A 144,179-nucleotide genomic window follows, 5' to 3' on the forward strand; every position below is an offset into this window, starting at 1 on the left:
GGAAGGTCCCCGGTCCCGAGGGAGCGTCGGCAGACCTGACGGGGGTGCGGACCCGCCTCCTTCCCCCTCTGCAGCTTGTCACCTTGAGATGCTGGGACTCTGGGCTGCCCTACCTTGTTCAGACCAAGCAGCTGTCTCCTTCTCGCCCCCTGAGGAGGGGGCTGGGGGAGGGAAACCACTTCCAAAGCCACTTCGTCCACTCGTACATAAGGGACTCCCTTCCAATCAGACGATAAGTCCTTAGCACCCCGGGCTTTGCTCCTATGCACCCACCTCAAAAGGGAAAGGATCCGACTCTGTAGCCACTCAGTCCCGCCGCCCCGAGAAGAAACGCCACTCCCTATCCCCAAGAAGAAACTTTAAAGGAGGTGGGTAGGTGCCCCCCCCAGGAGAGACTCACCGGGGTGCAGCCCCAAGGGAGCTGGGAATAAAGGGACTCTCCCGACGAAAGATGGGGCGCTTGGATGGGAAGATGCAGCAGCGGTGGCGATCTAGCCGGGACGCATCTGTCTCCACGGGACTGGGTCTCTTGCTCTGTCTCTGCCCCAACTCCGCTTCGAAGTGTCTCTGCTGCAAGACTTGCTGAGCCTAGCAGTCTGCACCCGAGCCAGAGGTGGGAGGGAGGGAGGGAGGGAGGGAGAGAGAGAGGGAGGGAGAACAACGGATCAATGAGCGAGAGGCGGGGGAGCAGCTGCAGTGTGGGGGAGGAGAGCAAAGAAGTTGGTGCTGCTGCTGCTGCTGCTGCTGGTGCTGCTGGTGGGAGAACCGGACCCTGCTGTGGGTTTCAGCGTCGTTTTGTGTTATCCTCCTTCGCTCAGCTTCTCACTACCCTTGCTGGTACTCAGCTCAAGGGCATTATTGCTGTCTTCATCACTTGGAAAAGTGGGGTGTGTACATCGAATGGGGGAAGACACTTCTTTAACCCCCAAGATGGGGCTCTATGTCCCCCATTTTGAGGTTGTCTACACATTTTGCCAGGTTCTCTTCTTGCCCTTGGCCTGAATGTATCCTATCCTCACCAATTCTCCCATCACGCAAATGGAATAACTGAGGTGCCAAGCTGGGAAGGGTCCCAAATACAAGTAGTCTGGGCCCATACCATTCCAAAATGATAATAATAGTAATAGCTACAATTTATATAGTGTCTACTACGTGCCAAATGCTTTCCAAATATTATCTCATCTCATCCTCACAGCAATCCTGGGAGGAGGTGCATTTCTCAGCTGAGAAAATAGAGGTAAAAGAAGTTAATTGATTTGCCCAAAGTCACACTGCTAGAAAATGTCCAAACCTGGATTTAAACTCAAGTCTTCCTAACTCCAAGACCAGCTCTCTATTCACTGTACCACAAAGCTGTTTCTAGGGTGAAAATTCATGAGTTCTCCCTTCTGCATATATTTCTGCCCATTCATTTCCCAGTTTTCCCAACCATGTTTCCATCCTCCCCCCCAGCTATGTTGGGGTTCCTAAGGTACTCCAGCACCAACCGCTCCTGATTAAGAGGGTTGCTACTCACCCATTTCCCTGAGCTAACTTAGAGGCCAAGTCTTCCTTGTATACTACAGGAGTCATGTCATCCTGTCACTGTGGGAGGCATCGTGAAATCAAGAGGTTGTATCTGCCCATCTCTACCACTGGGAAGATTTCTTCTAGGGACCGGATATGGAAGTGGGGCAGCACCAAGTGGGATAAAACAGCTATAGGGTTAGACAGAGCTAAGAAGGGTTGATGGAAAAAGGAGAGAAGAGGAAAAAGAAAAAGAAAGGAGGATCTTCAAACAGGGGAAAAGGCAGGTGAGACACCCCACCCAGTTTATTCCAAAGTTTAGAAAGAACAGAAAAGTGGGAGGAGAAAGGGAAGTCCTGAAGCAGGAAGATATAAATAGCTCACATTTATATACTGCTTTGAGCTTTGCAAAGCATTTTCTCTCAGCTCCCTTGAAGTAGGTAGTGGTATTATTATGCCTCTCTTGCAGATAAGGAAACTGAGGCTCTGAGGAGTTAGATGACTTGCTTGGTGCCACACCATTCATTAGTGACTAGACCAGGTTAGATCCAGGTCTCCTGACTCCAAGTTCAGTATTTGTGGACTTGTGCCATCCTTCCTCTTACTGTAGTCTAAAGGCTTGTCAAGCTCAAGCCATATTAACCTAGCCCAGCATAGGCTTGGGAGAAAAGAGGCAGGAAAATCATAAGCTCGGTGCTACATCTTTTTGTTTTAACCATGAACTGCATAGAAATGAGGTGCCAAAGAATGGCAAATACTTTTAACTCAATCATGAAGGCTGTTTTTGTAGAACATCAGAAAGTAGCTCTCTGTTCGTCCCTTTTATTTGGGAATGGAAAAAGGCCAAGAAGATTGCCCTCCAAGGTTTCATGGAGGAAGTGGGATCTGAGGGTGGGTGGAAATGGAGTGCAGAATGGATTTGCAGAAAGTCACCTTGCAAATAATTCTTAAGCATGTGACAACCCATGGAGAGATTCATCGGCCCAACCCAGAGCAAGGGGGAGAAGAGTAGCTATTTATGAGACTGTCACAGAGGGGGTGATGGAAAACACTAGGGAAATCCTAAATCTGATTGAAGTTGCCTCAATACAGAACTCTAGTGAAGAAGTTGCTGGTACAACCTGCCCAGTTGCTGAGCAGAGATAACCCTGGGGCTGAAATAGGAAATATGGAGAAAGTGAAAACTAATAAAGAATGAGTCTTCATTAGATGACAATAATTGTGTCCTTTAATTATGAAGATGACTCTTGTGACCTGCCACCTTTGGATTGTTTATTTACACAGTAACTGAGCCTTCCTCCAGTCTCTCCCCTACCCAATCCATCCTTCACCCTGCTTCTTGCATAGTCTTTCTAATGCATCACTCTCACTATATCCCTCTACTAATTAAAATTTCTGAGTGATTCCCCATTGCCTACCTAATAAAATAAAAACTCGACACAATCAAGGCATTTCACAAACTAGCACCATTCTAACTATCCATCCTTGTCCATATACCATATTTTCTGTGATCCAAACAGATTTGACTACTTTCCATCCTTACTGCCCTAGTTTTTTTTTTTTTTCCTTGCTGGCCTTAGAGTCAGAAAGACCTGAGTTCAAATCTTATCTTAGACACTAGCTGTGTGGCCATGAGTATAACTTCTCTCGGCCTCAGTTTTCTCACCTAAAAAAAAATGAGGGGTTTGGGATTTGATGACCTCCAAGTTCTCTTTTAGCTCTTAATCTATGATCCTATAATATCTGTGCCTTTACTCACATTATTTCCCATTCCTGGAATACATATCTGCTAGTCATCCCCATACCATCAATCTCTATCTGTCCAGATCCTTCCCTTGCTTCATTTGTTGTCATTGTTCAGTTATTTTAGCTATGTCTGACTCTCCATGACCCCATTTGGGGTTTTCTTGGCAAAGATACTAGAGTAGTTTGCCATTTCCTTCTTCAGCTCATTTTACAGATGAGGAAACTGAGGCAAACAGGGTTAAGTGACTTGTCCAGGGCTACACAACTAGTAAGTGTCTGATGTCAAATTTTAACCCAGGTCTTCCTGACTCCAAGCCCAGCATTCTATTCACTGAGTCACCAATCGCCAAAGTAGCACTTCAAGACTTGGCTTAAATACCACCTTCTACTATGCAGCCTATCCCATTTTCCCTATTTGCTAGTGTATTTCCCCAATGAAATTATTCTGTATTTATTTTGTGTGCATATTGTTATTCCCCAATAAAGGCTGCCTCAGTGCAGGAACCTTTTTTGTCTTTGTTTTTGTCTTTTAAGTTTTTGTCTTTGTATCCTGCAAACTTAGCACATGGTAGGAATAAATGCTTGCTGAATGAATGAATGAATGCCATCTTCTCCATGATGCCTTCCTATTCCTGGTTACTTTCTACCCCCTGGCTCCATTTGCACTGAATGACAATGATCTGTATCTGCTCAGATTTCTCACAGCATTTTGGCCCAACTTGTCCTTTGCACCTATCTTCTTCTCTCTTGTATCATACTTCTCTGTACACTTGTCCTTCCCATTAGATTGTTAGCTTCATGGCAGCAGTTATGGTATTCCCTGTGTCTAGCATAATGTCTTGTACATAGGAAGTACTAAATAAATGCTTGATGAGTAGTTGGGACTAGAATCCACTTCTCCTGTCCAATGTTACCCTTGCCACCATGGTAATGAAATATCTCTCTCTCTCTCTCTCTCTCTCTCTCTCTCTCTCTCTCTCTCTCTCTCTCTCTCTCTCTCTCTCTCTTTCTCTCTCTCTCTCTCTGTCTCCCCCCCATGTCTCTTTCTCTCTGTCTCTCTGACTCTCTCTTTCATAGAATTCATTCTAATAGGATTCATTTTGTCCCATTCAGGACAATTGACTAGGGTGAAAGGTGAAGCCTATTCACAGTATATACCTAAGCTAACTGGCCTGCATAGTATTAGTTTCTTAAGGAGGCTGGATGCGCTTCCTGTCTTGATAATCAAATTCCCCTATCAATCTAGTGCCTCAACTTTTTCTAAGTACTCCAGAGAACCCAGGGTTAGATAAAGCAAACCTGTCTTCTCAGAGACTATTAAGAGATTTGATGCTGCAATCAATTTAGGTAAATGAAAAATGCAGTGTCCCAGGCTACAGTTTTAATGTTCTTTTAATTCATCAGAACCAATAGCATCTGGGTTATAAACCTAATCAGCAGTTCAGCATCTCTAGTCCCTGTTCCCTCAGGCTTCTAGTGCTGGAAAAGCAAAGGAAGGAAGCAGACATATATCTCCCCACCCTCCTCCACCCCAACACCACTAGTTCTTCAGTCATTGACTAGGTGGCTCTGTTTTCAATGGTGTCTGTTTTTCTTTCGGCATTTCAATCAGTGATTCATCAATGGCTGAGGATACTCATCCCAGAATGATAATGGAACTTCAAAAGTAATAATTTTCCAATCTTCAAGCGGAAAGGAATCAAACCCATCCAAACAAATTAAGGATGGGGCATCTTTGTCTTAAGGATCTCATGGTAAATTCTATAACTTCCATCTGTTCTATTATTTCAGTACCCTCTAATTAGCTTAAATCCCTTGTCGTTCCCCCCCCCCCATTTGTTTTCCTGTAATCTTTTTCTCTTTCAGAGTTTGGGGGAGAAATAAATAAGAGTCACTTTATTCTTTATAACAAATCTCTTCATAGACCTGAAGTTCCCCCCCCCCCACCATGCCCACCCCACTCCAGGCCCAGGTTAAATAATTCATTTTATTCATAGTTCTTATTTCCTACTCCCTTTAAAATTGTCTTCACTTCCTCTTTGTGAGGTTTTTGTCTTCATAAAGAGCTTTTCAAATGCCCAGTTGTTGTAAACAACAAGCTGGAAAGAACCGGGACCAAGTGAACTGGGATTCAGCACCAAAATCCCTGGACAGCTCCAACATCTTGAACCTTTTTTCTCCCTAGTGGGTTTAAACAGTCACAAAACCATTGTTTCCATCAGACTTCCTTTTCTGCCTTTTTACTCCCTAGCAGTTTGTATTGTTCCTGGCAATTAAGTAAACAGTGATTAAGCACTTCTCTGAATTGCATCTGCTTCATGGATTTTAATTGAATAGATGGTTTCTAAAACCTTACATCCAATTCCTGCTGCTGAAGGTCTCTTTCTTCTACCTTGTTTTGCCAAGTGTGTGTCATGCTGAGCAGAGATGTGGTTTTAACATTTTAATTGAATTAATATGTTTCATTCTTCTTTTGACTTTCTAAATGTCCCTTAAGTGAATCACGAAAATCGTGTTTAAAATAATGTCTTTTTTTAAACTAATCAACTGGGAGAAATGTTACATTATAAAGAGAAAATCTGTATGAATAAAACAATTTTAAACATCATATAAATCAAAAGTTTACTCTCTGAGCTATTTGCCTCCTGGCATTTAAAACAGTACTTGAGATCAAACTCCTCCAAAAATCCCAGGTAAATTTGAGTAAGAAGTTTTTTGCTTTTTGGTTTTTTTTTTTTCTCCCTGAATAGGAACTAAAATGGTACAGTGCCAAGAGTACTGGGTTTGGAGTCAGAAAATCTGGGTTTAGTCACTGAAGCAGATCATTTTTGCTCGCATGATCTCAGTTTCTTCATCTGTAAAATGAAGGGATGGGACTAAATGAGCTGAGATTTCTTGCAGAACCAGATCCTATCATCCAGCAGCCAAATAGGTTTTGTTTTACTTTTAATTAAGAGTGAATGAGCATATGTGGATATGGATAGAGAGTGCCATTCCCATGTCTCAAGCTACTCTCCAAGAAGGCAGGGACATTAACATAGAATTTAGAGGCAAAGGGGACCTTCGCCATCCTTTAAGCAGTTTTGTAGATAAGGCAGCTGAGACTCAGAGAAATGAAATGACTTGCCCAGAGTCACAGGGCTTAATGAGTAGGAGAGCCAGGATGCAGGTCATCTGACTCCAGATTCACCACTTTCCCCTACACCACACTGCCCTCTAGCCACCTAAACCATAACTAACAATATGAGAAGGAACTTAATTTTCAAGCAATACTCAGAGATTTAGATCTGCTCCTAGAAATTAGGTAATAAGTCTCAAGATCTCTTGGAATTCTACTTTAAAATAGAAAGATCAGAATTGACTAGTCATTGGTATACTGAAAAGAACACTGGTTTGGGAGCCTGGACACGCTGATTTGAATCTTGGCTTGTCTAGCTGTGTATTCCTGAGCAAATTTGTCTCTCAGAAATCAGACCTTTGAGTCCATCTATTCCAACCTATACCTGAACAAGAACTCTTCTTTCCTCATCTGTAAGATGAAGAGGTTGGGATTATTTCTGAGATTCATTCCAGTTCTCATTCTGTGAATCCCTCAGATCTTCACCCCCAGCCCTGCTTCATGACCGTAGATAAGCCATAACCCCTTTGGTCTCATTCATTGAGGCAAGATTCTCCTCTCTTACCACACTCCTCCAAACACTTCATGAGGGCAATGAAAGAAGTATGATGAAAAGGGTGTCTGCAGTGTACTTCAGGTTGTCTGGGGCTTGAAGTAGTAAATGGGTCAGAAAGAAATGAGTAAGAACTTGAAAATAGACGAGTATTTCTTACATTCGCCAGAGGGCAACTGTGGGTGATGGAGCTGCCCATCAGAGAGGAGCTGGAAGGCAAGTAGCTAAAAGGCTCTCTGAATAATTAACCTTGGCCCTCTGCTTCGGTTAAAACCCTATGTAAATAATAGCCTCTTCGCAGCACTGGCCCAGGGGATAGGGCCTCAATCAGAGGCAGCAGGCACTCTTAGTCACAGAGGATAAAGCTAAGGAAGAGGGAGCCAAAACTACTGGAGGCAGCATCCAGCATGACCTAGTCTTAGTTGCTTTCCCTCTCTGGGACCTCAGGTTCATAAGGACCATTGCAATTCTTCCAACCTTGCTCTAAAGATCTTCAAATAAACTCTCTAATTGTGTCAACTTCTCCAGAAGTCAAAAGCGAAGTTCAGTCTCCTTGTCATGCAGGTATGGAAGCTGATCACTCAGTGAATCTTGGAATCAACTTAAAAAAATTTTTTATTCCTAACCTTTGAAAGAGCTGAATAAAATGCAAACCATCTCCGTACAAATCCTTCCCTGATCTCTCCTAGTGGCAAAGATCTTCCCCCCTCAGACTTCAGACCTCATATAATGCTCTGTTTTGTAATTAATTCCTGCGGCTCGGCCCAAGTCACCTAAGGCTCATTTCCACTTTGCCGTAAGATTAGTGTACAGGCATCTGCAAGACTAGGCTGAACAGACAAGCTGATGTTGCTGCAGATGGCCAGACACTCCAGCAATATTTTGGGCCTGTGTGTTGGGAACAGGAGGAATGGGCCAGGGATGTGTGCTTGAGGGTAGAGATGGGTTTTTACTGCTTTCCTGGCAAAGGTTCAAGGTTGACTATAAATCAAAGTGCACAAACAGTTCCAAGTGTTTTGGCTATGAATGAAAGCTAAAATTTTCCACTTGCACTGAAGTAAGGATTGTCTATCCCAGATAGTGATCACAGACAGTCTAGTGTAACCTGTGGCTTGGCTGCTCAGGTTCTGAACTTACACAGATCAAATCCAATCTCGGATCTCAAAATCATAACTTTAGTGGGGGAGGGTGTTGTCCCCAACATCATCTGTGGGAAATCACTGGATATAATTAATGTCTCATCCTCCACATATGTAAGTAAAAAGGGTCCTTTGTGGAGCAGGTAGCTCAGTGAATAAAGCATCAGCCCTGGAGTCAGGAGGACCTGAATTCAAATCCAGTCTCAGACACTAAACACATTTACTAGCTGTGTGACCTTGGGCAAGTCACTTAACCCCAATTGCCTTGCCTTCTCCCTTCAAAAAAAAAAAAGGGCCCATTGATCCCATAGAAACACTCAAGATAACAATACAAATTAGGTACAGAACAAACTTTATTCCACCCCAAAGAAAAATGCAAAAATCACATAAGGTCTTGATATCTCATAAAAAAATCCATAGATTCCTCTTCCTTCTTCAGTGAGTCTTCCCTTTCCACCAGTTCTCTAGAATCAGTGTTACCTTGTGGTTTAGACTTTTGCCAGAAGGCAAATGACCTTGGGATTTCAGCCCTCTAATTTTACATCCAGAGATCTATCCAGATGATACAACATTGTGGTGTGATCTTGAGGACTTGGGCTACCTACAAAGGAAATCATCCTTGCAGTTGCTACAGTGCACTCCCTTCCCAACCCCATCTTGGTTGTAACGTTCAAATAAGTAGTGAAAATAGTGGGGAACGAAGTCCATGTCCTTTGCTTCTTCATGTTATGGATTTACTTCTTTGTTACTCCTCCGTCCATAGGAGGTTACATGTGTGATCCTTCTCTCCAGGAGGCTGGTGCTACCTGGAAACTCCCTCTTCTCTCATAATAAGGCTGATTTCTAGATTCAAACTTGGGGTTGCTACATCAGAAACCACAAAGCTGGTATAATTCAGGAACTTTCTTTCCTATAAAAGGCTGGGTTATGGGACTCCCACTACTGGACCATGTTGTTCTTTCTTTCCTAAACCAATTCATCCCCAGTCAATCCATCTCCAAATGATATGTAATCAAAGCCTCCCTACTCTGTAAATTCATTAAGTTTCCCGATTCCCTGCCCCACTTCCTCAATGGCCATGAGTATCTTCTAATACAAGGGATAGCAATATATAACATTGAGACTGCACCATGTCGGGAATCAGAATCTGGTCTCAGATTCTGATCCTGTCATTTTCAACTTAAGTAGAGATAAGTCCCTTAAACCCTATGTACCTCAGATTCCTCTTCTATAAACCGAGGGGATTAAACTCATTTCTAAGATCCCCTCCAGAGGTCGTATGATACAGCAGAAAGAACCCTGGCTTTGGAAGCAGAGGACCTTGGTTCAAATTCCATCTCCACCACTATGTGACCTTGGGAAAGTTAACTTCATGTCTCTGGGCCTTAGTTTCCTCATTTGTAAAATGAAAGCATTAGACTAAATGGTCAGTCCCTTCTAGCTCAATCTGTGGCCCAGCCCCGAGCCTATGATAGCAGTAAGTTATTACCAAGGGCCGGAATCTAGGTGTCACCTTTTACTCTGAATTTCACACAGGTGGTATTGAGGAGATAAGTTGCCTTGCCTTCACTTATCCTTATACTTGATAGCTAGGTGGTACTAAGGGTAGAGCACTGGGCCTGGAGTTAGGAAGACTCATCTTCCAGAGTTCAAATCCAGCCTCAGACACTCACTAGCTGTGTGACTCTGGGCAAGTCCCTTAACTTTGTTTGCCTGTTTCCTCATCTGTAAAATGAGATGGAGAAGCAAATGGCAGACCACTCCAGTATCTTTGCCAAGAAAACCCCACCCAAATGGGGCCATGAAGAGTCAGATACGACTGAAAAATGACCTAACTGAAATCATTCAGGTGGTTAATCTTACTTTGAGAGTAGAGGAGGGAAAGGGGAGGGGAGAGAGGAAAGAGAGAGGGGGTAAGTGTACCCAAGACAGTTTTGTTCTAACAGAGCTCACAATCTTATAGAGGAATAAACAAATATGGGTAATTCTTACATTACGTAAGTGCTCTGGAGTTGAGACAGTCTTCAGGAATGCTGCCCTTTTTTGGGCTGATCTTCTTCAAGGTCCCCAGTTCTGCTAGTTATTCCCTGGTGAAATGGAGGAGCCACTGGCCTCAGAGCGGGAGGATCAAGGGTAAAGACCAGGGTGCTTGCATGCAACAGGCTATTTTGTATTCAGCAAACCATACAATTCCATCCAAACATAATTTACATGTCCTAAAACTTGCTTGTATTTGTTCCTTCCTCACTCTTTCCATAATTCTTAAGCCTACTCCACTTAGTCAAACCCAACCCCTCCAAGGTTTGGCCCAAGACGGACCTCTTCTGCTGTGCTTGTCCACATCAATCTTCTTAGGACCCCTCTAGAACTGACACAACATGGCAGAATCATACAGATTCATTTTGATTCATACACACAGTGTGCCTCCCTCCAAAAGATTTAAGCCTCAGATAATTCTCTTGAAAAGTAGCCTGGGACAGGGTGCAGTGATTAGGTTCAAACACCACCTCTGATAGTAGCAATGTGACACAGGCAAGGCTCTTGACTTCTCAGTCTTGGTTTTCTCATCTGTAAAATGAGGGTGGCAGTAATAACTGTAGTAGCTATTTTACAGGGTCATAGTGAAACTGCAATGAGACAATGTAAATAACTTAAAACACTATGTAAATGTCAACTGTTATTCTCTTTTGTTCCCCATATAGATAGTTATGGGATAGCCTATGAATCAGGATGACCTGAGTTCAAGTCATGCTTCAGACACATGATATCAACAAGATTCTTGTGAAGTCATTCAACCTCTCAGTGCCCCGGGCTTATTATTCAGTACACTGTAAGCTGCAGAACAGGTGCTGCTCTAGACCCAAAAAAAATCCCCTATATAGAAAGTTAAATACTTACTTTGATTCTCAGTTGGACAGTCTTGGTACTTCCTTGGACTTCATGAATGCACAATGAAAACCCCCCATACCTTTTCATCCCATGCAAAGCATGGCTCCTGTTCTCATGGATCTTGCAATCTATAGGCGGGTAGGCTACCATGAAAAAGAATGCCACAGACAAGCCCAATGGGGAAGAGGGACAGTTCAATGTGATGTAGTACAAAGGCACACCTGTGTATTTGCTAGGCTTACTTCATGTAAAGAGCTGCAAAACCGGGGAGAAGTTACTTTGCTTCTCTGACCTTCATCTGTAAAATGGGGTGTTATGTCACACTGTGTAGGGTGCTGGATTTAGAGTCCAGCTATAAACACTCAGTGGCTGGGTGACCCCAAGCAAGTTCCAGATTCCCTCTGAGCCTTAGTTCCTGATTTGAACTAGATGACTTATAGCCCCTTGAACTCTAAGAGATAATCTATGAATTGATGAAAAGCTTATTAAGTTGAGTTAAATTTAATAACACCTATGCTAACTACATACTCCATCAGGTTGTTGAGAAGGGAATGTATACTTTGTCAAGGTCTATTCACTCATGAAAACAACAATTTATGATGCATAAATTCAACACAAGCCTAATTTGTGCTGGAGGAATTCAGAAGTCACAAAGATGGTTCTTGCCCTTGTGGAGTTTACAATCTATGGAAATGTGAGCTTTCATTAGAAAGAATAGCATAATAAAAGTATGGAAAATTCTAAGCAAAATTAAACAAAGTCAAACCTGTCCCCCCAAGAACTACAGTATATTTGCAGTCATGAGACTCCTAAGAAGTCATAATGAACTACTGATAAACCATTTGCATAAGTTGATTTTTATTTTAAACCTGATTAAATAGAAGCCGCTAGATGGCACAGAAGATAGAACGCCATGCCTGGAGTCAAGAAAAGATGAGTTCGAATCTGGCCTCAGACACTTACTAGTTGTGTGACACTTGACCCTGCTTGCCTGTTTCCCTTATCTGTAAAGTGAGCCGAAGAAGGAAAACAACAAACCGCTTTAGTATCTTTGCCAAGAAAACTCCAAATGGAATCATCAAGAGTTGGACACAAATGAACAACAAATATAAAATCAGCAAGTCAAAAATCTGGGGAGGTTCAGAGTTAACACCAATAGAATATTAGTTCTCTAAGGCTATTACTATAACTCCAAATGAAGAAAGAACCCTCACAGTATGGCTGTGATTTGCTTTCTGACCAAGAACGGTCTTAAACCAAAGTACAGGGAAGATTTGGGTTAGGTGGAAGAATTCCTGAATAGGGCAAAGTGCTGGGCAGAGTCCAAGGCAGTTTGTAACATTCAAGGAAGTGAGGAAGTGGCAAGATTGCTGTGTTTGGATTCAAAAGACTTAAGTTCAAACGCCAGCTTTGCCACTTGTGACCCTGGGCAAGTCACTTAACCTGGCCTGCTTTCAGTGACCCCATCCATAACATAGGGGAGTTGGATTAGATAGTAAAGATCCCCTCCCAGTTCTAGATCTATGATACTATAGACCCTATGGATCATCTGTGAAAGGCTTCCAAGTAAGAGAGTAATAGCAATGCATGCATGCATACAGTTATTCACATACTCACACACCAGAGAACTCATACATCAAGTGAGATGTTTGCCAAGTACTAACACATAGGTGGTGATTACTTATGTGCTCATATACAGCATGTCATTAATAATGACAACGCTGGTATAGTCCTTCATGATTTACAGCGTGCTTTATGTATTCAGGGAAGGGCTGGTCAGGAAGGTTCTTGATTGAGTCCTTTCACATACTTGGAGTTACAGAGGGACAGACCTTGAGTGGCACACTTACATATGAAAGGGAAACTCCAGAAAAACTGTTGAGAGATTTGCTCCTTGGAAGACTTGGCCACAGAAGCAGAACCATGCCCAGTCAAAAATACCAATGGAGAAACAGCACTGAATACTTGGAGAGGGGCCCTGAAATGTCAGAAATGCAAGGTACCCATGTTCCTTGCATGCAGCCACCTCATTTGAGATTTCTATACTTGCTTCCTCATCCCTCTGGCGGTACATATATCTCCTGAAGGCCCCGGCTCATCACTACAGGGCTGCTGCTAAGAGGAAGCTTCAGGGTGGGCATGAATAAGGTAGCTAAAGCTTCTCACCAATGCCATTAAATTGTATAAGCCTGTTTAGAAACAGAAGGTACAGTTCTTCAAGCTATCTTCCTAGATCTTCTACTTTTCACAAATTCCTACATTTTTTTTTTTTTGCAGGGGGAAGGCAGGACAATTGAGGTTAAGTGACTTGCCCAAGATAGCATGGCTAGTAAGTGTTAAGTGTCTGAGGCTGGATTTGAACTTGGGTCCTCCTGACTCCAGGAGTGCTCTATTCACTGCACCACCTAGCTGCCCCCAAACTCCTATATTCTTACCTTCATTTCCTCACCCACCACTCACTTCAATCCCTAACAAGCTAGCATTCAACCTTACTGCTCTGTCTCTAAAATGATCATTAATTTCTTAACTGTTAATGGCTTTCTCAGTTCTCATTGTACTTGTTAGAGATAATAGCAGCACCTACCTCCCAGGACAGCTGTGAGGATAAAATGAAGTAACATTTGTAAAATGCTTTGTAAACCTTAAAGCATTCTAAAGAACTTTCTAAATCTGGCTGTTATTATTTGACCTCTCTGTAGCTTTTTTGATAGTCAACTACTATCGTCCTGTACGCTCTCCTCTCCTGTTTAATGGCTCCTCAGTCTCCTTTTTTGCATCATCGGCCTCCCAGGGTTCACTCCTGGGCCCCCTTCTCTACAGTCTCTTCACCCTTTCTTGGCAATGAGCTCCTATGGGCTCAAGAATCTTGTCTATGCAACGAACTTCTCAATCTAAATACCCAGCCCTAAGCTTTCTCCTAAATGCCATCCCTCATCACTACCGGCTTTGTGACTTCCATCTGGATGTCCTAAAGACATCTAAAAATTAACATACATGGGGAAAAAACTTGCTGTATTTCTCCCTCCGATCCATCCAGCCTCCAAACTCGCCATTTCTGTAGATGACACCACCAGCATTCCTTCCATTCACCAGCTTACAATCTTAATAGGCTTTCCTCTCCCTAGCCACTCCACCCCATCCAATTATTTACCAAATTTTATTCATTCCACTTCTACAGTAATTCTGACATCTGCCCTCCTCTCCACTCCTGCAGCCTCTACCCAAGTCCAGGTTTTCTTGTCTGGATTATTGTGGCAGCCTAATCAGCGTCCCCTATATGCAGTTTCTCCCCTCTCCAATCCATCCTCAACACAGCTACCAAACTGACACCCACAATCCCTTGATTTCTTCAAAGCTCAAGCTCAGGTGCTATTTCCTTCCTGCTACTACCAGTTAGGAGCACCCTCTCTCGAGATTACTTTTTATTTACTTGTATATACATTGTATCCTCCTGGTAGGACAAAATACAATGACTGCCTGGTGAAAAGAAAGCCTTCTTGGGGTCGGGGGCACTTATTTTTTCTTCATTTTTTTTACTTGAACATAGTAGAAACTTATTATGTAATTAAAATCAGATGTCACTTTTGGAAAAGCTTTTCTGGTCCCCATCTGTGACTGGGGTCCTGCTTGTACCCCCTAAGGACATTCAGAGGCTACTGGAGGCAAGTTTTTGTAGCATCAACAGTTTTTGGCCCCCTCTATCTGATGAGATCATGATTCAGGATGTTTCTGCACAAGGAAGCTTCCCTCGCTGGACTAGACTTAGGTCTATATGATAAGGAAGAGAATTTACAAGAGAAAGGGGTTAGAACTGAACAGGATTTGGACAAGCTCATAGGCTTGCCCTGGCCCAAACGAAATGATAGACTTTGAGCTCGAAATCCATGATCTAAGCAATTAATGGTTTAAGCCAATTAGACTGGGAGATGTGGTTTTAAAATAGAAGGGATTCTACTTCAAAGAAAAAAATTTCCTTAGTGTAAGAATTATTACTCTCCAGCCAGACATTCAGAAAGCAGTCTGCAGAAATGGTTTCGTGATTCCCATCAGCAGCTTCTGGATGCTGGGACACATGGAAGTAGAAGTCTGGAGAAGCCTTGCTCTTTGTCACCAGAGATCTTCCAGAGCTAGAAAAACCTTACCTGTCCATGATGAATCAGACACACTTGCCTGCTGTGTAAGAATGATGAGACCCTACAAGGGTCCAAACTTCTTCCTCCCAGCTAGGGTAGAAGACACCCAATTTCATCCTGCTCAGCATTCAACCAGGGAAATCTTTATTTTTTTGATCCACTGCTGCCCTCTACTGTTGACTCAAAGAAGACAAAACGCCTTTGCCCCCGTATGCCTGACCAACATCCCACACCAACTTTCCCCTCTCAGTATTTGTGGGGTAGGAATAGGTAAGGTGTGAAATCTCCAAAGGATTTGGTTAAGTTGTATCAGTAGCTATGATTCTTATGGGATTAAGGAATTGCCTTAATCTGATAAACCCAGCCTGGGCACCCCTCTCATAGAAATCTACTCTGAATTGAAAAGGACCTCAAAGGTCAACTAGTCTAACCTCTACCTGACCAGTAAATCCCCTCTACAAAATCTCTGACAAAGTCTGTACCTGAAGGCATCCAATTACTACTTCCCAAGGCAGCACATTCCACTTTTGGACAGAAAATTTCCCTAAAACAAATGAAAAATCTACATTATCTGTAACTGCCACCCCCATCTGCTTCCTGGGTTCAAACAGAACAAGTTCCAATTCTTGCATCTCCCCCAAGCTGCTGTAGGCCTTATATAGGATCACAGATCTAGGGCTAGAAGGCACCTCAGAGGCTGTCTGCAAGCCTTCACTTTACAGATGAGAAAGGCGAGTCTCAGGGAAATTAAGTGGCTTGCACTCTTAACATCACACAAATAGTATCAGGTGGGAATTTAAATCAAGTCTTCTGTGGCTTTTTCTTCCATTCTCCTTCAGTGGTTCCTAATTGGCATAATTTCCAGACTCCTTGGACCAACTTAGTCCCCTCTACCCAGACATGCTTTGGTTTACCAAGGTCCCTCATGATGTGGCACCAAGACTTGGACACAACATTCCGAGTTCTCTGAGAAGGGACAAGGTGCCATGAATCATTACTTCTCTCACCCTGGATACCTCCCTTAAACGAAGCCCCTTTCAGATATTTTAAGGCCCAACAGTGTTAGTTTTTCTTAAGATTGAGGCAAAGATAAGTCCCAAGGTCTTTTTCATGTAAACTACTATGAAGCCACCATCCTGTAGTTACAGAATTCATTTTCTGTACCTAAATTTAGGACTTCCCTTTACTCTGTTAAATTTCATCTTTTTGGTTTCAGTCCTTTCTAATCCGGTAAAATCATTTTGGATTTTGAGTCTATCCTCCACAAATGTGGTTAAGTGTGGCACATACAAGACACAGATCTTCACAGTTATGTCACCAGAAAAAAAACCTACAGCGGGACCTAGAACAGGGTTTAGAAAATATTCACACACACACACACACCCCCACCACCTCTTATATGCTGACACACACTTTTACAGTGGAGAGCGCTTGACTTGAAGTCTGGGGCCCAGCTTTTGACTTCTACCCATTACCGTACACACTGGTACATACACACTCTCCATTTTCTCCACAGGTTTATCACCAGTCTTGTGTCTTGAGTACCGCCACGCCATGACTTATCAGTCTGAGCAGCCCAATCAACAAAGGAAATATTGAGTTTGGAAATAGCTTATTCTTAGCCAGCTTGAGCTTCCAACGTTTTCAAGAGTCCCTTAAGTCAAATGCATACAACCTTAGAGGGAATAAGGCCTTGAACTTCAGCCAACACCATGGGCACTTCTGATTGCTTCACAAGCATGGCAAATTTGTCTGCTCTGGCATGTTCTGAATTACCTAGAGGAGCTACCTTGACTGTTCAGGCTAATACATTAGGGGCAACTGGGGAGGTAGTGTGGTGAAGGGGAAAGAGAATCAGCCTGGCAACTGGCTATCTACAATTGGCTATTTACCTGACCTTGGACAAGTAACTTCCCTGCTCTCAGACTCACTTTCCTCATCTGTAAAACGGATACTGACATGCTAGAACATGCCCAAGGGGGGCAACTTGGTTGCTGAGTGGACTGGAAATCATGGCATGAGTGTAAGTTGGAAAAAATGGGGTTCACAGAGAACCACAGAATTTGTGAAAGGACCCTCACAGTGGCCCCCACACACGAAAGGAATCCCCACTAACCTACCTGATAAATGGCTGTCCAGCATTTTTGAAGACCTCCAAAGAGAAAACACTCATCTCCTATCGAAATCACTCATTATACTTCGGGGCAGTTTTATTTTTTCCTGACATCTGCTTTTTTCCTACCTCTCCCTACTACTCTTGGATCTGCCCTGTGGAGTTAAACAGAATCAAATTGAATCCCACCCCAACACCCAACACCCAACACCCAGACACATCATTCCTTAGTTTTCTTTTCCCCAGGCCAGACTCAAGGTCCTTTGTCATCCTGGTTGCTCTCCTCAAAGTTCTCCAAAAAAGAACAAGATACTGCAGATCCGAATAAAATAAAGCAGTAATTACATTAGCTTTTCTGGCTGCCACATCACACTGCTGACTCATAGCAAGCCTTAAGTCCACTAAAAGACCATCTCATCACGCTTCCCTCAATCTTTCAAAACTGATTTCTTGTATCCAAGGGTAAAATTTATTGACATTTATCCCATTCAGTCCAATGTTGTCTAGGATGGCAAGATTCCTTTTGGGATCCTACCAATTCAGTGTGGGAGTTATCCCTCCCAGTTCTTGTCATCTACACCTTTGTCTGCATCACTAATAAGAATGCTAAGCAGCACAGGGCCAAGCACCTCTCTAGAGCACTCCTGCAGACCTGCTGCCTTGTTGACACTGAACCACAAACCACCACCAAGTGTGGCCATCTGTCCAGTTCTGAATCCTTTTGACCATATCACCTACTCCATCTCTATCGATCTTTATAAGAAGATTGAGATATTTTATCAAAAACTTTGCTAAAATCCACATCATTACCTTTACCTATTAGCTTAGAAATCAGATCATCTACTAAGGCCACAGGAATAGAAGAATAGTCGTAGTTGGCAACTGCCTGCTCAGAAGTACTAATATTATCTATTTGTCAATATAATAGCAACGTTGGTTGTCTTCAAGGGCACGTTTGCAGGACATAACAGGGAACCTCAAGATTTATGAAAACAAATGACAACTACTATACTTCTGACGATTCACTTGGGCATAAATAATATGCTGGAAGAAATCTGTACTATCAATGAAGTATTAGGCAAGAAACTAAAAGAGGAAAGGCTATGTTCTTCTCACTGGTACTTGACAAAATGTGGAAGAGAGAAAAAATAGAGTACTGAATATCCAGCTAAGAAAGCAGTGTCTGAGAATGGGCTGTGGCCTTCTGGCCCATGGCTTAACAAATTCTTGGCCAAAGACAGGTTACACTTCAAAATACTGACAGGGATATTTGACTGGGGTCTCATAAGTCTAATCAGAATTACTTTTACCTAAAAAGGATCAAGGAGAAGACTTCCTATGCTGCAAGTTAGATACAAAGAATAGAGGAGATGTCCAGTTCACAGGAGATGAAATCCAAGACGACACTAGTAATACCTTTGGATTCATATGTCTATACACAAATGTCCAAAATATAAGCAACTAGCAAAAGGAACTATTTGGTCTTAAATGAAAGCAGGTAGTTTTGATCTTGTAAGTATCACTGAGAAATTCAAGAGTTAGTGGAATGGAGCGGTACAGCTTTGCATATGAAGAGTTTAAGAAGCAGATTAAGTCTGGCATAGAGGTGTGACAGAATAAGGATATGAAACCTCTCTTATTCATTCCTCTGTTGGAACTCTCCCCTACAAGCAGAGCAGCTTTTTCACCTTGCCTTGGGGGTTATTTTATCCTTCAAAGGAAAAGCAACCCACAATGGGGAGTTCTATTCTGGATGTGAGTCTTACTAACTGGTTGCTTGGGTGGGAATAAAAGGAAACCTCAGGCAAACCACCACTCCCTTTCCTAGAGTTTGAAATTGGAGAAGAAATATGGACATAGTCTGAAGCGCTTCCTACTATTTGAAAGCTGATTTCAAAAGGCTCAAAGAAAATCTAGTTAAGGTCCAATGGACTAAATAAAGGAGAAAAGTCAGCCCCAAATGCAAAAGAATGAAATTCTGAAGGCATAAAGAAAAGTATTGGAAAAAGAAAAATGGGAGATTTATGCATTTGTCTAAAGATAGATATGAATGCATAGGGAATTCATTAACCAACTCGGGATTTTAAGAATTGCACAGGGGCAGCTAGGTGGAAGTGAATAGAGCACCGGCCCTAAAGTCAGGAGGTCCTGAGTTCAAATCCGGCCTCAGATATTTAACACAAAAAAAAAATTAGCCGTGTAACAGTGGGCAAGTTACTTAACCCCAAGTGCCTTCCAAAAAAAAAAAAGAGAGAATTGCACAAAAAATTGGAAGCCAGGGCAAGTTAAGAGAAGATGGTCAAAAGATCATGGCACTAGTCCTGTAGAAATATTTCAGGAGTGCTAACACACAAAAGTACAAGTTGTGAGAAAACTATGGGCAACAAAAAGGACCCTTTTTCACTCTACTAGGTACTCAGGTTACAACGAGCAGGGAAAACATTCCAGGCATGGGGAAGTCGGGGAAAATCCAAGGAGGTGGGAGACAATAAGTAACAGCAATCTCATGTCACTAGACTGAAGAGTAGGTTTCAGTAAAGCGGAAAAATGTAATTACTATCTCTATGCTGTTTATTCTCAAAACTACCTACCTAGTCCAAAGCTCTCTGATGACCTCCACTCAGGTACTTTCAGCTGCCTTTCAGACAGTTCAAACTGTATGTCCAACAGACACCATGACTACCTTTCTCATCTCATACCCCCTTCTGCTCTCAAGTGACGCTAGGCTCTTCCATGTCCCACCAACAAGACACTCTCTCTCCTCCACTTGAGGTAGTTTCTCTGGTTGGTACTCATACCTGGCATGCTTTCCCTCATCTCTCCCAAACAAAAACCCATTTTTCATTAGAAGTCTCTCCAACCCTTACTAATTCTAGTGCCTTTCCCCAATCTCCTATTTGTCCTGTGTACAGCTTCTTTGTACAGGTCAGCTGTCTAGAATCACCACTGAAGGGTAGGACTGGGAGCTACTGGAGTTTACCATGCATGTGTGTGTGCGTAAGTGTGCAGGTATGGTCAGACGGCACTCTAGGAAGATCACTCCAGCTGAGTGCCAAGGAGTGAAAAACAAGTCCAGGTGTGAGGCGAAGAGTGCTGGAACCACGGTGATGGCAGTATCAGAGGAGAGAGGGAGTGTTGTACAAGGTAAAACTGACAGGCTTTGGCAACAAATTGGCTTGTGGAAAACAATAGTCTAGAACAACAAAAGTTGTGAGCCCTGGTAAAACTGGGAGGACTGGGGTAAAAGGATGCTTGATTTTGACCATGTTGAGTTTAAAATGACTAAAAGAAATCCAGTATGAGGTGACAACTAAGCAGTGGAGCTTCAAGACTGAAGATAAATGGAAGTGTCAGGCCAAGAGAACAGAACTGATAATCAGCAGCACAGAGGTAACTGACTCCATGGGTACATATGAGATCAAGTGAATAAAGACATAGGGACAGGAGGACCCAAAGCAGACCTCCTCAAAGCAGAGCATCATGAGTTAGTAGGCCTGAAGATGCAGCAAAGACAACAAAGGAGGGGTCTCAGAGAACCAGGAGAAAAGACTTTCAAAAACCTAGATATTATCAAAGAAGAGGAATCAATAGTGTCAAAAGTTTCACATAAATCAAGGAAACCTACTAGGTCATTGATTTCCTTTGCCTTATGAGTCAGGAAGCCTTATTACAGAGTTTAGGAGAGGACAGGCCATAGAGGAACCTGGAGTAGAAGGCCTTCTCAGAGTTTAGCCACAAAAGACAAGAACTAGTTAGGAGGAACACAGGCATGTTTGTAGACAAGTGAGGAAGCAGCCAGTAGACAAGGAGAGAATGAAGCTAAGTCAGAGTAGAGATGACAAGAGGCCACCTTGGAAAAAACAAGACTGGGAAGGAATGGGATCACTATTAGTTAAACCTTGGTAATCAAGGTCAACCTTTAATGTCGGATGGGTGGAGGAGATAGCAGCAGAGGCATCTGAATGAAGCAGGAGAGAAGGGGGACGGTTGGAAGCACAAGAAAGCCCAATGCTGAGCTGGACAGTGATTAAAAGACTTGCCCAGCAGTAACAAGGGCCTAGAGAAGCGTATGCAACATAAATTTGTGGGGGCCCATTCAAAATGGTTCCCAGCTCCATTCAGTGAAAGCAGTGGATGCTTAAAATTGATCCAAGGTTTAGACTTAGCCAGGCAAAATCAGACTGAATAAAGGAGCAAGGAGTCTAAAGACCAATGGAGGACTGAAACGGCTCACCAAGGTGAGGAAAGAAGGGAAGCTCTATCAGGGGTGATCAGGGGTGATGCCTCTGTATCCATGCACCTCTCTATGCTCCACCCCATAGGGATCTCCCAGCATCCCGTAGGCCCCAATTACTCTTTTAGCTTATTAGAACTTACTCTCCTAGCCTTCTTATATGTCTTGGTGCAGCCATTTTGTATGAATTGTTACTGCTCCAATGTGTTGATTCCTTAAAGCAAATACTATTTTCTTTATTGCCACTATACTTTCCCATACCCCACCCACCTCCCCAGGCCCCAGAAATCCACATCCTTACGACAGACCTTTATTCATTAAGCATCTACTATGTGCAGAAGCACTATGCTACCCATTGTGGGAACTAAAAAATAAGAACCTTTACCCTCAAAGGGCTTACAAAAACCCACAAATCAGTGCACACAATATACACACAAATAAATTTCAAGGTAACTGGGAGGACACCAGCAGCTGAGAACATCAAGATGTGTCTAGCATGACGAGTGAAACTGAGCTGAGCCTTGAAACAAGTTGGAATCCTGAGAGAGAAGACGTTCCAGGTTTTGGAAATAGCAAAGGTACAGAATCAGAAAAATGGCACAGCTCATTCAAGGAAAAGCAAATAGCATTATTTGGCTAAAATAAAGAATGTGGAGAGTAACACTTAAGTTAACAGCTTAGAAAGGTAGGCTAGAGGATGAAGAGATTTAAATGCCCAACAGCTGAAAGAAGGACTTACAGGAGTGAATGACATGGTCAGACTTATGATTGGTCAGCAATCATGTCAATGATGGCAGAGACCAATTAGGAACAGGGCCAGTTGTGGAAGAACAGATGAGGAGGCATGAGGGAGTCTGAACTAGGGTAATGGCTATAAGGACTCAAACTGCTGAGTGATTAGAGACTAGGGGCTTAGGGGGAGGTGTACACATTTGAGGGGTTAAAAGTGGAGGCTGGAAACCTAGATGACCTGGGGGGAAGGAGACGTGGTGAGACTATGTTATAGGTATAGTTCTAGAGAAAAGAGAAGCCATCAAAAATCTAGATGTGCCCCTAGGAGTCTTCGCTGCTGCTGGATCTTCAAGGCAAGCTCCTTCCTTTCCAGAGTATCTCTGCCTAGAAAATCATGCCCCACTCTTGACAGACAACAGATGAGTGCTGCTCAGGCCAATTGTGAACATGAACAAACAATGTAATCTACAAGCACGCCCAACCCCTTCACCCCCATCACAATGAAATTGTTATGACTGCTGCTCTTGTGACATGGGGACAGGCGTTCATTTGAGGCCTATGGGAGCTAGAAGCCAGCTTCACTATGAGAAGGGAGGCTCTTCCAAGTTTTAAGGCAACAGGAAAAAAAAATTAGGATGTGAAAATTATAGGGTTATTATTACAGAACTAAATACTATTAATGACTTGAGGAATTTGCCTAAGAAAAGTAAGTCACTTTGTCACTAGATTCCTCAAAAGCTCAACTCAGGGGACACCTGCTCAAGAAGAAAGCCTTTCTGATGCCCTTAGTTACCTAGGTTACTCCTTTCAGCCTTTCATTATCTTTTACTTATCTGTGAAAAACTGGTACCCCTCTTCCCAGGAGAAGATAAATTCCTTAAGTATAAATATTGTTTGCTCTGTAATTTCATCCCGAGAGCAGAGGTTGGTACAGTGACAAGAAATCAATAAGCACTTTCTACAATATGCTAATCACTTTGCTAAGTGGTAGGGATTCTAAGAATTGAGTTATAAATAGTGGACCAGCCTCTGGCAGAGTATACTCTTGATGTAGATGTTAAAAGAGATATGACAGAATTGGACTTGCATCCATCCAGAAAATTCTAACCTTATATCCTTGAACCTAACAGGAAATGGAGTCTTCCTCACTTCCCAAGTAATTCTATGCATAAAGGTTCAAGCCAAAAAAAAAAAAAAAAACTGCAGCAAAAAAAAGTTTCATTAAACACAAAAGAGGACTCCCTGATTGACTGACAATCATGGTGATTAGTTACTGGTTTAAATTACAGGAGGCTGTGAAGCTATCTATCCCTGGAGACCCTGAACAGTATCAGTAACATTATCTATCATTAAAAAACCTTCACCTAAATTTTTGTCTGGAGGCCGAATCAAAGATTGTTCTAGCTATTCATAATTTTTCCACTAAAAATCAGAGAATGAAAAAATATTAGAACTGTGTGTGATTTGCAGAAATTTCTTTTCTCTCCAACTTCTGCCCAGATTAGCTGTTTGTAGTTTATTCTTTAAAATTCTAGTTTATATAAAAGTATATAACATAAATAAAAAGTAACAATTTAGCCACTTCTCCATTTCCCAGTGCTTCTTTTTACCACCAAAAAGAATGCACTCCTTTTGCCTCCATTTGATCCTGATATAAAGTAACTTTGTCATAGATACCTCAGTCACAAGTGCAACTTATCTAAGAAATAGGACCACTAAGATATGCTCAATACCAGAATTCCTCGTCTCACATGATTAATCCAAAGCAAGTAAGGGAGAAACCAAAATCTATCTGTTCCTCTGCTGGCCTTGAGGACTCCATCCTATGGCTAAGAACATTAAGGTGTACCCCAGTTAAGCAAACATGATACCCAGAGATCTGAACACAGAAATTATACAGATGCTTTTTAGATTCCTTTACATTTCAAAGAAAATTAAGGTAGCATTCCTTCAAAGGGTAGGCTCCCAATTTAGAAACATTTTATTTAGAAAATCTATTGGGAAAACGTACTTATGTGCAAGGGTCCACATGACTCCCTCAGAAGGTACAAGGACTTCACTGATGGGAGCAAGAACCATATTGGAGAGGGAAGGCTTTGAGCAACAGGAATTAGAGCAGCATATTGATAATATTCAGGCCATAAATTAATCCAATCAGCTCGAGCTACACATGAGAGTGACCCATAGCTAGAGCCTCATTATTGCCCCTGATCTTCTCCAATAGCCAATATGGGGCAGAGATCTTGTCTTAGATTCCAAAAAGTGTATGATAACTATTGTCTAGGCCAGTGCTAACTTAGAGGGTACAAGCATCACAAAGATATTTTTGGAATTGTGTCTATACTGCTCACATGCTTAAGTATCAGTATTTTATTCTACATTGTGCTCCTAGTAGTATGGCAGAGACCTTGAGAACCTGGTGATTTAGCTGCTCTAGGCTTGTGGATAGAAGAGTGATTGTAAGCTTCCTGAAAGTAGTCTGTCACATCGTGGCCTTATATGTGTTAAATTCTCACTATAAACATCTGAAGATGATAGGTATACTAGGCACCCCACCCAAATGTAGTCACATTAAAATCATTCTACTTGTCAATAATAACCAAAAGCCCAGGGCATGATAATGCTAAGAATGGAAGGGCCTCGCCATATCCGGGTAGCACTTGAAGACATGAGTGTAGGGATGAGCACCTGAAAGCTTAGGGTTTTAAAACTGGAATCCCCCAATCCAAACAGGAGAACAGGTGGGCAAATTTCTGACCAATGCCATATATTGCCATCAAGAATGAATACAAGTCACTTACCAGTTAGTTCAGCCTCCCCAAAGATTGGAGACTGAGGCCATGTCACATGAAACCAGTCTTGTGTTCAAAGAAGTCTCCCCTAGGTTAATGATTGTACTCCAAGCTCCAATGAATGCTAGGATAGCACACAATAGCCCATACAAGTACCGAGGAGTCAGGAGATCTTGTTATCAGCCCTGGCTATGCCACCATCACTGATTAGCTGGGACAATGTACAAGAAAACCACCTTAAGGTCCTGATTCTTCATCTGTTAAATAAAGAAACTAGACTAGGTTCATGGAATCAGAGCTACAAAGGACCCTGAAGGTCATTTAATTCAATGCTATCATTTTAAAGATGAAGAAACTAGAGCCCACAGAGGGAAAAGGACTGGTCTAGCATTTGAACGTAGGTTGTCTGAATCCGGAGTCAGCCTTCTTTCCTCAGGGACATTCTATGATCTAAGGTCCCTGCTTTACATTAAAGGTGCTCTTTAAATTCTATTCTATAATGGTACAGCGCAAAGAGTAGCACCAACCCTGCAGGAAGAAGAACCGTCTCTGCCTCTGATGCTTAATATGTGTGATCTTTGTTAAGTCACTAAATCTACTTCAGTCTTAGTTTCCCAGGACTTCCCAAGGTGGGGCTGTCCAAGGTCCCCTTCAGCTCCAAAATTGTGACCTTATGATTTTCTACAATAGTTTTTTGAAGAGTGAGACTAACCTTAGCATTGCTGTGCAGACTATCTAAAATAGATGGTTCCTTGTCTCAGTGCTTCAAAAGCTTTCTTCTTCTCATTAGACACCCCTAGAAACCTCAGAGCTTTTGAAAGACAAAGTGAAGCCTATGATTCTGGTTGCAGAATCCTATTGGTCTTGGTGTTAGGTGAATTCACTGGTGACCGACATTCTGACCAAAAGACATTTTCAGACCCTGGGAATGAGGGATAAACCACATGCTAGTTTATTTTACATGGTGCTCTGTTGACCAGGTTCTTTCTAAACCCAGAACCCCCAAACAAGGTTGAGACATCACAGGAACTGCATCAAAACTGCAGACAACTAAGGGTTGCTCATAAAGAGATTTAATTATTTAAATTGCATAAGGGGGCTAATACATTTAATCTCACTACATCACAAACTGCTAGGGTGTTTTTGTTTTTGTTTTTTAAATCCCACTAGTTCTAACCCTCCCTTAGGTTGATGACTGCAAAATGAGAAAAATGTTACCAAATGGACATTGAAAGGGAAGTAAAAGCAAGAGAGCTTGTTTTCTGTTTGTCAGCCATTCTACACTGTAAAACAGAGCTCTTTAACAGGGGTGTGGAGAGGGGGAGAGGGAAATAGTAATGAGAGGTACAGGAACCTCCCTCTGCCTACCCACCCACCCCCATCCCACCCTGGTAGTCAGAAATGAGAGTGGGGAGGTAAAAGAAAAGGGAAGGCAGATGCTCCCACCTTGTAAGTGCTTAGCCCCATGAAAACTAAACTCTCCTTCAATGTTCACTTCTACAGACCCATCTGTGTGGCAGAAATCGCTCTGGATTCCTTCCTGACCTCCTGTCCTTAAGACTGCAGTTTCCTTCTTAGTTTTAGTAAATACAAAGAAAGCATTTCATCATATGGGACCAAGCTGGAGATCAGGCCCCCAAGTGCCAACATTATGAGAAAGCCTATAAGCAGCATGGCTTTCAAAGACAGGTCCTCTTGCTGTAGAGTAGGAACCACCAAGGGAAGTGGGAGGGGTAAGGGGTGCAGCAATAGAGCAGAAGGAAGGGCACAACGCACCGGAAGAAACCCATCTCCAGCCCCCGCAGTTTGGGGCTTATTCTACAGCAGTCTAACTGGGCAGAAGCAAGGCAAGCTGAAGGAAAAAAAGGTTAAGAGAAGCTGCATTCTAAGGGCTCTGAATAACCAAGATTTACTATTATATCATAACCAAGGATTTATTCCACAATATAAACTGCAACATTTGATACAAGCTACCCCCCCCTCCCCGAGGGAAAAAAAGAAAGCGAAAATACAGCTGTGGCAATTACTTACAGAGCTGTCTCCCTTCTATATCACTAGTCCATCAGTGACACTAGAACCTAAACGTCTGCGTCCCATACATTAACCCAATGCTAAAGCACACCACACTGTTCAGAACGTTTTTAATTCCAGCCACTGAAACCAGACATAGAAGTTATTGCTCAGATAAATAAACCTAATCTATGGGGAGGAGAAGGAAGGGAAAAGGCGGGAGTCAGAGAGCAGAGCAAAACAAAAACAAAAACCCCAAAGTGAAAAACCAAAAGTTCCCCCCAAATGGTAACAGAGTAAACAGGAGAGATTCCTCAAAAGAGGATTTACTGGAATTTCTGATGCCCCTCTGGGCACTGAAGCCAAGCTGGACTCTTAAGCCGGTAAATCCCAGAAAGAGGTATGACTTTAATGCTGTCCATGAAAAGGTGCCAGCTTCACTTCCTTCTAAGTTGGTGGAAACCCCTGCAAAAAACAGTCAGCATTCAGACCTCAACAACCACAAATAGCTCTTAAGGGAAAAATACAAAAAGTGTCAAAAAAAATTTTTTTGTTAGTTTTTTTCTTTTTTCTTTTTTTTTTTTCAAACAGTTCTGGAAAAATGATCCCATGAAGAATAGAAATAGCACCGTTTACAGGCTGGCTCTAATACCAGTCCTGCAGCTTTGCTGAGAAATTGCAGAAATCTTCTCGGAGTCCTGAATTACATAAGTGGGGGGTTTGTTTTTGTATTGTTTTGTTTTTTTACTTTCGGTTCGGTGCGTCCTTCACAGTACAGCGCACACAGATGTAGTCTTCCTTCTCTGCCATCTCTGGAGAAACACCAACACAGACCTGATGAAACCACTGATTGCAGCTGCCATCACACTGGACCCAGTCCACCTAGTTACAAAGAGCAGGGAGATGGGATTTTCAGAGGGGAAAATGAGTTTCAAAAATGGGCGGGCCAGCGGGCCAGGTTCAGTAGATCTAGACTGTTTCTAACTAACCCGCCAATATCCCACCACTGGGATGTCTGGCACAACAGTTAAGCCATATGTACCGTAGCTGGACCACTAGCCAGAACCAAGTCAAAGCCATTCTTCAAGTTGCGACTGCTTTGGGGTTAAAACAGTGCTTCCCTGTGGTGGGTAAGCATTTAAAAGCAATACGACAGCATCCCTCCCACCTTCTGAGCACCTGGATGGTGAAAGCTGGAAGAGGAGGCAAGAAAAGGAAAAAGGGAAGAGGCAAGAGTTTCTTCGAGAAAAGGGAGGAGACCCAGTTACGATGGTAAGAGCAGAGAAATCAGTAGGGGTAGGGAGGAGCCATCGACTTCGATCAGCTCCAAGCAGATAAGCAGAAGAGAGAGAGACCCGGCGAGGTCTAGTTTACAGGGTGTCTGAGTTAGGGGGTAGGTAGCACGTCCTCTATGGCCCAAACCTCACTGACCTCATCTCCTTCTGGCTGTAGGCAGCTCACGGCCGGGCAGATGGCATCTTCATCCTCAGAATCCTCTTGCTCCGAGTAGGATGTATCTGAGGGCAGGGACTGAGTCTCAGTGGGACGGGCCAATTCGTAGCTCCGCTCTTTCTCTTGTTTGAGGTTGTTCATGTCCTTGGAGTGGCTCAGTTTGATTTTCTTCTTTTTAGGGGTCCGGGTTTTTTTAATTCGCTCCCGTCGCTCAACAGACAAACCCTCTCTTTCCAGTCGTCTCTTCAATTTTCTCTCAAGATTTCCAATTCCATCTCGCTTCCCCCGGCAGCAGTCATTCTGGGAAAATGTGAAGTCAAAATTAGTTTTATGATTTCCCAACTAATCCCCCCTTTAGTATTTGTACTAAAATAAAGCTAACTACTATGGCTAGAAATAACTGTATACTGGAACCCCATAAGTAATAACCAAATATTTGGACCGCCTCCCTAATAAAATCAGGGTAGTTTGACTTTACTTTCTCCTATTTGTAATCTGCTAATCAGCCAGTAAAATCAAAGTAAAAGAAGGTTATCAAAACAATAAACAGTTGGTTAAATCGTCCCTGAATAATCAAGAGATTTCGGTAAAAATTTTTGTTTACTTTATATTTATATTTTATATATTCAAATATGCACATTTATCCTGTTTTTGGAATACAAATTTCTTAATGAACATAAAGTTCAGATAAATACTCTACTGAAACAGTATGGCATCTTCAACTTATCATGTTGGAGAATTGCCTAAAGCTGTAAGAGATTAAGTAGTCACAAACCAAATTTAAATCACTTTGAAAGGATAAATACTATGCATGTAGCCTCAATTACAAGTTTTATTTTTAAAACACAGATTTCAGGGGGAAATCTTCTATATAACTGAGCCAACATGGTAGATACTACCTTTTAATACAAACAGGCTCCCTTATTCTAGGTATAGTCAGTAAATAATTTTAATTTTTGCCTGGATCCCCAACCCACCTCCCCCTTTAAAAAAAAAAAAAAGCCATCTCCATCCTCTATGGATCTCTTGAAATTGCCATACTAGTGTGTCCATCCCAACAGTATGTTTCCTTGGACGCTTCTTAAGGGGCAACACTATTGGAATACTAGTAAGAAAAATAATACACAAATATTCTCGATAAAAGAACTGAAAGGAACATCTCTATTCTACAAAGCTGTAGAGGGTACACAATAGGTGGAATCAGCCCACTAGAACAATGTGTCAAGCCCAAGGGTTCTTAAGCTGGGGTCCATGGATAGAGGTCAAGGGGCTGGTGAAATTCGATGGGAAAAAAAAAATCTTAATTTTCACCAAGCTCTAACTGAATTGAAGCAGTTTCTTCAACTGCTTAAAAACACTGCTCTGGGAAGGAGTACCAGGGTGGCCACCAGATTTCCAAAAGAACCCCTAGTCTAACCTCAATTACAGATTCCAGATTAACTAGCAGAATGAAAAACAAGTTTACACAACTATATCCAGCCACACACAGCCCTTCTCCAAGTTGCATGTCTTTGTGCCAAAGGCCCTTTTTAAGCTACACACATAAAAAAAAAGAGAGGAGGAAGCAAAGAAAAAGAGAGAGGGAGAGACAGTCTATACTCAGGTCCAAAGATGTTAAAAGATGTGTCCCAAGTCACAGAGTGAGTCAATGGTAGAAGCAGGACCCCATAACTGATACTGTAAAGTCCTCAGCTGGCTCCAAATGCCACCCCTGGCCTTCACTTATGGCCCAACTCCCATTCAGAGAAGTCCCTCTTCTGGTATGTAAGTAGGATAGACCTGCTAGTAGTTACAGAAAAGGTAAAGGACACAGAGCTTATCTCCCTCCAGCCTGATTCTTGCCTTCTCACTGGTGAGTCCAACAGGTGAACCTCGGTCAGGGGGCTGAGCAGGGCTTGGCTTGGTGAGTAAAGTCTGGTAGATTTCTTGAATCTCAGGTAGAGACACCTGGAGCAACTGGGCTTCTGTCAGCAGTTCATCCACATCAGAACTGATACCTATAAAAGATCAGAGAAAATAAATTTCTTATCTTGCTTATTCTTGACTTTTCCTCCAAAACTGACTGCTCCTTCAGAAAAGACTAGATTCTGTAGCCTCACATTATTTCTTAATATGCTGAAGCTGGCAGACCCAGATCTGCATAATCTAAACTAGTAAAGAAGCCAAGCTATCAGAAAATACTATAAAAGTCCCAGTCCGTGGGTAAGGAACAGGATTCTAACAAGTGTTCCAGACATTTGGAAAATTAACATCATTTTGAGAAAATGGAGATCACAAAGTTGTGAATCACAAACTAACCACTACAACATTCCAAAAAGGAATTAATAAAAAAGTTTCTTTTCCAGAACTCCTTTGCATTTTAAAGGAACAATAAACTTCAGTTAAGACTCTAAAATCAAATAGGTTAAGGTCTTTTAATTAGGCAACTGGTTAACAGCACCAGAAACATAAGATAGGACTGCTTGTAACTCCTCTATCCCAAACCCCAAAATGAATGGGAGTATACAAACCATGGAGGGGGATGCAACTTCGTCCGGTTGAAAAGGGAGAGTGTAAGTAGGAGGTTCTGTTGTCCCAGTCATGGGGCAGAGAAAAGGACATTGCACCAATTGTCTGTGAAACCTAATAGGAGGAAAACATTTTGTAACAAGACTTTCCTAGCACAGAAATAATTTCTTACAGGCCCAGAGATGGAGCCGGATCAGGTTGTCAGACAAAAGGGAAACACAATGACTTGGTTGCCCCAAACTGACTGTCTTTGTCACTTATAAAATTGGGATCATCTGGCTTTTTCAATCTGAGCAAACTGGTTCAGATATCACTAAATGGATTAGGCCTTTAATCTTCCTGGTTTTACTAAAACCTGTTTATGTAACTAACTCGACAGCAGTTAAACTGTCAAAACAAAAGGTCATTTTTCTTTATGGGACAGATATAAACTAATCAACTCTTATGGTATACAAACTAAAGATGTCAATTAAAAATGCCACTTTACCACAGCGGTAATTAGATTTACTGAGAAAGATAATGTGGACATACTTTGACACAACATTTTTTAAATTACTTAATGGCATTTATCCTAAAAGTAGTCATAGCCAAGGGAGCGGGATAAAGATTTGGCCACAAAATAACTTGAAGCCACCCTACCTGTAATCCTCCTTTCTTGGTTGTTTTGTTTTGTTTTTGCTTTTTGAAGGGGGGAGGGGAGGGCAACTGGGGTTAAGTGACTTGCCCAAGGTCACACAGCTATTTAAGTGTCTGAGGCCTCAGGTCCTCCTGACTCCAGGGCCAGTGCTCTATTCACTGTCCCACCTAACTGCCACCTTACTTGTAAAAAATGTAAACTCTTTAGTATATCCCCAAGAAATTGATGAGAAATCCAGGGAACTAAATGGTCATGGGAAATCATCCTTGGGGAAAGGGCACATACTCAGATACTGTCAAAATGAACTCGGGGACAACTTGAAAGAAACTGCTAAAGAACAATTTGGGGATGTCTTTTTATGTCCACCTATATAATAGGAAAAAAAATCTTTTCTATTATTAGTGCCATGCTTTTCGCAAAATGCCACCAGGAGCATCAAATGTCTTCACCTCTGCTCTCAGATAAATGGATTAAGACAACAGCACCAATGTGTGTTTTTATCTTTAAGAGATGGCTCCCTGGGAGTAGAAAAAAGTAAGGATACAGGAAGAAATTTTGGCAATATATAAAAACCTACTTGAAAAAAGAAATCTTGTATAAAGAGAAAAAATATACAGACTAATCAATTTCTATGCAAACTAATAGGGAGTCATTTGAAAATTTACTTTTCATTAGCAGAAAACTTGAGACTGCTCTAGAAGAAAGAATGAAGATCAGTCTACAGAAAACTGCCTCACAGAAGCAGATGAATCCACAGCCACATGGATGAGCATATGCTTCAGGAAACAGACAAAACCAATGCCCTAAAAGAATTTCTTTGAGAAGGGAAGGCAGCAGCAGCAGCACACTGAGAACACACAACACACAAGTGTGATCCTGAAGATGATGCTCCAGTAGCTGGGGGAGCACCCCAGCGACCTACATGGAAGTCATAAGGGCTTGCCAGATTCTGAAAACCAAAGTCTGAGCCTACCTTATTTGTCTCTGGCACCTGGCCTGTCGAGGTCTGCCATCTGCTGTACAACAGTCCTGACCCTGCTCGGTCTAGTACCAATTTTAGGCTCCCTGAAGAAAGCATCTGCTGTGCTCTATGCTGCCAGTTCACGGTTCTTTCAATCATATACCGAAGAGCATCTCCTTCAGGAAGGCGAACACGGATGCGCTGAAGGGAGGCCAAAAGGGGCAGAATTTTCTCTAATGGGGGTTTCTCAGATCTCCGACAATATGGACAGAGCCAGACGCGGGGACCTTGCAAGATGCTGGGCACAGCCACACAGCCCGTGTGGAAGGCATCTCGGCAGAGTTCACACTGAATCATAGGTGCAGCTGGGGATTTCTGACATAAACAGATTTTGATTTCTAAGTCTTGGTTGGATGACAGTAGCTTCCCTTCATTAGCTGCTCTCAGGGACTGCAAGGCCTCCATTTCCTTTAGCCGAGCTTCACCAAGTGTTGCCATCTGAAAGGAGATTACCACTGAAGCTTTAACATCAGGGCAGGGAGATTCCTGCTTCCCAAACCCACAAACCTCCCAAAGTTAGATGCTCCTGGAAGACTTTTATGTTATATTACTGTTCACATATTAATCCCTACTGTTTGTTTCCTTTGCCTTCTCACCTTCTAAAAATCCCCAAATCCCACAACATAAATTCAAGTTCACTTCTTATCCTACACCATGAAGCCGCAAACACTATGTCAATATAAAATGTGGTATTTACAAACACACAAGTCATAATTTGTTTTCAAAGTTTCATTTGTCCCATGTATCTGATTGAGATAAGCTTCTAGGAAATCTTCTATCACTTGCTTTAAGTGTCTCTTAAAATACTTAAATAAAACCAGTCCTTTCCGGTTTTAGATAAACTTTTTATCTTGTTCAGCATAAATAAGCTTAGTTGTTATACAATGGCACTTTTTTTTAAATTGCCCATTCCATCACAATGTTTCAGTCCTCTCTTTTAGCTCCTAGACTACAAGAAAATCCTATTATGAGTGAAGTCATTCCATTGGTCTTTAAAAAACCAACTAACTTTGCAGTACTGCCTAGACACTTTTCTGAGCTCTTACTGCCGATTACAAGTGATGATTTGAAAACCAGGTTTTTGTATCTGCTTAATAGTAGTTAAACTCGATTTTTCAACTAAGATTTAATTGAATATTTTTAACTCTTCATGTCCTAAAAGACTGTACCTCTCACTCAAAAATAAAGATTGTAGCTCGTGGGATAAGTAAGTCATCATTCCTCCAATGATTCCAATCTCTATTCCAGTACGCCATTAAAAGGGGAATCTACACAATCAACAAGATTCCAATGACTGTAATCAACCCTAAGTCTGAGAAAATTATCCACTAAGTGTGATCAGTGAATCCTCAGATCAATGAAATTATTCAGTTCCTTTGTGGACTGGGAAAAGGGTACCAAGTGTCTGAAACAGGTGATAGGCTAGAAATCAGAAGTTAACATTTAATCTATCACTAGAATCATAAAACTAAAACATCCCCAAGAAATCCAGATCCAAGTTGAAACTGTTTTTTTTTAATGACAATATAATCTAAAGACCATATCATATCCATAACAGTCTTCCAAAAGCACTCTCCAGACACACTCATATGTCTTCCCAATATTTCTACAAGAGATAAAAATCCTTTCACTGGAGAAGTGGGGAACTCTGGGTGAGAAATGACATACCGCTGAAGCTGTCTCTTTACTTTCAGTCAAGGCTCTTTCAAGGTCACTCAGACTTTCCAGTCTTGTGCTTTTTTTCTTTCCACTTGGAATAGGTTCTTTTAACTTTCTCTGCTTTCTCTTCAGCCCCATTGCACCCACATCACACCGGGGACAAAGAACCTAATATGAATCCAAAGGAAAATGTTTCAAAATGCAACCGCCATCAGGGAAACACAAAGGGAAGAAAAGAGGCAAAAACCTAAGTCTAGATGTTGAGCCTTTAATTGGGGTCTATGATCCACCAAGGCATCTATGGATAAATTGCAGGGAGGATAGGTGAACTTGGAAGGGTAAAAAAAAAAAATTAGATCTTCATTTTCAATCACTAGTAACCAAAATTATCATTTCTTTCAATTACTTAAAAACATTATTCTGAAAAAGGATCCAAAATAGGCTTCACCAGAATGGAAGAAGGGTACCATGACATGAGAAAAGAAAGGCTGAGAGACTGTAAGCCCACAGAAAGAGTTAGATAATGTCTAAAAAGTGCATTCCTAATTTCCTTTGTAGATGAAGATGTCTATGGCCAGAGTGACCTGATTCATCACATATATGAAATTCATTCAACTAATTGTATTTTGATCCTTAAGTCAATCAATAAATAATTACTTGGAAAAGGAAGTGTACAATATCTGAATGAGGTGACAGCTCATCAAAATTACAAAAGCAAGCCTTCCTTCCCTCCCCTAGGAATGCATCCCCAAATCAAACCATCTTTAGTAGTAAGAAGGACACACCATTGAGCTTGGTCAGCCAGAAAGTCAAGAACACAGAGAGTCCTGGGCACATCCCAACCTCTCAGTGACCCAAGCAACTGTCTTGTGAGATTGTAGAAGCTAGAAAATAGTCTCCAGTTCAAATAGGCAGATGGAATCTCCTCACCAAAAGCTTTCTATACAAATGAAAGCACAGATCTGGAGAAAATCAATAAATAGCAAGAAAAATATAGAAACTATGGCAATCTAGAGAAAATCATTCACAGGTATTCTGATAAAAATGATTTTCTGGAGAAGCTAGCTCAGGTATTAATAGAACAAGATCAAACTGAAGATCAAATGACTAAATACCAATTACATTTATATGGTGAAACAGAGTATTTCCTTAATCAAACTAGTATCCTAGACCTGGTCAGCAAGTATATTTTGTAACCTGTTCAGTGTAAATTCTACATCTGTACTAGGAAAAAAAACAACACACAACTTACACATCAGACACAAGTCAATAATGATGACTTTATATATGAATAGCAATACATTTTATTGAGCCAGCAGAGACACAAGTTGGCTGGCTTCAAGTTATCTTACCTCTAAGAGAGAGTATGGAGAATTTTCCATAAGAAAGGTATTGGCTGCACATTCTTTCCAAGACTGAACCTCAGCCACTAGGGATTCTAGTCTTGGCAAAGAATTCAGATGCACAGGGATAGATCGGCCTCGTGAAACAAGTTCCATTAGTGTGTCTAACACTGGTACTCGTCCTCCAGCCTAACAGAATGAAAAAAATAGCTGATATTAAAACACAAGATTTTCAAGCAAGAGGGCTTTGTTTTGTTGTTGTTTTCCAGTTTATTGATCTGATTGGGAACATAACCAAACAAAATGAAGTAGCTACAAAGCCCAGGACTCTTATCAGCTGAACCACCCAGCTGTCCCAGAGTGCACATGAATAATACAAAGTGGTTTAACAAAAATTTTATTTTAATTCCAGAAATTTAAAGTATGTGGTCTAATCTTGTACAAAGAGCCCACATGAAAATAAAAACATAATTTTTACTACTAGATGTTTGGGACATGTTCAGTAATCTCTAGTGACTTAAGAGTGGTTTCCACTATCACATGGGGTACACTAGCAGCAAATGTTTTTTGCCTTTATCATCCTTAGAGAAACTGTTGATTCATACTTATCCCAACCAGTCAAGACCCCTTTGAAATTTGCCTGTGCTCCACAGAATCATTAGCATACCTTTTTAAAACTACCATTTTGCAATTAAACCTCAACAGCTAGAAAGGTAATCTTAGCAAAGGAATTCATACATACTCAGACAGAGCAGTTTCATGACAAACTGCATGTTTTCAGAATTTTTCAATGTACTTAATTGGTTGTGCTATGGAATTTTTTCTTTTGTCTTTAAAAATATTATTAGTTACATGAAAGGTGGAATTTTGAGGAAAACTATGATAGTAAAAAAAACATAATACAGCAATAAAAACTTTATTTTAAAAAAAGAAGTTTCATGAAATAAATATAATCTTTATCATTTCCTCATTTAGCATCATGTCCTCTTCTGTGAACATCTAAATAATAAATTCAACGCAGAACCCAATGGTTTCTTGTTTGTGTTACTCAAAAACCTTCCAGATATGACCATGAATGAAATCAATGGCCTTAGGATAAGATTGTGTGCTTCCCTTTAAAGACTCAGTTTCTAAGACCAGTTAATGAAAAATGCATTTTTAAAGTCAGCAGAACGTTCTGGGTGACATTTACAGAAAGAGTTCTGGCTGATGGCTAAAGACACACAGAAAAGAGCATGATACATAGTGGCAATGATTCTAAAGGGTTTTAAGGTTTGCAAAGAGCTTTCCTCAAAATAATCAAGTGAGACAATTAAATACACTCAATCCTTAATATTTGCATATTTAATTTTCCTGACTTCAAGTGTTATTAGTAACCTCATTTTCACTTCAGCATTGGGTAACCAGGCAGAATGGTGAATATGAGCAGTAGAGGTATGATGTGGGCAAGTTTTTTATCTGCAGAAGGAGGAAAGAATTTATAAAAGTGTTCATGAATCCACTCGAGAAAGTGCTGAAGTAAATTCTCAAATGGAAAATGAGAGAATTGGAAAAATGGAGAAAGCAGCTAAATTTGTAGGTAAATGAAATGGTGGTTTTCCTCACTTGCATCCCACCCCCCAACGATGCTGCTGGGATCATAAGCATCCCAGAACAGCCAAGCCCACCCCCACTGCATCTGGTCCCCAGAGTTGACCTAGAAGCTCAGACTGGGGACCAGGGACTCACCCCAAGGCATGTGCTTTTTATCATGGAATAGTTCAACCACAAAATTTAAAGGAATTAGAAAGAGCAGGCTGCCCTTTTCCCTTTTTTACTTTGGGGTCTCCTGGCATCTCCATCCCTGGCCTTTCCTATCCCATACAATGTTGGCTCTCCTATCCCCAACATTCTTTGGGTTATTTCATGATTACTGTGTTAGGAAACATACATATTATCAGAATTAATATTTTGTTATAAAGAACTATATATAGAAAATGTATTTTCAGCAACGTCTAGTGAAAAATTAGGGTTTTTAGTAGTCATAGGAACCTACCTTATTTCCCATAGCTTCAATGTATCAACATTGACATTTTTTACTTTTGTACATATTCTAGGAATGTTACCCAAGCAAAAGTTGAGAACTGACTTACTACTATTCCCATTTTACAAATTATGAAACTGAGCTACAGAAACATTCAGAATTTACTCATGAACGCACAGTCACTAGTTTATTAAACCCTAGACCCGTGATATGAACTGGACTTCAAGCTTAGGGTTCTTATTGTTCAGTCATTTCAATCACATCCAACCCCGTTTGGGATTTTCTGGGCAAAGACACTATAGAGTATTTTGTCATTTCCTGCTCCAGCTCATTTTACAGATGAGGAAATTAAAGCAAATCATTAAGTCACTTGCCCAGGGTCACACACCCAGTCTGAGGCCATATTTTACCTTAGGAAGATGAAGCCTGGGCCTCTACCCACTCCGCCCCCTAGCTGCCCATAAAAGAAAAACATGTGGCCCATTCAGGGATCAAACCCATGACCTTGGCATTATTGGCACCAACTGAGCTAACAGGACCCACTCTAGTGCCGAAAATGTGTTTCCAAGAAAAGAACAGTCAACCATAGCACTCATACTTCCTTGGGAAGGGCTGAAGTTAGTAAAAATGCATCTACACAAAAACAAGTCATTCTGTACAAAGGTAGTTATAAGACATGGAAACAAATTTTAAAGATTTGGTGTATCAGCAAAGAATATCTGTGTTTTCAGAGGTCAAAATAAGGCAGATAACTATGAAATGCTGAAATTGAGATCTAAAAATAATACAATTTGAAAATTGTCCATTTTCAACATAACTGCCATAGTTCTGTTCAGCTGTAGTACCATCACTATATCCACCCAAAGATAAATACCTAGAACTCAAAACTACGTAGTTTTCTTGAAGGAGTCACACTAAAGAGTATCCTCAAGGGTAAACTAGACATCCATAAAGGTCATACTAATAGCCATGCTTTTAGTGCTCTAGGCATTTTGTCTGTTGAGTTAAACTTACTAGGTTTACCCCCTTACAAACTCTTTAAGACTGAGAAAAATCTAAGCAATAAGCAATAAATTCAAAATTGCTAGTCATAAATTAAATTCTGTTCTCTTACAAAGTCTTAAGATGCATTGTATAGGGGCAGCCAGGTAGCACAGCAAGTAAGAGCACTGGCCCCAGAGTCGGGATGACCTGGGATCAAATCCGGGCTTCAGACACTTAGCACCCACCCAGAAACACCTGGCCGTGTAACCTTAAGCAAGTTACTTAACCCCAATTGCTTAAAAAAAAAGATGTATTGTATAGGTAATTTAGTTTTAGTTTAGGTAAACCAATTTATCATTAACTGCTACATAATAATCAAAGCAGAAATGTATCCCTTTCCATTTACTAATGATGTTATCAGTAAATGGTCACAAACTTTTTCTTCATACAAGTCTGACATTCAGAATTTGGCAGTTAAAGGCATTGTGGAAATCTCCAATTTCTTTACCTTAGATATAGTTCTTTAGTTTTATGGCATCAAACAGTTGGAAGTTGGTTTCAGAGAAGTATGAAACGATCATGAGATAACCAAATTAGATGCCAGCTCAGGTCAAAAATATCTAGTCACATGTAATTCCTGACATTCTATGCAAAAATGGCCATTCTGAAATCAATTTATAAAGTCCTCATTCTCCTTCCCACAGTTTTTTCCCTTCAGCAAAGGGATTTTACTGTTTTCACTGGGTTATTATCTTTAGAGACAGGTAATAGTGCCTCTTCTATTTATATATAATAACTCAATCTACACAGTAAGCCTATTAGCTGACATCTCCATTCAAATACAATCAACCTCTAAAAAGTTTACACGTCAAAAGCTAGAGGAAAACCCAAAGATTCCTGATCAAGGCAACTGTTTGAGCTACACTCAAGCAAACTGCCTTTCCAATCTTTTATACATGTACAGACAGTAAATCCTTACATAGATGCAGTCCATGCAAGGAGGATCACTTAAGTAAAGCAAGTGAACAAAAGCGATTATTAGGATGAAGAAACAATAAGCTCAAGAGAACCTAAGAAAAAGAGATTCAAAATAAGCTCTCTGAATCTATCAGTTATATGTAATAGTTGTCACAAAGGGTGAGACAAAAGTAAGGATGGGGAAGAATGAGGCAGCATTTCTGATTAAGAAATTGAATGCTTTGATTGGATTTTTCCATCTTATTATGAAGTACATTTTTATTAATTTCCTCTCAAAGTCTGTCAGATGGACTTGACTTGTCCCTGTATTTAGAGATGAAGTTCAAGGTAGGGAAGTTTAACAATTTACCTAGAGTTTATACATTTTTGCATTGAGGTCTTCAATTGGGACTTTCATAAATACAAAAAATAATTTTGGGTCATTAATATTTCTCAGGGCTCTGTATTATATTTTATGCACTACATTTTATCTATCTTCACACAGAAGAAAGTCCCTGAAAAAAAAAAAAACAACACAAATCCCAAGACAACTCTGAAGGACTCAATGAAAAATTCTCTCTATCCCTGAAGAAAGAACTGATGGTGTCTGAATACAGACTGAAACATACTTTTTTAACTTTATTTGAGGGAATTTTTGTCTATGTTTTCTTTTACAGGATGTTTTCTGCGACTACTGGTGTATAACCTATATAGAATTGCTTGCCTTCTCAATGAGGGTGGGGGAAGGCAGGGGAGGAGAAAAGGGAGAGAATTTCAAACTCAAAAGTTTTAAAAATGAATGCAAAAATTGTTTATACATGTAACTGGGGGAAAATGAAATACTAAATAAGTTCAATTTTTTAGAAATGCACAGATCCTACACAGGCAAATATTAACTCCTGCTTACATCTAGTGGAGCTTTTAGTAATACTATAGCAGACAGGTCTGTGGAGAAAATGTCTTGCTATTCACTGACCTGGATTTAGGTGACAAGTTAATGGTGGACTCTGTATTAATGAAAAGCTGTGTTTAACGTCTTTTCCAGGTCTGGATGCTGACTCAGGAGGATGTCAGTCTACATTACAGAACATTCAGGGATAACACGAAAGGTCTCCAAACCCCCAGCTCTTCTCATATTAATGATCTAATGGTCTGGAGTTACTCAGACTATCAAAGTTAAACCAAGATTTATTGACTATGGGCTGTTTATTGACTACATGACTATTACTGAGACCATGGCAATCAGATGCATGGAAAAGTTTAGTAAAGAAAAAAATACAGTTTGGAAAAAGTAAAAGTTTAGAAAGAGTAAACACCATAGTAACACATGCAACCATATCACTTTGATAGGAAACTGAACTCTTTTCTTCCATGAAACTGTTCACACATATTAGATGTAGCAGATCAGACACAACATGCATTCTTTAGCAACTGCTAACACAATGTTAATAAAGAAAAACTGTCATTCAAAAATGCAGTGTTTATGTTCTTTGGGTTTGATAAAATTCAAATCACCAAACCCACTTACCTGACTTCAAGTTCCTGATAATCCAAACTTCTAAACCTCCCACTCTCTTCATCCCTTTTTTCTTTTCTATATCCTGCACTCCAACAGCTAGTGATTATCACACATTCAGTGAGGAAACATAGATATGAGGATTAAGAGGAAAGAGCAACTAGCCTGAGTAAACCTAACCAGGAATGGGGGGGGGGGGAGTGGAATGGGATGGGGTACTTGATCACCAAGAAGAAAGCAAGAATGTTTAAGACTCTATGTGACCATTAGTGTTGTCACTTTGACCCAAAACTGTACCATGCTGTATTTAAACCTTCATAATGGCCTCGTCTTACTTAATGTAGAAGGAAACTGAATAAACGTATGAAGCAGATACACAATAGAGAATGAGTAGAAAATGGAACCATAATTGGGGTTTTTCAAAGTTACACCAACCTGAAGGGCTTCCACTTCCTGAAGCCAATCTCTAGCTTTCTGTACAGCATCTTTGAGAGCAAGGCCATTTGGGAGGTATGCTGGAATCTCCTCAATTTCCTTGACTGCTGCTGCAAGGCTATTTAATGAATGTCGTGGTCTATGGAAATGAGATATACAATCCATTCAGCATCTGATAGATCAAATTCATTTTACCCACTATAACCAGAGGACTAGCAAAACTTGATATTACAAACAAAAATCTGAGTCACTTCTGTGGTATATACTTACCAAAGCTGACTATAACAGACCTGCACAACTTGGCAGTAGGTAGGGATCAAAATTAAAATAGGCTAAAGTTCTTCAGGCCCCAGATAAATTAGACTAAAGATAGACTGACAATGGTTGCTTACCACAGGTCATATGACAAAACAGCAGAGAGTGTGCTGTGGGAACCCTAACCTTTTTTTTTTTTTTTTGGGGGGGGGGGGTGTCAACCAAAATCCTTTGGTGGGCCTCATGTTGTGCAGGCCTTGCCTAAAAGCTCAAACGCAACGCTCTTCCGTTTTTTTTTTGGGGGGGGGGGCCCCAACAGGGAGAAGAGAAGAAATGATACCTGCAATAGTGTCTGCTTCTTGGCTCTATGATGGTATTACTGAAATCTCCATTTGAAGAATAACTTGGTGATAATTCCCTCCATGCTAAATTTAGGCACACTCTATACAGAGAAGTCTAGGCCAAGATGGGTCGAGATAGATCCATTGACAACAAGGTAGGAGTAGTGCTGTAGCCCCTCCACTTTGCTTAACCTTGAATTCCTACTCTGAGGAGGAGTCTATATTCACCCACCAACCTCCAGACTCAGAGAACAATTACAAGATACTTATAAGAGCACTGAGGGGGAAAAAAAATCAGACAATAAGGACTTCTAAAATGCTAGGGGACATGGACAAGACAGAAAAACAAATGGCAAGTTCACATAAATCTGGTGATTGACTGAATGTAGTAAATATTGGTGGCTAGTGGGAGAAGCAGTATGTGGGGTTTACTCAATAGAGTGGTAGAGAGAAATAACCTTACAGTTAATTTATATAAATAGTCTGATGGCAAGGAAAAACACTGGCCCAGAGTGAGAATGCATTTGAATTCTTATTCACTGACCACTTCTCTGAGGTCAGTTTCTTCCCTGTTAAATCAGAGGTTCAGACTATCTCACTCTCCTATCTGTTTCAGCTCTAAATCCTACGAGACAATATAACACGGCATTCAATTTCTTTGTATTTAAAATGTGATAAAAGAAGCTGGTGAAAGAGCAAAATACTCTTGTACCTGACTGTCAATGATTTAAAAAAAGTAATCTGAAAAAATTTAAAAAATGAGCTCAATTTCCAAGTACATAACTATTTTTTGTTCTGTTCAATGGCCAGAAACGACATCAGTAAAATCAGGCTGAAAAGGGAAACTAAGCAGTAGCATATGAACAGATAACCAAATCTTAAAATTAAAAGGCCATCACCATCTAATCCAACTGGACTACTTTGTCCAATCTGCAATCTTCTGTGCAAACTGGTCAAGTTTCTCTAGAGATGATCACTATTGATAAGAAGTAGTTTTTTCCAAGTTTGAATCAGTCTAATTATTAGTTTCTTCCTTCCCCATTTATTATAACAATGCTCAATTTGTCATTCAAAAATTGTAGCTAAAATTCTGTCTGTCTCTTGCTACCTGCTCACCATTCCACTCCCAAAGTGATGAATAGTAATCCAAAACAACTGGATTTAAATAATTTAGAGAGAATTCTAGAAAAAAAATCACTTCACTTCAAACTACGAATTCACTGTCAGAGTTCATGGAGAATAACAACTAATAATGGATTCTAGCTCAGTATGAAAACAGGATATCCCTCCCCTTACCCCATATCCCCTGCTTGTTCTAATACGGGATATTGGCTGATTTTAAGAACATGGATTGTCATAGCAAAATAAGTACTAATTCTGTTTTTAGAAATCTTTTCCTCCCATTCAAACACCACTATCAAATGGAGAAAAGATGACACTGGGTTTCACCTGGCCTTGATGAGGCTCTTAGCTTTGTCATCCCAATGTTCTGACACAGTAAGCAGTTCCTGTAGCCGCGCCATGGCCTTCTCCACTGCTGAGTAGGGGGCCAATCCCACTCCCAAATCTATGAGCCGTCTCATATCATCCAGGGTAAGGGAACTGGGGTCTAAGCAAGCTCGATGAACTTCCTCTAGCCAGCGGGCCTGCTCTAGACGGATACGCATCTCAGAAAGCTGTGGAAGCTCAACATCAAATTCAAAGCTGACATCCAACAACTCCTGCAGCTCAGCAGCACTGGGCATTTCTTCTGATAGCAGTTTCTGACTATGTTGCTGGAAATCTTCCACCCTATTCAAGAGATCCTGGAAAATATGAGATGGAGAATTAACTAAATTTGTTAAAGATCTGCTTCAAATCTGTGAAGATTACCAATTTTTTTTACATGGCCAATGTAGGAATTTGTTTTGCTGAACTATACGTAATTTCTTACAACAGGTGAGGATCTCTTCCCCACCTCCCCCCCACCCCCGTCCAGCCGCACGCACCCCACCACCACCGGGTAAGATTAAACAAATTTTTGTTAACTGAAAAAACAATTTAAATGTATTTTAAGTGTACAAGGTATAGATAGGAACTATGTTTGACCCCTGATTTTACTGGTTTGAGAACTTGCAGATGAAGAAACTCCCTCAAGCCTCCCAATGTAGGCCAGTGTTTTTAATCTCTGCCCAAAGAGGGGTTAAGTGACTTTTCTAAGGAAGATCACATTGGCAATATGTGTCACATGTGAAACTTGAGCCCAGGTCTTCCTGGTTGAGGCCAACTCTCTATTCACTATACTCTTCTGCTGGCCTCTAAAGAATGGTAATGAGTACGTATAATACACAGTAACTACTCAACACTTAGATAGCACTTCAAAGTTTTACAAAGCACTTTTTCCACAACCTTGATACAACCTAGTATTCTGTATTTACAGATTCTAGTATCTGTATTTACAGATGGAAAAGTGCCCACAAAGCTAGTAACTAAGCGATGAACCCTGAGGTCTCCCGGCTCTAAGTAGCACTCTTTACTTTCCAAAAGGCAAATAAATAAATAAAATGGATGACCACTAAGAGGCAGAATTCTTATAGAGGCTTGAAGATGAAGTAGTTGTAAATTCTTTCCAATTGGAAATTCAGGTAAACATTATACCAAAATGGCCATTTCTTCAGAGGTCTGGTACAATTATTGTGCACACAGTAGTAGACAACAAATGTTTCCATGAAAATATTTCCAGACTCAGTCTCCAAAGAGAAAATCTAATTCTACCATTCCGGTGAAATCTATGAGAAAAAAAATTTGCTCTCTACCACCCACACCTATTTCCCACCTTCAACAGCGGTGTTTGACTGAGAATGCATGGAAGAGCATATAGCTGTTTCACAAACAGTCGGAGCTCATTGACTGTCAACTGATTCTGGGATTTCCCTCCACCAGAACGGTACCTGCAAAAATAGGCAAGATGTCTCATTAGAACAAACACGCAAGAGCTCTGGGCTTCCAGAATATTAATTTGCAGTCTATCCAAAGCCAAACTTGTGTCCATACCTAGTCTGCCTTTTGCCATTGAGCAACTGCTGTGCCACAGATGCACACTTATCAGCGTCCTGTGTGACTAAGCGAAGATGGCGCAAAAGATCATTGTCGGGAAATTTCTTTATTTCAGATTCTTCTATCAGGGCTTTAAAGTTGACAAGGCCTGGAGACAACACAAGAATAGAAACAAAGAGATTTCTAAAATAATAATAATAAGAATGTATTATAATTCTAACACGTAAGATGTTATCCTGACACTGGTGCCTCTTGATTTAGCCCTACCTTTTTATTTGCCCGAGTTAAGTGCACAGAATGACAGATATCATGTGTCTAATAGTATTTGGCAACATGCCTCACACAGGAAAAGATTTACACTGGAGTTTATTTTACGTCTGAGGCTGATCTTCAATATCACTAGAAGTGAAATGTGTACTTATACTGCAGAATTTTTTAAATGTCCATTATCAATGGCAGAAAATACAAACCTTTCTAGTGGATCAACCTGCCTCCTTACAGAGGAGACTTCAGTTAGCAATCTTTGTATGTAAGAAGAACAAGATACCACAATTCCCTCAAAGAGGTGGGGAATTCTGGGGGGCAGGAGAAAAAAGGCCGGATATGGTGGCACAGACCTCAAATAAAAACGATTACGGAAGGTGAGAGAAATCAACTGCTTTTGAGGACAACAGCAAGTACAAGAGGAAAAGAGAATAAAGACCTTATTTTCAAATAGTTCTGCATAAAGACAGCATTTCTTTCATTTAATCAAATGAAATGCTTTCCTCAGAATCAAAGTATTAAATATAATTTTCTCCATTTCTGGCAAAATATGTACTAGTGCTTCTAGCTATTTTTCCAAGATACCATATACAAATATAATACCCTTCACCCTAGAAGTTAAGAGGTTTCATTCAGCTGTTAAGGCAAAACATTCACCAAAAATAAATAATATTATATACACAGAGAGGAAAGAGGTTTAACACAAAAATCAGGGGTGATAACTACATTTTACTTTGTAAGTAACATACGTACAAAGATAACTGGGTCAACCACCATGGATTCCTAGCTTAAGCATGCCATCGGTCTATGAGTCAGCTAAGAGAGAAGCTAGGAAAACAAGTCTACAAGGCTCAGTCACTAGTAATGATCCTTGTATTTTAGGGGCTTTTCAGATGAAAACAGCATACTCTTCCGCTATATGCAGCACGTACTTTTCTTATTACTGATCTTGGCCTCCAAAGCTTCATTCACATTCAGTGCCCATTCATTATATGATTCTGCTCGGAGTTTCAGGGCATTCATCATAGGGTATAGATCATCCAGAGTATATCTGTACCTAGAAGCAAGAAAATCTACTTCAATTTGACTTACACAGATAACACACAAAAAAAGAGAACATAGTTCAAAACATTCCCACCCCAAAAAGAACTGAGCTGTAATAATTTATATGAAGACTAAGAATATAGAAAAAAGGGCACACTCACAAAGACATCCTTAGGCATTACACTATTCTTTTTAACACATTCCCCACAAAAGAAATAATTCTTTTTACTCACCCTAACTTATACTTATAGGCAGGACAAGAACACAGGTCTTCTACATGATGGAGACACACCAGCAGCCCAGGTTTACAAGAACAGGACACCCCAGACATGAAACACGTGGTCTTGCATTTTATGCACTGCCGTTCATCATCTGGTAACAGCTCAAAATCCATTCGTTCTGAATCGATTACTCCCTACAATAAAGTTTTAGAAAGCTCCAAAAAGATTGTATAAACCACCAAGGAAAGAAAGAAAAAAAAAGTACTAAATGAGTAGGAAGCTTAGGGAAAGAGTTTGGGAGAAGAAAGGTATGATATGATCAATTTAACTGTTCTATTAGCCTGTGAAATTGCCACTGCCATTGGCACACTTTGCATATGACCAACACTATATAAGACATCTACATCATAAGGAACTTCAAGATAAGATGTTCATTCTACTTGAAACTGGTCAGGTCCATACTAGATGATTACTAGTAAACCCTGGGTATGTTTAATATAGAGATTAAAAAAATCTAAGTCTTACATAGAGAACTTATTAGTTATAGTTACCCAGGAAAGGCCAATAAAAATGAACCAAGGTCAGAAATTGAACTGAATAAAGGAAAGACTAAGAGAGAGAGTAATTATTTGGCTTGGGGTTCTAGTCTTCTTTTAAATAAAGCATTATCAGAAGGGGACTTCATTTTTTGCTGTTTCCACTAGACAAAGAAAAATTTACAGTGAGAATACTGGGAAGAATTTCTTCCCTTCAGATTTTTAACAAAATTAAATAGCAAATATATTTTATTTCCAGAGAACTTAAAGGATGGACTAGAAAATAAACATCTAGATAATCCTTCTGGATAAAAAGTTGGGCAACCGCACATTTGGAGTCAGGAAAACCTCAGTTAAAATGCCACTTCAGACACTAACTAGGTGTGTGACCCTAGGCAAGTTACTTTAGTCTCTGGCTGCCTCAGTTTCCTTATCTATAAAATGGGAATAATAGCACCTTACCTCCCAAGGACATTATGGGGATAAAATGAGCTAATATCTGTTATTAGCTTTACAAACGTTAAAATACTATATAAATGTTAGCTACTGATATTATTGCCCACTGCCCATCTTCTTTCAAATGTACTTAATCCAGAGTTACCTAGAAACTCCAAGTCCTATGTACTGGTGCATAATTCTAGGCAAAAGTCATAATTAAACTGATTTAAACCCAGGAAGGACTTATTCATTAGCATTTTTTTAAGAAGGGGGAGAGGAGGTGCACCACGGTGGCCAGGTGGTGCAGTGAATAGAGCACCGGCCCTGGAGTCAGGAGGACCTGAGTTCAAATCTAACCTCAGTCACTTAATACTTACTAGCTGTGTGACCTTGGGCAAGTCACTTAACCCCAATTGCCCTGCCCCACCCCCCAAAAAAAAGAAGCGGGGGAAAGGATCACTGATTCTCTAATGGAACCTATTACAAATAACTTAAAACAAACTTCCAAATTATGATACATACACAAAAAATTTCTGAAATGAGAATACAAGCATAATGGTCTTAAATCTATAAACCTTACCAATTTGCGAACAGTCTCCCTTAAGGTCTTCTCATCCTCAATCATAATGGCCATATCTTTCTGAACAGTTGAAGCAACAACCACATCTAGTACATCAGCTTTGGAAGCCATTTTACAAATCATCTCATCATGAGAAAAAACACAGTATCGGTTTAGCAGCCGATAATGCTCCACACACTGACGGCCTAATGGCAGCTGTATGAAAAGACAACCATTTCAATTTTTTAAAAAGCCAGTTTACATTAATGTCCCACTAAAATGAAAATACAATAATCACTTTTTAAAAATGGATGATCTCATAATGTATCTGTTTTGTAAATCTGATTTTTTAAAACTATATTTAAATGTTAAAGCAGGGTGATAAAACTAATTAAGATTACTTCAAGAAAGGAAACTTCTCCAGAACAACAAAATAGTTTCATATACCTCTAAATCCTTTGGTCCTATTAGCAATTTGATTAAGGAAATTTTTTGCTGAAAATACTATCATATGCAAAAAACTACAGATTACATAAGCAAAAAGACTATTTGAGACAAAATATGGGAAAAATGAGTATACTTAGTCTTCAATCAGTAAGCAATAAATATTTATTAAGCACTTACTATGTGCCACACAATGTTTCTAAAGATGGGCATACAAAAAGAACAAAAGACAGTCCATATGGCCCTCAGAGTTTATAATCTAGCATTAATCTGAGCTGTCAGAGATCAGCCAGAACAATGCTCTAGTTCAACTGATTAATATTAAAAAGAAATAGGACATTTTAGTGGCAAACTATTAATATAATTAATCAAGTATAGTTCAACGACTATAACTGATACTGCTAACTAAAACGTACATTTTAAAGTTATTCTACACGTGGCAATTTTAAAAACGTCAACAGCTTAATTTAAACAAGGAACAGAGTAAATCCAAAAATATTCAACATGTCTTGGTACATACCCAATCAACAGTGCAGAAATTAACTGCTTCAGCAAAATTGAAGCCCTGGTTAAAACCACTGTGATAGGCTCTTGGAAAGGTAATCACAAACTCGCCAGCACACTGATTAGTCCGGTAAACCTAACCAAAAAAAATTTATATTTCTGAGGTGGACAAAATGTACATAGCATATGAAGCTCATTAAAGATGACCAGGTCATTCTGACATTTTCAGTAATGATCTAACAGGTGCAGACATCAGTGAATGCTACTGAATAAAACTTCATTCCATGAATAAGATAACTAAAATCTGGGCATGTCAGGGTTGTACAAAATACTGCTTATTTCTGCAACAAAGTGGCCAAAGGCACGCTGATAAAATTTCACCTAAAATAACCTAAAAATTACCCTATAATAGTCCTTTTGTTTTTTTTTAATGTTTTACAAAAGGGTTTGTATTTTTCCTTCAAAGATTATATAAATGAGAAGATGATGATAACCACCTACTGCAAATATAGAGCTAAAATATAAAACTGAAGGAAATTCCAGCCGGTTATCATGGGAGTCATTTAAGCAATCATCTAGATTTTAGGTCAGACATACATCATTTATAATCAAATTACAAATGATGATATCATTTGTAATCAAACAAAGGTTTCTGATTACCCTTACTAGGGCAAAGGATAACAACATCATCGTAGGCTTTTCTAATGTAGATGTTTCTAACGTTAAATCTCCACTAAAATCAAACCCTAATGCCTTGCTCTGGCATGGAGGTGACCCCAGGCTTCTTGAAGAATAGAGTAAATAGACATGCAAGTTCAGAAAACCTATCAAGGTGATTTTGAAAGAATATACATCTCAAGGCAAGCCTAGCTGATTTCAGAGAGTTCTTCACCAGAAAACTGGCTCAGTTGAAGTACTGAATACTGAGGCATGGAGATCTTGTTTTGGAGGAAGGAATACCCATACTGTTGAATGCTGGAAACAATAGTATAAAACAACTATTTTCCACTCAAAAATATGGCACTCAAAAAACTACTGATATCACTGAAGGGCATCCAACATACTAACAGCTAACATTGAAATAGCAAATTCAGAGATAGTATCTCTATCACCCTATCTTGGACTAAGGTCTTTTGGATCATCTTTTAAACTAGACAGTGGGTAGGCACTGTGGATTAAGGACTACCAAAAGAGCCAATTTCTATGCAATACATGCAACAAAGGATGAGTTAATAGTAATGACTAATAAGTAATATGAGTTAAGAACTACATAAGAATTCAGTAATATTCAGAGGAAAATTTCCAGAGTTAACCTTGGACTAATAATAATTTATACTGGTAGTAGAGTAAAAAATAAACTTATATTTGTTCAAAGATCTTAAGCATAGAAGAAGCCATTACCTCCCAATGTACCTGTTTCATTTTTTGAGCAGCTCTAAAACTAATAATATAGCTAGAAATTAAAGAGTGCTTTGAACATCACAACAACCTAGTGTGATAGATGTTATTATACCCATTTTATGGATGAGAAAACTGAGGCAGAAAGGTTGCATGACTTGCCCAGGGTCAAAAGAACTAGTAAATGATCCGAGACTGGATTCAAACTCCCAACTCTATCCATGGCATTAAGGAGGTGACAAGTAAGTCTCTCCTTCAATCATACTAAAACCTTCCCTGCAATTTTCCCTCACTGCTCCTGGTTCTGTCTTTGTAGAACAAAACCAATTAATCTCTTTCCATAAAGTGGCCCTATAAATATTCCAAGACAGCCATCATTTTCCTAAAGCTTTCCACCTATGTTTATCTTGTAACATTTAAGATTCCTTCAACCACTGCTTCTATAGCTTGTCTTCCGCTGCTCTTAAAACCCAGATCACTCTCTTCTTGAATCTCTTTCCTGAAATCAAGCACTCAGAAAAGGACACAAAACTGAACCCCAAAGCTGTGATGATGGCATGGTGCATATGGAAGTAGGAGTTCAATGGAAAAAGCAATGTCTTTGCAGTCAAGAGGGCCTAGGTTAAACCTGACCTCCAACATTCATGCCTGTATGACCCCAAGGTATTTCACTCAATTTCTCAGCATCAATTTTCTCATTTATAAAATGAAGATGTTGCACTAGATGTACCATGTCACTTTCCACTCTCAATCTATGATCCTTGACCTCCATATTTCTGGGAACTGTGTATCCTAAAGGAAGTCTGTAGAGAAAAGCACCTGAGATGGCTGATCCAAAATAAAACAAAAAAAGGAAGTCTAGGTTGAAAAATGTTTCCATTATTTCTAACAATGTTTCTGAGTACTGGCTGCACTCTAAATTGGTTTTTACATCACCTTAAAAACCCCACTGGTTTAATGGAACATATGCTATTAAAATAAAGGTGTTTTAGGGCAGCTACATGGTGCAGTGAGTAAGAGTGCCGGCCCCAGAGTCAGGAGGATCCAGGATCAGTTCCAGCCTCAGACACTTAACACCCACACACACACACAAAAAAAAAAAAACTGGCAGCATAGCTTTGGGCAAGTTACTTAATCCCAATTGCTTTAAAAAAATAAAAATAAAGGTGTTTCTGCTACCAAATTAATGCTATAGGAAATTATAGGTGAATCAATTTCACAAAAATAGTGAATGTCAGGGAAGGGAAAAATTTATATATAATGAGGAAGGGTGGCACAAGATAAGCCTAGAACATACAGGCACGCCATGGGCCATTAGGGTGTTTGGGTTCATGATGGTGACAAGCTGGTGGAGAAGGTCTGGCTGGGACACAAAGAGCTCTGGAGCCAACTTCTTCATTACATCTTCCAGCTGCTCCGCTGCATACCCTGGGGCTCCATACCAGGTTTTTGGCTCCCCCCTAAAAATAGATTAGAAAACATAAATAAACAAACATGGAACAGTCCCTTCCACCAGTGTCCTCATCCCATATGATACCTTATATTTTCAAGCCCTGCTTCAAATGAACATTCCACAAGGGTACAGTTAAACAGTGAACTTGCAAACACATTATCTGCCTATATGTTGAAATTTTTTTCAAGTGTTAAGTACAAGAAAAGATAACTAGATCTCTCTCTCTCGCTCTCGCTCTCTCTCTCACACACACACACACACACACACAACAGCATCACATAACTAGATTTTTAAGAATCAAGAGTCCAGGACATGTGGCTGAAACCACTTTTTACACCAGATTTGGACTGGAATTTGGGGTGAATGAGGGATGGCAACACAATCTGCCCTTGCCCATTCAGACAAATGAGGTTAATGGAAAGTTAATAAGACAATTAGCATCTCTACAGAGCTCAAGTTCTTTAAAGCATTTTACACTCTTAACCAATTAATCTGTGATATCCCCTAGGACACATGGTAAGTATCATCTTTCTTTACAGCTGGGAGCAATTTGCCCAGGAAGGAAGGAAGGCAGAGCTGCTGCTCTACATATACAGGCTGGCCAACGCCCTCTTCTCCTTATGTAGGGATCAGAGCAAGGGATGCATGGAAAAGAACCAGATGGGGAGCAGCTTCATTTCTGAGGGGTTTAGAAAGCAGTTAAGTGTATGTAAGAAACATGTAGTTGTACAAGGACATGTCAGGAAGAATACTGTAAGTATGGAAGATCAGTAAGCAACTATGATAGTATGACAAGCGAGAAACTAAAAAAATGGCAAGAATGACCTAATATTACATTGTCACTAAAGGAAAATAAAAGATTTTTTTCTTTTTAAAAGACATTCTACACACGATGACTAGCCCAATAGTCCAAAGTAGTATAAAGATAAAGGTCAAGTGACTGAAAAAGAGAATGGAGACACTATAGTAACATTTGTCCAAAATGACAAACAAGCTACCATAGGTACATTTTCCTGGGTTAAGTCAATAACCTATCAATAACTATCAGAAAGAAGATGACTACCGAAAGAAAAAATATCTGATAACCCAAAAGAACAAGTATTTTGTTATAAAAGATCCCCTCCCCTACCACAAAATTCCATTTAGGATCTATCTCTCACCAGTGCAGGTAATTAATTGAGTAGCTCCAGTGGTCTTCAATATGCCAACAAAATGAAGAAAAACACATTCCCACATATAGCCAGGGCAGCTTCATGCCACATATATCAGCAGTAATGTGAGCAAGAACAGACTGCTCCATTACAGGCATGTTGTTCAAATTCCAGCCACTATCAAGATATTCCTAAAAATCAAGAAGACAAAAATTCCAGCTTTATCTTCTATCACTTCATAAATTAATTTGCCTACAAAAATTACTAGTTTACATGAGGATCATTAGTTGAATAAGGATCAGCAACCCAGATGAAGCTATCACTTTGTCTCAGGCAGAGAATACTTCATGCCCAAGAAGGTTAAAGCACAGTAAGTCTGGCAGATTTAATTAGCCTGAATATGCTGTTTTTGATGGGCTTCTTATTTTTGATCCTAACGACCACTTTCTGAAAGAAGCACACCAATTTTTCTAATGAAGATCTAGTAACATAAACATTTTTCAAAATTTTACCTTCTCATGAAGATTTAATGAGTCCCGCAAAAACACATTCTGTCCAAGTGACACTTCTGCAGTTGACAGTAAGAGTCTAGTATATACATAAATTTAAAGCTCAAAGGAGTTCACCATATGAATTTCTGTACCACGTAGTTATTCAAAATTTGAAAAGATCTACTAAAATCATTTAAATGTCTGCACTCCAAGAAAGATTTTACAAAAGTTGACAAATGTTTAGGCCAACTATATAGGAACTTTAAATAACATAACTTAAATGATTTACTGCCTACACACCAGCATTTACAATTCACTGTAATGATGCCATAGATGCAATACAATTTCCAAAGGAAGTCTGTTGAAGAATGATGCCTATTTCCACATCTCTATAGCAAGCTGTCTTCACATTATGACACCTAAGTGTCTGAGGCTCAGAACCTTACCTCCTCCCCGGGGGAGAGCTTTATTTTCCCATCTCGTACAGGAAAGCCACTGCCAAATTCTTTCGAGGCGATATCAGCGCCATACTCCACTGTGACATCCTCTTCAATGGTGCTTACTAGACGCCAAAATTCTTTCTCCACCAGCTCTGTGGGAACCATCTGGAAATGAGACAAAAGGAGACAAGGAGTGAATTCCCTCACCCAGGGCTCCATTCACCAAGCTGACCACGACCCATTTCCAGTAGTACTGGAACTAAGCAAGAAGCCCGGCAGTGTTCAAAGAAAAACCGTACGCTCCTTCTACCGATGGCCCAGAGACCAAAACCAGAAGCAAAATATCACTTTCTAAATACCATATTGTGAATTACAATAGAATACAAGGTCCCCATCATAAAAAAAATGCAGAATTCTGTTGGGAAATTAAAGATTTTCCTTTCTCATGTGAAGTAATTTATTATTACAACATGGCTAGTCTGGGCCTATTTTTATAGTATTTCATACTTCTTGAAACTTTTTCTATACATTATTTTGGAACATCTGAGGGGAGATAGATATCCATTTCCCTGTTTCACAGAAAAGGAAATTATCAAAGAAACACCAAGTGAATGAAGGGCTCTTGGAATGGTACACTACTATACTCACTGGTAGGAAAATGTGGGTATAATTTGGGAAACACAATACAAGGGGTGATGGATGCTAAAGCAATACAACATAATGGAATTAATGCCAGGCTTAAGGGCTCAAGTTCTAATAGAACTAGAAATCCTTTAGTGAGTCCTTAATTGCCCATTCCTTCAGTTTCCCTGTCAACAAGAGGTGTCGTGACAATAATATGAAATCATATTCATAAAAACACTATGAAATGTGTAAGACACTAAAATATTATCACTCAGTTTAACAAGAAATTCCACATTTATTCCGTACTAAAGTTAACTTTTATGTTAGATGCAGGCTATTATCAAATGCTATATGTACATAAACATGTATATGTATATTTCATGACCTAGATCTCAAATTATTTTTAGATTATCAGAGATTCAAATTTCAAGCAATATACATACGTGAACAGGCATGTTGAAATAGTCTGATTTGAATGCATCTGCCATTTCTCCAAAAGTACGGAGTGTATAGTCTCTGGCTGCCTGTTCAAAACCAAATGCTTCCTGAGGCTTATTACACTCCTAAAAACAGAAAAGGTAGTCATTTTCACCAAAGTAACATGCAAAAAACATGAGTACATTTCTCTTCTCAACCCACAAAATTTTAGACAAGTGCTTTCCCCTCTAAATGTCTGTACTAACCAATCAATCTCTCAAATTCCAACTGATAAAAATCAAATGATATAGTATATGAAACTTTCAAACTAAAAGAGTAATCTAAACCTAGAAAGCCAGCAGGATTCTTACCATACACAAGCCAAATATCGCATGTCATATCTCTTTAGTTAAACAGAAAATTTACTGTTATCTAAATAAGGAAGTAGTATCCTAGACAAAAATTTTAACCAAATTAAAATAATGCTCATAAAACTGACAGCCCATATTGTTTGTCTATTTGCCACATAAACCTCTGTGAAAACTTGCATCTTCCAGGCCTCTTGTCTATCCTGAACCTCTCTGTTGTCCCTTACCTCAATCTTTAATCTGCTTCTACATCTACCCTTCTTTAATCTGCTTCTAAAAGTTCAACACCTGGAGCAACTAACTAGGTGGGGCAGCTAGGTGGCACAGTGAATAGAGCACAGGCCCTGGAGTCAGGAGGACCTGTGTTCAAATTGAGACCTCAGACACTTAACCCACTAGCTGTGTAACCTTGGGCAAGTCACTTAATCCCAATTGCCTTGCCTTCCCCCATAAACAAATAAACAAACATTCAACACCTAAAGTAGGGATCTGTTTTGCTTGACAATGCATATTCTTTGCAAGGGTTTCCTTCTTTACTTAAAATATTTAATTGAAAAGAACAAAATTTAATTTTAAAAAATCCAACCTGTCACACTACGTATCTTAAAGCAATACCCAAGTTTTAAATTCTTACCTGAGCCAGACATTTAGGGCACCTCCAGTCTCCCTTGGGAACATCATGAAGAGGAGGGATCAAGCAGAAAGTATGGTAGCTATCATCACAGCCATCACACAAAAGAAGGCGATCCTCATCATTGCCACTGCCACACAAGAGGCAGACATATAGATCCACCTGCAACATTAGAAATTGTCTTCTGAACAGGGCAATGTGCACTCACATCTGATTTTATAAAATGTTAAGACTGAAGGAGATTTAGGAATTAATAAACTTATTCATCTCTCTCCTCATTCCAACTTCCTTAACTGTTCCTAAATCTTTTCAAGCAAACCTCTTGCCATTTTAACAGATAACCCTCTTCAGCTGCCAAGTATTTTATGTTTAACCAAGACAACAATCACTGAAGGATTGGATCAAGTTGTTTCTATGGTGTTCCTATAATTAGGCTTTAGCTGAGCCAAACACTTGAGACTTTTAACATTATATAAAAGAATAATCAGGGGTGGCCAGGTGGCACAGTCAGTAAGAGCTCCAGCCCCAGAGCCAGGAGACCTGGAATCGAATCTGGGCTCAGATACTTACTTAGAATCAGATACTCAGACCACACCCAGAAATAACTGGCCGTGTAACCTTGAGCAAGTTACTTAACCCCAATTGCTTTAAAAAAAAAAAAAAAGAAGAAGAAGAATCATTCCACAGGCTTTTGGAGTTGTGAATTTATTCAACTTAATCAATAATGGTTGTACAAAGAAAGTTACCAAATGAAGGAAACAAGAACACAAATGTGGATCATTTATCTTTCCATTTCTTATTAAGCAACTACAAAATTGGAAACTTTGTGGAAAAGCAACAACCCACAATGCTTTTAATCATATGTGGAACTTTAAAGATCTATGGTTCTCATGTAGTTCCTTCCTATTAAACACTTTTTAAAAAACTAATTATGTTGAAATCCATTTTTTGACCTCTTTTTCTTTTATTTATTTTACTTTGGGGGGGGGGGGGGGAAGCAAGGCAGTTGGGGTTAAGTGACTTGCCCAAGGTCACACGGCTAGTTAAGTGTCTGAGGCCTGATTTGAACTCAGGTCCTCCTGACTCAAGGGCTGGTGCTCTATTCACTGCACCACCTAGCCGCCCCCATTAAACACTTTTACTAGGGTAATCTATACCCCTCCTCCAGAAAGAAAAAAATTTAAAATCACTTGAAAATAATGTCAAGCCAGAAAAGAGCATGGTTTGAATTCAACTATAATCACGGCTACATGGTTTTTGCAATCTTGAAAAGCAGGAAAAAGTCAAAGAAATGAGGCCAGTGTGGGGGTGTGGAGCAAAAGCAGGCAGTGAAGGGAGGAGATCAATTTATATTCTCATGTTCAAACTGACTAATTAATAGTTGAGTGAAGTTGCTTAGTATAAATAAATACACTCTTTTCTATGTCTGCTGGAAACCTATGTTCAGCATATCTCTAAAATGCAGAGCTGCAATGATTCATAGAGCACAATCAGAAACCTATACACTGATCTAGTTCCATTTTTAAGTAGGGGTACACTTAAAATATGCCCTAAAAATAGTTGATTCTCCAAATTTTACTCCATACAATCCATAATTTTTTGGATTCTTGAATCGATTACGCTACCTCACAACTGTCCCTAAAAAAACACTGCAAACTTATCTTCTGGTCAAAGGCAAAATGTCTTCATCACCAAGTTAGGATAAGTAATGGAAAGGAAGATGACTCACAGCATTCGTGCTTTTCTTAGACCGACTCTTAGGTTTCTCCTTCTCAATTTCTCCAACATGCTCTTTCTTCTCAATGGTATCTCTTTTTATTGTGCTTCGAAACTCTTTCTCTGTTGGAAACAACCCAAAAGAAACTAGATCATTCTATATTATACTTTCCGAGCATCATTATTATTTATCTGTGAACTTCTATGTTTCAGCTGTTAACAAATGCCACTGAATACACACAGCACTAACATGGGTGTTTTCCAGTAGTAAGCAAGCAAAGTGTTACACCCTAGAGATTTCAATATTGCAAAAAATATATACTACTAAAGTGTTTCTCTGGAACCTTCTCATTTAAGATGAGACTTAACACCCAACAAACAAAAGAATGACTTGGTCACGCAGGTTACTCCCAACTTAGAATGTTCACATTGTTGTTAATGTCTTCTATCATCCCTGAACCAGTCTTTTGTTTTTTAAATTTAATTTCATGTTCAGTTATAAATTCTCTCCTGCACTGAAGACAAAGGAAGATGAGAGAAGAGTTGGGCTTCAATCTATACTTTGAGTCCATCAGTTCTCCATCAAGAAGTATATGTTTCATCATGAATTCTTTGGAATTCTGATTGGTCATTGTCTCAACAAGCCTTTTAAGAGTTAGCTCCAATTTCTTATCTTCAAGGACCCAAGGTTTTAAGGTTTTAGAGTTGGACCACTGTTTCTCAACAAGCTAACTAGACAGACTAAAACAAAAGAATGCATGGTCATAATTTGTTCTTCTATCTATAAGGTGAAGTATTAAACTCAATCCAATAAGACATATTTTAATAGCAACTACTATGTAAGGTGAAATGAACCTTAACTTAGAGAGTGTCTAACTTAGGAAGACAGAGGAAGTGTTAACCAGTAAACTCCAAAGATAATTTTAAAACTTAATTTTTGGCTTTTTCTATATCCAAACCCTAACCAGATAAAAATGTTTTGCTCATTTCCTGGTCCACTAATCCACAGAAGTGTGAAGCAACAACAGAAGGTCAAATCAGTTTCTGTATATAACCTAAGAAGTAGAAGACCATCCAAAACTTCCACTGGGATACAAATCGTCATTAGTCACTCTTTGGAGGAAAATGCATTTGTCTACACTGATTGAAATCAAATGTTAGCCAAATGTTTTCTAAGCTATAGTTTTCAATAAATGCTGAAACAACTACTGAATTTCAAGGCTACATCCAAAACTTACATTTGGGAACTTAAGTCCATATACATATTTATTTGGTTTTGTTATTTTTGCTTCTGAATTCTCTACTCATTACTTATTCTTACCATTTTCACACTTCGGAGTCGGACAGCCCATTCGGCGTCTCAGATTATGAGTTCTGGCTTCTGGAGCCTCTCCTGGTTCTGTTTTAATATTAGTGGCCTTTAAGAAGTAGTACATTAATATTTCATTAAATTAGTATATTCAAATATTATAAGTGAAAATTAAAGGTATGTAATTACAGTGAAAGTATAATTTGGCCTTTTTTTCCCAAACATATGCCACCACCTTTAGAAAAATATCATTTAACTCATTTGGGGGAGTCTATACAGAACTCCATATTATTAAGGAGAATGAACATCACAGAAGAGAAGATCAGGCATGAATTCTGAGTACTGTATAAGTGGCCTCAACTCTCTTTCTCCTCATATACCCTATCCCCCAACACCTTAGTGCCACCTTCTTCCTTTGCCTTCGCAGTCACCATCAGGCAAAGGCCCCAGTTGTCATATAGATGGCATGTTAATATACTTTAACTTGGTCTACTGTCCAGTCTCACCTAGAAAGAAATAATTTCCATGATAATTTTATATTCATTTCTGTTAGTAACTTCTTCCCACCAAATATTTTGCCTCACATTACTGGCCATTTTGTTCTTTTCTTGAAAGCCTACAGATGATCTAGGATCTAGTATTTGTATGTAAATATCTCCCTTAGGGAGTGAATTCCAAAACTCAGAATAAGATTCTAGAAGAAAGCCTTCAGCCTGAATCTAGATCAGGCTGGTAGGTGGGGTAGAAAAGACTGAGGGGAGCAAATGGTTTGAGAGTATGATCTGGAAAGGCGAAAAGGAAACAGATTTAGAGGGAAATCACAGGCACCCAGGCCAATGGCTGGTTAGGGTATAACATACAGAATAGTAGTATGTCATTGGGAATGAACCTTCAAGATGTCACACACACACTTTCTCTCTCTCTCTTTTTCCCCCCCTCCCCTTCCCTCCCTCTTCTCTGGAAGAGGAAACTAAGGATTAAGTGACTTGCCCAAGACTGAGACAGGGAGGCCTAGGACCATACTCAGTTGCACCAGGCCCCATCTGCTAACAGGGATCCTTGGCAAATGGGGCCAAAGTCCCATACAGGCCTTATTTTAGAAGTCACTCAGTAACAAAATCTTCTTTTGCATCTGTGGAGTGGATGTGCATGTGTGGGTGTCTCTACTGATCCTTCAGGGCCTCCCTGCTAGAAGAGAGGGGTAGGAGTAGGGTAGGATGGAGAGATTAAAGAAGGCTGAGAGGAAAGTATAATACTTATTTGAATAGAGCACTAACTCTAGAGTCAGGAGGACCTGAGTTCAAATCTAGCTTCAGACACTTACTAGCTGTGTGACTCTGGGCAAGTCAACTCAACCCTGATTACTTCCACTACCTCATCCCCAAAATAAAAAGTTAATCTTTTTAGAAGAGTTACTCTTTCTCCTCAATCATTCTCTCAGAGACCCAGAGACTTACTCATTAGGCCAGATAAGGATTCAAAGCCTTGCACACCTCTACTTTATAATAAGTTAAGATAAAATGCTCTTCTTTCCCAGGAATCTCAAGACAATACAATTTTTAAGCTATCTTTTTTTTATTCCACTCCCTTGTACTCCCCTTTATAAAATCCTATGTTCTATGATTGTATACAACCTTATAGGAAAAAAACCAGTTTCCCCTTCCCTCTCATGTAGCATAATCACCTATATCCCCTATACTTCCCAATCTATTTCACAAGAAATCTACTACTGCATCACATATTTGCTTTTCTTTACATACTCTATCACTAACCAACACACATCTAAGATAATCACATCTAAACACATCTAAAGTTTTCACTTCATTCCCAGTTTTGCTACTAAATAAGTTTTATATAAATATTTCTTCACTCCCTATATCTCCTAGCTTTAATTTCCCTAGCCTTTTTAACTAAGACCTCACACAACTGTTTTCTAGTTTTTCCTGGAACTCTCACCTCCAATAATTACTTACCTTTTTATCCAGATACTAAAACCTATTAGTTAGAAAGTCACCTAGTCGTCAAGGCATAATCTCAAAAATTATACTTCTCCCATATGTCCACTAGATGTAAAAAGGAACTACATGCTATATGCCTTCATGACGTTGACAGGCTTCCAAAAGAGAGAGTACACAAGAGACTCAGAGACAAGCAGAACTAATACTAAAAATTTCTATTGATGAAACTTCTAACATTCTCACCTCAGATCTCATACGTTTTGCTCGGCGTGCTGGGGGACACGTTTCCACAGGCTGAACTGACTGTCTCTGAGGAATATCATGGGGTTTATATTCCTTGTCCTTTGTGTCTGTGGTTAAATTTGGCTTCTGCAGACACTGAAAACAATACAATTGGATTGGTGAGTTTCCATTCCTCCTTTTAAACACATAACAGGCCCACATAAGATTCTGTAAGAAGTGCTTCAAATCTATTGGTGAAGAACACAGAATGTATGCAAACAATGATGGCTACTTGATATTATACCTACTTAAATAGCATAATGTTAGGTCTCCAATCAATATACCTAACATAAGTGTGATGATTTAAGGTAAGATTTATATTGCTTTAATTTATTCAACTGATGATGCTATCATTCAGAGGTTATTAACCAAGCCTATAATAATTCTGTATCAAACATTAATTGAAGATTCACTGTGAAGGCCTGAAAGCAATTATTTCCAAATGAGTTTGTAATAAGGACATCCATTCAGAAAAGGGTTGAAATTAGAGCCAATAGATGTGCTTGCTAGATTAACAACAACTTTTACAGATATCATGTCACATTGTCCTTACTGACTTCAAAAGATAAAATGCTTATTCTAAGTGGCACAAAAGAAGCTACAGTTGAAAGAATTGTTACAGAATGAATCATATAGTACTACATAAACACTACTACAAAGTATTATGAAAATCATAAAGTAAAGAAAAAATAAATCATTTTCATAAGCAGTAAACTGTCAATGCTATCTTTAATCTTGTCCTTCCCTCCAAAAAACCAAATCGACATTCTTATACACTACTTATTTCTGAATTTAAAGATAACTTTGAAGCTTATGATGACAGGTACCAAGATATTTCTTACTGATATCAGTGAGTACCCCCCCCCAAAAAAAAGGTTAACATTGTTGAGAACAAAATTTAAGAGTTAAGATCAAGAGCTTCAATTTGGTTATTGCTGATCCATCACTATCACCAGATGGTGTGGTTGTTAAAATAGAAATATTTAATCTGTTGATAAGAATGAGCTGAAATATGTACTTTGTGTGCTAAGGGTTGAGTCACTTGAACAAGACTTTATGGAGAGCCTTTCCAGGTCTAAGATATGAATAATTTCTATTGCCATACAGCTATACTATTAGAATTGAGTGCATAAACTTTTTTTTTAAAGCAATTGAGGTTAAGTAACTTGCCCAAGGTTACACGGCCAGTTTTTTTGTGTGGGTGTCAGGTATCTGAGCCCAGAACCGATCCCAGGTCCTCCCAACTCTGGGCCGGCACTGTTACTCACTGCACCACCTAGCCAACCCGAGAGCATAAACTCTTAAAAGATTTGGATAAAAAAACTCTTGGATAAATAATTCTAGGACATAGAAAAAAAAAAAAAAAGGATGCATAGCTATAAATTGAAACTGCAAGTTTCTCAGTCTCCTGATAAGAATTTTCAGCTCTTAAGAAAATCATCAGAACAATGAATCACAATCCTAGCACTTAAAGAAATCATCTATTTTATCTCAGATTGAAATTCTGTAAGCAGGTTAAATTTCTTATAAAAACTGACTAGGATGGCTATCCATTATATGTGGCCAACACATTAAGGCTCATTAATCTATTAAAAGAAAAAAAGCTACAGGCCCTTTAACTGGCTGTCTTTTGAGTTTTAGAATCCTAGGAAAGACTAAATATTTAACAGGTCGGTAAAAATTGGAGTCTAAATGTTTCTTTTGATTCTCCAAAGGAAATTCACAAAGTCATTGAAGTTATACAATAGCCCTAAGCATTTAAATCTGAACTTCTATTCTTTGCTATCATTTGTTAATTAAAACAACAAAAATAAAGACTCTAAACAGTTAATTCCAATTTTAATAAGAGCAAGGGAAAGGAGCTACTTAAATTTTTTTCCCCCAATTTCATGGCAAAGCCAGGTCTTCGACAAGATGTCAATTTGGGATTAATTCAAAAAACTGATCCCAGATGGTATTATTAAAGTCTGGCACCATACTTGATGGACACAAAGGTTCAGGTACTAAACACTGAGAGACTGTCTCGGATCTCTTGCCACTAAGTCTCTATGAGCAGGAATGCTGTTTGAAGTCTACTTTGTTCCAGAGCAACAGTATTCTCCAAATATGAAAGTAAAAAAAAGGTCCACCAGATATTTATTTCACTTCAAAATATTGCTTAAAAACACTTTTAGAAGCAGCAAGATAGCATGGTGAATAGAATACCAGCAGAGTTGGGGACAACCTGAGTTCAAATAGAGCTTCAAACACTTGACACTTAACTAGCTGTGTGACCTCCGGCATGTCACTTAACCCTAATTGCCTAGCCTTCCCCCTCAAAAAATAAAAAATAAAAAGCATCACACTTTTATCTGTTTCATGCTTGATATCAAATACTGAGTCTAATTTTAATAAGGATGGTAAAACTTAAAAGGTAAATAGATTCTCTGAAGGACATCTCTCTTAAAGAGGTTTAGAGAATAGGCCTACTGCTAGAAAACTTGGTACATAATAAATCCTTACATTCTTTTTCCAGTTTAACCTCTGCCCCACTCTGCCACTCCACCCCCCCCAAAAAAAACTGTTAGCCCAGCACTTGTCTGCTATGGAGGCAACTCCAACAGGCATGCTTTTTTAAATTTTTTTTTTATTCCCCTTTCCCTGTCAAGCTAATGCACTCATTATCTGAAAGATACCTACTCCACTCATTCTTACTATCCCTTAAGAATGCTTTAGCAATACAAATTTAAACCCAAAACATATTTGGCTCAAAATTAAGACTGAGGCCAAATACAATTTAAATAATTCCATTTCCCCAAGCCAGCAAGCATTCCTCCTTTTTGAGTAGGAAAATGAGTGAAAAAAATCAGATGCTTGCAAGAATGGGTGCCACCAAATTTGCAAGAAATTTTACAAAGATGTTAGACACATGAACCATCCTTAGAGAGTAGGATAATTCTCTTCTTAATGAGTTTTTTCTTAATGTCCTTGTGTAGAGTAGCTAGAGACAATCTGGGAATTAATAATGGCAAAAGCTGTAACCTAGATCAATGAAGTTCTGGAAGGGCAAAAAGCCCCAGAGGCCTCACCCACCACCCAAATAAAGCCTATTTCAGCTACTAGATGGAAACAAAGTGACAGCAATCCACAGAAGGACAATACTCTAACAAGAAAAGGGTAAGGGTCTTTAAAAAAAATCCACCTCTTCCCCTCCTCTTTTAGTTTTTTCTCTGACACCATTATAGATGGCCATCAAACTTTAAGGCTGAGAAGCTCACTTTTAGCCTGAAGTACTTTGCTGCTCTGACCTGGAAAAGAGAAGTTAAAAGCATATATCCAAAAAGATCCAAAATCAACATCCTCCCCAAAAACAAAACCACCAACGCCTCAGTCCTGGTTAAAACAGCAAAATAAATGAAAGACTCAGAACAGGACCTGTCTGTGAGGCACCACTGACTAGGGTGGACCGAGACAAGGGCCCCTAAAGTATCAAGAGTCAAAGCAAAAGAAATAAACACGAAGCACTACAACAAATACACAATGAAAGAGGTAAATAAACTACATTTGTTTGTTTCTTTAGAAAACCAATTGAAGCCTGCACATCCGGCATATCAGAATGGGGGCAATGATGACAACAGTGCAGAAGAGACAGCTTTCAGGCACGGCAGATTTAAAACAAATACAGCACAACAATAAAAAGGAAACGTACCTTTTCCAGAACGCCATGATCCACTAAACACATCAGTTTGGAACATATGTCAGGTGCCTATTGCAAGAGAGAGCTTGGAAAGTTACACTTAACAAAAAGTGGGGCCACAAAAATCGAGGTTGCAAGCAGCCCAAGTGTGTCTCCTGCCTTTGTTGCTGTTGCCTTCCACACTGAGCAGGCTGTAAGTAGGGACCTGAAGCCATGGGTCAAGGGCCTAATCTCTCCACGTCCTGGCTACCTGATTCGTGATGCACTAAGGTTTGATCCTACACTATCGAGCCAGAGAAGTTCCTCAAAAAATACAAGTAAGAGTCAACTCTTGAAAAATTTAAATCTATACAATTTTAAAAGTGTGAATTCATTGGTTCATATTGGGAAACTGGTATAAAGAAAAGAATTAACATACAATTCTGCCCCATTTCATCCAAAGTTGATTGCTACAAAAACACTGACATAACACATCTGAAAAATTCAGACCTATCAGTTTATTATTCATTTACACTCTTTTGTTTCTGAAAATGAGACTGCTAATTTAATGGATCAGGCTTTGTTGTTACATAAAGCATACAAAACCGAGAACCTGCAAGACTCAAGCATTACACTGTTAAATACTCATGACCATATAAAGTCACCTTTCTTACCTTCTTCATAAGAATGACTTATTACCAAACCTGATTTCAAGGATAACACATTCTTGAAAACACATTAAAGCAACTATGGATAATCCTAGAACACAGTACTTCTGGTGAATAGAATTTCCTTATTTCTTCTCAAATCAGACTTTTAATAAGCTTTGTTGTTTTGTTTTATAAAGCCCGGGACTAGAATCTGCTCATTTGATCAGGCTTTAAAATTCTGATTAGGAGAATATAACAAGTAACAACAGAACCAAAACTTTTCCTCTCTTGAAATAAGTTCCCTTGTCAAGAAAGACAATGTACTAAAAAAAAATTATGAAGATTTTCCATCCTGCTACTGATCTCTTACTACGTCCTGGAAATCTCAATGAAGAGCCCATATGACAAGAGAAATGAGTGGGCAGGTATTTCTTAGGCTGTACTTCATGAAACAACAACCAGCAACACAAAAGTAAAACAGGTTTGAGGTAAGAATCACAAGACTTCATTCAACAGCAAGTATAAGACAAAAATGGCACATTTATTCAGTAACTGATTAGGTGAAAGATGCTTCTTAGTTATTAACAAATTTCAACCTGACAACATAAGATACTAACCCAAATATTTGCACAATCTAAAAGAGAAAATCATACATAATGCTATACTTAAACAGAGAAGTTCACTGCTGAAAATATAAAATATTGATATTCTGAACAGAATCTCTAAAAAATGGTTCAAAGTAATCTCTCTAATCCTAAATCTTACCCTTCCTCCAAGGAAAACAACCAGGAGTCATTAAAACCAGGTTTCAGCTACCAATACTCACCAGTAGACTAGCTCCCGACTGGAATAGGTTGTAGGGGTAAAGGATTCGCTCATAATGTGCCCGAATGTGTGAGCCCACAGCTTTGCCTGGAGCAAATCCCATCTTGGTGGCAATTTTGGTCCATTTTCTCTCTTTGCAGACAATATCAAATCCACCTTCTTCTGCAACTAACTATTAAATAAAATAGAAAAAAATACATCCATCATTCAAGTGTCAGATACCAAATACAAAATTTTCTTAGTCATCTGGTATTAGAGAATTCTAAAAAGTACATTACCATGTCTGCATAAATCACCAAATTTTAAGAACTTAAAATTTTAGTTTCAACATAATATGAAAAATACATCTTCCTTTCCATACTATTTATTACAATGAATATGTAAGCACAAAACTAAGGAAGGTTTTCAAAGATTTTTGCTTATATCAGTTTAAACTGGTTCAAGTGTGTGCTTTTAACAAGGACAAAATGTTTAGTTACACGCAACCTGGGTCCACCATGCCAATGGGAGAGAGTCTAGAAACTCTGGTCATTGATTCCTGGTCGTTAGTTAGGACAGTAAGGTATGCAGGTCATTTATAAATGGATTTGGGCTTACCAAGGATAAGATTCCCAGTTATTCTGAGAAAGCCAAATAGTTATCCTGTGTAAACTAACCAGTAAGCAGTAACATCCAGGAGGCTAGAGAATCTTCGGTAAGTGGAGTTAGGACTCCCCGGTAAGTGGAGTTAGGACTCCCCAGAAGGTAATTGTTAACATCAACAGACTAAAAGACTGAAGAAAATTCCCAAGTTGTTTCTGGGGACTTTGCAACCAGCCCTCTCCTACCTAGAGTTATTCCTCTTCATTTACTCAAAGCAGTAAAAAAAAAAAAATTGACAGTGGAGAGGAGGAATAAAAGAGGATTCACAGCTCAAATTACTGATTCAATAACATTTATGAGGGCCTAGTGGGCATGATGCTGTGCCAAATGAATGGGTCCATGTTGCCAAAGAGCATACATGTATGTGTATCCTCTCCCCATTTAGGAACTGGCAATACAAAGAAATGCAAGTAAGTTATGTAGGAGGAGATGCATCCTAGACCCCAAGGACAGAACCAGAAGCTGCAATTAAGTCACAAAAAGACAAATTTAGCTTTGATATCAAAATTTCCTAACACTCAGATATAATACACAAGCATAATTGACTGCCTCAAAGAGCAGTGAGTTTCCTGTTCACAGAAGTGTTCAAAAAGAAACTGGAAAATCACTTCTCAATTTTATGAGAGTAAAGATTACTTCTGACTATGAGTTAGACAAAATAACTCCTAAGGACCCTTCCAACTTTTCACCTTAAATGTACTACCAAGTCCTGATCTAATGCCTAAGACACCCTGCATTGAGATTAGCTCATTTGGAATAAAACCATTTTTTTCTAAATTAAGAAAATAAAGACACACAATCAGTATACTTCAAACTAAAAAGAGAATATTACTCAATCTTTAAAACATTTAAATAAACTCTCTTACCCTATTAAGCTGAAATAAATCCAATATCTTCCTTTCAACATGTGGAATTTTTAAAGTACATCCTTGGAGCTCCCAAAACTTTGCAATCTGGTCCAGAAAATTCAGTTTTACCCGAGTTTGAGCCTAGAAGACAAATAATTATACTATCACTAAACTTGGATCCAAAAATTAACCAAAGTTCATATTAACCAAGGTTTATATACAGAAACTATGCTCCTTTCATTTTTGCCACACAGAATTTCCAAAAACTTTGAAAAATATACACATAAGTGTTCATAAATGGCTTTAGCATTTGTGAAAAGTTGTTTACAAAGAAAAGGATTAGAATTTTATGGTACATACCTAAACCATACAATAGCTTAAAACATAGTACATGCTGCATTACAGGTCAACAGGAAAAACTTTTTTAAACTATTATTTCTGTGCTATAAAAGAAGTGAAAATTCACTTTAAAAATACTATGCTATGAAAGCAAATGCTGAACAGTTGTTTCATTTAAAAGAAATATAAAATAGATCCTATCCAGAACAGAAGCTAATTTAAAGTTACTTTGGGAAGTTAAATTTTAGCCTTTTTAATGGCCTGATATATTTTTTCTCTTTAATATAAATGTCAACATTAAACTTCCCCAGCTTGGTCACCTTTCAACCAAGTATGTTAATATCCTACTCTCTGAAAGCAAATATTTACTGAGTTGACATTTATTGAGCTCCTACTGAAAAGAATATCAGGACATGATCCTTGCCAGTTTGCCCTCACAAAACTATATGAAGAAAGGCAATTAACAACCAGATTCCAAAAGATTAAAAGATGATTAAAAGTGCTGCCCACCTAGACTTGATGCATAATGAAACACATTTTTAGAAAAGGTCAATGTACAAATCTGTTTTGCTTAACTATGCATATTAGTTACAAGGATCTTGTAAGGGAGGTGGAAGGTGTGGAGGAGAAGGGGAGAGAAAGTTGGGAAGGAGGGAAAATGGGAAATCGTTATTTAGAAAAAAAATGAAAAGAAATCTGGGGAGATGCATATGAAATGATATAGAGGAGAAGAAAATAAATGCTTGTTAATTGCAACAGACAGACAGAAAGACAGATTGACATAGATGAATGAAATGAAATTTTTTAAAAGAGAAAGGAGGGAATATAATCTAGAGGTCAATATACTACTGCTCCCATAATTCAGATTACGTAGAAAGCTTTAATTAAGTGGCCTTCAAAAGAGAATAGGTTGCTAAGAAAAGATTAAGGCAAGAGTCTGCAAGTAAAAATGGGAATCAAACAGAATTCCAACTCCTCCCTCTAGGGACAGAGGGATGTGAGAGAAGGTATATTCACTAGGGAAGAGAAAAACTAGAGTTGGATTTCAGAGGACATCCAAGTCTCTGTGAGGGTTGACAGAAGGAATGTTAGAGAAGAAGGTCCAGGATGAAATCCAGTAGAGGAGTAGACAGAGTTAGGTGGAAAATGTTTGGGTAAAGAAAGGAGAAGAGATGCTAGAGAGTTGGGGTTTTTTTCCCCCTAAAGGGCTGATAACTGCTAAATACAGGGACAGGGAAAGAAGCAAGAAAAAGTCATGGGGTAGCAGTGGTAGAAAACAAAGCAAGCCTGCTCCTTCAATTAGGCTGCTGGTAGAAATCAGAGTTGGGGGGGAGGGATTGGGAGGGAAGAGCAAAAGGAAATGGTGAGTGGTGGGTCATCCTCTTTGAAGACAGAGGTCTCTGATCAATAACCAAGCCAGAATCTGGGTTTAGATGGGGCCTGGTGGTTGTAGGTGCTCTTCTTCCTCCTTTCAGGTGGCTGATTTTATAAAATCTGGTTCAATGCATAAGACTGATATTTTTGTTATCACTCCATAATACTGTTTCTAGAAACTAAGTCATATTCAACCAAATGACCATAATGGTTACAAGTCTTAGAATACTACAGGCAATTAGAATATAATAATATTCATGGCCTCACCTCCAATTCATTCAGTCTCTGGATTCGAGGGGTAAAATGAAGTTTATCAACATCACATGCAAATGGTGGTTGCCAGGCCTACGAGAGAAGAGAAAGAAATTAGAAGATGACATGTCATTAAGCTCAAATTTTCAGAATTCACAGCTAGTGCATGTGCAAACTTAATGCAAAAAATGGTACAGAAAAGGGGGGAGAGGAGAACCAGTCCATTCTCATCACAGTTACACAGTTAGCCCTTTCATATCGCTGCTTTCCCCACAGAGTAAACATAAAGAAATTAAATGGGAATTTTGGGGGAGTTTTGCAAAAGCCATAGATAACACAGAAAAAAGTTTAGAAACTCAGAAATGAACAAGATATATACGTATTGTATAGCAAGAAAAAAGAGAAAGAAATATGCAAAATCAGAAGACTTCTTCTCTGACATGAAGGGACAGCCAAAAAATTTTAGGTACTTACAGTACCTAAGGATAGGGATAAGGAAGGAATCATTACCTACAGAAGTTACATTTCTGGCAAGTATACTGTAAACTGACTTTTGGATATTCTTTATTGCCAATGATAGCATAAAAGAAGCTACAAAAGAAAATGTTTCCAAAATACAATAAAAATCAACTTTTAAACAAGGTAATCTTAAAACACTATATAACCACACACACTTACCCAAAAAAAAAAAAAGGGAAACTTTCCTAAAAAAACTATTGACACTACTCAAGGAAGACTGCAAAGCAAGAATACAAATTGTCTAGGATTATTTCTCATTTGGCTCAAGTGCTACAATTTGTGGGAAAAAATAGGGACACTAATATACTGTTGGTGGAGCTGTGGACTGGTTTACCTTACCCATTCTGAAAAACAATCTGTTACTATGCCCAAAAAGCTATTAAAATGGGAATAACTTGTGACCCCAGCAATATAGCCATCAGTTCTATTACTCCAAAGAGGTAAAAGAGGAAAAGGACCCATGCATACAAAAAAAAATTTTTTTTTCAGTTCTTTTTTGTGGTAGCAAAGAAATGGAAGCTGGGGGTGGGGAGCCCATAAATTGGGGAATGGCTGAAAAATATAAATGTGATGCAATACTATTATTTATTATTATGTTGTAAGAAATAATAATAATCTGGTACCTCCTACCCTTCCCTTCCCAGCTTTATCTCCCCTCTGGAAGCTGTAATACTGATCACTCTTTTTACCTCTGCCCCCCACCCCCACCCCACACATCTTTAAAATCCAACTTAAATGTCATCTAAGAACTTTCTTTAACCATATAGCACGATTCATAACTTACACTCCATGAACTTCAAGCACTCATGGAGCTAATTTTCAAAATATTTCAACAACAAGACACTAAAAGAATGTGGACGGCATTTTAACCATAAACAGGCAACTGAAGAGATAGCACTACCAATCCACATCTCTATTAAAAACATTCATATTTTTCTATGCACAGGGGTAACCTACATCAAAACATGAAAAGGGAACAGGTAGAATTCTGAGTAATTTCTAAGGAAAATACCTTCATAATCAAAGATGTGACTAAAAGGTGTATTGCTTTTAGGCTTATTGCTAAAGATTCCACAGTGCCGATAATCAAAAATCATTTTAATCTCTACAGCAGTCTTTAAATGTCTTTCCCCCAAATGTGTCTCATCCATTATCAACATCTTATGTTGATCATACTATTTTTTTTTTTAAGAGACTGGGTCTCCCCATCTTGGTCAGGTAAAAAGGCAGGGACCACTTAGGAGCTGATTTCACTATTATTCAGCACAAAAGCTTTGACTTGGGCCAGGCTGAACATCCTAAAGCAATCTAATTATCCCCACCACCATGCCAAACACCCAATGACTCCCTCCACCCATAGTGCTGATATACTTTAGGGTAGACAGACACTCAATCAACTTAGGCCAAGCAGCTTAGAATACTGAAGTTCAAGAGATCTGCCTGCTTCAGTGTCCCCAGAAACTAAGATTACAGGCATGTGAGATCAAGTCAGAGTAGATCACATAAAATGCCATGATAGATAAAACTCTTGCTTAGAGTTCCTCAGAATATGGACAACAGGAACCAAAAGTGTTGAGTAAGTCTTCCTGCACAAAGTCCTTCAGCTCTGTGAGACACTGCATGTCAGTTTCCAAGGACACTACCACACTGGGTGTCTAAGCATTAAATACTTACAGAAGATTATCCTTCCAAATACAAATCACAGCAAACTTTATCAGCATTCCTGGTAATCAAGTGAGATCAACAGACAGCTGTCACTCAGTTTTAAGTTGTACACTGTTGCCGGATAAGCTCTATCCCTAAAGAATTATATCATAGGTGGAGTCCTTGGTGTTAGGCTAAGGTAAAGGTGATGTTGGCACAGCTTGCTTTGGTGACACAGTGCCATGATTTCTGGACAATCAAGGGCTTCACATTAAGGAAGACAAAAGGCTCAAAATCTTAACACTGGAAAATCTGAACTGGAGGAAATAGTTCACAAACAATAGTCAAGTAGGAAGATGTTAACATTTATATAAATTTTCCAGATTTCTCACTTGTAATCAACATAGTAATTCATAAACACATGAGCATCTAAACGTTAATTTGAATACACATCAAATACTGAAATATAATAGAAACTTTTAAGTTCCATGAGAAAAAACCAATCTCTCTAAATTAAGATGTTCATGAATTTCATGTTTTGTTTTATAAATTTTTCCTATATGAAAACTGACAAGGGGGTGGCTAGTGGCACAGTGAATAGAGCACTGGCCCTGGAGTCAGAAGGACCTGAGTTCAAATCCAACCTCAGACACTTAACACAAAAAAAAACTAGCTGTGTGACCTTGGGCAAGCCACTTAAGTCCAACTGCCCTGCCTTCCCCCCTCCAAAAAGAAAAAAAACTGACAAGATTGGTATGTGAATTCAAGTCATGAGATTGAATGAAAATCCATCAGACTGATAGCCTAGGCAATCTTCATATAATTAATTACATTTTAGCTATTTTCAGTATTTTTGTTTAAAACACGGTCAAAATAGAAGTTTATTTTAAAATAATGAAAGAGCCAGCTGTTTTTCTCAGCACAAAGTATATGTATTCCTTAGGAAAGCAATTAAATAGGAATCTGGGACTTTAAAATCCTCCAGAGAGATTTGAAAAATCAAGTATTTTCTTTATACCAAGCATGCACCCCAGAAGTACCTAGCAACAGCAACTTGCAAAATGAAAATGAGAGGGGCGGCTAGGTGGCACAGTGAGTAGAGAGCGCTGGCTCAGTCAGGGGGACCTGAGTTTGGATCCAGCCTCAGACACTTAACAGGGGAAAAAAAACTAGTCATGGAACCTCGGGCAAGTTACTCAACACCAATTTCCCTCCAAAAAGCAAAAAAATAAAATGAAAAAAATGATGAGAACTATTTGAAGAACAGAGCAAACTCTTAAAGTTGTTTTAGAAAATGCTCACTTCTAAAGCAAATAACGTCAAGAAAACTAACTTTAAAAGTGATCCATCCAGGAAGCTGCATACTTAATTACTTGGGTTAGAATTTGATACCATCATTCAAACCTCTGACACCATCTATACAAGTCAGTGTGGAGGCATGGATAATTTAACAGAGCCAAATTAAACTTATTTTAAACCTGACACCACCATCTTACACATAATACTTTTCTAACTTTCTAATTATAGAGATCTGGTCATTATTTTAAGAAACTGATAAGAAGGAATTATCTTCTAAAGTGAGGACTCAATGAGTCCCTACAGAGAGGGCCAATTATAAAAAATAGTGTCAAAAGAAAACTACTGTTTTGCCAAGACCATTAACAGATGTATAATGTCTTTTTTTTTTAATGAGGTTTGTACCTAAACAAATCCCATCAGATATAATGGCAAAGTTCTCCCTAGAGAGAAGCCTAAGTTCTCCTAAATCAAAATTCTACTTACTTTTTTGAATGGAATGTCACCAAACCAGAAAGGGAGACCACTAGCCAACTCTAAAGAAAATTCTTTCTGGGTGTTAAGACAGATTATATATAATAAAAGTCGTATTATATGCAGAGAACAGATTTATACTCTGATGTTTAAACAAACCTTTCCTTAACCCCCCCCCCAAAAAAGACCCTAGATGATGCAGGTAGTACAAGCATTAGTCCCATTTTACAAATGAGGAAATGAAATCAAAGTTTTTAATATGTTACTTGTCAATAGTCAGATAGTAATCCAAAGAGCTGAGACTCAAGAGATTACTCTCCCAAGTCCCTTGCTTCCTCTACTGCACTAGAGAAAGCCTTTTCTAAAGAAGGCATCTCCTTATGAAGGATATTCATTATATGAATATCAGGAAAACAAAGAGAAATTTAAGTAGTCAAGCATCCTCTTCTAAACCAAAAGATAATGGCATGGTTCCCATTTCTGCCTTTCTTAGTGTGACAACCATCAGAGCAGTTTTGGACTGTGTAACACCTGCAGTCCTGGTGGGAGGCATGCTGAGTCCAGAGGGTTTGCTCCAGAATTTTCAGAACACCTTGAGGGGTTTCATTTTGAGCTCATTATTCAGTTAATTCGGGTTAATTCGGTTTTTCTTCACTTTAAATAATCGGAAAATTTAATTAGACACAATAACAAGCATGTATGTTATCTTTCCTTTTAAAGTCTTGAACGTGAAGGGGGTCGGTCCTTCCCTACATCTGTCTTGTCCAACAAAGTTAACTCTTCATGATGTACCCATCTCTACCTGAGAGGGGATGTCACATTCTATCTCCCAGTTGTCAAGCTTAGGGTTTTAGTCTCCTGGTTTTCGAAACTGGCACCTTATACCACATTTTGAAAAAATTAGACTTCTCACCTCTAGCCTCCCACCAATAGATACACTTTTCTTTCCCCACAGTTCATTTCTTGGCAGCAATAATACCATTTTCTCCCTGTATAGATGATGCATACACTTCTACTTGGGTAGAGCAGCATGTTTGTACTTCAAAAGATTTAAATTCAATCAAATTTAAAGCTGACGCAAGGTCCAGAACTGCTAATAAAATAAGAAATAGGGCAGTAGTGTCGTGTCAATACAATGACTGTAGTATTAAAAGGAATAAATGAGTTGCAGGTAGTTTGCGCGGTGAATAGAGCAGCAGCCGTGGAATCAGGAAGACCCGAGTTCAAATCTGGCCTCAGACACTTAACACTTACCCCAACTGCCCAGACTTTAAAAGCAAAAAACAAACAAAAAAAAGGAATAAATGAATAAAATGAAAATAGGCTGTTCCCTGATAGCCATCCTTTCACACTGAACATGCCATTTCCTTCTCTACGGTCAGAATTCAAGACTTCTTTCTTACATGTCTCACATCCCCTAAATGTTGCAATAGTCAAAACTGCTTTAAAATGTAAACCTGACTTTCAAAAAACTAATTTAAACAACACCCAAAGATCCAAAAATGTTTTACCAATAATGAAATGTGAAGTAAAAGGGGGTAAAAGCTTACATTTAAACTACTGTTTATTAGCCCTTCCTTCATTTCTTCTGCAGACTTTCTGCAAAGATCTTTGTGAAACACACACACACTTGCACTGATGTTTACACACACATATATTTATAAAAGTACTAAAATTTTAATTACAAAAGAAATCTGCCATAATCAACCTGTGCCAACAAACAAAAATGCTTTTTTAAAACATACTTTTGTGCACTGACAAATACAAATAGCTCAATTTATATATTTTTTTAATTTGGTCTTTTAATATAGAACATCCCTCTATAGGATCCTTAAATTAATATAACTTCCAGAGAGATTAGAAAGAACTAATCTATGAGAATGATCAAGTGATTACCTTAAATAACCAAAAATGTTTATAATTATTTCATTTTACAAGTCGTTCTGATTGTATGAAAACAAATTTATGGAAGACAAATGGGATCGTCACAAATATTTGATAACGCTTTGTTAAAACCTATGAAAAGACAAGTTTAAAAACCAATAAATAGTACCTAGCTAATGAATATCTGCTCAGAATGTTTAGTGTGCCCTCTACTGGTTCTATACCAGCTCAGCTAGGTGGAGAGTATACATATGTAAATAACTAGTTTTGTTAACAGCAAGATCCCAAAAGTCTTTTGATAATACAAATTTCTGTCTTTACTTCAAGTACTGGCAGGTATTCAAAGCCTTTACTGAGTCAAGTTCTTCGATTATTATTAAGTTTATTCACTTTGGTTGTTGCTGCTCAGTCATGTCCAAATCTTCATGGCACCATCTGGGGTTTTCTTCGAAGAGACACTAAAGTGGTTTGCCATTTTCTCCAGCCCCGTTTTACAGGTGAGGAACTAAGGCAAAAAGGGTTGGTTAAGTGACTTGCCTAGGATCATATGGCCAGTAAGTGTCTGAGGTCAGATCTGACTCAGAAAGATGAGTCTTCCTGACTTCAGGCCCAGCACAAATCCACTGAACCACCTAGCTTCTCATTGGAAACTTGTTCACTAGCATCTTTTTTATTCTCCCAAAATAAGGATGCTTTTAATTATGTGTCTCTCAATATTGACTACACATCTCATCTTCCATTTCAACTTAAACTTTTGGGAATAATGTCAACTACTTTATAGAAGGCAAACTTAGCCAGTTATTATAAAGGAAATCAGCTTTCCAAATCAAGTCTTCCCACTTGATCCCACCACTAAGAACTCTAAAAACCATCAACATGACACACTCTTCTGGCCAAACCTGCGCAGTGCTAATGAATTATAATGAAGCATAGTTATTAATATTAACCCAGCCTAAGTTTTTATTACTGAATTTAACTCCTCCCTGGATGGGATTGTCCATGAAGGGATCTTTGTACAGAACTTTAAAAAGGATTCATGAGAGAAACAACAACAAAAATAAAGTATTGCCCTATCAACCTAGTCTACCTCCAAAGTCATTAAAATGTTATTTGTACTAGTTCCATTAAGTTTTTATGGTTTCCACACAACTAGAAAATTACTGCAAATTACCAAAAATGACAATATTAAGGGTTGCACTACCAAGCCCTCAATTTAAAATAAAGTAGAATAAGTTAATCAAGCTACCAACTACACAAACATCCATGCTCTCTTCTTCTTCCCCTCACTGCCAAATTTCTAAAAAGAGGCTTGCTGCCTCAACCTCCCCAACCACCCACTCATACTTCAATACCCTGAAATATAATTTCCATGCTTGTTTAATTGCTGGATCCCAAAACTGTGCTGCCCTAATTGCCAAATCCTATGACTTTTTCCTCAGTTTTCATTCACAATGACCTTCCTGTAGCATTAACATCTCCCAAACTCTCCGACATTATTCTCCCTTGGTTTCTCCCTCATACCAGTTATCTCCTTTACAATCCATTACTATCTCTTGCCTGATAATTAAACAGTTTGGTCCTGAGTTTTTATCCTTCCCTTGGAGGTCTATCCGTTCCTATGATTCCTATACTATAGAGCCAGCCTCCATGTATCTATTATCCCTGAGCTCTAGTTCTAAATTTGCACTTGCCTGCTGGACATCATTTAAGTATCATGTATCTCCAAGTCAACAGACAGACCTGTCTAACCCTCTTTCCCAAAACCTACCCTTCCTCTCAAGCTCCCTATTACTGTTAATGATACAAGTTTTTGCAGACATGAAGGGACAGCTTGCAAAAAAGTTAAAAACATGTGATCTATCTAAAAACAGTATATTTTGGCTAGAACCTAGTGTCTAAAATGAAGCAGTGACAAATTAGGCGAAAAAGGTAGCTTGAGAGTCAGATTGTAGGGGCCGCTAGGTGGCGCAGTGAATAGAGCACTGGCCCTGGAGTCAGGAGGACCCGAGTTCAAATTGGCCTCAGACACTTAATACACTTACTAGCCATGTGACTTTGGGCAAGTCACTTAACCCCAACTGCCCTTCCTCCCCCTCCAAAATGCAAAAAAAAAAAAAAATTCGGATTGTACACACAAGACACAGTAGTCAATGACTGCAGTAATGACCATAAATTACTATGTACAGTCATTATAAATGCCATATATAAATAAATAATCTACTGCTTGATAAACCCAAAGACCCTAGCTTCTGGAATAAGAACTATCTAAAAAAACTGCTGGGAAAACTGGAAAACAGTATGGCAGAAACTGGGCATAGACCAGTATCTTACACTGTATACCAAAATAAAGTCAAAATGGGTAAAAATTTTAGATATAAAGGCTGATACTATAAGCAAACTGGGAGAGCAAGGAATAGTTCACATGTTGTCAGTTTTATGAATAGGAGAATTTATGACCAAACAAGAGATAGAAAACATTATGAAATGTAAAGTGAAGGAATTAATTTTGATTACATTAAATTGAAAAGTTTTTGCACAAAGCCAAGGTAACCAAGATTAGAAGGAAAGTAAAAAACTGGTAAAGAATTTTTACAACCTGTATCTCTGATAAAGGGCTCATTTCTAATATATAGAGAACTGAGTCAAATTTATAAGAATACAAGTCATTCCCCAATTGATAATCAAAGGATATAACAAGCAGTTTTCAGAAGAAGAAATTAAAGCTATCTATAGTCATATGAAAAAATGCTCTAAATCACTAATGATTAGAAAAATGCAAATCAAAAAAACTCACACCTATCAGATTGGCTAACATGACAAAAGAGGAAAATTATAAATGCTAGAAGATGTGGGAAAAATGGAACACTAATAACATTGGGGTTTTTCCCCCCCATTTTTTTTCTGGAGAAGGCAAGGTAATTTGGGTTGTGACTTGCCCAAAATCATACAGCTAGTAAGTGTCAAGTGTTTGAAGACCACATTTGAACTCAGGTTCTCCTGACTCCAGGGCTGGTGCTCTTATTATTCACTGTACCACCTAACTGCCCCCAACTAATGCTTTGTTGGTAGAGTTGTGAACTGATCCAACCATTTCAGAAAGCAATTTGGAACAATGTCCAAAGGGCTATGAAAATGTGCATACCCTTTGATCCAGCAATACCAATTCTAGGACTATAATCCAGAGTTCATAAAAATGGGAAAAGGGCCCACATGTACAAAAATATTTATAGCAACTCTTCTTGTGGTGGTAAAGAATTGGAAATTGAGGGAATACCCATCAACTGAGGAATGGCTGAACAAGTTGTGGTATATGAATGTAATGGAATACTACTGTGCTATAAGAAATGATGAGGTGGACTTCAGAAAAACCTTTATTTTATTTTATATGAGCTGGTGCTGAGATGAAAAGAACCAAAACATTGTATACAGTTACAGCCAAATTGTACAATGAATGACTAACTTTGATGGACTTAGCTCTTCTCAGCAACACAAGATTCTAAGAAAACTCCAAAAGATTCCTGAAGTTTTGAAAATGCTATCCACCTCCAAAGAAAGAAACTATGGAGTCATGAATGCAGATCATAAGCAAACAATGGTTTCTTTTTTCTTTGTTTTGTTTCTTCTTTCTCAAGGTTCATCCCCATTGGTTCTAATTCTTCTTTACAACATGACTAATGAGAAAATGTTTAATATGAATGTCTATATAGAGCCTATATCAGATTGCAAGCTGTCTTGGGGAGGGAGGTAGAGAAAATTTAAAACTCAGAAGCTTGGGGAAATGAATGTTGAAAACTAAAAGTAAGTTATTTAAAAAATTTGTGGAGCACCATAATTATCAGCCTAAGGAGTTTTCTATTTTATACCATGGGCAATGAAAGTTAGGGGGAACAGTACCAGATTTATGCACTCAGAAAATTATTTTGGCAATATTTTTGTTAACAATGAAATGGAGAAAATGAGAAACCAGCAGCTGGGAGAACAATTAGGAGGCCATTAGACCAGTCCAAAGGAGGTAATGGCTTTCAAGACTAGGGTAGTGGCAAAATGATTAGACAGGAGGTGACTTATGGATACGAGATTGTAGAGAATTGGTAAAACTAAGAAAGGGGTTGAAAGTATAGCACGAGACAAGGAACAAGACAAAGAAGACACTTCAGTTTTGAGTCTAGGTGACAAATGGGAAGATGAACTCCCTACACATTACTATCTGTTGAAACTTCTCTTCCTTCAAGACACAGTAAAATGCTAACTTATCCATCCATAAATCCTTCCCAAATTTCCAGTGATCTCTCATTTGCCCTTATATTCTACCTAGTATCAAACTTTGGTGTCTAAATGTTTCCTTTACCTTTCTCCCTCCTCATTAAAATATGAGCTCTGGAGAATAAGTTTTTTTTTTCATCTTTGAATCCCAGTTAGCAGTGCCTTATACAAATGGGATATTCAAATGTTCGCTGAACTATATATACATACATATATACATATGGGGAGGAGTTAAAGACAGTTCTAACTAAAGTAAACAGGCTGGAGAATTAAACTAAAAGACTAGGAAGTCTTTCCAAAGTTAAGTGAGTTTAAGATAGGTCTTCAATAAGTAAGGTGAATTCAAGCATATCATCAACAAAATTCTACATAAACATATGGAGACACCATACCAAGAATGTATGGTAATGTTAACAATAAGGGATAGGATAAGGACTTTGTCATTTCATTGGTATAGGCCACTACCTCTGCATATCAGTCAGCACCTTCTCTGCAACATATAGAGTTGCCTGCAATTGGAGGTTAAGTGACTGATCCAAGGTCACATAATCAGTATGTAACCTCCCCCAAGTCTTCCTAGCTTCAACACCAGCTCTCAATACATACTATGGCTGCCTCTCAATATACACATTGTAAGTAATTTCTACAAAAAAGTAAAATTTACCTTCATTTTAGATATTCCCTTATTAAGAATGTTACTTTTGCATTCTCCTTTATGCTTGATTAAACCCATTGTCAGTTCTAAGAGAAATAATTCTCAAAAGCTCCTCAAAGTGAACTTGGACTTCAGAAATGAAATTTTCCTGTCTATGAGTGATTTGTAAAGCTCTTTAGAATGTATCCTAAACAGAAAACACACAAACACACTTCATTCAACAGAGAAATAGGAGAGGAAAGAAAAAAAGAGGAGGGGAAATTATAGGAAAGGCAGCTTTAAAGGAGAGACAAGTGCTAAGAAAAACAAATTCTAAGGATGTACAAAATTATTTATACCTCTTAAAGTGGCAAGGAATGGAAATCAGAGGAAGTATCCATAAATTAGGGAATTAAGTTATGGTGTATACATGTGATAGAATGCTACTTAGTGTTCTAGGAAATGAAGATGTTTTCAAGAGAAACCTTATGAATTAGTAATCTAAAAACAGAAGAGAAGAGCAATGACACCAATATGGTAAAGGCAAACAGCTTTGAAATTTATTTGTATAATGACGAACCATAATTCCAGGGGACTAATGATTAAACATCATACTCAATTCCTGATAGGTAAAGAATAAGGGTGTAGAATGAGACCAAATGGGTTTTTTGGGGATATGGCCAACTTGGAAATGTGTTTTAATTGACTATAGAGCTAAGTGGCAGTATAATCAGTATAACTATCTCTTCAAGTTCCCTAGAAGGATCCCAAAAAGGTTCCTTTTTAAAAAAAGAAAACAGGCAGTGTTCCTTACTAAACAATTACAGAAAATCTTTTGAATGTTAGTTAACATTATAAATTTGAATCAAATATTAACTGATTTCCTTGAAATCAAGCATAAACATAAAATTAATCATAAAACATTAGAGTTTTATAATACAATCAAAATACCCCATTTCACAAATAAAACAAAACCCATAGGAGTTAGCAGCACCCCAAGGGTACAGTCTGCCAATGAAAGGAGATATGAATGATTTCAGATCATATGACACAAAGATCAACTTGGCACTGAAGGTTGTGATCCAATGATGGTGCTGTATTTTTTTAAGGGATTTTAATTTGTTTAAAAATAATTTTACAGAGGCGGTTAGGTAGCACAATGAATAGAGCACCAGCCCTGGAGTCAGGAAGACCTGAGTTCAAATCTGACCCTAGACACAACACAAAAACTAGCCACGTGACCTTGGGCAAGTCACTTAACCCCAACTACCCTCCAAAAGGCAAAAAAAAAAAAAAAAAAAACATTTAGTTTTACACTGTAGTTTCTAAATATCTAGCTCAAGACCTGTTGGGAAAAGACAATTTATACAGAAAAATATTACAGGACAAGGATGGAGAGACAGCAACCAATTCATGTATTCTCCTTCAATAGTACAAGATAAACTATCCTAATCACCTAGCACAGTACCTGGCATAACAGATACATAAATGTTTGTTGAGTGATTTCTAAAAGACTCCGCAGAAAATCAACTCTGCCAAAGTTCAGCTTCAGCAGTTCCCAAAACAACCTGGAGAATTAAACCAAGAAAAGTCCAGCCCTTTGACCCAGCAATACCTCATCTAGGTCTGTATCCCAAAGAGATAATAAAAATGGGAAATGGACCCACATACACAAAAATATTTATAGCAGCTCTTTTTGTGGTGGCAAAGAATTGAAAATTGAGAGGATGCCCATTAACTGGGGAATGTCTATATGAATGTAATGGAATACTTTTGTGCAATAAGAAATGATGAGCAGACAGATTTCAGAAAAACCTGAAAAGACTTCTATGAATCTATGCTGAGTGAAATGAGCAGAACCAGAAGAACGTTATACACAGTAACAGCCACACTGTATGATGAGTAACTATCTCTGCTTAGCAATGCAAAGTTCTCCAAAAGACTCATGACTGAAAATGCTGTTCACATCCTAAAAAAGAACTGTGGAGTTCAAATGCAGATCAAAGCACATTATTTGCTTTTTTGTTTCTTCCTTTTCCTGCCTTCTCCCATTGGTTCTAATTCTTTACAAGATGATTAAAGTAAAAATAGGTTTAATATGAATGTGACTAATGTGAAAATAGGTTTAATATAAATATATCTGTAGAGCGTACATCAAATTACACACCCTCTTAAGATGGAGGGGAGAGATGAGAAAATTTGGAACTCAAAATCTTATGTAAGTGAAATGTTGAAAACTAAAAATAAATAGTATTTTTTTAAAGGAAAGAAAATTCAGCACCACAGCCTTATTAGCTCTGTAAACACCTGAATTGCCACCAAGCAGGAGGCTGATAAGACCACGGAAATCTAGTCACATAGACATTATCTAGACACATAGTCATATAGACATTCCAAATCAGGGCAAGGGCAAAAGGGATTCTGTATTAGTTCAATAAGTGGGATTCAACTGCATGTCAGTTAATGCAACCAGATTAAAAAATTACTATGGAAATCCCAGCATAAGCCTCACAGGTTGAATGAAATTTGCTGAATCATGACTGTATTTGGTATTCTTTTTTTCAAACAAGCAAGTAATAGCTGTTGAATTGGGGGAATTAAAAAAAAAAAAGTATTCCTACTAACCTTCAGAAAGCAACATTAATGGCCATGCATTTACCCTGCATCCATACTAAAACCAAACCAACTATTCCATAAATTGTCATGGATGTTTGAAGATATTAATGCGTCAAGCAAAGTTAAGACTACATGATCTGAGGTAACAACTCTTAGGTTCTAGGATTCTATCACTATTACAAAGATAATATTTAATAATACAACTGCAAATAGACATTTATAGTATTTTACCTACAGTGATAATAAAATGTAAATAGGTGTCTAAAGTTCAAAATGCTACTAGGGAACTAAGTCTATCGCTGCCAAATCATCTAATCATTTGACATGGAACAAATATGCCAGTTGAGCCCACTCAATACTTCATAATTTTAACCAAGACGAGTCTTAAGAACTAGCCCTCCAGTTTGAAGAAGTTATGAGACAACATATTAAAAGACAATCAATAATGGATTTAAGTTTAACTCATGCTAATGATATTTTTGAGGTCTGTGTGGTGCTATGTCTTTTTCTATACTTATTAATTGCTCTATAATTCATGCTGGACAGACCTTATTCTCAAATTAACTCCATGATCAACAATTGCCAAAAAGAACCTATCTGGCTCATAGGATGACACATCATTTGAACAGCGTCTCATTTAAATTTAAGATTACAGAATATTATTATTTGGAGATTACAGAATCTCCAAGATTCTAAAATAAGAAGGGTCATATACACACTAACTAGCCGTGTGACTTTGGGCAAGTCACTTAACCCCAATTGCCCTCAAAAAGCAAAAAAAAAAAGGGGGGGTTGTCATATAGCTCACGTATAATGAAGTAGGAAATTGTTACCATGAAATCCTACATGTATGAAATACTGAAACTTTCAAAGGCATAGTCAAATACCATCAAATCAGTTCAATAAAAGAGAATCCTTTACCTGAGGCTTAACTCAATAGCTAAACTGAACTGGAAGCAAATGCCTGGGGTCTAACTGTCTAATCTACACTAATGCTAATGTCTCTTACTAATTAGTAATGGCTCCAATATTGTAAGGCCATAGTAGAATTCTAAACCAACTATGCAAAATACTTCTTTCACCCAAAGAAGTGCTCAAAATTTTATGGTACACCAAACTTAATTCAGCAAACAAGCTCAAGTCACCAGACCAGACGAGATTAAAATATATAGTTCCTATCCTGAAGGAGCTAGTGAGGAAGATAATATACACACAAATAAACGGGCATATTTCATAAGTGCTAAAGTAGGAAAATGGTGAAGGCAGAAAGGAAGGATGAGTGAGCCAGAATCACAGCTACTATTGATATGAATTCAACTAAGACAACATCTCCTAGTGTACCCACTGGCCCCAATTAGTCCAATAAGTATCTCAGTGAAAAAGGTGACAACTTAAATCCTCCAACAATTCTGTCTAAAACACTCCAGAGTATCTGGTAGGACCAGCCTCTAGGTATCAGAGCCAAACTGCATGACAGAAATCATTCTTCATTGTCACCGGTCAAACATGTGCTACATGACTATTATGTGCAAGGTAGTACTATAGGTATTAAAGACAAACAGTTCCTAACCTCCAGGAAAACACCTTTTACTGGGGAGAATATATTGTCTACACAAAATAGTGGACACATGACAGAAAAACTGGGGAAGGACAGAGCATTTCAGCACAGAGGTTCCAGAAAAGCTTCTCAAAGAGGACACCCTGAAGAAACATTAAGCCTTGGGCTCACAAAGATAAGGAGGCAAATACATTTCAAGCATACAGGAAAACCTGGGCAAAGGCAAGGAGGCAAAAGATGAAACTGGAAAAAAAAAAAAACACAGCAAGTGGGGTACGTAGGCTAGCATGTAGGCTACGTGAAGGGAAGTATCAGTTCTTCTGAAAAAGTCCATGAAGTGTTAGTGTACAAGCTCAATAAGCTAACAGGAAGTCAAAGAAGTGCTGAGAGCCTGGGCTGCTTTGAGAGGCATTACTTCCAAGCAAAAGGATAACCCCCTTGTATTTTGCCCTAGTGAGACTTCAACTGGAGTACAATAGAGTTCTAGGTTTCAGAAAGACAGATATGCCAGAGAGCTGTCCAGAGGAGAATGGTGAACAGAACAAAATGGTGAAGGGCACTGAAACCATGTCATGAAATCTGACTCAAAGATGTTTAACCTGAATAAAAGTAAGGTCATGAAAACCTGATAGCTGTCTTCAATCAAGTAGCTTAAGGGGGTGTCACACAGTGGAGGAAGTGGACTTAGTCTGTTTGGTCCCAGAGGACAGAACCCCTAGCAATGCCTGAAAGCTGCAAAAGAGGCAAATTTAAACTGAATGTCAAGAAAAAAAAACAACACTTTCTAACAATTAGAATCTTACATCTAGAAATGGAGGGAACTCCTTAAGTAATCTATAATCCAATACCCTCACATCTTACAGATGATAAAACTGGGGCCCAGAGAGGTTAAGAGACCTCCCCAAATAAACATCTGAGCTGGGATTTGAACCCAAGTTCCTAGACTCCAGGGCTAGCACTCAAAATTCCATTGTATGTAACATGTAATATTCCACTATGTAACATTATAAAGTTCCATACTGAAGAGCACAAAGTACTCAAGGGTAAGGCTTCCAAATGCCTTGGGTCAAATAGAGTGGGGCAAGCATTTTTTTTTTAAACCTTATGAGCACACAACAAAAATAATTCCCAGTGTTATTAGTATTTAGGGCATGTCTAGAAAGAAGTGTTTTTCTAATTCAAGGACTTCCACTAATTTACGGACAAAAAAATTAAACTAATGTCAAATATTCCAGAAGGAATATCTTGTGTATTACAAAGCTCAGAGCAGAGCTTTAGGCTCCAAACAAAAACTTCCTAACATTAGTCAAGTGAACCAGGCTTGCTTTCAATAGTAGCTGCCCCACACACACAAGCGAAGGTGTTTAAGTGAAGGCTGGACTGACTTGTTTCCTAAGGATTGCCAGCAGCCTATATCTCTCTACCCAGATGTCACATAGGGAAGGAAGAAGGGAACAATATTTATACAGCACCTACTGTATGCCAGGACACTGTGCTATTTAAGTGCTTTACAAATATTTCATCTGATCCTCACAACAACCCTGTTATACTCATTTTAAAGTTGAAGAAACATTGAAGGAAACATAGGTTAGGCGAATTGCTGAGGGTCACAGAGATAAAAGTAAATATCTGAGGCTGTATTTAAACTCAGGTCTTCTTGAGTCCAAGTCCAATACTATCCACTGCTGTCACCCAGCTGACTCAAGTGGAATTGCTTGCCTTTCCCCTCATCTAAGTCACCCAAGTTCACAGTAGTTTGACTTTCTTCTCCCTCTCTATACAATCATTTACCAAGTAAAGTTTGACTCTGCTTCTCTCTATTCAGGTGGTCATCACTCTTGTTTAGTACTTAAAACTTCTCACCTGGCCTCCTAGTCAATAGTAAATAATCATTTAGCACCTACCAATGTCCCAGGGGCTGTACTAAATCTAGAGCTACAAAAAGCCAAAGACAGTACCTGCTCTCCAGGAGCTCACAATCTCCCAAATGGTCCCCCTGCTTCTAACTTTTCTCCTCTGCAAATCCATCTTCCCCACAGCTGAAACATTTCTCAAGCATTGATCATGAAGCTTCAGTCAGTGGCTGGCTCCCTCTTCCCTCAATCTGCCTCCAACCTATCTTTCCAGCCTACTTCACCTTATTCATCCTATACCTGACTCCCTTCCCTGGTAGAATCAAAGCTCCTGGAGTACAAGCACTATTTCCATTGTTTCCTGTATCCTCAATACTCAGCAACAAAGTCCTTAATAAATGCTTAACAAATTGAACTGGAGTTAGTTAACAGGATTTAAAAATTACTCAGTCTAATACTCTGTGCCAAGGCTGAGGATAAAAGAAAAGGAAAACCGTGATGGGCCTCCGGGAAGCTTACAGTCTGATGGGGGAGACAATATGGAAAAAAAACTGTACAAATAAGCTACGGACAGAAGATGAGAAGAGAAACAATCTCAGACGGAAAGTAATAAGCCTTTTGGGGACTTTCACCCTCACTTCAGAAGGGAAAGGTTCAAAGAAGGGAACTTGCCTAAAATCACATCACTACTTGTAAATGGAATTGAAATTTGGTCCTGTCTTTTTTCTGAGAAGTTCAGGGATTGGGGGGGGGGGGGGGGGGGGGGGGGGGGGGGGGGGCAGCTAGGTGGAGCAGTGAGTAAAGCACTGGCCCCAGAGTCAGCCTCAGATACTTAACATCCACACAAAAAAAGTTAGCCATGTAACCTTGGGCAAGTTACTTAACCCCAATTGCCCTCCAAAAGGCCAAAAAAAAAAAAAAGAGAGAAGTTCAGGGATCTTCATACTCTGCTTATCAAGTCAACAGGTTCTATCCTATAAGATACTGAGATAAGAGGCCTCTTTACTCTCAAAAGAAATTGAAAATGTAGAGATTCAAATTTACTCAGGTTAAAAACTTTTTAGCAGCTATACAAAAGTGTTTACCAGATATTCAAACTGGGTATATGGACAAGAATAAAAAGTGTATTTACTAGACTCCACTAAGTAGTTTTTCAACGTATACAAATTTTAGAACTTTTGCATCAAATGTGACCTTGCCATTTCCTTCAATTTCAAAATCAGGTTAAATAAAAACCAAATAAAAGTAAATGAACTACAAATTTCAGGAGTATCATGTACGGGATTTTCCAGGAAAATAGGGAGACTGCTTTCTACAAAGTCTATCCATATTAGGCTAAGCATGAAAAATCATTTAAGAACACCTAGTACCCAACTGGCACAAAATCTTTCACTAGACAGAAAGAACAATCTTCTCCCCTTCTCCCCTACCCCCACCAAAACACTGTAAAGTTTCAGACCCGTATGACAAAGCAGGAAAATTATAAATGCTGGAGAAGGCATGAGAAAATTGGAACACTCATGTATTGTTTGTGGATTTGTGAGCTGATCCAATCATTTTGGAGAGCAATTTGAAACCATGCCCAAAGGACTATAAAAATGTGAATACCCTTTGACCCAGGCTGTATTCCAAAGAGATCATAAAAATGGTTTGAAAAGGACCCATATTTACAGCAACTCTTTTTGTGGTGGCAAAGAACTGGAAATTGAGGGAATGGCTGAACAAGTTGTGGTATATGAACGTGATGGAATATAGTTATGCTATAAGAAATGATGAGCAGGGGGACTTCAGAAAAACCTGGAAAGACTTAGATGAACTGATACTGGGTGAAAAGAACAAAAACAAGAGAACATTGAACACAGTAACAGACACATTGTGCTATGACTTAACTTTGATAGACTTAGCTCTTCTCAGCAATGCAAGGATCTAAGACAATTCCAAGACTCATGAAGCTATCTACATCCAGAGAAAGAAACTATAGTCTGAAATACAGATTGAAGCATACTATTTGCTCTGTTTTTTCTTTCTCGTGGTTTCTCCCATTCATACTAATTCTTCTTTACAACATGACTAATGTGAAAATGTTTCATAAGAAAGTATACTTAGAGTCTTTATCAGACTGAAAACTGTCTTGGGGAGGAGTAAGGGGAGGAGAGGAAGTAAGAGAAAATTTAAAACTCAAAAGCTTATGGAAGTGAATGTTGAAAACTAAAATTAAAATAAATCTAAAGGGGGGAAAAATGCATTCTCAAACCACCATAAATTTTCAAGAATGCACAAGGAAGTCACTCTTTGGATCTTAATCCCTCTCCCATCACCAATTAATTAATCTAGACAGCAGCCCCAGTTGGTGCCTGATCCTTATTTGCAGATGAAGGAAGCCTGATCCAAGGTAATGCTGGAATTAACAGGAAAAAACAAAACCCTCATCTGCTTTTAAAAACCTGGCATTCCCCATTCACCCTAGCTAGCTAAGGCTTCCTCAATTCTTGGAAGGGTAGGTTGTTTTAAACCAATGGTTTATGAAATTAAAATTATGAAACAAAATATTCCAATACAACAAAAGCAACAAGAGCAAGGAATATAAAATCAAGTGGCTTCAAGAGTCTGTAATTCCAACATAATCATTAAGGAGCCTCATCTTAATGGTTTCCCAACAGTAGAGAACCGGGTTCAAATTTGAGCTCAGTTAATAGGTCCATGTGGTCTCAGGCAAGTCATTTAACCTGTTTAGGTGTTAAAAATGAGTTAAAATGAGGAAGGCACTAGATAGCGAAGTGAAGAGAGCACTTGCCCTGGAGTCAGGAGTTCAAATCCAACCCCAGGCACTTAACACAAAAACTAGCCGTCTGACTGCAAGTGGCCTAACCCCAATTGCCCTCCAAAAAGTTATTATGAGGAAGGTTGATTTTAAAGTTTACTACCAATTCAAAATTCTATGAATTCAAAAAACAATCTTTCAAGTAGTAAAAAAAATATCCTTACAAATTATAATATTCTGCATATGAACCCTGTCAAGTCTAAAAGAATTTCTACTAATATTGAAACATACAACAAATAAGTCAGTATAGCCTGTACTGCATATACATTCATGGGGGGAGGGGAGAGGGAAACTCATCAAAACTCAAATGCTACCCAGAGAGCCATAAAGAATCATAGATTTTTTTTTAATATTATTTCCAGGTATATCAAATATTTATTTAATCATCTTATCATGTTCCAGGAACAAGGAACTCACATTCTTTAGGAGAGTAAAGTATATGCAGTTCACTTTAGAAGGGAGGGCACTAGGAGAAGGGGGAAGGAATCAACAAAGAAAGGCTTCATGTAGAAGGGGTGCTTGAGCTAAATCTTAAAGAAAAGTAGGGATTTTTAAGAGATAGAAGTGTTATGTTCCAGGCATGGAGAACACCCAATGCAAAAACACTAGACATAGGAGATGGACAATCACGTGTTAAGAAAAAAGCCAGATAAGACTTGCATGAACTGATGCTGAATGAAGTGAGCAGAACCAGGCAAACACTGTACACGGTAAGAGCAAATGACCAACTTTGAAAAACTTAGACCACTGCATTGTCAAGAAGGCTAAGACAATTCCAAAAGACTTATGATGGAAAATACTACCCACATACACAGATATGGAGTCTGAATACAGAATGAAGCATACCATTTTTCCTTTTTTTTTTTTACTTTCTTCTTTCTCAATGGTTTTTCTCTTTGGTTCTAATTCTTCTTTACAATGACTAATGTGGAAATAGGTTTAATGAGATTGTACATGTATGACCTATATCAGATTGCATGCCATCTTGGGGGGGGGGAAGGAGGAGGAAATTTAAAATGTGTAGGAGACAGTCTTAAGGAAGGGAGCACTATTAAAGAGGCTACTGAAATAGTCCAAAAAAGGAGTGCCTAGGAACTGAATTAAGATGGTATGGCAGAGTCAATGACAAGTCAACAGGGAATCTTTTGAGTATTCCACTACTGTTCTTAACATCCAGCTCTACTTAGTACTCTATTCTTGCAGGTTGTCCTGAACAACAGTTTTAAAAAGAACACTCCCAGGAAAGAGAAGCCCTGATAATCCCAAAGATAAAAGAGGATGAGGAACATGAGAGAACAAACATACCATGCCAATTTTTATTAAGAGAATTTCCTTCCAGTCAGAGTGACATGCTACCTACAATAATTAGCTGACAGCAAGACCCAACAACTGTCCTGAACACTCTGACCTTTCTCCAAAGATAAGGACAAGTAGCACAAAAGTAAGGTACTTCCTTCCTCCCCATACCTAATCCATGTGTTCTTCATCCACTAGACACATAACAAAGTCCCAATTCCCAAATCTTCTCTTTATACACAGTGCAGGAGTTAGGTGGTAAAGTGGATAGAATGCAGGAATCATCTTACTTCGTCCAAATCTGGTCTTAGACATTTATCAGCTGTGTGACCTTGGAAAAGTCACTTCATCCTATTTGCCTCAGTTCTTCATCTGTAAAATGAGCTGGAGAAGAAAATGGCAAACCACTCTAGTACCTTTGCAAAGAAAACCCCAAATGGGGTCACAGAAAGAGTCTGACATGACTTGACAATAACAATGACAACAGAGAAGCAAAGCCAGTTAAACTATCAGGCTCTTTCTTGCATGTAATTGCATTTGGCACCAAAAGGCCATTTGCCCACCCCAACACTGCCTTTCTCCCTCCTACCCCTACATTCCCAGGAAGTAAAATTTCCAGTCAGATTCCTTTCAATGACTCCTCTAGGTTCCCTTCTACTAAATCTCACAATACTTCCAATTTCAAGGAGAAATTCAAAGCACCAAATCATCTCTAAAAATGTTCTTCCCTCTGCAGAAATGAAGACAACCCATTTTCCTCCAGTCAGGAAATCCACTGTCCAAAAGAAAAAAATCTTGGTACCACTGAGTACCATTAAGCAACTTATGAACTTAAATGGTGATGTTTTTTAAAGAGAAATTGAACTCCAACTTGGGGTATGAAAAGAGATTTTTAAAAACTACAGAGGCATTTAGTCAAATCCCTGTTCATTCTTGGCTCAAAACACTCCACAATCAATTCTTACTCTCAATCCAGCAACTTAGTTGTACAGAGCAAGGTATCAACTTAACCACTACATGGTTATTAGTAGAGTAAGAAAAATTAAGGAAAGGCAAAATTTGAGTCATAGGATCTAATCATCAAACATTAAAGCTTCTACTAAATTCAACTGTGCTAGATAGAACCATCCCTTACCTTCAAGGGGCTTAAAAGCTATAAATTGTGAAATCACAGGATTTAGAGATGGGAACGGACTTGAGAGAACATCTAGTTCAATCCCCTAATTCTTATTACATATAAGGAAACCTAGAGGGGTTTAAGCAACTTGTCCAGGATCAAATAAATAGTGTCAGGGCTAGGAAAGGAAGCCAAGTCTGACTTAAATCAAAAGTGATCCTTAAAAGTATACCTAACTAGGGCTCTCTAAATTATAGTTAACATTCTTATGAAATTTTTCTTTGGTCAAGGCACATAATAGTCAAGGCACTAAATAAACGCACTTATTAAACTAAAATGATTTTGCATTATATTCAATTCTCTCATGTTAATCACTATTTCTCAAATCAGCAAGATTTAAAAAAAAAAACACAGAAATTTCAGTAGGTACAAAATCACCCTCTAAGTTAAACACCAAAAATTATGCAAGCAGTCCAAAGGAGTTTCCAAAAAAGAACAGTACTTCAACTGGATTTAGGGGTTTCAAGAATTAATTCTAACTGGGGAGCAGAAGAGTCCCAAGATAGAGCATTTTACTGTTTAAAGCCCATTCCCAAGTGTGTCCGAAGCCAGGAGTTAACTCCAGAACTGAATTAACATCATTTTGACAAGAAGAAATGTCAAATAGCGAAATAATTTTTAAAATTCCAGTGTCTTCAGAATTTCAGTTTAGTGTATCAACTACCTGAACAGAGGAGGTTCAAAAAAAATCTAGCCTAGTTTAGGCTAGCATAGGGTCATAGCATAGAATGCTATGGCTTCCTTTGAGATAATTTTTTTCTCTCTTTATCTCATCTCCAGGGAACATCTACATCTAGTTTTGTGGAAGAAAAATTGCATTTGATTACCATGTTATCATAAACCAAGCAGGTCTATTGGACAAAAAGAATGAACCAGGACCCCATGCCCTATACTTTATGCAAATGCAAACACTAATCCCAACTTTTTCTCATTTGAACTCAGAGTGGTTCTGCAGCCAATCTTTCAGATGGCATTTGGTAGGTAGACTATAGGGACCACAATATAAGGAACCCAATTAGCACTTTCATTTTTGTGGCTTTGTCTCTCCCAACATGATTTCTTTTCTGAGACAACCATAAAGTGGTCTAATTAAGAGAACAATCAAAGGTTGCAAGGTTTGCAAAAGATCTCATTATAGGAAATGAGTCAAGTTCAATTTAAAGAAATTAGTAGTTTATAGTAAATACATTTTTTGCCCTTTTAAACAAAAGTTTTATGAATAGCAAGTTTGTAGAATATTAAGTCTGGAAAATTCCAAATTTAATGGCCTCAAAAACCATCTAGAGATGACAGGATTTGAGGAATTAATCAGCACTCAACTGGAAGTATTCAGCTTCTACTGAACAAAAAGAAAGTACTTTAAACCTAATTAAGAAACAAGGAACAAGTGATGCTAAGGGTTAATGATTTTCTGTAATTTTTTGATCAGTTCAATAAGTCCCACATTGGTGTCTAAAACAAAGAAGCAATTCAAAAACTCTGGCTTTAACATGAAGGAGCTCTGTTAAATAAATATATTGCAAATTTAGTTCTAGTCATCTGACCAATATGCTGGTTCAACTCTGCATGTTTTATCAACAAATCATCTACATATATGAAAGGAGAGCTCTTTTTTTTTTGGGGGGGGTAGGGTTTAAGGAGGATAAATCTTTAACTCCAGTAATTAAACTTCAGTAATTTACTAACAGTTCTAAAGGATGTAATTGTGACTCAAAGACCAATTATCATGACAAAGTAAAATTTAGCCAAATGTAAATTCAGTGACAACAAATGAAATTCTTTCAAGACAGGTCAAATCTCCCAATCATGCAACATGACAAATACTAGAAAAAACAATTCAGGCCTCTGACTCCAGGTCAAAATGCCTGTTTCTCTGCCTGGTAACTTGGGTACAGGAGTATTCCAAGATCTCTTCCCCACTGGTTCTGTGTGAAGTTGCCAAAAGCACCCTCTAAGAACAAGGGTGACTACAGTACGAGAATATTCATACAAAGACAGTCAGAAATTGATAGCCAAATACAAATGATGCAGTAGCAAAGATTTTAAGCCAAGGAACTCAGAAGATTCAGAAGTTAAAAGCACAAAACACCATTAGCCTAGAGGGTACGCAAAATTCATTCAATTAGGTATTTACAATCAACCCCATGATAAAAGGTCACAAAATTGGGCTTCTCTTCCCCTCACTCTTCCTTTTAGAAATTGGAGGAAATGGTCCACATACATGCAAAGTAATGCATTGAAAAGCAAAGTAAAATGCAAGTTAAAGTCCACAAGTTAAAATGACAAGCCTATAAATAATGGCATTCCACTCTCTTTAATGATCCAACTTACACATGTTTGCTATACACAGCTTAAATCAAATTAGGAACATAGGAGCAGATACAAATTTGAGGGAGAATTCTGACATCTTGGATTTTGGGTTCAAATTTAGATTCTCATATAAATTCACTAGGTTTTTCTCCCTTGCTTCAACTGGGTAGGGGAATAAGGCTGGGGTGTCCTCTAGAAAAAAGCTACTAAGTTCACTAGATAAAATTATCTAGCTATCTAGTCAAAATAACCAATCTGAAGGTAGAAGAGAAGTTAAAATATCTTCAGCTGATTGAGTGTAAACATTAATGAACTATATATATATGGTATACCAGTAATACTCAATAATCATGCATTATTTAGTAGTATACAGCTTAGTTAACAGAAAATATACAAATACAAACGTGACACTGAAAATAAAATTGGATCCTTAGTGTAAGAAAACTAGGGAAGTAACTTTCTCCTTTTATAAAACTTTGAATCTAAGTAATACAATAAGAGCTGAAAATAAAGTTGGTTACCTCACACTTCGTTGTCTGAATTAAAAGCTAATTTATTTTCTTTTTTTAACTTCTACATCTAGACTTGTGCACATACATTAAAAATCCATTGGTTCCAACCAAATCTATACAGTCCATTTTCATATAAACTTCAGAATAACAACCCAGTGATAAGTGAAAAAACCTTACCACTACAAAGTTCCTAAAAATCCAGCTGAAATTCTTTCATAGCAGAGTTCATGGTAATTGATTATACAATCCTACTGATTTGAGGTACAAAGGAAACAATAAAAAAAAATCTTATAAATGCTTTTTATTCTACTCTTTTCCTCCCCTCATCCCTCCCAAAGATGTATAACTCTCCCGTCCCAACCTTTCAATCTATCTACTTCTTTCCCAAAACAACTCAATTAAAAATACTGATGTCTACTATAAATAATGTTTATCTCCTATTCAAATATGTAACAGATTGTTTGCTATTTCAACTATATGAAACCACTTGTTCACAGTTATGCTTTCCTAATGAAATTCTTCTTTCTCTAAAACAAAGGCTTATATATAACATTTCTCAAGAAACCTTTGTTCCAACAAGACCCCTCTTCAAGAACTACAACTTCTAGATATATTCCCTTCCTGTGGGGGAATATGCAACAAAATTTGCAACAAAGACCAAGTTTCAATTTGGCAATGGACTTTGATAAACAAAGAGAAGCAAGCCCCCTCAGCATGGAGATGGGTTCCAAAAGAGAGGGTTGGTTTACATTTATAAATTATTTGTGCCTCTTTACACCCTTCCTCAGGCAGTATTCCTCTCTGTACAAAATGGTGGCCATCATGTCTTAACATTAAGGGTAGGAAAAGACAGTAAAAGATTACATTATTTTGCTAAACTTTCCATTTACACGTAAGCCAAGTTAGGGAAAGAAGTAGCCAGACAAAACTAAAGCAACCCAATCTTTCAGATTCAGGAACCCTATAAAGACCAGAAAAGAAAGGCAAAAATAAAGAGCTTTCCCCCAGCCATAGTATACCACAATGCCAACATGGAGGACAACACCCAGGAATCCAGCCTCCTCTCATTAGGTCTCTCCTCTGCCTCTCACCACCAGCCACTCACAGATCTGGGCCCCAAAGAACTTGCCCAAGTTAGTAGCTTTCAAACTATTAAAAGAATTGCACAATTTATATTCACCCTTTCTATTCTCGTTTCTGATAGTATATAAGAAAACTAAAATAGCAATGAACCACTATTTATTTTCTCCTCAGGAATTAAAACAATGACTTCAACAAGATGGGTTTTTTGTGGGCTTTGGCAAGACTACTAGAGGTTTAAAAGAAAATTCGCTTCCCTTCAGACAACAGGTTTTATCCACTCTACTTAGAAAAATACTGCCTTATTTCTGCACTATTTCCACAACTGAAATGAACTAGCCAGAAATTGGGGGGGGGGGGTCAACTTCGCTTTAAAACTTGGATAAGGGCAACTCTTTTGAAATGTGGAAGTGGCTTTATTTGGGGGGGAGGGATGGATGGTGATTTTCCAGGTCCAGGACTGCAGCAACGACCACCAGTTTCCCACACCCCCCCCAATAAACATCTTTTCAAAACAGAGTAGGAGGGATCAACAAGGGGAGAGAGAAAAGACCCTCCTGCTCAAAGACGTCATTACAAAGAGCTAAGCTTTGGTTGGGAAGGGGCTGAGAGGCTGGAGGAGGGGTGGGGGTGAGAAATAAACAAAACAAAGCAGATTCTCCCTCATCCTCCAATTTGGGATAGGCTGCTTCGGGGGAGGGACGCGGGTGGGGGGGATGGGAGCAGTCCCTCTCTCCACAACCGCAAGGAGGGCAGTTGGTCTCCCTCCCCCAACGGTCCCGGCCCCTCCAACCGCCGCTCGGGGATAACTTTGTCTAGCCCCCCCCTCCCGCCGGGGGGGGGGAGGGGTGCGCCCAGCGCCTCAGAGAGCTTCAGGCTTTCTTCACTGGACGTTGCGGCCGTTAGGCCTCATGTTTGGGTCTCCCACTCCCACAGTCAGGGCGGGGTCCCTCTCAGATTTAGGACCCCCCCACCTTCCCGGGGGGGGGGGGGGGGGGGGGGGGGCTGATCACAGAGGGGAATCCTCCGCTCTGATGTTGCCAGAAACTGAGGCCCTAGAAAATAAAAGGGGTGGCCCGGCCTCACTGAGGGTAGGAGGGATGGGGGCTCGCGGCGCCCCCCCCCACCCAAACATATACACGTATACACACGCGCGCACACACATACACACACGCACGCACACGCGGGCCGGGACCCCTCCCCGGGCCGCGGGGTCCCTGGGCCGCCCCGGGCGCAAGAGGGGGATCGGGGCCGGGCCAGGGGCCCGGGGCGGGGTGGGGCGCCCAGGTGAGGGCCGCCCCGGGACCGCCGCCGCCGCCACACAAAGGACCAGGGGCTCCCGCCGCCATATTGAAAACTTTCCTCCTCGCCCCGACTCCTCACAAGTGCGCCCCCCGACCCGCCCCGGCCCCGCCGCTCACTCCCCTGCACACGCGCCACACGCACACCCCCCTCGCCGCGCCCCGCAGGGCGGCCGTCGGCCCCTCGCTCCCCCTATGCAAGCCCCGGGCTGTCGGCGGGGCCCCGGCGGCCGCCGCCTCCGCGCAGCCCTCCCGGGCCTGCCCTCGCGCAGCCTCGGGTCACTCACCGGGGGCGGCCGCACCTTGCAGATGCCAGTCTGCTCGGCGATGGGCCGAATCTTGTGGATGAAGGCGAACGGGTCGGCGAACTCCTCCCAGCTAGGCTCGAACACCGGGCACTCAGGCGGAGGCAAGAACTCGCCCAGCGGGCCTGGGCCAGTGGCGACGACGCCGGGAAGCGCCGGGCGGGGGCCCGCCGGGGGCAGCGCCAGAGCCGACTCCATCGGCGAGGGCGGCGCGGAGCCGGGGGCAGCGGGCAGAGCGCAGCCGAGACGACAGCGACTGGCGCGACCGCCTGCGAGCGCGACACCTCGAGCAGCAGCAGCAGCGACAGCGACACCGACGCCGAACCTAACGAGCAGTAGCTGCACCTCCGGCCCGGCTAAGGCTGCCTCCGACGCCGCCGACGACTACGACGACGACGCCACCGCCGCCGCCGCCGCTGCCGTCGTCGCCGGTTCTGCGCCTAACCGCCGTGCGCTTCCGCCGCCACGGAGAGAGAAAGGAGTCCCACGGCATCCCCACCTCCCCCAATGAGCAGAACGACCCCGCCTCCTTCCGTCCCCCGGAGGGCGGGGCCACGGAAGGATGGAGTGGGTGGCTTCTGCTGGGGGGCTGTGGCTGTCATCCCACCAGCACTGGGAACCGGATGCCTAGGGTACCCATCCCCTCTTTCTGAAGGATGCAGCCAAGGTCCCCTGGGATCTGGGACTTTCTGGGGCCTTCCTAGGTGGGTAGTGGGAAGCTGGTCCAGATCTACTTTAGGGTAAGGAGAAGATCCTGGGAGAAGCCAAGCTTCCCACAGTGGTATGACTGGTTCTTAAACTGGATTTATGTGGCTCTTTAAGGTTTACCAAGCACTTTACTCTCAACAGCCTCTTGATAAAGGCAGATCAGGCTGCAGATGAGGGAAGCCGGCTCACAGACCTCAACAATGCAGCCAAGAACAACTCTGAATATCCCATGCAGCTATTGTAGAGATTGAAGCCCAAGATCTTTGTACATCTTGAGCACAAGCCACTCAACCTTTCTGAGCCTTAGCTTCCTCATATGTAAAATGGGAGGGTCAGATTAGATGGCCTCTAAGGTCCCGTCCATCCTTTCAGTCTATGACTGATAGCTCATGTGGGGTATAGAGGATTCATGGAGGACTAGCACCTCTGCTGTGAGGGCTGCTTATCCACCTTTGGTGTCCACCTTCACCCAGTTCTCACCTGTAGCTCCAGGAAATTGGCATGTGCAGCTGCCACCCCTCAGAAAAATTATCTTCGAAGAGGGGCTAAACCAGGCTGACGGTGACTGACAGGCCTAAAACCAGTGGGTGAGTTAGAGGAATGTCTACCTGGAGCATGTGGAGATTTCCCCTGGTGAACTGGGCAAATGAGAACAATTTGATCGAAAGGCTATGGAGGCAGCTGGAGCAGGCACTGAGGAGCTTAGAGCTTGGTCAGATATCTGAGAAGCCAAAGTCATCTGCTGCACTGAAGGCCATCTCCAGTCATCCAGACTTTTGTCCTGCCACTGGACTTTGATGACTAAAAGAGAAAGTAAGGCTATTGAGTTTGTGCAACAGTTACACTTAAATCCAATTCATGAGCAGGTTAAGAAACCTTGGGATGTCATTGGTTCTCTTGAAAAATGAAGTACAAACAACATCAAAACATGCTGCCTCAAGTGCAACCCCCAGGAAGCCCACTCTCCTTACCCTTCCACTTCAAATCTCACCACTTTGATTTCACTTCTCAGGTGGTGGTTGTGCATTTTATATGCCATATAACCCTACTAGATTGTGAACTCCATGAGGACAGGCATTTGTATGTCTAAATAATGACATAACCCCTCAACTGTCTATCTTTCACTTCACTTCATTTTCATTGAATTTGAATTTTTCATTTTAATCCAAGGATAGGATTTATGTTAGGAAAAAGAGTTTTGTAATGTACCAGGTTCTCCTTCTTCAGGCTCTCTGCAGAGGGAACTCTGCCAGGTTCAAAGAATAACTCACTATCTCCCTGAAGCCTAGTGGCCAATAACAGGAAGAGACAAAGCCCTTTTCCTGTCGAGAGCCCAGGTAAGCTCAAGTGTGGTTAGGTGAAGGAGCAGCTGGGGAATGGAGTACCCACTCTTATTTATCTTGAGTAGAACATATGCCCATATCTGAAGCTGAATTCATTATGCCCCTGCCTTGCATCTTGGAGTGACCCCAGACCTTTGTCCATGTCAATCAACACCCCCTTCCTTCTTAATGTGTAAAACTGTTTCAACCCAGTATTTGTTGAAAAAAGAAAAAATATAATTCAGTAATGCTTTTAGAGGAATTTGAATTTTATTAATCACATCTACATGCATTTGAAAATTTTAATATAGAGATGTGGAAACATTAATTCACTTCACAGAAAAGTGGTTTGTTCATTCAAAGCTTAAAATATGGATTCCAAGGCCCTGAATCCTGGAGGATATTCTGGAGGCCCCAAGGCCCATTGGTTGGATACCCCCACAAATCTTCCAGATACATTTTCATGTCTGAGAATGTTAATGTGTGCTTTTAGATTTCTCCTGTGGACAATGGGCACAAAAAAGATGGGCCCACAAGCATTTAAGAAAACCGGGGCCCTTTCCTCTCATCCCTTGGCCTACAGCTCCCCAAATCCCCTTGCCACCATAGTGGAAAGGGTAACCCCAAACCACGAGACTTCAACGCGAAGGGCTGGGGCAGCTGTGGCCTAGCACAGGCTGGGGGAGCTGTGGCAGGGGGCACCTTAGGCCTGCGGGGGCTCTATGGGAAGTGGGCAAAGCTCGAAGACCCCTCCCCCTTCCAAAGAAGGGTTCCCTTTGCCCTTTATGATGTGTGTTTACATGTGCGGAGGGATCCTTCTCCAGCTGACAGCCACACCACGCCCGGATCTTCTTTTTTTAAAGAGCCTAGCCGCTGGCAGTGATTGGCAGAGGCCGGGGTCGCATCAGCCTTCGGGGGGCGGGGCCCAGGCCGCATTGTCTCGACCGGGGCCAGCGGGGCGCCCCGGGGGCCGAACTGTACAGCAGCTGGGGTGGGGACTCTGAGGTGGGAAGGTGGAAGGCGGGGATCAAGACCCAGGCTGTCCAGGCTGGGTTACTGGTGTCGTCGGCACCAGGTGGCCGAGGCTCCAACGATCCCCCCATCGTCGTGCCACGTCTCCGGGACCCCCCCTTTCAGCTCGTAGCCCCACCCTGGCCTTCATCCCACCGCCCAAGGCCATGGTCGTCCCTCCTGTGGCCGGGTGCCCCGTATCTCCCCTAGAATCTCTGTGTGCCCCAAGTTAGGCTTAGCCAGGGTCACCCAACTTTAAAGGGGCAACCACTGTCATCAGGATAGACGGAATCTGCGCCAGAGCCCTTGGACATGTAGCAGTCTCAGCATTACTGCCCCACCACCACCACCACCCCCCTCGCACGGCCACTGACAACACCCCCCCCCCTTTATTCTTTTCCTGCAGGCCGGTGATGAGCCAAGGCCGATGGGAAAGCCTTCCAGATCCCAAATTTGGGGTGCATCTCTCCCTAAACAACTTCCTCTTCTGGGGTACCCGAAGGCGGTCGGGTCTCAGGGAAAGAGAGTGCAGGCCTATCTCTACTACTAGGGGAGGGGGCGGTGGCCGGCTCTGCACGTAGCGCACGTGTGCGCCTGGGCTCCTCCCACCTTCCTGCTCCGCGGCCTCCTCCTCCTCCTCCCCCCCTCCCCGTTCTCATCCTTCTCGCTCCTTCTCGTCCCTGTCCCAGCTTCCCTCCTCCTCCTCCTCCTCTTCTTCCTCCTCCTGAACCCCCAGCCATCAGCCCAGCTTTGTGCTCTGACCTTCACTTTCCACCCCTGGCCCTTCCTCGTCCCCTCTTCGCTCCCACACTTCCCACCTTGCCTCGATCTTCCCATATCCCTTCCTTCTTCCTTCCTTTAAAAGCTGTCCACGCAGAAACGTTTCTTAAGCAATTTCAAGGCCCCTGATCGTACATCCGCAAGAATTAGATCAGAGAGCGACCTTGGGTCTATCACCTTGCGTTTTATCATTGGGTGTCACTCTTGTTCCCGAAGCTGTGTGCTAAGGCCCCCGGATACAAGAGCGATAAATGAAACAATTCCCCCCACCCAAGATTACATTCTTTACCGGAGAGACAGGGACGTATATTTTTAAAATTAAAAAATCAATACAGAACAAAGTGGTTAAAGGCAAGGTAGCTTAAAAGGGAGGGCGCTCACAGTTTGGGGGAGGGGAGGAGAGGATCAGGAAACCCTTTTATAGAAAGTGGTCTTTGACCTTCCACTTGAAGAGAGAACTTTATAAGAGGCTAACAGGGTGGGGAGCTGGGGGAAGCAAATGCAAAGGCACCAATTCGGGAGATGGAGTGTCCAGTGACAGGAACAAAGACACTTATTTGTCCAGATCGCAAGGTGTTTAAGAGGAACTGATGTACGGTGATGCTGGGTTGGGGTTAGGTTTTAAAAGCCTAACAGAAGAGCTCATTCTAATGGCAATAGGAAGTTATGATCTAATGACTAAATTTTAGTCCAACCTCATTTTACAGATGGAGAAACTGAAGGACAGACTTCTTTCCAGTCCTGGCCCTTTTCTAGCCTTCCTTCCCAATGTCAGAGCCTTAGATGGACAACTTAAGTTTCCCCACCCACCACCGCCCATGATGGGTGCATTAAAATTAGTAAAGCAAAACCAACTCAAGCGAATTTTTCTTAACACGTTTTGGCCTGCTCCATACCATGCTTTTCAGCAGCCATACCTTCTCTTTTAGGACCATCTTCCTCCAGGCCACTGGTAGGTAACTTGGACTCTGCCAGAGTCCCCAGCTAGAGGTGAGCTTTCGATGTATCTTGCCCAAACCCAGGACTCTGCTCAATTTCCAAATTTGCTTCCTCTACCCCCACTCCCAGTGCCCTAGGCAACTCTGAATTGAGAGATGCAGAATTTCTCATCTGCATAGGTACAGAGAATGGGGGGAGGGGAGGGAAGAAACAGTTCCATATTAAAGAAATCACAGGTGAAAGCAAAAACAAATAACCAAATGATCTGTCTCCTGCTTTAAATCCCAAGATCCATTCTGGGTCCCTTCTTCACAGACCTGGACAAAGCATTAAACTAGAGTCTGAACTAGGAGCTAGCTCAAAAACTAAGGACAAAGAGTATGTCACATAAATCGGCTTTGCAATTCAAGAAGTGAAAATAGCAGGGGAAGTGATTAAGATAGTTACTAAAGTCATTCACAGATGGGCACTATTAACTATGTCGATATCTAGTAGCTTCCTAGTTTAATTTTTTTCGGTAACTAGGGGCTAAACTCAGTTGTTTCCTGTAGGTTTCCTGCCCACACCTAGTTAAGGCTGCAATCCTCAGTTCAAGCATTGACCCTAAGAGCAAAGCCTTCTTAATCACTCTACCACTTCCTGAAGTCCTTCTAGCCCCAAATATGATGACTTCTCATGGTTAGCCCTGAACCCACAGCTGTAAGAGATGCCACGAATGTGGCACATGCCTACGTGCTTTGGAATTTATTTTTTACCAATTTGAGACCCATTTACACACACTGTAAAGATGGGTCTGAGTCCCAGTTGAAAGAGCTTCCCTAACACTGTTCCAAGAACAAGAAACACTCTCTGTTCCAGGCATTTTCTCTGGCTGTTCCCCTACCCCAACCCAGAATTCTCTCTCTCCACCTCCAGGCCTCCCTGGCTGAAAGCCCACCTTCTACAGAAAGACTTTCCCAGTCCCTCTTAATTCTATGCCTTCCCTCTGTTGAATAGGTTTTCTGTTTGTCCTGTATATCATTTGTTTGTACATACTAGTTTGCTTGTCTTCTCCCCAATTAGATTGTGAGTTCTCTGAGGACAGGGACTATCATTTACTGTTCTTTGTATTCCTAGCCCTTAGCACCATGCCTGGCACACAATAAGTACTTTTATTGTTGTTTAGTGACTTGGTCAGGGTCACACAGCTAGTACCTGAGGCCTGATTTGAACTCAAGATGAGTCTTCTTTACTCCAGGCCTCTATCCACTGAGCTACCCAGCTGCCCTTACTATTAAGTATGTCCTTATGAATACTTGTTGACTACTTGATGGCTTGATCACAAATGGACCCAAAGGGTCAGCAAAGACTTATTAAGAAGAAACTATTAGGGGCAGCTAGGTGGTGCAATGAATAGAGTACCGGCTCTGGAGTCAGGAGGACCTGAGTTCAAATCCAGCCTCAGACACTTGACACATTAGCTGTGTGACATTGGGCAAGTCACTTAACCCCAATTGCCTTCCCCCTTCCTCCCTCAAAAAAAAAAAACCCAAACTATTTTGTGCAAAGCAATGCTATTATAGTTTAATAAACTTATTAAGAAAAACATACTATGTGCAAAATATTGCTATTGTAGTTCAATAAACTTATTAAGAACCACCTACTATGTGCAAAATATTGCTACTATGGGAATAAAGAGCTAAGATAGAGACTTTGTCCTCAAGTTCACAATCTAACGTAGAGAGGTATACACAAATAACTGCAGTACATAGGAGACAGTGATAAGTCCAAAGGAAAATCCCAGGCAAAGTGAGGTGATAAAGATGACTTCCAGGGAAAGGGATTTAGAAGTGACTGTGTTCATCCAGACATCCAGAGCCTTGGGGAGCCCTCCTCCCTCCTTCTCCAAGCTACCTGCAGGAGCCTAAAAATCTAAGAGTCCAGACAGAGCATGTGTCCAAAGGGATGAAAACCCATGGAAGCAGTAAAGGGACAGATTTGCCCCTGCCACAGCCATAGGATGAGGTTCTACCATTCCAGTCAGGCCACCTGCAAAGCCCAGGGCACCCAGAAAAGGCTTGTTGATGAGAAGAATAGGAGACCTCAGGGAGAGCTCTTTGCTCTCCATTTCTTCTCTGGGCCAGCTACCACACCGTTACTATGGTCTTCCTACACCTTGGATCATTGGAATATACAAAATTCCCTCTACCTGAAATGACGTAGCTCCCAACATAATGAAACTGTTCTAAGAATGCTGAGGACAGTGGACAAGAGAGAAAGTCCACCCTCATTCCCCCCAACCTGACAAGATGGCTAGTGTGCTCTATCAGAGATCCTATTGTTTTGTGAATTGCGCAGAAGAAGTATTTGGGACCATGATTCCTTTTCTCCAATCTTAAACTATCCAAATTTGAAATTCCAGGAGTCCTCACTCCTCTGTGACATGCCCCCCAAAGAGGATATTTTACATGTGGGAAATGAAAACAATTTTTTCAGAAGTCTGGACTTTACCATTTATTATTCAATTATCAGGAAACTGAACTTCTCAACTCTTTCTTACCCCACCCCCACCCCTTGAGCCCCTCTTCCCCTATGATCATCCTTGTGTCTCACCTCCTTTGGTCTTCACAGGACCACACAGGCTGTTTATTCCTATGTCTTCCTGTATATAGTATACATATGCTAATCCTATGTATATAGTTTGTAGACTGTCCTTCCTATTTTTTCTGTAACACTGAGAATAAATCCTGAGGTAAGGAGTAGAAACCTAGCCTCCCTATTCAAAAGAAACAATGGTTGTCAAGGAAATGTCACCTGGGAGAAATGATAACAGATGTGGACTGTTTGGGATCAGAGGAATCAATGCCATCTGGTTTTGTCTACTCCAGTTCCTGCTCTGTGGATTTCCAGGTTCTTCTCCAGTATTTGGGGAAGGGTTCTGGTTCCTTATAAAAATCCTATGCTTTGTCTCTATAACACCCAATAGACAAAGGCAGTGATACATGGACAAAGGGATTCTTATGAACCTAAATCATCAAAGGTATTGTGGGAACTGGGGTGTTGAAATTTTTCTTTTCCTTTCTTTTCCTTCCACCTTCTTTAACTGTTGCCTCTTCCAGTACTCTCATCTAGAAAACTGGAAATGAGAGTGGATGAGAAAGAAAGACAGAGATGGTTGAGATTGGGGAAGATCCCATAAAATGCCCCTAATGGAAAAGTATCAGAAGAGAACTGCCAGAGATGAGACTTCCTTCCCAAAGAGAAAGATGGGGTGGGTACCTAGAGGAAAAGAAGATGGGTCTAAGTTCTAAGAAAAGGGGAAGCAATTTGGGTAATTGTGGGGAAAAAAGGAGAGATTATCCTTTTTGGTTCCCTATAACTTAAAACTTGTTCCTCCTGGTAGGCCAACTCACTACAAATACCACCCCAAAGATTCTGCTAAGTATACTACACAGTGGTCAGTTGTTCTCTGGAGAGGAAACATTACTTTTTATTACAGCTGTTATTAAGGAAACCTACAGAAAGATGTATAATCCTTTTTTTTTTTTTAACAGAAAGCAGTTTGTAACTGAACCAAATTGTTATGGAAACCCATTGAGAAGAACTTAATCTGCAAAGCCCTCCCTATGACACGTAAATTTAAATTTATAAAAACTGTAACTTCAGGAGCCAAAAACCTAAGGTGGGTGAAGAGAAAAATACTCTAACAGGTTCTTAGGAGGGATTCTTGCTTTATAGGACATTTCTCACCAACTTTCATGAAATCATACTAGAATGCTTTGATCTGTGTGTAGGGAAATAACAGAAGATGAAAAACTTTGACTTGGGAAGGAGGTTTTCAAGTAAATTTTACCTGGCTCCATTAAGCTCAAAGCTCTGGAGAAGGCTTTGAATCAAAGGCTATTTATCAAAGCAGAATAAGTTATAAATGGGGCAGCTAGGTGGTGCAGTGAATAGAGCACCAGCCCTGGAATCAGGAGGAACTGAGTTCAAATTCGGCCTCAGACACTTAACACAAAAACTAGCCGTGTGACCCTGGGCAAGTCACTTAACCCCAATTGCCCTCCAAAAAGCCAAAAAAAAAAAGTTATAAATATCAGGGACCATATTAGTAAGCGACTTCCTTAATCTTACTTAGGTGACCATTTTCTTGCAATGTTTTCTATGTGTTATCTTTTAAATATATTCTTTAATAAATAAATTGTTACCTTAATAACAAGTTTTTTTTTTTTAAGTAATAAAAAAGAGATAAAGGAGAAAATTCATGTTTAGCACTATTTCAGATAAGCCATTCTTAGCACTGTCTGTGGTTCAGGGCCCATGGAATCACCAAAACCTCTCACCATCACCTCCACCTTTTGTTGCAGGTTTAGTTTAGTTCTTTGAAATGATTTTCTAGAATCTTCTCTCAGTTGAATATGCACATTTAATCTTGCAACATATGACAGCAAATACCTCAAGGATCTCTTTCTTTAGGCAATAGCCCAAGTCTGTATTCAGTCCAGTGCCCAACTGAGAGTAGTGGGGTAGGAGTGTGAGCAACCAACAGCAGATTCGAGAGATGATCCGTTAGGGATAAGTAGAAAGAGGAGTCGAAAAGGAACTATGAGGAGAACTTGTAAGGCAGGGGAGGATTGCTCTGTACCTGCTTTGGAATCAGTCTTTTTAGGTTGCATATTCTGAACCTATGACCCTGCACATTCTTCTCTATAGGGAAACATCCTATGCTCAGTATTATGCGCTGGTCCTTCCGATGCTATGCCAGCATTTTAGCTGGCTCAGGCCTCCTGTGGTTCTTCATCACTTTGGGAACCCCAAACATAAATGAAGACATCTATTTTTTGGTGAGTATCAAAAGCAAAGTGGCTCCCTCAGATCTCAGTCTAAGAATAGTGCAATGTAGAGTTGGGCTTGATGTGAATAAGCCAGTTGTCATCCGAATGAGCTTATGTCCTCCCTGTACCTCTCCCCAAGAGAACCTGGAAGAGACTTTCCTAAAAGGCAATTAGACATTAGCCTATAACCCTTGACATAATATTCATTTTGTACTTTTCTTGAGGGGGGTGTGGGGAGCTTGGGAACAACACTCTGTCCAATAGCCTGGTATCCTTGGAATATTCCTATCTTGGTGGCTCTTTGGCCACCATCCCACATCACTTTTCCCCCTAGAGATCTTGAGAGAGGCGTCTGAAGGCTGAAACTTGTGTTATCCTCAGGAAACAAAGAGGTCCTTGGACCAGAAGTTCAGGACCGAGAGTGAGAAATACCTGCGGGATAACTCATATAATGTTCTAAGCAGAGTCTCCCATCTCACCTACCAATATCTGGCTGGAGCCCTACCCCTAGAAAAAAGTGAGTGCGTGAGTGACATATTATCCCAAGATGAGATGGAGGGGTCTTGTGGAAGGACACTAGCATCAAGAGGAGAGACTAGGGGAACTGAAATAGTAGAGGGAAAAGAAAGAAGAAAGGGATGGAAGAGGGAAGACAATACTAAAAAGTCCCAGCTGCGCTAAGAAGTATTTTAACCTGTAGCTAATGGTATTCCTGAGTCTGTAAACTTATAGAAAAGTCTCAACTTGAGCCAGTAATATCCAATCTCTTCCACCCCACCCCAAGCATATAACTTTCCTGTAGAGAAGTTCAGTATAAGAAGTTTCAGGGCTCTGAAAAACTGATGAGAGGAAAAGGAAAGATGATATAGGAGGGGAGAAGGAAGGAGAACTATGGTTAGGGGAAAGGTGATTAAAGGGAAAATGAATAGTTCTATATTGTGTCCTAAGCTTTTAGAACCCTTTTGATGGAAAAAGAAAAGATCATCTTAGTCATCCCTTTGGGTTGAGAAGACTACAGGAAATGCTGGCCTCTACTTAGGGGAAAGGACTTTCTTTTTGCCCTGCACTGCTAATTATGCCCCTTACTTCCTCCCCAGAGATTCTTACTGTGGGGCTGTCCTCAATGCAGAGTCCTACAGGAAGATACCTTGTGAGGACTTTGAGGTCTGTGTTCAGAGTTTCCTCCAGGAATGAATTGAGGCACATCACAGTGCTTGTCCACCTTGCTGATTCTGACCCTGATTGGCTCAATGAGACAGTCAGTATCATCGCAAACCACTTCAGCCCACAGATCCTTCAAGGGCAATTACTTGTGATCCATGCCCCGGCAACTGCATACCAGCACCTGTGGTCCCAGCCACACACAGTCTTCAATTTCTCTGACATAAAGACCTTCCAGTCTAAGCAGATGTTGGATTATGCTTTTCTTATGAGTTTTGCTGCCAATCTCTCTGACTACTTCCTCATGATCGAGGACGACACCCAAAGTACCCGCCACTTTATCACTACTATCCAGGAGGAACTAGAAGCCAGAAAGGATGAACCATGGACAATCATGGAGTCCCCCAACCACGGCTTATTTGTCAAGCTCTGCCATTCCAGGGATCTCCCCAAGCTGGCAGGTTTCCTCCTCATTTTCTACCAGGATAAGTCCCCTGATTTGATTCTCTTCCATTTCCGAATCCTTCAGGGCCAGAAAGATCCCATCCACATAAGCCCCTTCCTCTTTCATCATTTTGACAGCCCCTCTTCTTTTTCCCCTCATGACACATGTGAAGAGCCACATATGACAAGACACAGTGAGAAGTTTCAAGAGGATAGCTTTGACATTCCAGATAACCCACCTGCAGTCATCTACACTGATATGCAGACTCTTCAGAACCATTTGCCCCAAAATGTCTATAACCTGGATGAAACATTCTTTTTGACCCCAAGTGCTCTACCTGGACACCAGCTGACTGTAATCCTGGATAAAGGGGCTAATGTGATTCGGGTGCAAGTATTGACTGGTTCAGCTATAGAGAAGCTACAGAGTTTGGAGGAGGGAAGAGTGGAGTTGGGTTCTAATCCCACTGGCGAATCAAAACACTGTACCAAGTATACCTTTCTGGGACAGTTGTGGGATGGGCAATTGGACTGCAAGGTGAGACACAGACAGATAGGACACAACGTGAGCTGCGTGCGACTCATAGTGACCAGCCCTCAGGATGACTCATGGGTCATGGTCAGACACATCAACATCTGGGTCAATCATGAGGACTAGTTAGAAATGGAAGGAACCCAGCCTGGAGATTGAATTAACTTAGGTAACAGAATTAAAAATTTGAAACCAGTCCGGGGCCTTTACTTAGGTACTGGTCCAAGCTATTGAATGGGAGATACAAGTTGATAAGAGGCAGAAAAGGACCTGTTTCTCTCCTAAATTGTCTCTTCCTCAGAACAAACACTCTAGCCCAGCAGTGAGATGGCTTTGAAAACAGGAGCTCAAAGGCCCCCACTCAGTCCCAATATATAGACCTAGGCTTTCCCCAGTCCTAGACTCAAGTGAACCTGAAATAGGCCTGGCTCAACCCAAGAACCTGGCTGACTGTGAGAGGCTTGAAAGAAGTCCTAGAAAAAAAGCCCCAGAAGATCCCTACCCAGTAGTAAAGCAACAAGTTTACCAAAGATCAAAAACCTAGCCACTCTCTCAAGACTGTCGCTTCTGTCTCCTTCCTTGGACCTCTAAACATTCTCCACCCCTCCCCAGTCCCCCAACAGTCCACCATGCTTGGGCAAATCTCAGGCACCAAGTTGCCACCATATATGCATACTTTATCCTGTATTTTCAACCATAATTATTTTGCTGTAAAGTGTGACTGCATAGAGGTGAGTTTCTCTATTAAACCATTACATAACATTCTTATTAGATAGGCACTGCCATATTGATCCTAGCATCTGCTGAAGACAAAAAGCAATGTCTCTCAACTTCTTGGGCTCTGCCTTTACTTTCTCACTACTACAGCTAAGGTGAGCAGCAGGCATCAGATCTAGTGAACTGTGGGCAACTAGGCTTAAATAAAAAGTGGGCTATCTGCAGGGGCACAGCCAATTAAGGGGGAAAGCAAATTTCTGCTAAGATCCATTAACAGCTACATCCACCTCGATCCTTGTAGTAACCTTTCCAAATGTTCTCCTCAGTTGAGCTTATTCAGGAAAGAAGATACTGAAATGCATCAAAAAGCATATCAGTTCTCATACAAGTTTGGGAAAATTGGGAACCTTCCCATTGAGGATGAAATCTCAGTCCTATGTTAGGGAGAAGGTCTGAAGTGTAGCCCTGAAGTTTCCAGCTCCTCCTCTTCCTATAACCTTGGTTGTGTGCATGGAGAGGAGGAAAGATCACAATTATTTATTTATTTCACTTTTTGGAGGGGGAAAGGCAGGGCAATTATCTAATGTCACACAGCTAGTAAGTGTTAAGTGTCTGAGGCCAAACTGAACTCAGATCCTCCTGACTCCAGGGCGGTGCCCTATTCACTGATAATAATATTTTTTAACCAGTTAAATGAACTTTTACTTGTGCCTATGTGGAGGGTGTGACCTTGGGAGCCTGGCCAAGGTTAACTAGGATAAAAGATAAAGCCCTCAGTCGAATTCAATTCCACAAGTAATTAAGTACCTATTCTGTGCCAGGTACAAAGAAAAACAAAACAGTAATTGCCACAGGAAATTATATCCTAGGGAATTGGAAGTAGGGGTAGGAGATGGAGGTAGAATAGGAAAAAAGTTCAAGTCAAGTCAGCGAGGGTGTATTAAGAACCTATTTTGTTCCAGATACCCTCGATTAAGTAGGGATACAAAGAAAGGCAATAATTAGTCTCTGGCCTTAAGGAGCTCACAATCTAATAGGAGATAACAGGCCAAAAACTACTTATGAATAACATATGTACAAGATAAATTGGAAATGCTCTCAGAGAGAATAAGCATTTATTAATTAATATGCTGGGCACTGTTTAGCTTATAAGTATCTCATGGGATCCTCAAAACAACCCTGGTAGCCAGGGGCTATTATGATCCCCATTTTACAGCTGAGGAAACTGAAGCAAATAGAAGTTAAGTGACTTGCCCCGGGTCACACAGTAAGTATCTGAAACCAAATCTGAACTTGTGTCGTCCTAATTCCAGGCCCAGTGCTCTATCCACTAAGCCAACTAGTTGGCTCAACTCTCTCAAGGGGAAAGCTCTTGTCTAAAAATTGGTCAGACTTAGTATAGTCCATAGAGTTCTCTTCCTCTTCAAATTTCCTGGTAAGCATGCAGAAGTGACTAGAACTAACCTGGCCAAAGTTAATTTAATTAAAAAGATCTTTGGGTGTATACCCAGAAAATTGGGTGGTGTCTCCCACTCAATTCAATTTCCAAAATATACACTTTCCTTACTTGCCAAAAAAAAAAAAAAAAAGATCTTTGGGCACTAAAGAAGTTTTCTCAGACATGTTGTTAACATCATCATGGATGGTCATTTGAGACCCGGTACCAACGAAGAACACATTTTCTTGATGGTGAACCCTATAGACCTGGGTACTTTCATGCACACTACCTTAAGGATGATTGGTTACTTCACAGTCAATTTTTGAACATTAGGCTTTTGAAAAGAGGAGCTAGAGAGACTGAGATTACTGAGGCCTTGTCATTCTCCCTATTAAATAAACCCCAGTGGCTCCCTATTACCTCCAGGATCATATATAAAATCCTCTGTTTGACTTACAAAGCCCTTCAAACCTGGTCCCTTCATATCTTTCCAGTCTTCTTATACTTTACTCCCTTCCACATACTCTATGATCCAGTGACATTGACATCTTTGCTATTTCTCTCACCCTAAACTCCATATCCTGACTTTGTACATTAGACCTTGCCTAGAATACTCTCCTTCCATAGCTCTGTAATGGGAATTTCTAATTTTATTTTATTCCTCCTGCAACTTTTAGTTAACTAAAAGCCTGTCTCCTGTTAATATTAACCTCATCTGACCAAAATTTGTCCCATGAAATGTGAAAATTTACTTAAAGCCTTAATCATTCCTTATGTAAAAAGCCAAAGGAATAATCTCAACTACCTGATTCCTTAATGACATGTAAATCTTCTCATTCAACCTATTTGTTAATCCTCTAAATGTAGTATAATCTGTAACCTTAATTAGTTTACCTATACAGTTTGTTTGACAAGGTTTGTCTAGATAGAGATTATATAAGATCATGACTGTTAACTAAGTTTGTTCAACTTTTATGACATTGAAAGAAGTATGCTATTATGAATCTGCCATCTCTTTAACTTTTATGGCCTAAGAAGGACATACAATATTGCAATATGTAAAAGAATTATTTTTCTGTCACTCAGTTATTATTTGAACTGGTCAAGGAGGATGATGAGGTATGGGCTCTGAGAGCCCCCTCTAGCTCTCCTTGAGTCCTTGAGGTACAGGCTCTGGGAACTTCCCTTGGACTCTTGATTAAATCATCCCACTTGATGAGGCATTTGCATGAGGCAATAAGCCTTACATTGTGGCTGAGCCCAAGCCTCAGTTACTAGACTTTCCACCTATCAAAATATTGATCCACCCTTCAACTGGCCTAGTCCACCATTGCCAGTAGTCTCCAGCTACTTCCCACCCTTAATCACTCATTGACCTCATTAACTCCTCCTGAAGACCCTCCCCAAACTCCTCCTCTAGACCACCCCTAGATTCCTCCCACAACCTTCTGTATATAAGACTGCATCCTGTCTTCTTGTTTTTAAATTTTGTTTTTAAATTTTACTTTTCTTTGGCTGAGAAGACTCCAGTCGAATTCATTCGGCAGGATCCAGAGTGTTGGTATTTTGGGGTCTCCAGAGCAACCCTAACCCTCTTAGTGGGTAAACCTCTTCAAGGATAAAGCAAAATCCATATTTATATGAACAGTTTGATAGAAATGCCAAAGATAGCAATAATACAAGAAAAAAGTTGAAAGAAGAAACAAAGAAGAAACAAAATCATTACTTTTTCAGATATGACACTATATTTAAAACATTCTAGAGGAAGCTAAAAATGAATTGAAATAACTTCATCTAAGTTGAAGGATATAAAATTAATCTCTATAATAAATATCAGCATTTCTTTATACTGCCAATACAATACAACCCAAAGAAATAGAAAGAGAAATTTCATTTAAAATAACCACAGAATATATAAAACACTTTTAAGTCTACCTACCAAGCTACACATACATATAGGAACTACAGGAATACAATTATCAAAAATTTTTTACAAAAATAAAGATATATACCTAAATTGTTGGAGAAATATTAATTGCTTATGGGCAGGTGAAAACAATGGAATAAAGATTACTACCAAAGTTAATTGACTTATTCAGTGGTATAGCAATAAAACAACTAAAGGATTATTTTATAGAACTAGGAATAAATAATAAAATTCAAATGGAGAAACAAAAAGGCAAGATCTCAAGGGAAATAATGAAAAAAAAAGAGGGCCTAGAAGCGTAAGATTTCAAACTATACTACAAAGCAGTAATCATCAAATAAATTGATAGTGGTTTAAAATTAGGTATACAACATATAGATACAAACGGACAAGTACAGTAGTTGATAAACTGAAAGACCCTAGCTACCTGTGTAAGGACTCACTATTGTATAAAACTTGCTAAGGAAACTGGACAACAGTCTAGCAGAAATTAAGTTTAGCCCAAAACTTCACAACATATGCCTGAGAGAAATGACTATTTCATATTAATAACAAATTACTATTGGGATTTTTTCCATTTCTATTTCCTCATTCTTTACTAGGTCTAGATAGCCCCTGAAGAATAAGGCTGATAATGAGATTAGATTTAACATTCTCCTCAACCTCCTTCCACCCAACTGGGGAAGTATATTGTGTTCTACCTAGGCTTGTATAATATAATGCCAAGGAAAGGCAACTTCCCAAGGTCCAGAATACCAGCATAGGTGCTCTCCATTTTATTCAGTGACAAACCAAGAACAGAGAAGATCAAAACATGACATCATTCCAAATACAGCATTTACTAAGCTTGATTAAATAATCTCCAAGTACTACCCCACCCCAGGACCTTCCAATCATTCAATCAATTACAAAGTCTCTGTTCTAAATACTTCTCCACCCCTAGGCTATACCTTCATTTAGTCCACCACAAAACCCCTCTTCTCAAATGGAGATTAGTTTCCAAACATAAGTACCTTCATTTGTCAATCACAGAGCACAATAAGGTCAAAAGTTCCCCACCCCTGGATCACAATTGAATCTACCCCAGAGTTACATCAAGTTTAAACACAGCACTTAATACCCAAATGGAGGTCTTTTCTTCATCTTGACAGGAGGCAAGTTCTCAGCAATCTTAGTTCCTGGGGAGACAAGGCTTAGCAAGGCCATAAGATACATTGCCAATCCCTTCATGAATTCATCCTCTGTCTGTAGAACAGTCCTAGAACCCCTGAACACATTAGCAAAGCCCTCTCCCAGGATTTCTGTAAACATACAACAAGAAAATCCTTCTTCAGAGCTTCTGAACCAACAGAAAGGCTCCCAGACCCCTGCAACAACAGCACTGTCCCTCATCAGTGGACAGTATTCACTCTCTGTCTGCAGGACAGTCTCAGGGCTTCTTAGCGAACAGCCAGGTTCCAGGACTTCTTCAACAAAAGGACAGTCTTTCACCAGTGGACAAATCTGGCAAAATAACATCAAAACAGACAGACAAAGTACCAGCAAAACAGCCATGTCTCCTCAGTCCTTGGCAGCTCAGGGGGCAGGTCTCAAAAGTCCAGGGCAATTCAAAGCGGCCACCAGCAATTCTCTTAGCCTCTCTCTCCACGAGGTGCTGCTTCCAAAAAAGGTCTTCCCCCTCTCTCTTGTCTCTCCAAATCTACATCACCAGCTCCTCCCAGTTCAGGACTTTCTTTTCACATCAAAAAGTCCATCCCACAGGTGGGATTAACAAGCTCTGGGTTTTAACACAATCAATTTGAAAACCAAGCCAATACAGGGGAATCTTTAATTGCCATTACTATCACAGCTTGGGGGGAAGGGCTTAAATCCTTTGTCTAGATTGTCCAAGGCTGGGGGTAGTCTGGGAATAAGAGTGATAAACCAATTAGAATAGGTCTACCTCTCATTGTAATATTCATTCTCTCACTAATTCTTAACCAATCAGAATTGATTGCGTTCTGTCAGGAATACTTACTTTTTTAAGGGTATATAATTATCAAGAGGTTGCCATGATCTGTCTTTGATTTAGAAAGAAGGTCAAATGACTGTCCTTTTACTAATTATTTGCTAGCCATAACTAATAAAATGATCAATTACCCAGAAATTGTCTCTTGAACTTTTTATATGTCACATACCAATATAATTTCCAAAATGGATATATGACCTAGATTTAAAAGGTCACATTACCAACAAATTAGAGGGACAAAAAAGAAATTATCTTTCAGATTTATGGATAAAAGAAGAGTTCATGACCAAACAAAGAGCAAAGGGGATGACAAAAATAAAATGGACATATTTTATTACATAAAACATAAAGATTTTTGCACAAATACAATATAGCTAAGATTAGAAGGAAAAGAGTTAAATGGCAGAAATCTTTATAGCAAGTTTCTTGGATAAAGGTCTCATTTCCAAAATATATAAGGAACTGATTCAAATAAAAGAATAAGAGCCATTCCCCAATTGACCAAAGGATATGAAAAGACTATTCTCAACGGAAGAAATCCAAGCTCCCAAGTCATATGAAAAAATGCTCCAAATTACTAATAATTAGAGAAATGTAAATTAAAACAACTCTGAGGTTCTGTTACATACCCATCAAATTGGCAAAGTTGACAAAAAAGGGAAAATGACAAATATTGGAGGGACTGTGGGTAAAGATACATTGATGCACTGAGATGTGAATTGGTCTAGACATTCTAAACAGCAGTCTGCAACCAAGTAGTCACTTAACTGTGCATATGCTTTGACCCATTGTTATTACTAGGAGGCCTATACTCAAAAGAGATCAAATAACAAGGAAGAGATCCTATAATGACAAAAATATTTATTGCAGCTCTCTTTGTAGTGGTAAAGAACTGGAAACTATGAGATTGCCGGTGAATTGGGGAATGGCTGAAAAATTTTGGTATATGAATGAAATAGAATACTATTGTGCCTTACAAAATGGCAGAAGGTGTGGCTTCAGAGAAACCTGGGAAGATTTGAATGAACTAATGTACAATAAAGTCAACAAAACTAGAAAATTTTTGTTTATATGTTATAGTTAATATCAACATTATAAAAATGAAGAGTTCTGAATAACTAAATAACTGATTGTGATTCCAGAGGAATGATGATAAAGATGGCTACCCACTTTATAACTGAGAGCTGATACATGCAGAATGAGAAATACATTTTTGTACAAGACCAACATGTTAATTTGTTTTGCTTGACTTTGCTTAATAATACATTAAAAGTTTTGTACTCTTTTTGTATGTGGGGAGGAGGAAAGGAGTAGGAGGGAGGGAAAAATGCTTGATAATTAAATAAAAATGTTTAATGAAATTATGTTACAGCTTGGTTTTGGAGAAATGTTTTTTGATTATATCAAGTTCCTTTTATTCCTATGCTTTTAATTAAACAAATATTGCATTTGATTAAGGCCCTATTCAAAAGACTATGGGATCAGACACCAAACTGGAATGGCCCTTAGAAGGCATCTAGCACAACTCTTTCATCTTACAGATGAGGAAACTGAGACTCAGAGGGGTTGGAGGTTTTGCCTAGCCAACAGGGATCAAAGGACATGTTCAAACCCAGGTTTTCCTAACTCTAAGGCCAGTAATCTATCCATTACACTGTGCTACCACTTGTTCATTTTCTTCATTTACAGATATAATTTTGTATTTTGTTATTAATATGATTTATTATGCTAATTATTTTCCTAAAGGTTGAACCATCCATGCATTCATGATATTAATATAACTTGATCATAATGAATACTTTTAAAGCTATATTTCTATAATTCACTAGCCAATAATTTATTTAATATTTTACATTAATATTCCTTGGCAGTATTGGTCAAAATTTCTTGTCTCTGCTTTATACTTTCTTAGTTTAGAAATCAGGATAATGTTCTTATACAAAGAATTTGGTAATATGCCTTCTTTCGCCATTTATCTCATAGGAAGATTTTGGTTGTGTGCCTTCTTTTGCTATTTTTGAAAAGTTTGTGTAGCATAGGAATCATTTGTTCTTTAGATGTAGTGAGAATCCATTTGGACATTAGCCTGGACATGGAATTTTTTCCCATGGGAGTTCAATAGCAACTTGTTTGATTTTTCTTTCTGATATTGAATTATGTATGCTATTTGTTTTCTAGTTTGCTATTTTGTATATCTTACATTGAGACAATAATCCATTTTGCTTACGTTTTTAGATTTGTTGGCATGTAATTTGGCACAGTAATTTTTAATGATTTATTTACTTTTCATTTGTTATGAATCCCCCCATTTCATCTTTGATTTTGTTGATTTGGTTTTATTCTCTTTTTTAAAAAATATCTAATTAGTTAATGTTTCATCAAGTTAGTAGTTTAAAAAAAAACCTAGCTCTTTTTTGTTTATTAATTCAGCCATCTAAAATTTTTACTTCATATGTTGCCTTTAGTTTTCAAAAACTTCTCTTTTTTGTCTGTTTTGAGATTATATTTATGTTGCTTTTCTAGGTTTTTTTTAAAACCGCATGCTCAATGTATCTCCTTGCATTTTGTTAACATAATTGTTCAAGCATATAAATTGTTTTATAAGGGTTGATAATAAATGAAATGAAACAAATGAAAAAGAACATGAAATTAATAATTTCAATAAGCATCAAATGCTTATTCTGTGCTAAGCATTACACTGGGTACAAATTAGGAGATATAATAACTACCCTAAAAGAGGAAGAGACAAAACATGCAGGGAAACGATGGCCAGCATCCATTACTCAAGTATTGACCTTGGAATATTTTAGTTTGGAAAGTTTCCAGGATGTCAATAGAACTATAGAGGAATAAATTTTCATACCCTTTCTAATAGTATTGGTAGAATTGAATTAATATATGGTTCCAGAATTAGAAAGTAGGGGTGGAGATGGAGAAAGAAAAGGCAGAAGGTATGTTCCCCTTGGTTAATAGATGGAAAGATGACTGGAGAATAAAGTAAAACATGGTTGGGACTACCCAAATATTGTGAGCTATGTAAAGCTTTCATTAATAAATATAGCAGGGCACCTAGAGTGAGAGATTTAGTTGCATCCTTTGTTATTTAGTATGTTATTATTATAATTCTCTGTGGTATTTTTGACGGTTTATATGATTTGATATTTATTTTAACCCATTGATTAAGATGTCATCTTTAGGCTCTATTTAGGTTTAACTTTTATTCCTATTTCCTTTCTTGGTTATTATTCTTATTGTGTTACAGTCTGTAAAAGTTGTATTTAAAAGTTCCATTTTCCAGCATTTATGGGCTATTTGTGTTCTAGTAAGTCCCATTAAGTCTAAAAATGTACATATTCTCTAAGATTCCCATTTAGAAGTATCCATAGGTTTGTCAAATCTTGTTTTTCCAAAATTTTATTCAAATATATAATTTCCTTTTCTATTTTTCTGTTATATTTATCAGATTCAGACAGAACAGCATTAAAATTGCTTTTAATTAGTGACTTATTATCTAACCAGCTAGATGAGAGTGGATCAGGTATTGATCTAAGAGTTAGAAAGAACTGAGGTCAAATTTTGCCTCCAACACTTACTTGTTGTGATCCTAGGCAGATTAGGTGATTTATTCAGCCTATTTCCTCATCTGTAAAATGGGTGTACTAATAGCACCTGCTTCACAGGGTTATTATGAGGATCAAATGAAATAATATATATAGAATGCTTTGTAAAATTATACATGCTATGCTAATTCTATTACAATTATATAATAATTTAAATTTTCTTCCCCTCCCTAACACCTCCTCCCCCCCCAAGGCATCATGCAATCAAATATAGGATCTGCAAATACCTTCACATTAAACATTGGTCAAGGTGTAAAGAAAGATTATAACCGATGGAATAAACAATGGGAAAGAAGAAACAAAACAAAACAAGAAAAAGAAAGACAGCAGGTGGTTTGCTTCAATCTGTATATAATGCTTTCCTTCTTTACCTGGACCTCTTGGAATCTCTAGCTTCCTTCAAAGCTCAGTTCAGGGGGTCACTTCCTATCTGAGGCCTTTCTTCATTCCTCAGTTGTTGATTATCTTCCTCCCTATACTTATCAATATACATGTATTTTCCCTCTCATCTCAAATCGAGCTTAATCTCTTTGCAACCACAAAATATTTAGTTTTTAATCTTTGCATCTCCTGCATCTACTGCAGTGTATGATACATCGCAGGAGTTAAATATTTATTAAATATTTGCTGGACTGAATTGAATTGGTTTGTAAAGACAAGGTCTTCCAGTTTTGATTTTCAACATTTATTTTTACTGTTTCTCATTTTTCTATATCTGTATTTTTTTTTGTTGTGCTTGAGCATTGCCTTTCTCAAGGAGTCAATTGCTTCAAGATTTTCTTTTCTATGTTACCAACTCCATTGTTTATTTTCTTGAATTTTTTTTCTTCAGAAATCTTATTTCCAGTTTTATAGATGTCTGTCTTTTTCTGTATCTTAATGCAATTCTAAACAGCTCAGCACATTCTTGAAACGTGTCTATTCTCTCTTCTTCAGTTACAGGAATTTTCATTGCAGCCCTATTCTTACTTTTCAGAGATTTCCCTTCAGTTTATCTTGCCCTTAGTATTTATTCATTTTGGAAGCTCTTTTCTGCTCACTCATTTCCTTATTCTTCCTGTGGTTTTCCTTTGCAGGTTTCTTTTCTTTTCTTCTTCCTCCCTGTCCCCCCATTACCCCTTTCTGGTATGTTATTTTTTTTTTAATTTGGTGCATTTGTCTTAGTTATGATTTTTTACTTACCATCTTGCTACAAGTCCTTCAACCAATCTTTTCAATAAAATATGGGAATAGTTCATCTGTTCCAAATGGAAAGGGGAGAATGTAGTTGGAAGGAAAAGGATTAGAAGAGTTACCATGTGTATGAAACACAGAAGTACTACAGATGGAATTATCAACCTCTAATGAGGACTTGCTGAAGTTATGTATCTTATTCTGTAAGTCATGATTTCATGACATTTTCCTTGTTTAATTTTGTTACTTTCTCTGCCAACATTCAGCAGACCTGGGGCATAAATAAAGAAATGGGATGTTGGGATTTACCCAGGGATGAGGATTCAGAGATCAGTAATGGAATAAGGTGACAGGCCAAAGCTAGGGGAATAGATAAAAATTTAAACTCAAAATAAGGGGTTGAAGAGGTTGAATGATTAAAATGGTGGGCCATAGGGTGAAGATCAGTGAAGGCGGAGTAGGATAGATGGTACTAAAAGAATAGGTGTGGGTCCAAGGACTAGAGCCCCCAATATGGGTTGAGAGGAGTATAGTATAATATGAGAGTGGGGCAATTCTAGGATATTGTGGTTAAAGAACAGAATTTCAAAGTTTCAGATCCTGCAGGTGATAGAATTCCAAGAGAGAGGGAAGTTTAAGGGATAACCATGCTAATGTGTAGTTCAAGTGAAATAGAGAAGGTAGTTATGAGAAACACGCTTGTGGGGATCACAAGACCTTCCAGGAGAGGTCAGGGATTTAGCCTGGATGAGCCACCACTGTCCACCGCTTCCCTGGTGGCATGCCCTCAGGAAGATCCACATGACAGACCAATTCTCACTGAAAGAACTCAGAAACAGAGTGGTCAGAAGGCCTTTATCTCCAGAGGAAGTGGGTGTGGTGCTCACTAGGAATACCCTTCCCATCAAAGTCAGGATTGGTCCAGACTCCTCAGGGTTACACTCTTCATCATCCTACATTCCCTCCTTTGGCATAGAAGTGAGGATACTTGTGACCTGGGAAGATGTGCTGCACCACTGTCCTTGCAAAACAGGTTAGGTATGCTTATCACAAGCTCCCATCAGTCCGGGAGCTTTACTATTTCTTAGGAACATTTGTGGGAGTAAAAAAAGATACAATAATATTCATTCTTACAGTGGGCATTATAATTTAGAAGTTTGGGTCAACGGATATGAAGGCAGTTTTCAGAGGATGAAATCCAAACTATCCATTGTCATGTAAAAAATGCTCTAAATCACTAATAATTAGAGAAATGGTTTTAACTCATACCCAATCAGGCTAGCAAAGGTGACAAAAAAGAAAAATGATGAGTGCTGGAGAGATTATGGAAAAATAGGTATATTAATATATTGTTGGTGGAATTGTAAACTGGTCCAGTCATTCTAGGAAGCAATTTGAAATTGTTGAGGTTTAGAGGTACTGGGACCCCAAAATAGTGACATGCAGGTCCTGTCGGAAGGAATTCGACCCAAGCCTTCTTTCAGCCAAAGAAAAACAAGTTTTATTAAAAATCTGCCATATTGCCCAGACTCTTAAGGAATCTGAGCTTTCGTGATGATTGTATTGGCAGGGGGGCCAGATTGAATCTGAGCACCTTCATGGAGGCGAAGATGAATCTTATATACAGAAAGACTGTGGGAGGGATCTAGGATTGGTTATATAGTCTGGGGTGACTAGAGGAGGAGTTTACAGAGGATCTTGATGGGAGTGGCCAGTAGGCTGGTGTGACTAGAGGTAGGAAGCCAGGATCCAACAGAATGGGGTTTTTAGATGGGATCAAGTGTGGGAAGTAGCAGAAGGTATCTGACCATAACAGACTATGGAGGGCTAGGCTAGGTTAAGGATAGCTGAGAATTGGGCATAGAGATAATGAAAGGTTTATAGCCTTAGGTTAAGGCCAGATCAAGTGGGAAGATTCAAGGAGAGTTTGAGGGGTTTCCCAGAGCCTGCACCCCATCAGAACTATGCATTGAAAACAAATTGTGCATGTCCTTTGCCTCAGAAATACCACTATTAGATCTGTACCCCCAAAGATAACAGAGAAAAAGGAAAATGAGCCATTTGTACAAAAATATGTATAGCTGTTCTTTTTTGTGATAACAAAGAATTGAAAATGGCTAGGTGATGCAGTGAATAGAGTGCTGACCCTGAAGTCAGGAGAACCTGAGTTCAAATCCAACCTCAGACACTTAACACAAACACTAGCCTTGTGATCTTGGGGAAGTCACTTAATCCCAATTGCCCTACCCTCCCCCCTGCAAAAAGGAAGGAAGGAAGGAAGGAAGGAAGGAAGGAAGGAAGGAAGGAAGGAAGGAAGGAAGGAAGAAAGAAAGAAAGAAAGAAAGAAAGAAAGAAAGAAAGAAAGAAAGAAAGAAAGAAAGAAAGAAAGAAAGAAAGAAAGAAAGCTGAGAGGGTGACCATAAATTGGAGAGTTGCTGAACAAGTTATGGCATGTGAACGGAATAGAATACTATTTTGCTAGAAGACATGATGAAGGGAATAGTTTCAGGAAAACTTGGGAAAAACGTGTAGCACTGCTGCAAAGTGAAGTGAGCAGAATCTGGAGAACAATTTATACAATAGTAAAGCCACTGAAAAACGAACAACTTTAAAACACTTAGGAAATCTGATTAACATAATGATCTACCACAGTCCTGGAGAATTCTCACCTCCTTACAGAGCAGTGATGGACTCAGAATGCAGATTGAGTCTTTTTTTTTTTTACATGATTAATGTTGGAATTTATTTTGCTTGCTATACAAGTCTGTAACAGGCTTTATTTTTCCTACTTTCTCATTAGAAGGGGGGAGGTTGAAGGAGTGGAATAAAAGCCTTGAAATATAATGAAATTGAATTTTTTAAGAGAATTAGGAATTTGGGGGCGGCCAGGTAGCACAGCGAGTAAGAATACCGGCTCCAGTGTTGAGAAGACCTGGAGGTTGAATCCTGGGCTCAGACCCTTAGCACCCACCCAGAAACACCTGGCCGTGTAACCTTGAGCAAGTTACTTAACCCCAATTGCTTAGGGTTGGCCAGGTGGCTCAGCGAGTAAGAGCACCAGCTCCAGTGTGGGAATGACCTGGGGATCAAATCTGGGCTCAGATACTCAGCACCACAACCAGAAATAACTGGCCTTGTAACCTTGAGCAAGTTACTTAACCCCGATTGCTTTAAAAAAAAAAAAAAGAATTAGGAATTTCAGCAAATGGGTGTTCAGGTAATTTAAGAGGTCATCTACATAAATAGTGAAATCTCTAATGATGACAGCAGAGTATTGGGTCCAGAGGAAGACAGTGAAGGATGGCTGAGGAATAATACCGTGTTTCCCTGATAATAAGACCTATCCCGAAAATAAGCCCTCCCCTTACTGTGTAAGATTCCTGTAAAATAAGCCCTCCCCCGAAAATAAGTCCTATTGAGATTGCTACTGCGCTACAGGCTACATTATGGTACCCTCTGTATGCACTGTCCCCCCCCGAAACACACGCCACGCTCTGAGCTGCATCCAATCAGAGCTGCAGCAGTGAGCGCGTCATCCTGTTCTTCCCCAGTGATTTGCTTATTGAATAAAGGTACATTTTTTTTGTTCACATTTACCTGTTTATTAAAATTGCTGTCAATGTTCATTAAAATAAGCCCTCCCCTGAAAATAAGCCCTCTGGTGTGTTTCTGTCCAAAAAAAATAATAAGACAGTGTCTTATTACCGGGGAAACACGGTAGCTGCAACAGGACAATCTTGGAGTAGAGTGTCTGTGCCTCCTGGATGCAGGAGTGGGGATGAATGATGTTAGAAGGAATAGCTACCAGTGGAGATAACAGCAAGGGATAGTGGTTTTCCTCCAAGGAAAGCTGGGTTTGTTTGGGCTCCCAACTAGTTAAGACCTGTCACCTTCTCTCTCTCTCATTCCCTGAAGCTGTTCCCAGGTTGGGAATTCAACTAAGATGCAAAGAACAGAATCTCTTAAAAACCAGACTCCTCCCATCCCAGTCCCTCCCAACTCCGTGGGAGCTGGAAAAGCAATAGTTGTCATGGGGGAGGAGTGATGACACAGATCTGTCTGAGATTAGAGTAGTCAAACTTCAAATCCATGTGCCCAGTTGAATCTTGCTTATGGGGTCTTCTAGATTCTTCTCTTGGATTTTAGGAAAAGTACTAGTTCCTCAGGAAAGACTCCGACTCTGTCTCTAGGACACCCTAAAAGCAATACATAGACAAAATAGCTTAGATGGACCTAGTTTCGTAAGAGAGATGTTTAAAACTTTTCTTTTTTTTCCCTTCCTTTGAGAGGCTGGGATAGAGAGCAGAGTTGAAGCTAATATATATCCCTGGTGGGGGATGGGGAGAGATCCAAGAATTCTGTACAAAAAGAGTAGTTTACTAAAAAGACTTCAAAAGAGAAATATAGGATGGATATGTAAAGGAAGGAGAGAAAGACATGCAGGGTAAACAGTTCTGGAAGCTTTGGGCCAAGAAGGAGGATTGTCCTTTGGTTCTCTGTAACTCACCATTTATTTCTCCAATTTTCCCTCTCACAACCACCAAATCCATAGGCTTTGGTAAGAGTTTTGCCTCATTTTCTCTAAAAATGCTACAGCACACATTAGTATGGTTCCTAAGGGCTTGAGTGTTCATGACAAAGACCCTGGAGTGGCTTGCCATTTTCTTCTTCAGCTCAATTTATTGATGAGGAAATTGAGGCAAACAGGGTTAAGTGATTTACCCAAGGTCACACAGCTGGTAAGTGCCTGAGGCCAGATTTGAACTCTGGAAGATGAGTCTTCCTGATTCTAGGCCTAACACTCTATCCACATCCAGCTGCCCAATTAGAGCTCTTCAAAGGTGTAATGAACTAATTTCTAAATGAACTACCTTCCCATTCCTAGAGTAGAGGAAACTAGATGTCAAGCATGGATTGGACAAGGTGACTTCTGAGGTCCCTGCCAAATCTGAGATTGTGTGATTCAAAGGTATGTGTGAACCTATATAGTTATTGAACACACAGAGGTATTGTGTGTTCAAAGGTAGAATCACTAGGTTAGGTGACTATTACAAAAACCTAGATCAGAAACTGTTAATGTGTCATGGATCCCTTTGGCAGTTGGGGGAAGCCTAGGGATCCCTTCTTAGAATTATGTCTTTGAATGTATGAGATAAAATATATGGGATTACAAAGAAAACCAATCATATTGAAAAATGTTATGATAATATAATATTGCACTAAGAACCCTTGGACTAGATAAAAAGCTATGAGGACCTCAACAAGAATGTTTGCAATGGGAATAGAAAGGAGAATATTAATGCAAGAGGTATCTGAGGAAAAATTCATGGGGTCTAGCAACTGATAGGATATGAGTGGTAAAGAAGAGGGAAGAGTCAAAGAAGATTCTGAGCTTATGGGCCAGAATGACTGGAAGAATGGAAGTACAATCATCAGAAATAGAGAAAGTAGGGAAAGGAGCAGGTTTGGGGTAAAAAAATGAGTCCAGTTTCCTATGAGTAGTGTTTGATGAGACAACAAGACATCCAGGTAGAAATATCCAACAGGTACTTGGAGATGCAAGACTGTGGGTCTGGGCTGAGATTGGGGTTTAAGATGCTGATTTAGGGATCATCTACATGGAGGTGATCATTAAAGTCACAGAAGTGGATAAGATGACCTAAAGAAAGAGTTTAGAGAGAGAAGAAGAGACAGAGCAGACACTCAAGGGATGGAAGGAGAATGAGGAGTCAACAAAGAAGACTGAAAAGGAGTGTTCATAGATGTAGGCCAACCCTAAGGATATGATGTCATGTGAAAGATGCGCATTAACAAAGAGAAGGTTATCAGGACTGTCAAACACTTGAAAGGGGTCAAGGATGAGGGCTAGAAAAAAAGGTCAATGGATTTGGTGGTAATGAGGTCATTGTAGTGTAAGGGGTAGGAACTCAGACACTATCCTGGGTCTTCATTGCTCCCCTACCTCAGTTCTGTCATTGAAGATGCTTTCCTATACCATATTCTAAACTTCTCCATTATCATTTCACTTGAGGATGATCAATCCATTGCTAAGGGTTAACCTGAGCCAATGCTTAGAATTGGCTTTTTTTTTTGAGGGGAGAAGGCAAGGCAATTAGGGTTAAGTGACTTGCCCAAGGTAAATGTCAAGTGTCTGAGACCAGACTCAGGTCTTTCTGACTCTACAGCCCAGGCTCTATTCATTGCATCACCTAGCTGCATCAACTTGGCTTCTTTTTTTTGCTTTTTGGAGGGCAATTGGGATTAAGTGACTTGCCCAAGGTCACACAGCTAGTAAATATTAAGTGTCTGAGGCTGGATTTGAACTCAAGTACTCCTGACTTCTCTACTCACTGCACCACCTAGCCACCCAGGACTTGGCTTCAAATAGGGAAAGAACCAGGGCTGAGAGATAGAAAGGAAAGATCTACACAGAGACTTGGGCTCAACTCCTGGGGTAGAGACAGGAAAAAGTGAGAGACATATTTTAGACAATACCCTAATATTGAACCCAGTCTGTGTAATTCCTGGCTTTATTTCTAGATTACAGATTACTCTAAAAACAAATTTTAAAACCCCTCTGTTCCAGAAAATCAATAAAGATAGAAGCCATTTTTGTCAGGCCCAAGGGTTGAGAAAATACAGCAACAAGTATAGACTACTCTTTCTCAAAGTTTGGCAGTGAGCAGGAAGGGAGGACATAAATTTGTTGAGGAAACAAGGTCAAGGAATTTTTTATTTTTTAGACTGGGAAAGCCTGAGTATGTTTATTGCCTGAGAGAAGAAGACAGAGAGATTGAAGATTTGGGTTTTTTTGGTTTTTTGCTTTTTGGAGGGGGTAAGGTAGGGCAATTGGGGTTAAGTGACTTGCCCAAGGAGACACGGCTAGTAAGTGTTAAGTGTCTGAGGCTGGTTTTGAACTCAGGTCCTCCTGACTCCAGGGCCAGTGCTCTATTCACTGTGCCACCTAGCTGCCCCTGAAGATTTGTTTTATTGAGAACAAAGAGGCCGTTTGCCCTGAGCTCCCTCTTCTAACCTATATTACATTTTGAAGCCCTTTGATGTTATCTGCTCTTCTCCTGTCCTTCTACCCTAATGAAGAAAGGGCCTATTCCTGGCTCGCCTTGGAATTCTTTCATTTCCTCCAGCAGATCACCTCTGCAATCATCTCCTATCATTTCTTTTTTTTTTTTTTATTAAGCAATCAGGGTTAAGTAACTTGCTCAAGGTTACACGGCCAGTTATTTCTGGGTGTGGTACTGAGTGTCTGAGCCCGGGATTTGATCTCCAGGTCTTCTCAACACTGGAGCCAGTGCTCTTACTCACTGTGCTACCTGGCCGCCCCTAACTGTTCTGATTGCTTTTTTTTTTTTGGAGGGCAATTGGGGTTAAGTAACTTGCCCAAGGTTACACAGCTAGTGTTGTGTGTGTGTGTGTGTGTGTGTGTGTGTGTGTGTGTGTGTGTCTGAGGCTGGAACCGAACTTGGGTCCTCCTGACTCTGAGGCCAGTGCTTTACTCACTGCGCCACCTAGCTGCCCCCTATCATTTCTTTACTGTTCAATCTCTTCCTATCTAATGGCTCCTTCTTTCTTGCCTACAAAAATGCACAGAACTCACCCATTCATTTATTTTAAAATAAATTTGTACTGATTTTTTTTTACATCACCTTTGCTTCCTATTGTATTCTTCCCCCTCATGAGAGTGTATAACAAAGAATAAACTTCTTTAACAAAAAATTAAAAGAGAAATAAAAAGTTTAGAAAAATCACCTTGTCAAAGGGTCTGACATAGCTACCCCAAGACCAACATTTTTTTTTTTTGCCTTTTGGAAGGCAATTGGGGTTAAGTAACTTGCCCAGGGTTACACGGCTAGTTTTTTTTTTTTTTTTGCGTTGTGTCTGAGGAACTGAACTAAGGTCCTCAGTCTCGACTCCGGGGTGGGCACTTTTACTCACCGAGCCACCGAGCCGCCCCTAAGACCAACATTTTTTAAGTGAAATATGAGGTAAGTTTCTCTCTCAGTTGAGGAGAGGAAGCTGTAAGAGGTTTGAGGAGGGTTGAAAGAAGTTTGGAAAAGCCACTTTGGTGAATAGGATAGTGACTCAATGAAGGATATGTAAAAGGGTTGCTTCACTTCAGTGGGGGCCCAGTTGAGTTGAGAAACAGGCATCTGACTGACAGTGTCACCCCCTCTTCCCTGCTCCCTGCTTACATCTAGGGTAACAGATCTCAAACATTTTGGTCTCAAGGCCCTCTAACACCGTTAATAATTACTGAGGATCCCTCAGAAAGCTTTTGTTATATGAATTATATATTTCAATATTTACTGCATTAGAAATTTAAACATCAGTATTATGAAAAACTTTGATCCAAAAACCCTACTGAAGTAATGTTTGGAACTCACAGTGATTCCTGAACCACTTTTTCAGAAATGCTGCTCTAGGATAGAATACAAATCCAATGCCTTTGTTTGGCATTGGAAACCCTTCTCACACTGGTTCCAGATCACCTTTCCAGGTGTATCAGACATCGCCACACTTTCACATACTCTATAGCTCAGTCAAACTCTCCTGTTTGCAATTCCTCACTTACAACGCTGGCATGTGTCTATCACTTTAACAGGCTGTCTGCCCGTGCCTGAAATACCATTCCTCCTCACCACAGATTCGTAAAATCTCTAGCTTCCTTAATGTTCAGTTGAAATACCATCTCCAGAACTTCACTGATTCCCACCCCTTCCAGGTGCCTCTTCTCTTGTATAATTACCTTATATTACTTTGGTTCATATCTTATATTATGCATATGTACATTTTCCCCCTAAAAGATTTAAAGGTCCATGAGGGCAGGGCTTTTTTCATTTTTGTTTCTGTATCTCTAATACCTAGATGCCCAGTCTCTGTATCCAGAATAGCACCTGGAACCTAACAGTGACTTAAATGCTTCTTTGATTGATAAACTGACCAAAGCATTGCTACCACCATATGGCAGCTAACCCTAATTTAAAGGTTAGTTTTCTGAAGGGGTAAAAACCTCAAAGTTGAATCTGCACACTTACCCTTACAAAGCATGAGAGCAAATATCTGGATGACCTTCTTACTTCTCTAGAGAACAAAGCCTATCTAGGCTCTCTGTCTAGGCCCTTCCAGATGGAGGAAACAGCAGACACATGGAGTAAATTCTAATGCTAGCAGTGGAATGGAACACTCTAGAAGAAGAAAAGGCAGCTCTGACCTTATTTGGGAAGGTAAATTTTGATGGCTGAAAGCTGCCTAGTTCACTTAGGGTTTACTGTCTAAATTTCTTTCTTAAAGACTGAACCTTGAGCACCAGCCCCAGAGTCGAGATAACCTGTGGATGGCATCCAGGCTCAGACACTTAGCACCCACCCAGAAACACCTGGCCATGTAACCTTGAGCAAGTTACTTAACCCCAATTGCTTTAAAAAAGACTGAACCTTAAACCCAGTTCACTCTGGAGCTCACAAGTTGGACAATAGGTGTAAATAGTAACTGTTTCTCTTTTGGCCAGCAGCCCTAAGGGTCTTCCCCTCCCAGTTTGATTTTTTTTTTTTAATTAAAGGGGCTATCCTTGTATTCACTTCTTAAACAGGTCAACTGAATGGGCATTACCTCACTTAAAATGAGAACCTGAACAAAACCTTAGCCTAAAAGGGTCAGGGTCTCCCAATGCATGCTGAGTCATCCATCTCCAGTTGTCCTGATGAGTATCTGGCCTCTGGACCCCGATAGCTCTGGAGGAGAAAGTGAGGCTGGTGACCTTGCACAGCCCTGTCTCATTTAAGTCAGTCATATCATCATTTCCCTGATACCATGGCCCTCTTCAAGAGCAAAGGACAAACACCACAACAACTGTCCCAAGTCATGCCATTGAATCTCAAGCAGCATTCACTTTCTCTACAGGTAAACACACCACCTTGGTTATCAAGTGGTTATTTCCTCTATTCATCATGGCCTCAGCTATCTGAGGATTCCTGTGATTATTTCTCAATGCAGCAACTCCCAAGCGTATCAAAGACCATTTTCTGGTGACTAGACAGACAGTTAGTACCTTTCCCAGCCCTGCTGCCTACCCCTGCTAGCCCACTTTAGCCTCCAATGGAAGATATGTAGCAGGGCCCATCAAGGACAAACAACCAACTCTGAGCCTACCTCTTTCCTTTACTTCTCTCCAGAGAATAGAAAGCTACTTCGTCAGGAGGCAATCAGGCATGAGACCATAGTCCTTGAAATAGTGGTTTTCTTGAGGTGGGGAGGGAGCAGCAGTACCCTGAGCCCTAGACTCTGTCAGTGAAGAGCCTGGAATCCTAGAGATATTGTAAGCTTCTTGAGGGCAAGAACCATCTTTTGCCTACTGTTATATCCTTGATGCTTAGCACTGGAACACAATAGGAGCTTAATAACTGTTTATTGATTGATTGGTTGCCATATCTGCCCTGCTGAATGGACACATTCACCTACAACTATCCCCTGAAAATCTTGGAACATGTCCCTAAGGGTTGAAACTTGTCTTTCCTCAGGAAACAAGGCCAAGTTCAGTCTAGAACAGCTCTAAGAATGAGGTGTATCTGCTGAAGGGTACAGGAGTGCTTCATGAACTCAATTATCAATACTTGACAGGAGCCCTACTCTGAGAGAAAAGTAAATTTCCAGGAAGATAATGCCCAAGAGGGGTTCAAGGTATCTACTGCAAGGATCTGAGGAAGGAAAAGAAGGAAAGAGGAGGGGAGGGATCAAATTGAAGAGAAGGAAAAAGAGCTCTAGGAAGAGGAAATGGATATTATGAGTGTACCTATACCACCCAGATCCCTAGGGATTTCTAGAGACAATATAAGTCATTCTATTCCATTTATGCTACTCATCTGTACGTACCTATTTCTATTCATGTTGTTTCCTCTGTGGAATGGGAGCTCCTTGAAGGTGGGAATTGTATTTGTGATGCATGACCCATAGTAAGCACTTAATAAATGCTTATTTGTTGATTAATAGTCTGTCCTTAGTCATAAAATTATAATAGGAATAAAAGAAGTAGGGGAAAAGAAGAGACAAGATGGCCCCAGAGAGATCTCTGTCCTTAGTCCTGCAAACTGCCTTACCATGTTTCTCTGATGTTGACTGTATCCCTTACTCTCTCCCCAGAGCTACTGACTGTAGACCTGTGTTCAGTCTATCCCCCAAGGGAAACTACCTCCCAGTTACTCTGGACTCTGTTCTCAAGTCACTCTCCAAATCTGAGCTGAGGCATATCAATGTGCCAATCCACCTGGCTGCTCCCAATTCTGTCTGACTCAACCAGACCATTGCCAAAATCATGACTCCACAGATACTGCCCAGGAAGCTAATAGTGAAACATGCCCCACCTGCCACTTATCCTTCCTTAAGAGTGCTCCATAACTTTAGTAACTCCTCTGACTTTGGACCTTGGACTACACCTTCCTCATGAGCTTTGGTGCCCATCTCTCTGACTACTTCCTCATGATCGAGGATGACATCCACTGTGCCCAACACTTTGTCACTTCCATCAGACGGGTACTAGAGGTCTGGAAGGACAGACCCTAGGCAGTCCTAGAGTTCTCCAATCTGGGTTTCATTGGCAAACTTCAAAAAAAGTCATTCTAGGTCCCTCCCACCCCAGCCTGATTCCTCCTTCTTTTCTACCACAAGATGCCTCCTGATTTGTTCCTTCTCCCATTTCCAAAAGCTGGTAGGGCAAAAGGAACCCATTCACATAAGCCCCTCCCTTTTCTACCACATGAGGTCTACTCTTCCTTTGATGGTTCTTGCAAAGACCTAATGGACCAGTTCCAAGAAAGCTACTATGGCCTTCCTCATAACCCCAAGCATTTGTGCATGCTGACATGCAGCTTCCTTCAGACCATCATCCTGAAGAATGCCTATAAAGTAAGGAAGGATTACTTCCTGAATGGAGCCCAGGGCCTGGCAACCTCGTGACTGTGATTCTGACAGAGCCAGCCGAAGTGATTCAAATACAGGTGCTAAAGGCACAGCCCTGGAGAGGCACTCCTGGTTATAGGAAGTTACTTAGAATTGGGTTACCAATCCTCTGGGGAGCCCAAATAGAGCAGCATATTCAATAACAGATTCACTATTTGATTGGTGCTTTTTGACCTTAAGTTTCAGAAAACTGTGACCGGGCACAGAGTGAGCTTCGTGAGGCTTGTGGTGACTGCCTTCTAGTATGAGATCTGGCTCATCATCAGACATAAACATCTGGATAGATCGTGAGGAATAGTGGGAGAGGCTGGGGCCATGCTCCCAGGGGCCAGGGAATTACAACTTTGAAATCAGCCTCAGATGTTTAATGAGTTTCTGTATCCTGTGCTTGGGAGTTACAGACTGATGAGGGAACTCTCCACTCCTGGGGAGTTAGTTACCCGACAACAAGGAGAAGAGCAGCTAGGTAGCCCATGGATAAAGCACTGGGCCTGGAGTCAGGAAGACTTATCTTTGTGAGTTCAAATCTGGCCCCAGACACTTAATAACTGTGTGACCCTGGACAAGTCATTTAACCCTCAGTTTCCTCACGTGTAAAATGAACTGGAGAAGGAAATGGCAAACCACTCCAATGTTTCTGCCAAGAAAACCCTAAGTGGAGTGAGTCATGAAGACTGAACAACAGCAAGAAAAAGATGCTGTAGCCTTCTTCCCTGACTTCCTTTCAAACCTCTCCCCTTCTAAGCTTCCTTTCACAGGAGGTCTATGCATTCCACACTGGTAGGGAAGGTGAGCCTGAAAACAGGGATTTAAGGACTCCTTCCCCTCCCCCAATCAATCTCAGTAGATTTCAGCTCTCCAGGACCCTAGCGCCAAGTTTAACTCATTAGACAATGAGCAGCTCAAAGGCAGGGACTGCCTTTCTTCCTATCTCCAGGGCTTAGCTCAGTGTCCGTACACAGCAGGCACTTAATAAATGCTTACATAGACAATAGTAGTGCACTAAAAGAGACAAAGGCAAAAAGAGAAAACCCCTGTTTTTGAGGAGTTGGTGTTCTAAGGGGGTAGAGGGAGAAGGGTGAGAGAAAAAGCATAAATGTATGAAGTACCGGGGAGCTGTGTGACAAAGCTCAGGCCATCCTCATGTAGAGAGAACTGGACTCTTCCATGACACATCTCAGGAAGACTAGAACTCCATCTTTGTGGGGAGCAGAGAATAGCCATGAGGCAGTGATCACTCTCTTGCTTTCCTATCTTCAAGAAAGCTATTATTGGGCTTTGGAAAATATGTCTTAATTACACACCAGGTATTTGTGTAGGGGGATGATTCTTCTGGGGGTTCAAGAAAAAAGACACTTTTCCTGGGTGCTGGGGAAGGGAAAAAGGGGACCACTAAGACCTGGAGGATAGATTTCCTCAATCTTGGACAGTTTAGCTTTCTTCCCACTAAATACTTATTTTATTTTTTGTTCAGTGGTACCAACTCTTCATGACCCCATTTGGGGGTTTTCTTGGCAAAGATACCCAGTCATTATGCCATTTCCTTCTCCAGCTCATTTTACAAATGAAGAAACTGAGACAGACAGGGTTAAGTGACTTGCCTAGGGGTCACACAGTTAGTAAGTGTCTGAGGTCAAATTTGAACCAGGAAAGATGAATGAGTCTTAAGGACCCTAGGTCTGGCACTCTATCCACTAGGCTACCTAGCTGTCTTTAAACCCTAGTTTTACACAAAAGACAGTCACAGATATCAGCAAACACTCATCAAAGCTAGCAATAAAACAATAATGGGATAGTCCTATAAAGATTCTTTTAGGTGTTAAGACAGTCAAGAAGCAACAGCTCTTTGACCTAGAAGTGAGATTAAAATCTCAGCTCAGCTAGGGAGGAATTGTTGGCCTTAGGATCAGGAAGATTCCAAGAGAAGTAAAACTATGATATCAGAGATTTAAGGATCAAAGGACCATAGATAGAAGAAGACCTAGAAGGGACCTTTGAAGCTAGCTAGTTAAGGTCAACCTCATTTTACTGATGGGAAAACTAAGACCCAGGAAGATCAGGTGATATCAATGAACTAAGAGCATTTATCAAGACCCTGTTATGTGTCAGGTTTTATATTAAATTCTAAAATTACAGAGGCAAAAAAAAGAAGGAAAAAACCAAAACAAAACAATCACTGCTTTCTCTGGGGAAATTGTCTTGAAGGCCCACAGAAAGGATCAGAGCAGGAATTCTGGAGCAGGTACTCTGACCCCAGAGTCAGGGCTGTCTCCATTGTCAGGTTCTTCTCCCTAGGGATTAGGGCAAGTCTTATAACCTCTCTCAGTCTCGATTTCCTCATCTGTAAAATAGGGACAATAATAGCATCTACCTCCCAGAGTTGTTGGATCAAAGGAGATGGAATTTGTAAAATGTTTTGCAAGTCTTAAAGGACTATATAAAGACCAACTATTACTACTATCATTGTCACTATTGTTATCAAGGAAAGTTTCATGGCTTAGCTGCCTTTGAATGAGTCCATCTTGGTGAAGGAAAGGATTTCAATAGTCTAAAATGTGGGGAGGGAATCCATTCCAGGAACAAGGAATGCCATGTACAAGTACATGGAAGCAGGAGACTACAGAATGAGATGGAAGAATGTCCCAGTTTGGTTGGAACATAAGAGGATGTGGAGCAGAATTGTTTGAAATGAGGTTATCTTTTGGAACTAGATTACAGAGAACTTTGAATACCTGTAGGATAAGGAGTTTGCATTTTATCCTGTAGGCAATGAGGAACTACTGAAAGTTTTTGAGTGGAGCAACTTGGCACAGATATGTGGATTAGTAAGATTATTTTTGGCAGCAAAGGATGAATTAGAAGAGGAAGAAATTGGAGGCAGAAAGACCAGTAGGAAGTCAATACAACATTTTAGGATAGAGCTAGGGTAGTAGTATAATAGGTAGGGAAGGGATATAGGATGATACGTGTAGAGCTGGACGGTCCAACCCCCTGATTTTATAGATGAGGAAACTGAGGCCAAAAGAGGTGAAATGACTTGTCAAGGGTCCCACAGCTAGTAAGTGTCTAACACATGATTCAAACTCAGATCTTAATGACTCTGGTACAGCATTCTATCCAATAGACTGCCTAGCACCTATTACAATTAGATGCTAGCTATTGGAAAAAGGAGACCAGGAAAGCCAGGAAGTCAAGGTCAGTAGGGAAAGCATTCCAGGAATTTGGGTCAAACAGTGAAAAGACACCAAGTGGGAAAGATGTAAGGGGTTAGAGTTAATAGCTAGAAAGGGAGGATATTGTCATCAGAGGGGCAAATTTATTTATTTTTATTAATTTTTACCATTTTGCTCAGTTTCTACCATTGGACCCCTTATGGAATTAATCTTCAAGAACTTCTTTCAAATGTCTCAATTACCACTGTCTTGCTACTGCAAGCAAATCCCATTTTCTCCTTTCTAGCTTTCTAATACTTACAGAGATAGAGACAGAGAGGGAGTGGAGGAGGGAGGGAGAGAGAGACAGAGGGAGAGAGAAGGAGGGAGAGATGAAGGGAAAGGAAGGGGAGAAAGGAAGAGGGCAGAGACAGAGGCAGATAGAGACAGAGACAAAGAGGAAGACAGAGACAGAGATTTTGGAGGTAACATACATGAAGGATTCATAAAATCGTAATTAGGCAAAGTGATTCCAGACAATCTGGCTAATGGCCACCTGCATTATTCCCCATGCAGAAAGGCACTAGGAGTCTGAATCCAGTCTCTCCAGCTGGGTATAACAGAAGGGACTCTCTTGCCTCTGGACCCATTTCCCAAAATCTAGGCTCAAGATCCTTAATCTAGGACTTCTCAAATCCTTTTGCTGCTTCCCACCAGCCACACCCTTGTATCCAAGCCTTCCTTACTAAGGTATTGACTCATCTGCCCTTCACTCTGCTTCACACACCCTTGGCCTCAGGTTCCACTGTAGTCCTTCAAACAACCAGTCCCAAGCTCTCTCACAAATGTCGCTACAGGCCTAACTTCACACAAATCACCCAAGTCATCAGCAGCCCCAAAGAAACTCACTGATTCTCTTAACAGAGCCCAGGAATTTGCAAGGAAGCTAACAGAATCAGGCAGCTGTGGGCAACAGTAGTGTGGTTGTGGACAACAACTCCTTCCAAGCCAGCTGTCTGCTTTTCAGTTCTGGCTTTTCCCCAGGGTCTAACAAAGTCTTCTAACTTGTTCACTGTCCAATTTTATTCCCCCACTTTTCATTTATTTCTCTCTCTCTCTTTTTTTTTTTTTTTGCTTTTTGGAGAGGGGAAATTGGGCAATTGGGGTTAAGTGACTTGCCCAAGATCACACGGCTAGTTTTGTGTTAAGTGTCTGAGGCCGAATTTGAACTCAGGTCCTCCTAACTCTAGGACTGGTGCTCTATTCACTGCACCACCTAGCCACCCCTAGTATTATTCTCTAAACAATATTATGAAGTGGCAGATTTTCCCTTTTTTCTTTTTGGTTTCTCCAGAAGCTAGCTCTCCTCCTTACACAGTGCATCTGGCCTTTAAAAGCTTACAACTAAAATTAATCTGGGCTTTTTTTTTTTAATAGTTGTCTTTAATGAGAGGAGGGGCTGTCTTTTTTTTTTTTTAGTAGTGTTTGGCACATAGTAGACACTTAACAAATATTCATTTATTGATTTAAATATATTTTTTTTATTTTTGGAGGCAATCAGGGTTAAGCGACTTGCCCAGGGTCACACATCTCATAAATGGCTGAGGTCACATTTGAACTCAGGTCTTCAATTGATTAATTATTAATTGTATCCCCAGCACCTAGTACTGTGTCTGACACATAGTAGGAGCTTAATAAATATTTATTGAATTAGATTAGATGGAAGCCAAGATTAGGAGAGCAAGAAGAGGGTTGAAGAAGGTGATCAGTTATCACAGTCCAGGGTGGGGAGGGAAACCTGTGAACTCAAGGCCACATTTGGCCTTCTAGGTCCTTGGGTACAGACTTTTGACTGATTCCCATTCTACAGAACAAACCCATTTATTAAAGGGATTTGTTCTGTGAAGTTTGGATTCAGTTAAAGGGTCGAACTGGAGGACCTAGAGGACTGCATGTGGCCTCAAGCCTGCAACTTCCCCACCCTGTTATAGTCTTTGCAAAGGAAAGGAAAGCAAAGCCAAGACTGATGCTACAGATAGAATTATGGACCCCATCAAGGTGAAACAATCAACACAGGCTCAGAGACGGCAGATGGCTTCCCTAAAGTCACAATTAACCAAGGGGCAGTGGTAAACACAGAGTTCCAGACATCAGAGGTACAGCTAAATAAGGAGGTTAGTAGTGATGCTGTAGTGTTTGAGTTACCATAGCAACCAGAGGACTAACAGCTTCAGGGCTGTGGAGATGCCCTTTTGTTCAGGACCAGAAGTTTCTATCCTTTCCCCAACAAGTCTTGATTCATGACTCACTGTTGATAAGGGCCAGTATAATACTTAAAGAGTAGTCCTATGTGGGGGTTACTGGATGGCTCCAGGAAGAGAACCAGTCTGTGAAGGTAAAGTTACCATGGATTTCTCATTATGTGGGAAGTGAGTATGAGGTCTAAACCATTTATGGAGGCTGACAATCTAGATGAAATTCCCTGTCTCTCTTAAACCCCCATTCTCCTGTCCTTGGGTTAAATCCAGCTTTGATCAGCTTTCAATTCACCAAACATTTATTAAAGGCTTACTATATTAGGCTCAAGGAAACTTTACTGTCCTCAGTTTACTGAGAGGTTAACCCATGTAGCAAAGTCCCTTTCAGATCACTCTACCTCATCTTCCGATCACAGCCCCTCATCCTCCAATTTGTATTCTGAATACATCTATTATTTCTAAATATCTCCATTTTGGGAAAAGCTTAGGAGTATTCAAAACCTTCTCCCACCCCTTTTTTCTTTTTTTTTTTAAGCCATCCTAAGTTATTTGGTTCTGTAAAGGTGGGTCTGAAATCTGGGTCCAAAGAGCAGCTTGGCAATGTGTATATAATACCAGATTTGAAGTCAGGAAAGTCCGGATTTAATTCTAGCCTCAATAACCCATTGGATGACTCTGGACAAAGCATTTGACCTCTCTGACCCTTAATGTCCTCAACTCTAATAATACTTAGCTCATAGTGTTGTTATGATGATCCAGTGGCATAATATGTGTAAATTTCTTTGCAAACCATAAGGCACTATATGTTAGATATTGTGACAATAGCTAGATTCAGTTCTACTGGAAAATAGACCCCTAAATACAGAGGGCAGGTTTTTTTTTCTTGAACTCTTTGCCTTTTTATGACCTAATCCTGGAACCCTGGGGAGAATGTTAAAAAATTTTGTTTCTTTCATGTCTAGGGTCTCCACAAAAAAGGGACTATTAAAAGTATTTCATGTGAAGAATAAGTCAGTTTTAAGACAGAAATTCAAAGCAATTTATCTTCTACACACACAAAAAAGAAATTTTAAACACTAAGGAAACACAAGCATATATTTACAAACAACAACAATAACAACCAAATCCCTTAAACATGAAACATGATATCACCAGAGTGCTTGATATTTAAGAAATTAAAACATTTTAGGAACGCATATTGTGGAACAATTGAATGTGCATCATACATTCAATCTTTACTTTAGTTCTGCACTATTCAAAAAATCCCCCCATGTCCATGTCTTCTAACACGATGACAAAGTACATGGTCTTATCCTCCTGCCAGTGGTCATCCTTTTCAAGAAAGACTTCAGTAATTGCTGGAGGCTGTAGATCTTGTCTTAAGTTTGACTAAACAACATACATGGGCTGTAATGTATCGAATGGGCTGTAAGACAGAGGGGCCAAACTCTAAAATCAGTAAAGCTCCTAAACTTGGTTTGAACAGATTAAAATGTAATTGGGAGATGTTTAACAAAAATATAAATAAAAATACAATGCAACACAGATAGTGTTAATTTGTGGTTTTCTAAGTCTGTATGCTGCCCACAAGGATCCATTTATATTTGAGCTTGACACTACTGTTATAAACCACCATATATAATCAGAGTGAGGGAAGAGTGGTCCCTCCCAAATCCCTTCACAGGAAGCCCAGGGAGAAATCTACACACCCACTCTAGGGAAGAACAGTAGTTCTTCCTGGCTCTTGATGCAGACATCTCTTGCCATCATTACAGGATCGAGGGACTAATAACAGTATTACTTTCTCATTCCATAGTACCCCAAATCTTTAGCATTGAGCCACGAGTATCTCACTGAATTCTGCAGGATACACCTGAAATATGTTCCCATCCAATCCTCATTGTATTATTATTATTAGACAAGAGTTGAAAGAACTTCTCTGTGAGACCATAGACTTTCTATTCTCTTCTCTGTTAACAGATCAGCCTGCCCATCTTTTCTTTTCCTTATTTTCCTCTTTTGTGCTTATGTTAGGTTTATGGTTAATTTCCTAATTTTTAAAAATGCATATTCAGTTCATTAATTCTTTTATTCTATTTCATTAATTTATAAGTATAAGGATATGATTTGCCCCATGACAACTGCTACATCCTAGAAATTTTGATATGTTGTTTCATTATTATAATTTTATCTTACATAATTATTGTTTCTATAACTTGTTTTTTGTTCCACTCATTATTTAAAATTTCACTGGTAAATATCCATTTTGGGCCTATATCTTTTGTTTGTCCTTAAACCACTTTCTATGCTTATTTCATTATGGTCTACAAAGAATGTATTAACTATTTCTGTCTTTTTTATATTTGTTTGCAATATCTCCGTGCCCTAGTATGTGGTCAACTTTTGTAAAAGTTCCATCCGGTACAGACAAATACATACACAAACATGTATGTGTTTTTTACTGACCAGTTTAGAAGACACCCCAAGTCTTTTAACTTTAGTTTCTCCAGAAATTTGTTCAGTCTGGTATTTTCCCTTTTATCTTTCTCTTAGATTTATCCAAAACAGATAGAATGATAGTGAAGTCTACTGTCATGACTATGTTGCTGTTTATGTCTTTTTGAAGCTAAGATCATGTTCCCTTTATGCATTTGGATCATACAAATTTATTACTAATATTGGTTTGTTGTCTGTGTTGTTTGTTATCCTTTCAATATTATAGTTTATTTGTCCCTTTTTATTTTTGGAATGTTTGTTTTTTTCTTTGATAACATCATGGCAACTCCAGTTGGTTTTTTTATTCATTTGATGCGTAGTAATTTTTTTCCATTACCTCAGTTTTATTTTGTGTATATCTGTTTCTAAAATGTGTTTCTTGTAAACAACATATTGTAGGGTTTTGTTTTTCTATCCAATTTGTCACTTTTTTGTTTTATTGGATTGTTTAATCCATTCACATTTAAAGTTATAAGACTTAGGTTAACATTTTCCTCCATCTGTCTCTAAAATTGGCTTTTTTTCAAGTTATGATTTTTTTTCTCCCTTTTCAACTATAAATACAGTATTATATTCCTTCAGTTACTTTAATCTTTTTTTAAAGGTGGCCCTGTTCCCACTGGCTCTCTTCCCCAAACCCCTAATGCCCTCTTCTCATTAGTTATTCTTTTCCCTGTAGGGTTTTGTTTATTAGTTCCTCTCTTTTGCTTTTATCTAGTTATATATTTCTTCCTCCTCTTTGTTCCTCTCAGTTAGTCACGTGTATTCCCCTTTTCTCTCCTTCCCTTTAGCTAGTCCTGTTCATTAGTTTTTTTAATTTCATTTTTTGTGCCTCTTTCCAAAAAGGATTTCTCTTCCTCTCTTCATCATCCAGCTTCTCTTTCTGTTTACTCTAAACCCACATTCTTTGATTCACGACCCTTATAATCATATAATCTCTCTCTTTTCTCTACATTCCTCATACAAAGCTTCCAACATATCCATTCTAGTCTCTCCCATCTAGGTGCTTTCTACCATAGCCTTGGAGAGCTAATCCTATGGATTCCCCTTTTCCCTTATGCCTCACTTTCTGAGCAATGACAATTATTGAAGATGTCAGAGAGGACCTTGCCCCATGGTAAATCATTGCCCCCTCTACCCTCCCCTTCACTAACCAATGCTCTCTCTTGTGGACCATTTTTTTCTACATCTTTGAGTCCAAGCTCTCCCACTTTTCCCAGGGCCAGATGCCCCCAGGGATTCCAACTCCCTCTTTTTCAAAGACTAAATCCCCCAGGTCTCTTCTGAGGTAAATTTATCATCTCCCTTCATCCACAGGAGCATTCACTCCCACCTCCAAAGTCATGCCTCCTTCCTTTAATGCCTCATCTCCTTTTCAGTCTTTTTTCCTCTTCCTCACCTATTCCTCCATAGGCTCTTCTCCTTCTGAGATTACTTGACTCAAGGCAGCTCAAGGTTAGCCCTAGATTTGACCCTGAGGCATCGCTTGTTTCTCTTTATATCTCTGCTCCCTTTCCTAAGTCTTCTTATACTGTAATGGAGTCCCATCAAAAGAGCATTTACCTGTAGGCAGGGTATTGACAGGGTCTGTCCATAAAGTTCCTTACAGTTACCTCTACCAGCTTTCTGCCTTCACCTCTATCTCCTTGGGTACATTTAGAGAGAAGCCTCTTATTGGTCTTTCTGTCGTTATTCTATTGCTGTTGCTGTCCTTGCTCTCCTCAGGCTTTTCTGTTGTTTGGGGTGTTCAAGAAGGAAATAATCTCTTTGGTTCTGGTGTTCTTTCTAAAAATGTATCAAACTCTACTTTATTATTGTTGTTTATTATTGAAAATCCATCTTTTCCCCTTATGGTTAAGCTCAGATTTGCCTGTCACCCTGCGCTGCATCATGATCTCCATTAGGGAACACATTACTCCATTCCCTTCTCCTTTTTCTAGTGGGTACAAAATAGTCTTGTGTTATTTGAATGTCCTTTCCTTTTGTATTTTGAGGTCTTTCCCCGATGACTCCCAGAACTTATTTCTGAATTGAACTATTAAATTTAACCACAATGTGTCTTAGAGTTTGCAGCCTTGAGTTTTTCCCCAGAGATAATCCATGAATTCTTTCAATAGGGAATTCATTTTCTACTTCAGAAGTACTGGGCAGTCCTCTCCTATTGTTTCCTTCATTATGGTGTTAGGATTTTTTGCCCATCATGTTCTTCTGGGAGACCTATGATCCTTAAGTTGTCTCTATGAATCCTCTCTTTGAGATCTGTATGTTTTGCTTGCATAATGAATGTATTTTCTTTCAATGTTATTATTTTTTTGCTCCTCTTCTTTTACATTGTCTTTCTCTTCTCTGTATCTGTCTTTCTAATCTATTGCTCTCTCTTTTGTTTCTTTGGTGAGGTTTTACCATTGCAGATCCAGTAGTTTCTGTTGTACTCATTATTTTTGCTGTGTGAGACATAAATTCTGTTCTCATGACTCTTTTTTCTTTTAAACCACTTAGGAACAAAGAGTTGTAGTTCTATGTTCTCCTCAAATTCCAAAGACTCCCCTTGGATCATTTTCCTTTATTCTGTAATATTTATTCATAGATGCCTGAATTCATTTACCAGATTCGAAAGCCATATTTCCTTCTGTTGTTACTGTTTTACCCATTGATTTATCAGTTTAGGTATTTGAGATTTCTTCTTCCAGAAATCTTCGGTACTTTTCAACCTTCCCCCATCCCACTGCTATCCCCTTATTTTGCTTATTACTCACTTCCTGACTCCTTCCCTTCTGATTGTGGGGACTTCCACTTCCCTTCTGATTTCCTTAGGGACTAAATCTCAAAGCATCTCAGCCTCTTCTCACACTGAGCAATTCACTGTTCACCACCCTAGGTCTCTGCCTTAAGTGACTTCTGGGTGGCAAGACCTGGCCCTTGTTGGGTGCTGTGCACTCTCCCTCAGGCTTAGTGAAATGCTATACAGCCCTTAACATGAACAATGTCCTGTCCCACTCCCTCTGTTTCTTAGTTCTCTGACCTGGCATCAATATCCAGAGCCTATTTCCCCTGGCAGAGGCAGTTCATAGCTTTACCACTCTGCTGCTTCCAGGATGTAGCCCCTGGCATGCTTTTGTTCCTAAGGGACTAAAGCCACACTGACTGTCAAAGCCTAAGCAACTTCCTCAGTTTGAAGTGGGGGTCTCCACTTCAAAAAGGAAAAGAGGGAGGAGGGGACAGGAGGATAGGAGTGGATTTTGATATAAACTTGGGTAATGCCCTTGAGTCTGCTCATGTGGCCTTACTGCCAGTAGGGTGGGAGGTGAGGGAGAGGTGCTTAGGAAGCTCAGAGTCAGTAGGCATCAATTTCTAGGATTTTGTTTCTGTTTATAACTTTCTTTTGTATTCCAGGTGTCCTAGACCATAGAAATAGCTGAAGCTGCTTTATTTTGGGTGTATAATTTCTGTTTTGGAGAGGTTTGAGAGGTTGTGAGAACTGGAGAAAATGTCTACTACACCATCTTGTTGCTTGCATGACCTGGAATATCAGGCTTATCCTGCCTGATGCTTCTTCCCTCCTCTGATGACTGTTTCTCCACCCTTGAAACAGATGCTTCCTTTGCTGTGAGCCCATTCTTGCTGCTGCTACAACCAAATCCAACTACTTTGATGCATATTCTAATTGTCACACTTACAAGCCTCCCATTATCTTATGGCCTTTCAGAACTTATAAGGTCACCTAAATGCTTCCATCTCAAGGTTGGTCATCAATGCAGCAAAGAAAACTCAAAGGACACAAAGGTGGGAGGCAGTGTGGCTGACCTCTTCCCCCACCAACTCTTATGATCAACTCAGTATAGTCTGCATGCTTCAAAGACATAAATGAGAATAATGTAAGAGCTTAACAACTCGATTTGTATAAAACTGAATCATCAGTTCTTCTTGTTCACCAGTCAGTTTGAAGTCTCTGTCTTTCCATGATGCAACCCCTTCACATGACCAAAAGTAAACTTCCCAAGCTTACACATGGCAGACTTGGAACTAGGCAGAAAATATCCATGCTTATTTCAAGGAATGGGTTTCATAAGTGAGTTCATTCATATTACAACTATATGTGGAATTAGGCTGCTTTCAACAGGATAGAAACTCTATTTATTCAAAGGAAGTTGAAGACAGGGGATAAGGGAAAAGAAAATTCCATCCCTAATCACATTACCCA

At 39.8% G+C, this 144,179-nt stretch overlaps 2 protein-coding genes across 3 annotated transcripts; one reads left to right on the top strand and one right to left on the bottom strand.

The window, feature by feature from the left end:
* Window positions 1-27,079: 27,079 nt before the first annotated feature.
* Window positions 27,080-97,924, bottom strand: KDM5B (lysine demethylase 5B). 2 transcript variants are annotated; one of them, XM_069074585.1, is made up of 28 exons: window positions 97,491-97,924; window positions 69,981-70,058; window positions 68,019-68,141; window positions 66,512-66,682; window positions 65,069-65,125; window positions 61,342-61,476; window positions 59,153-59,249; window positions 57,845-57,954; window positions 56,119-56,277; window positions 55,143-55,262; window positions 54,082-54,240; window positions 53,154-53,335; window positions 51,838-52,000; window positions 49,159-49,278; window positions 48,216-48,410; window positions 46,674-46,855; window positions 46,329-46,453; window positions 45,130-45,280; window positions 44,912-45,026; window positions 43,546-43,901; window positions 41,501-41,639; window positions 35,595-35,774; window positions 34,252-34,410; window positions 32,536-33,021; window positions 30,928-31,039; window positions 30,260-30,414; window positions 28,397-28,717; window positions 27,080-27,847 (listed from the first exon to the last, which is right to left on the bottom strand). In XM_069074585.1, the coding sequence occupies exons 1-28, from the start codon at window positions 97,704-97,706 to the stop codon at window positions 27,710-27,712; spliced, it is 4,704 nt and encodes a 1,567-aa protein (XP_068930686.1). In that variant the 5' UTR covers window positions 97,707-97,924; the 3' UTR covers window positions 27,080-27,709. The 2 variants fall into 2 exon arrangements, with proteins under 2 accessions (XP_068930686.1, XP_068930687.1); XM_069074586.1 differs by lacking the exon at window positions 65,069-65,125 and having other exon boundaries at window positions 97,491-97,849.
* A 9,047-nt stretch (window positions 97,925-106,971) lies between these two features.
* On the top strand, window positions 106,972-109,570 carry LOC138150929 (alpha-1,3-mannosyl-glycoprotein 4-beta-N-acetylglucosaminyltransferase-like protein MGAT4E). Its single transcript, XM_069074336.1, has 3 exons — window positions 106,972-107,091; window positions 107,464-107,599; window positions 108,180-109,570. The coding sequence occupies exons 1-3, from the start codon at window positions 106,972-106,974 to the stop codon at window positions 109,343-109,345; spliced, it is 1,422 nt and encodes a 473-aa protein (XP_068930437.1). The 3' UTR covers window positions 109,346-109,570.
* Window positions 109,571-144,179: the final 34,609 nt, after the last annotated feature.

Source organism: Petaurus breviceps, unplaced genomic scaffold, assembly GCF_028583685.1.
Source record: "Petaurus breviceps papuanus isolate PSGF00001 unplaced genomic scaffold, PetGlider_PUasm1.0 90895, whole genome shotgun sequence".
Taxonomy (NCBI): domain Eukaryota; kingdom Metazoa; phylum Chordata; class Mammalia; order Diprotodontia; family Petauridae; genus Petaurus; species Petaurus breviceps.

Coding starts and splice junctions, on each gene's coding strand:
- KDM5B (XM_069074585.1), bottom strand. CDS start 97,706: ATGGAGTCGGCTCTGGCGCTGCCCCCGGCGGGCCCCCGCCCGGCGCTT. Junction 52,001..53,153: donor TCAATTAATTACCTGCACTG/GTGAGAGATAGA, acceptor ATCTATTTTTAG/GGGGGAGCCAAAAACCTGGT. Junction 33,022..34,251: donor GTAAAGAGACAGCTTCAGCG/GTATGTCATTTC, acceptor ATCTCCTTTCAG/ATGGCAACACTTGGTGAAGC.
- LOC138150929 (XM_069074336.1), top strand. CDS start 106,972: ATGCTCAGTATTATGCGCTGGTCCTTCCGATGCTATGCCAGCATTTTA. Junction 107,092..107,463: donor ATGAAGACATCTATTTTTTG/GTGAGTATCAAA, acceptor TGTTATCCTCAG/GAAACAAAGAGGTCCTTGGA. Junction 107,600..108,179: donor AGCCCTACCCCTAGAAAAAA/GTGAGTGCGTGA, acceptor CTTCCTCCCCAG/AGATTCTTACTGTGGGGCTG.